A 144,179-nucleotide genomic window follows, 5' to 3' on the forward strand; every position below is an offset into this window, starting at 1 on the left:
TCTTGATCTAATGACACATCTCTGAAGATTCTCCTCAAAGATATCTAAAAATAAATCTGTTTCCTGTGAGTAATAACGTGTCACTTCCTTTTAGTGACTTCAATCATTTCTTCCAGTCAACAGCATTTGCTAAATTAGTTGCGATCATCTGTTTAATCTATCACAGTTTAAAGTTAAACATTAACACGTTATTATTATTGGATACATTTGTTTACTCTAATCCTGTGTAATTGAGAATTGTGTTATTATGGGGTTAGAAATGGCAGTTGTGGGGTTATTAATAAAAGAGGGAGTTGGAGGCTTGAACAGCGTAGTATTTTTAGAAAAAAAACATTAACATCGTGATGTTGTGGCACTGTGTGTCATGGTCTGGAGTCTGTGACTGCGTGTTTATGTTTTAGTTTATTTTTATTCTGTGGTTTTGGTTACCTTGGGTGTTTGTACTCTTCTGCTTCATGTTCCTATGTTCTGTGTCCCCCAGTCTGTGTTAGGTTGGTGTGTTATGTCATTACGTGTATGTGTTTCCTGTTTTACTTTGAAGGTCCGTGTCTGATCTCAGTGTGTCAATTTACTTTTCCCCTGTCTCGTCAGGTCGGATTACTCCCAGCTGTGCCCTCCTTTTGTGTCTCATTCCCTCGTTATCCTTCTGTGTATTTAAACCTCATGTCTGCCTTTGTTAGTTGCTGGTTTGTCTGTGTTGTTCCCCTCGGTCTCCCTGCGTCTCGCCGTACTGCCCTGCATCTTCATTCTGGTTTGTTTTATTAGTTTTGCCCAGTTTAGGTTTACCAGTTTCATGTTCACCCACCACTTCTGTTTGTATCTTAGTGATGGGCAAATGAAGCATTGAAGCTTTTCATCCAATTGGTTCACCCCAGCGCAAAGCTTCTTGAAGCTTCATTTGCTCTAGTAGGACATCTACTGGAAAATGTAAAAATATTAGTTGGCATGAATTTGAAGAGTGTGGCCTTTTGCACACAGCCTGTAAATGTCAACAACAAAAGGAGTGTGTAAAACATGTATATTGTAGTGATGGCAGTATACTTTGTATATTTATACTGGCAGTATGGAAAATGATCATTTGGAAATGCTTAAAATGGAAATGATCATTTACTGTGAGGTGAGGTGTGGTTGGGGTGTGGACAGTGGTTGTGCTTTTGTAACGTTGAGGTATGGACAGCTACACACTGAGGCGTCAGTCCTGCCCATATTTTATTCAGTAAAAACTAAATTTTCACTGCTTTTATAACCTTTAGTGGGGAGAACATAGTTAGGATTTAATGATTTAACAAATCTTTTGAATCCTTTGTCCTCCACAATGCTAAATGGCTGGGAGTCCTCAATCACCATGCTAACCAGGTCTTCATCTATTTGAGATTGTTCTCCTGAGGAAAGACAATAAAGACAAAGCACAAATATAAATATCACACACGTAACTTATTACAGCTGTATAATATTGTTATATCATTTAGTAACATTACTGCATGCTATATTATCATGGCATTTGATGGCTCACCTGGTCTTGCTCCACATTCGGTGTTCCCCTTATTCTCATGCAAAGCTCTGTAGTGCCTAAGCATGGATGAGGTGTTGTTGTTATATCCCAGCTCCCTGGCACATAGCAAACACTTCACCTTGTACAAAAGTACAGACAGCTTAGCATAAATTGTATTGCACCATCAGTATTATGAAAATACATCTTCTGTAGAAATTTACATACCTTGTTGGGAGGAATAAGAGCAAAATGTTCCCACACAGGGGAGGACATCCTCCTCTTCTTAGCTGGCTCCATTCTCTCCTGACTTTCTCTCCTCACTCTCATAAACCTCCAAACTGTCTCCAAACTCTCACTAACCGCAACTCTCCATCAAACACCCACATTTTGAATGAAGTCTGAGGGGTTTGTATCGCTGTCATATCTCGCGGCAAAGTTCGAACCACTTCATGAACCAGTCACATGGTACAGCCGGGCAGCGAGGCTTCAGACGTCATCATTTTCAGCTCCTCCCATAAATGAAGCAAGCCTCGATACACGCATCGCGGAAACGCCCCCTCCATTACTCGACACAAGCTTCGAAGCCTCGATACAGAACGTCACATCACTATTGTATCTACTCCTGTTCAATAAATACTCACCTGCACCAGAGCTGCCGCATTTATGGAAACAGAATATGGAAACAAGTTTGTTTCTGTCGATATTAAACTATTCATAATGAGGCACTTGAGACAATTGATGTTTGTTTTTCTTTACTTAAAATTTTATTTTTGAGGTTCATGTTGGGACTCTCTTCAACTCTCTGTGAATGGTACTCATGGCTATTGATCAGTGGGTTTTGGTCAGTGGTTGTTGATCAATGGTCATGAGAATTTGCATAATTAAGATTAAGGAACTGACCTCCCAGCCCATTGTTGTCATGGTCCCCGTGTCTGCCCGGCTGACTCAGGTTGGCTACATATGTTTCTTGTTTACATGTACCTCTCTCACGCTTGCCGTGTCTTGCTAGGGCAAAGCTCATTGCGGGCTCCTGCCCCTGGCCCTCGCACCTGAAGTTAATCACACACCTGTGGCTCATCACCTAAACTCATCCACTACTTAAGGCAGTGGCTGGAAACATCTCGTCGCTGGACTATTGAGTAACCTCGGTAGTAAGCTCCGGAGTACTAGTCTCTTGTTGCCTTTTTGTATCGCTGACCCTTTGGATTAATCACTTGTTGTCTGTAAACAGGAATTCCGTTTCCCTGGAACCCTTGGTGTGCGGGCTGCTGGTGTGCTGTGTTTTTTGTGAAGTCCCTCGTGTGTGAAGAGCTCCTTTCCCGGATTTCCCTGTGCCCTGGATTTCCCCCGCCCTCTCACTTGTATATATTTGCACCTGGTGTTGTATAGTAATAAACGGAACTGTATTCTAGCTGCCTTGTCTGCACTTGAGTCCATCCCACTTCGTGACAATTGTTCCTTCAGTGGGCTGGTTTCAGTCACTATGCAAATTTACTGTTTATAAGATTTGGGGAAACCTGCAGTCAGCTGAGACTGAAGAAGTCACTTGGATGAGTGAAGAAACGTTTCTCCCACAAAACGCTACGTCCAGATGAGCAGAATCAAGTTTTGGAGATTTACTTTCCTGCATGATTGAGAATGCATCAAGACCTGTTATCAACCATTTCATAACAACAGAAATATGTTTATATGTTCAAAAAGGGGGACCTAGTGCTAGAGCAGCTTTCATCAGAGTGTTACAAGAAATGCACTCTAGAAATTGACAGCCACATTAGGGCCATCTTATATCTTCACTAGTAACTTAACATCTCCAACTTTGTCTTACGTCATTTACCAGACCACTGCAAATGTTTGTGTTTAACCCTAAATTGTGATACATTAAATGGATTATTTCAACTAATTCAACAAATGTTGGAAACAGAAGCAAAGTGACACCTCCTTACTCATGCAACACAGATATATCTTTAGATGAAATTTCAGACATGCATCATTAGAGTAGAGACTGAACCCACATAGCAAAATTGGTATGGCCCATTAATGACCCTTTGGTGGCCCAGACCTGGTTTGCCAGATGTGGCCCACACATGGGCCAGCACAAGGCCAGTTGCAGACACACTGGTGGTCTTGTGCTGGTCCATGTGTGGGCTCTGGCCCCAGATGTCAGCCTAATGTGTACCTTACTCAAGCCATGAAATAACAACATGTGCCGGAACATAACTGTGCAAAAGCACCATGACAAAACTCTGTTCAGACACTGAATGGACTGATTCTTATATAGGACTTTTCTACTCTCCCGGATTACTCAAAGTACCATATGCCACACTCACCCAATTACACACTTTCTACAAACCGAGTGCTTCCTAACTACATTCATACACATTCACACTCTTCACATGCAGACTGGAGGAGCCAGGGATCGAATCACTTACCTTCCAATCAGTAGGGGACCTGCTCTACTTCCTGAGCTACAACCACCCAGTCTTAACTGTAAGTAAACCCTCACTAGGTTTTGGATAAAGTGTACACTCACAAACCTGTCAAACCTGCGTTTGAAACGCTGGCTGCAATATTTGTTGCAATACTATATGTTCCCATGTTCCTATGTTCCTAAAATAGGAACATAGGAACATAAATAGTGCCATCATTGCCAGACCTGGCCCATATCTGGTTAACATACACCCTACCATCACACCAGTCAGCCAGAAGTGCCAGCTTTATTAGCACTTTTAATTCTTATCCCTACTTTTATTTTTTCATGTCTATTTAAGTGCTATTTATGACACTATTTAAGTGCTATTTATGACACTATGTTTGCACTGAAGCACCGCAGCAATTTCCTAATGTTGTAAACCTGCTCAACATTTGGCAATAAACCCCTTTCTGATTCTGATTGATGCCGGATCCAGGGAAGACCTGTTTTCTATGAGCCTGGGCCACATAAACCAAACCATAATCGGGCCAGATATTGCATGCCATCACATAAACAGTGCCATCTACGCCAGGCCTGGCCTATATCTGGATGACGTACCGCTTACCATGCCAGAAGTCAGCCAGCAGTGCCGGCTTGACACCAGATATGGGCCAGACCTGTCTGCTATGTGGGAAAGAGAGAATGCACTATCATCACATTCCGGTGAATCCAGTGTATTTATTTCTTTATATATTTTTCCATTTAATGATTTTGAAAATTACACGTAATGGTAAATGGCCTGTATTTATATAGCGCTTTACTAGTCCCTAAGGACCCCAAAGCGCTCTACATATCCAGTCATCCACACATTCACACACTGGTGATGGCAAGCTACAGTGTAGCCACAGCCGCCCTGGGGCGCACTGACAGAGGCGAGGCTGCCGGACACTGGCGCCACCGGGCCCTCTGACCACCACCAGTAGGCAACGGGTGAAGTGTCTTGCCCAAGGACACAACAACCGAGACTGTCCAAGCCGGGGCTCGAACCGGCAACCTTCCGATTACAAGGCGAACTCCCAACTCTTGAGCCACGATCGCCCGTAATGAGAGATACAGCACACATTATTTTAAAATTTCAACCAAATATGAGACACAAACTGGTAAAAACGTAATTAATTTGCTGGTAAAATATCTCTTTCATTTTTGACAACAGCAGCATCTGGGAAACAGTCTTTTTTCACTGTTTAGAGATGGTGATGAAGACTCTTTGCAGCGTGATGATTGCTCAGCATAACTGCAACAGTATTATATGGCTCTTCACTGAGTTTAGAAATAGTACCACTCTTTGGACATGGGCAGACTGACAAAGGAGCTGAAACTAAATCAGACAGACAGTGTGTTAAAGCAAACTGTGGTCTGGTTACAAAGAAGGTTACACATCAAGATGTTTGTCAGGACAACTACAGACAGTTCATGTCAGGAAGACAACAAGAAACAGACTCCCATGTACATCTTTCTATTGTTTACATCTTAATGTTGTCACCTCAAAATCAAACATGAAAAGTCTACTTTAAATGTGCAGCTAATAAACTTTAAAATTTGAAAAAGAATAAATAAAATAAAAATTAAGAGCTTAAATATACAATACAATCTGATAACAATACAGCTGCTGCAGAAAAATCAGCAGTGTCACTGTGCATAAGAAGAAAAGTACTGTACAGTAGTTTACTCCTAAAAACACTGTATGGCTAAAACTAGAAAATACCTGTGGCAAGTGTAGCTTATAAATAAATCTGACCTTGACCTTGACCTTATGTGAAGCCAGGAAGGAAATCCATGAAAAATGCAGAGATTTTAAGTCAACAGAATTCTTGGTATTACAGCTCTATCATTAAGACAAGGGGGGATCTGAGGAATTACAATTGTTATTGCATAAACTTAATTTTTAGATGTGCATATGACAGCTGTGGTAGTGTTTAAGAGTGTGAGAGTAAAGAATATTTAAAAAAAAAATACAATTCAAATGTAGACTTTATGAAAATTTGATGAAAGGTAAGTACAAATGGGTGTATTGTTTTAGAATGATATATTAATTACTTGCTCTGTTTGTGTTTTCTTTTCCAATGCTGCCTGTCTTTTTGTACATGAACACTGAATGTTCTTGAATAAAAATATCTATTTTGGACTTGTTCCCAGTTTTCTGTGCCCTGCGTCTGGGTCCTCACCCCTGTGAAACTGCTAAAAATACTTCAGAAAATGAAATGAGAGAGTCAATGCCTGCTTCAGAACCTTGTTTGGTAAATATTAAAACACAATTACAGTCAATGAGACTTGATTCGATCCTTCAGTTTTACAACACTCCACAGTCACAGACATTTCAAGCATTCAAACTGTCATCTTTATAATCAAAACATCTAAATAAGAGCAGAACAACTCAGAGTTCAACCTCAGGGCAGCTCTAGAGGAACAGATGGACTTCAGTGTCTCGCTCAAGGGAGCAGGGGTGAGAGTTATTTCAGCAGGGTAAAGCATCATTTACCTAAATGTCCAAATGTCTCACTTAAATTAAAATCTACTTTTCTCACTGTTAGACCAATGCAGTTACATCTGTTAAAGCAAGGAAGTCAAATATAATTAAATTATTGAGATATTCTCAAAATTAAGAAAGAATCTGATCACAGTTTTCTATCCATTTCCTGTCCTGTTAGTGTTTGGGATTTTTTTGTTTGTTTGTTTTCTAGTATAATTTATGGTATTCTGGGGTATGTCACACTAGTAAAGCATCCACTTCTTGAGAGAATTGTTCTGTATATGCTTACAAATGCAACATTCAGCACTTGAAATTAAAAATACTTGTGTGTCTCAATTTATGTTTATAGAACGGACAATATACATCTACTACAAAAAACCCAAGAAAATCACATCTAATTTTTTTTTTTTTGACAAATAATGTCTACCTGAATCCTTGGAATGATGGGAAATACAAGATTTTAAGGCAGTTTCACCACTGATCTCAAAGTTGTGGCGCGAGCAAATAACAACTTTCTGTGTCAAGCTGATTCGACTTGCATGTCAAAAAGCTCTACTGTAACTGCAATTTGGCCCTACTCTCTTCAAATCACAGTGTGCATACTGTGTCAAAAGCTGTGGATGAAGTCGTGTTTCACATTTTGATCACTGATAAAAAGGTGTCACAGGTTTTCACTGGATGCACCTGTAGATGAAGGAGGAAATTAATAGGAAACTCGAGATTTTGATTTAACAGCTCCATCATCCTTTTTTTTTGTTTGTTTGTTTTACAGATCTCGTCAAAGAAGCAGATCCAATGTGAACTATATCTGTTTCCTCCAGAATATTATCCAGAGTATTTGGATGATCTATCTTTAAAGTCATGTTGCTATTGCAGAATGTGTTTTTCATTGTTTCATAGCAACACTTGCACCAGTGGTTACTGTGTTTTGTGTTTATGTTAACAGAGAGCTGCAAAAGTAAATTCAAATAGTGTCCCGTGAGAAATAACACAAATGCTCATCTTAAATTTACTTTCCTCCATAAAAGTAACAAAGTGTCACTGACTGGTGATTTAACCCAGTATTCCTGTATCATAACTTTTAGTTTCTTTTTCTGGACCCCCTTATATAACACAATTGTAGAGTAACACATTCTAAAAATCTCTGTTTCCCCATCTTCTATCACTTAGTTAAACAAATTGTAGTCCTTTTATTTTTAACAACGTAACAGCAATTAGCTACAAGCTAATTCTTTCTTGTTTTTCTTTTCTTTCTGTATTGTGCTGTATTATTCTCTTCTTGGTGTTATTTTTGCTCAATTAAATTACCTGAACTGGACCTTGCTTTTAATATTTAAACATTAAGCAAAATCATCATCCTTTAAAAGCCAAATGAAGCCACGAGGGCTAACAGTGATGCACAGCTGCCTATTTTTTTGTTGGCAAGTAGTTGCAGACTATTAGTGTAGTTATATTAATAAAATACTGTTGTACTTATTTATGTGTTTATTCCTTGCCCATATTGCACTTGGCAAGCTGAACAACTTGAGCAAGGGTCCAAACAGAGTCAGGAGTCCCACACTTTTAAAATAAATTATATCTCCTAAAAACAATCAGGTTGTCCTTGTGTAGCTTTCATACACATGAAATGCAATATGAGAGCCTTTTAGGTTGATCAGAGACAGAAGCCGCTTCAGAGCTGAGCCTCTGCTTCACCAATGACATATAGTTAATGTGGATATCTGTGCCAAAGGTTTCAGACAGACGCCATCCGTAGGTGTTTATTTTAAGATTAGTGCATTCCCAGGCCCCATTTGGCTCAAGACCAAATGTACTAACCACAGACAAAAAAAACCTGCTACTGTTTCCATCTTTGCTAAAGTTTATGTGTGTTTACACTACGTGTCTGCCAAGGAGACTTAATAAAAAAAGTTTTACTGATGCAGTTTTCTGGTTGAATATTCTCTGCTCACTGTCTCCTAATGCTTTATTCATTTTATGTGGGTTTCAGTAAACTGAATTAAAAAACTTGGATGGGTGGGTTCAGGTGGTGAATGGCTGGGACTGGTTAGCCACCACCATTTTGTCCGTCTGTATCTGGAAGTCCCACAGGATCTTAGCTCGGTCATTCTCCATCACCCTTCGGGGCATCTCCCATTTTGACCTCGGGACTTCCCGGTTATACTCGGCACAGATGTTCCTGTACACTATGCCGGCCACTTGATTATGGCGTTCCATGTATGCCTTGCCTGCTAGCATCTTGCACCCTGCTGTTATGTGCTGGATTGTCTCTGGAGCATCTTTACACAGCCTGCACCTGGGGTCTTGCCTGGTGTGATAGACCCCAGCCTCTATGGATCTTGTGCTCAGAGCTTGTTCCTGTGCTGCCATGATTAGTGCCTCTGTGCTGTCTTTCAGTCCAGCTTTGTCCAGCCACTGGTAGGATTTCTGGATATCAGCCACCTCCTCTATCTGTCGGTGGTACATACCGTGCAGGGGCCTGTCCTTCCATGATGCTTCCTCGCCTTCCGCCACTTTCTTGGGTTTCTGCTGCCTGAGGTATTCACTGAGCACTCGGTCAGTTGGGGCCATCTTCCCAACGTATTCTTGGATGTTCCTTGTCTCATCCTGGACTGTGGTGCTGACACTCACCAGTCCCCGGCCCCCTTCCTTCCGCTTAGCGTACAGCCTCAGGGTGCTGGACTTGGGGTGAAACCCTCCATGCATGGTAAGGAGCTTTCTTGTCTTGATGTCAGTGGCTTCTATCTCCTCCTTTGGCCAGCCTATTACCCCAGCAGGGCACCTGATCACGGGCAGGGCGTAGGTGTTGATAGCCCGGATCTTGTTCTTACCGTTCAGCTGACTCCTCAGGACTTGCCTGACCCTCTGCAGGTACTTGGTGGTTGCAGCTTTCCTAGCGGCCTCTTCATGGTTCCCATTTGCCTGCGGGATCCCCAGGTACTTGTAACTGTCCTCTATGTCTGCAATGTTGCCTTCTGGTAGTTTTATCCCCTCTTTTCTGGCTACCTTCCCTCTCTTTGTTAACATCCGACTACACTTCAGAATTTTATATATATATATATATATATATATTCAGCTGGAGCTTTCTTCCTGTTAAAAGATAGTTTTTCTTTCCCAAGTTCTTGCTCATAGAGGGGTGTTATGTGACGACTGTTGTGAATGGCACTACGTAAATTAAAGTGATCTTTTATGCTGCATTTATTTTAAACAGCATTGAAGGATAGCTATTTCACTTTTCCCTCTAACTGCAAATTATTATTAGTTACGTTTGAACTCAAAGATGTAACATCAATGTGCAACACCTGGGTTAGTTGATCTTGAGATAACTTAAATATTGAGACTATTGATGGCACTCTAGTGCAGATGGAAAATATCAAACGCCTGTCAGCAGCTGGTTTGTTTAGTAGAACTAAGAGAAAGATACAACTACACTGTCAATGACTTACCAAGCATTTAAAGAAATATCATCCTATTACATTTTTTCTGTATACACTGTGTTTTTATTACTGTTTCTGTTTTATTTTTGGTTATGTTGCATAGTGTTCCATATCTTCATAATAATATGTTGTGTCATTTTGAGACATTTAATATTCTAAATTTGCCACTTTGTGAGGACAATTTTCATATCCTGGTGATTTCTCTGAATTTTTTGCCCTTTTCTGTCTAAAATAGTCAAATAATTTAGTGTTGACATTTTATTCTTAACCCCACGTAAAAGTCGTTTGTCTGTCAGCTCCCTGGTATCTCTGGGCCAAGAATGCGGAGTAATATACTTGGGAGCTGCGGAGCATCACTTAACATTCCCTGTGCAGAGCTATGCTGTGTAACCTAACAACCACACAGGGGAAACAAACAGAACTAAAAGGCGACACTGATTAATGCAGAAGAGCTAACTTTGCTAGGATATCAGATTAACCAGATTTCCAAACCAGAGGCTGGCACAGCAATGTATATATGTGCATATGGGTTTACAATAATTAATGGAGTAGAACGTGTGCAATAAAAACTTTCTTTAATGCTCTCTTGGTTTTTAAAAGTGTAACTAGAGCCTTGGGCTGATGCTGGTACTATATTGAGAAATTTGAGTGGCAGCAGTGCATTCAGCAGATGTTCTCTGGAAATGATGATAATGTAAAAAGCAATGTGATAATTTGGCCGAGGCTTTTTTTTTTTTTTTTTTTGAAAAAGCTTTTACAGGATATGCAGAGGCATAAATGTACATTTTTGTCTGGTGGGTTGCGAGCTGCATGATGTCACCCCGAGGGCGGAGTTATACAATTGAAAGAGAAGAAGCAGAGGGTGGATGTGAGGCGCAGTCTCATCACAGTCACCGCCGCCGTCAGCATCATCTGAGGTGTGTCTGCGCCGCCGGAGCTGCAGACAGACAGAAAGGACCAACAGAAAAAGATCCTGTTCCTCTCTTTACACCGACCATGGCGTCAAAATGTCCAAAATGCGAGAAAACGGTGTATTTCGGTGAGTGAGCAGCCGCTGCAGAGGCCGCCCAGCATCATGATTCTAACAGATGCGATGACCGCTGGGTGGGAGTGTTATAGTCAACCGGGGGGTGGTTATAATATGAAAGACTGACAGTGCAGTATTCTTTAAATCGACTTTTACTTATAATCGATAACGTGTTTTCTCGGATACAACATAATGAGAATTTGCGGATACATCACTGATTTTAGAGCTCTACAGAAGATTTCCACCCATTGATCAAAATGGGCATTGTTTTGTTATAAATAGGCTTATCGAGTCTCCCACACACAGAGAGACATAACTATTTAAGACACTCATTCATCCTGTTGGATGATTTTTATTATGTGTTAGGTGGAAACAATGATTAGAATCGTGAATGGTGGATTTTTGAATTCATTTACACATATGAATTATTTATTGGTAGTACATTAAAAATGCATTCACACTAAATCACTCATTATTTCCTTTACCATTTGCACAGAACAAAGAGATTTTTAACTGGAATCCTTTGAGGTTTTGTGTGATGTTATCTTGTGGGCAAACTAACTAATAGAGTCTGTCTTTATATTCATCGATCACATTCTTGCATCCTTTTTATTGGACCACACATTTACCGTGTTGTCTATCTTTGTTGGGGTAATAACAGCTGATCAGTCAAGCCAGTATTAGTCAAACTAATTATATACAAGTGTCACAACATAATCTCCACATCAGTGATATTTATATTTACAGTGTGAAAATGTTACTGTCGTGTCACTGAGTCAAAGTACTTTAAAATATACAGTATGAATATTATTTGTCTTTATACAGTGGCATATAAAGACAAAGTGACAGAGGATGCCTTATACAGTGGCATCCTCTGTCACTGTATGGGGCATAATTTCACCCACGTAAAGGCATGTAAATTTTTTTATTAACTATTTTAACCTGTCAAATTTGATTTAAAGCTTGAAAGTCTTTTACAGAATATATCAAAATAAGCATGTAACTACATTACAATACAAAACTCTGGGTCCTAAAAGCAGTCCAACAGAATGTCAGAGAAATTCACAGCTGAGTACCACGGACACGTTGCCAGATTGGATGTGAAATCAAAGTGACAGTTTTTCTCTAAAACTGATCCAAAAATTCCCCAGATGGTGAATCTCAGAGTCCAACAGACAACTGGTGCATATCGACACAACCCATATCAGGCAGTGATGGGTTCACTATCTTTGGATAAGATTACAGGGAGCCATTAACAGACCTGTAGTCATAGCCTCAGCTGTGTTTTCTGACAGCTTGTGAAAAATCCTTTTTATGTTGGCTTTTAGAAGCAGGTAGGATGAGTTTAAGCGTGTTAATCCCTGGTTACTGGATACTATATTCACTTGATAGTAGACAATACTGTCAAATAGGGTGAGGTACTATGATACTAAGGAGTTAATTTAACATCTATTTTTAGCTTCTTCTTTTTTCCATTTTGGTGCAATGCCATATGGCATGGTAAATAATTGATTGATTTGCCAATTCGTTTTATGGATCAATATTCTTTTTGTTCTTTCCCCTTCCCCATTTCTCTGGAAAACAACAGCAAAACCACACCCTGCAGGCTCAGTCAAACTGCTGCTCTCTCTCTCTCTCTTTTGAAACTCTGCAGGAAATTAGAAGCTTTAAAAAAAAAACGAGGTTCTGGCAAAAATGTATTCCTCCTAGAAGTGGATACTGTTGTTTTGCAGGGGATTTTATTACAGTAGAGATAGTTTAGCCTTTAGGATTTCTGGATGCAAAGTTCTCGATAGCCATAAAGAAGATGATGCTCGAGACACGGAGTCTATAATGTGATTTTTAAATAATAAACTGAGCTAATGTGATTTCTTCAGTAAATTCAGTTCCTTGAGTAAGAACCCAGAAGAAAACCAATGTTATGCTGTGCAGACTGGAGCCCTTCACCATCCAGGCATATTTCTGTGTGTCGGTGTGACTTACTGTCAGATATCACACTGACAGGGAGGCCAGGCATTGAGTCTAAACAGGAAGTGTCATGTTGTATCAGTCTCAGGGTATCAGCTGAGATATTTTGGGAGGAGGACAAACAGATAAGCAACTGTCAGTGAATTTCTCGCTCCCTCTGTCCATCCTCCTGTCTTTTAGACAAAAAAGTCTCTGTGACTGAAACTGCGGGTCTTAAAAAGGGGGTTATGATGTTTTTCTTTTGACTGAACAGAGTAATATTTGTTTTCCCTCTTGACTCACACTGTATGTATTTTTCCCTTGCAGTCACATAAATAACTGGGTAGAAAAAAAAACAGTTCAGTCATGACCGCTGTAGTCCACAGAAGACAGCTCTTTCCATCTATGATAATTTGGTGGTACAGTGTGGTACAGCTCTGTCCTACCATAATGTGCAGAAATTAAAAGTTGGTGGTGGAAAGAGCAACAGCAAGACCCCCTGTACAGAGCAGAGCAGGTATCACATGACCATGGATAATACCTTAATAAGGAGCAGCATGAACGGGAAGAGCATGGGTGGAAGTGGGTTGCAAAGTGACTTGGACAACAGAGTAATTTGAACACACTGTACTATGTGTTATGTTTGCAGCAGGTGTCATTAACTTGCACTCTAGTTTCTGTGATTTCCAACTTGTATTTGTGTCCATTATGCTAAAAGGGATTGCATTCATTTCCAATTCAGTATTTTCATTAAAGGGCTCAATCAAAGTGGCTGTGCTGGATTCAAAGTTGAAAATGATTGTTAACTATCTTATTCTTGGCCTCGGTGAAGTCCTTCACTCCATCCTCCATGTGAAACAAGTTGTTTTAGTTCTTCTCTCTTTATGCCAACTTTTTCTGAGTGGTGTTAGACATGTCACACATATATGTGTGAAAGTTACTGCAGTTTTTGCTTTGTGTGTATGAGTTCCACCTTCGTTAAACACAGTTTTAATGTTAAAGGACTAGTTGGTTGTCAGTTTTGTGGGTTTTTGATATGGTATATATTCACTACTCTGTGGTTTTAAGCATTAAGACTGGAAACAGAGGAAAACCTCCAAAAGTCCCTGTTGTGCTAACATTATCCAAAGATCATCCATTATCCAGACAGGAAAGAGATCAGTTGTTTGATCGACCTCGCCAAATTTTAAAAAAGGTATTTTTTAAGACTTCACATTTAGATTTACCTTCAGATTAAGGTAACTTTAGTATGTGAAGGGATGGAAGAACAGACAGTAGCTCTATTAAAAAAAAGGAATAAATAAGAAAAATGGAAATGTCTGAGTCACCACACTGCCCTTTAGAAAGCAGTGGAAAGAATGTGCTTCAGGCTGATATGAACTCATAAGTGCCCATTAAATGTCGTCTGTCACTTCGACCGACACTCGGCTGTTATAATTCAGAATACATTAGTGCTTATCTTGTGTATTCAGGTTGTGTCAGAAAATATAATTGCTACTGTACTTCACATGCTGACACACACCCCCACAAAAACCTTAATAACAGTGCATATCATTTCTTCCAAAGGTTGCTGGACCCATATGTGAAGGTTGATTTCATGGCAAAAATAGCTACTTTTTGTATCAAAATAACCTTTTTTTTTTTAGGACAAAATGTTTCTTTTTCTCATAGAAAAGATGGGTTCTGTTCAAAGCAGCAGCAAAAGGATCCTGCCTGTGGAGGAGTGTTCGCACTGGTGCACAAATAAAGCACAAAAAGAAAGAGAAAAAAAATATTTTCCCCTTTCTCTGCATTCAGTGGCAGCGCTCTTTTCTAAGCACTAAAGCACTGACCCATAGAGGATGGCTCTTTCTCAACAGTCACTGCATTTATTTTGTAAAAGTATGACTCAGACATTGAGTGCACTTATAATCAGATTTTATTAACATATTCCCTCTGTCAAGAGTGCCATGTGATTGGTACTGTATGATTTGTTAGTTTGTTTATTAGTTTTCAGGATTACTCAAAAGGTTATACACAGATTTGAATTCAAACTTTACCAGAGTTATAAACTGATCCAACTTAAAAGTAAGTAATATTTGTTAGTGTGTTAGTGGGGGCAGAACTGTAGTGCCGCGGTCAGAGCTTCACACCAAGAAGGTCCTGGGTTTGAATCCAGCCTTCTGAGTAGAGATTGCATATTTCTTTTCCTTTGTGGGTCTTCTGGTTGCAGTGGGTTCTTCCCAAAATTCAAATAATCTAAATTGTTTATAGCGTCCCCGCCCACTCACACACACACACACACACACACACTACCAATGAATTATTGCAAACTAGTCCAGATATCGTTTTGGATCCAAAGACTTATATATGCATGCTGTGACGAACTTGTGACTTCATTAACTTCATTATATTATAAGAAATTCCAGGACTAAGTCCATTTATTTTATGTTTCATAAACCAAAAGCACGATATAACATCAAACGATCTTTGTCTCTTCCTGTCCCACAGCGGAGAAAGTGTCATCTTTAGGGAAAGACTGGCACAAGTTCTGTCTAAAATGTGAGCGCTGCAACAAAACTCTGAATCCGGGAGGCCATGCTGAGGTAACAGGATGTGAAGAGTGTATATGCTTCATTTTCCTTAAGCAGTTATGATTTGTTTTTGTTTTATGAAGTGCAAATATTTCATGTTCAAAGGTTATGTTGGTAGGCTACATTGCATCAACATAATAAACCGTGACTGCGAACAATAATGTCCCATGCACTCTGAGGCTGTAAGCTGTTTGAGATGAGCCTGGTTTGATGGTAAAATACAGACTTTTTGAAATCAACCAAAAAACCTGATCATTTAACATCAGCAGAAAGTAGCTGGATTTTTTGGACAGTTACTGTGCTGTCTTTGAAAACACGTATGTACTGTGCAGGAAAGTCAGTACCTGTGTATCTTCAGTGCGTCACTCCTCCGAGAAACCTGGAAGCGCCTGTACTTTACTAAGGAGTTTAACATTGTCTGACATTGTTGTAGAGAACCATAAACCAGAAGGCGTAAATCTCAGAGACAACAGGGTTTCACACATCTTAGTGCTTTGATGAGATGGCAGTTTCAACTGTTGATTAAAGAAAATAGACTTGAATCGTGGTTATGTGCATGTAGTGCAAGTTATATGAAAATGAGTATGCTTAGCCTAATCATGTTTAAATAAGCTCGAAGATTTGTACTCTGTGTCCCCCTTTAATCATTGTTATAATGCATTTATATTCACATATGACAGCTCATCATCATTCACAATGCATGATGTTCTTCAGTCTGTTCAGAACAAACTCTGTACAAAATTAGCTGTACATAAAATTAACAGCTCAGCAGCCTGTTATTTAAAACTCATCAGACTTATCAGATTAAACTGTTTGTGGCTCTTGCTGTGTTTTAATTAGATTTTAAGAAGGAAGGGATGTACTGAAAATCACAGATGAGCTGACAATGGTATTCATTGTACGCTGCTAAAATGCATTGATTTAGTCAGTGAGAGCAACTTTATTGTCCATTATCTCCGTATTTTCTTCACAGTGCTTCATTTTGGCCTTTATTGTTCAAGTTCAAGTTCAAGGTTCTTTATTTGTCACATGCATAGTTATACAAGTATAACACACAGTGAAATGTAGCCTGACACGCTCCTCGACATGTGCAAAAATGGGGGGGGGAGGGAGTGTAGAGGAAGAACATTATATATATATATATATACATGTAGTATGTACACTGGGTGAATGTGCAGTAGTAGTAGTAGTAGTTGTGCACATTTGTCTGCTTTCAGAATGGTTTTATTGTTAGTCTTCAGTTTTTTTGGTCTTGTCATGTGAACCACTTTGACATGCATATTTGCTTGAAAGGTTCAATTGAGTTTAGCTGAAAAACACATCCTGTGTGAATGTACATTCCTGGGATGACTGAAAAAACTCCACAGAGTATTTATATAAACGATGACAGTGTCTAGATGACCAGGAGCATTACTTTTACTGAATCAGTGAGGCTTATTTTATGTCTAAAAACAAAGTGAGATAAGGGCTTTTATTACCATAAAAATAAATGGTTAGACAAAGTCAAATGCCTTCAAATGCAGTCCAAGTTTGGAGGATTATGTGAATCCACACAGACTGAAAACAACAGTTTATATAACTGCCGTTTTTTTTTTTTTTCTTTTTTCCGTCTGGTTCATAATATTAACAGTTACAGGTATAGCTTCAGTCCATTTGTATCTGCTTGATTTTTTTTTTTATTTGTATTTAAGGTCAACTGGAATCACAATTTCCCCGAGGGAACCTCCCCAGGGGTTAATAAAGTTCTATTCTATTCTATGTGTTAAGAAATGGATGTTTCCTCTGTCTGTCCCCTTTACACTGTGCAGCATGATGGAAAGCCTTATTGCCACAAGCCATGCTACGCCACCCTCTTTGGACCAAAAGGTGGGGTTTCTCCCTGATGTGCAAATACAGACGATGAACACAGATTCATAAAACTTAGATTTATGAATTCTACCATTTGATGTTTTTAGGTGTAAACATCGGTGGAGCTGGATCCTACGTGTACGACAATCCTGTCAACGAAGCCCCTGCAGCCGTTTCCTTGGAAACAAACGCCAAACCAGAGGAGGAGAAAAAAGCCCCCGCACGGGGACCAGTGAAGGGTGAGAAATATGTGGAGCAGAAATAGAAAAACTGTCATATGGAAGGAGGAGAAACTCAGTGCCTCTGTGGCAGGATACAGTTTAATTCAGGTTTGGAACAGCAAACTAAAGAACACAAAAGGAATAAATGAGCCCCAGATATGTTTTAGGGAAAGTGAGAATTAATGGAGAAAACTAAGGACAGAAATATGAAGAATCAAAGCTAAAGTAAAAATATCAATTAGTGCCGTAATCCTACAGCAAAGTAATGCATTTACGGGCACTGACATGAATTCATTTTCGTTTTCATTTTCGTTTTCATTTATTTAATTTTACATGTTTTTATTATTATTATTGTGACATTTTTAAACATTTTATGTTTTCCTGTGTATTTTCCCAGACATATTTATTTCTGTAGCCATTATTATTATTTTTATTTTGATGGTCTACACGCATGTGTCTTTAATTATCTTTTTGATGGTTTGTTCAGAAAGTGGTGCAGTCCATGTTCCTGTTGGTGCAAAGGTGCTGATCTCACTACAGCAGATTGATCATTACATCTCAAACTAGAGAACTGAGGCAATCTCTAATGCTGCAAAAACTGGCAGGATTAAATTACCTTACTTCATACCTATAATTATTTAAAACAATATTGTTTTCAGTTAGTTTCTAGGCTTCTGGCTTTACGGTACAACTAAAATGATGTAAACCACAAATTCTATCTAATGGCGTTTATTTAAATCACTAAATATCTGATGTAGTTACTATTAAGTTTTTTTGTTTAATTCATTGTAACTTTTGCAGCTGCAAGCTTCTCATCTTTCTCTGGAGGCCCCAACATCTGCCCCAGATGCAACAAGACAGTGTATTTTGGTGAGCAGAATGCTGTTTCATATTTAAATTCTGTGACAAGCATGTATTTGTCCTACATTTCTACATAAGCATTGGAAACTGTCTGTTTTAGTCCTCTGCTCGGTGTAATGACTGTCTCTACCATGGTCCGTGTTTCTGTCTGTGCAGCTGAGAAGGTGTCATCTCTCGGGAAGAACTGGCACCGGCCTTGTCTGCGCTGTGAGAGATGCAATAAGACTCTGGCACCGGGCAGCCATGCAGAGGTGAGAGATGAGTCAGTTTGCAAAGCTGGAAATCAGAGTATTAGTAAAAATGTTAGTGTTTTTGATTAGATACACAGACAGTTACTCTAGTCATATTCAAAATGTATTCGTTTAATCAAGAAAGATCTCAGAGTGTGAAATCGTTGAACACAATTTTAATTTTCACAGAGATACACAACATCTTCGTCTTTTCTCTGTCATACAGTCATGTATTGTGTTTTCTTTACTGACTTAGATTATGTCACAAGATAGAAAAGGACACATTATCACAAGCTCCAGCTACACATTATGATAAATCTCTGATCTCCATTTTTCAATTTATTATTATGCCAAAAATGTTTAGTGAGTTTCTCTTTTGTTTCAGGTTGTTTTTATGGCTCCAGATTATTTTAATTGTACTAACTTAACATCAGTGCTAGTGATGGCATTTTGCTGTTTTAAAATGCACACAATGAGACTGTAATTATATGTGTGTAACTGTGGGTCTAGTCAAGGCGTCATCATGGGTGAAAGACAGAGTCAGTTCCTAGATGTTCTACAGGTAGATTGTCAAAAATACACATATAGTATTTGAGTCACATAAGAAAATGTTTTAGTTAATTCAGCCAAAGAATCAATAAACTTCTAACATGGTGAGACATCAGTGTCTGTCTGTTCACCGACAGTTCACAAGAGTCACAAAATTATCCCCTAATGGCTTTACACCCAAAGCATTCTGAGGGTTAAGATCCCATTTGTCATTTTATAATCAGTAAACGTGAGCCGTGATGGCTCATGAACCGGATGAGCCACTACATCACTGACATTCATCTTCATGTAATCATCTTTAATTTGTATAGCTGTAATTCAAAGGATTTAGTCTGTCAGGCTAAAGTAAAGGTGAGGTGTAACATCTCTGTGGCCACATCCCCATCCAGTTATTGTGCCCCAGACACGAGTTAAAAATAAGCTGAGCCTGTCTAGTGTTAAAATTCAATCCAGCCATCACATGATGAGATGTTGCTGAGGTGTAAAATGTGTTTGTTGCTGAATTTGATTGATGTCAGTTAATAGAAGCTGTTTATATTTAGCATATTGTGTTCTGGGGTTTTCAGCTGGTAGAAAAAAGAGAAAGCAGATAAATGTTGTAGTTGTTTCTATCTCATGTACACTGAATGTTGCTGAGAGTTAAGGTAGAATGAAACACTAAGTGAAAACATTTTCAAATATGGAAGAATTGAGAGGAATGGTTTTCTCTGTGTTTCAGCATGATGGGCAGCCTTACTGCCACAAACCATGCTATGCTGTACTGTTTGGACCAAAAGGTATGTAATCTGAGTATGGGAGGGGGGGACTGGGCTGCGGGGAAGGCTGGTGCTGGACTGTTTTTTAAAACAATGGCTCAAACCACTGTGTCCCAAAAAAATCTGTAAAATATGTTAATTTAGTGACATAAATACATCTGAGGCAGTCGTATTAGTCAGCTTTCAGGGTAGAAATAAATACTCACTGTTTTATGACCTTGAAGGATCAGATTCAATGTGACCTATAATACCAATATCTATGTCGATGTGAAATGTATATGAAGAGAAAAAAAACTGTGTGAGGATTTAAAAAGTCTAGTAAATACTATAATTGACATGGACAGCTAGTTAGTCTTTATTATTTAGTCTACAAGGCTGGAAAACTTTGGAAAATCTTAAGCTGTGTCTGTGTTATCATACTCCAGCTCCATGTTATTATAGCAAAGAAGGATACAATTATATGGAGTCGATGTTTGTATTTTTCAGGAACCAATCCCAAAACCTTTGCAAAGTGAACCATAACCAGCCAAATGGTTATTTCGTGTTAATGTATGTTTTTTGAGTGAACAGACCCTTTAAATTTAAACGTCTGGTCTACCCTTCTCAGGCGTAAACACCGGAGGTGTCGGCAGCTACATCTACGACGATCCTGAAGCTGAAGCGCAGTCTTGAGCTCTGAAGCTGCTTCCAGCACGCAGACAGAGAAACGCCACCAGGACCCTCTGTGTCTCTATGATTTGCCTTCAGTGGTCATTGTGACAAATGATATGTACTACACTCACAGGGATGGAAACTTAGATGTTTATGTTGTATTTGTATATTGTTTATATATCTATTTTTTGTACCGAAACAGGCCTTTAATATGTCCTCCCATGTGACTTTCAGATTTGCCTTTGAGTTTCTTGGTTCTCTTTGCCAAATAATTATTAGCCTGTTACTATAGTGAATGAAGGCTCCTGTATTCTTTTCACTCTGGATTAGTAGATTTTTGACTTTTGTGCACTTAAAACATGTACTGTATGAAAACAAACAAACAAACAAAAAAAAGTACCAGCCCTCCAGTTTATAGTCAGTGTTTTTTGAACAAGTTTGTCTTGGTTCTATAAATACGAATGATAGCGTAGTGAAGATATACATTTTACAAAGGAGTGCATTTTAACGAATGCCATTAAGGTGATTTTGAGGGTTGCTGCAAACAAGAAATGATCTGCTGTTCTTCACATTTTATACAGTAAAAGTGTGTGATAGCAAACCTGAGTTCATTGTTACTGTGTTTCTGTTCCCAGCAAATATGGTGGTTGGGGCCTGTGTGAGTTTCAGATTTTATGGAAACCCACACAGCTCACAGTGGGAAGCCAACTGCAGACCCCTGTACTGGCATGAGAGGCAGGACAGATGGGCACCAGAGGGGCAACACATAGTGCGGGCTGCCCACACTAAGCAGAAAGGAGTCCACAGTACCGCTATGCAGTGTACTCACAGTATGCCCACGCTCTAGGTCTGGGCTGCCATACTGGGGACCATCCTTGGCCTCACAGTGTAAGGCCCACCTGTGCTCCCTGGTACATTACAACCAGCAAATGGTATGAAGTCTGAAAAAAAAACCCACTACTTTCTGCTGCTCTCTTGTTGCACCACATATTTCATTTTTACATGGATGTCCTTCTTGTCACAAACCCCAAGCATTTATATATTTTTCCAGTCTCAAATGGACATTTGGTTTGTCAGGTCAATGTTTGAACTACAACACCATGGAGGCTTTGAATCAGTCGCCTTCTTTCAGCTTCATTTTTCTGACAGTGTAATATAACATTTGGTTCCATCTCCTCCACACTAGTCACATCTCCCTGTATGGCGTTTCTTTAATTATTATTAATGTCCTAGCAAACATGTCTGCACAGCGCCACACTGGGCAGGTGTGGGTGAACTGTTTGCTGGATACACACACAGTCTATTACGAAACAGTCATGTCAAAGGGGAAACATGATTTAGTTGGTTAGCCTTTTATTCTATAAAGTGTTAAAAAGAATTTCAACCAAAATTTGAATTGTGTCTTCATGTTGCTTGTTATGTGTGACCAACAGCCAGAAATGCCATAAGAAAGGCAAGGCAAGTGTATTTATGTAGCACAATTCAACAACAAGGTGATTCAAGGTGCTTTACAGAGACATTAAAAAACAAAAACAAATAAAAAGCATGATTTAAAATTGAAAAAAGAAAAAAGAAGGAACAGTAGATAAAATCAGTAGTTAAAATGTAAGTTTTGAAATTTAAGCTTAAAAGTATGGATTTGGTGTTTTAATAATAATAATAATAATAAACTTTATTTATAAAGCACACTTAAAAACCAAGGGTATGCCAAGGTGCTTTTATTCAAAAGCAGCTGAGAACAGGTGAGTCTTCAACCTGGTTTTAAATAAACTGACTGTTTCAGCTGATCTGAGGCTTTCTGGGAGTTTGTTCCAGATATAAGGAGCATGAAAGCTGAATGCAGCTTCTCCGTGTCTGGTTCTGACTCTGGGAACTGATAAAAAAAACGGATCCAGGAGGATCTGGGTCAGGAGGTCGCTGAAGTATTTTGGTCCTAAACCATTCAAAGCTTTATAGACCAGCATCAGAACTTTAAAGTCTATCCTCTGACGGACAGGCAGCCAGTGTAAAGACCTCAGAGCTGGACTGATGTGGTCCACTTTTTTGGTCTTAGTGAGGACTCGAGCAGCAGAGTTCTGAATGAGCTGTAGTTGTCTGACTGATTTTTTAGGTAGACCTGTAAAGGTGCTGTTACAGTAATCAAGCCTACTAAAGATGAATGCATGGACTAGTTTTTCCAGGTCCTGTTGAGACATCAGATCTTTTATCCTTGAAATATTCTTGAGGTGATAGTAAGCTGACTGTGTTGTTTTAAGTTTAAAAAAACAGTCAAACTGCTTCCATCACTACACCCAAATTTCTCACCTGGTTTGTGGTTTTTAGGTGTATAGATTGAAGTTCTAAGGTGACCTGTAATCGTTTTTCTTTGGCACCAAAGACTATTACTTCAGTTTTGTTTTTGTTTAGCTGGAGAAAATTGTGGCACAACCAGTCATTAATTTCCTCAATGCATTTACCAAGAGCCTGTACAGGGCCTCGGTCTCCTGGTGACATTGTCTTTTAAAGCTTTGGATTGTGATGCCCCTGCTTACATTTATGATCTTTTAGAACCCCATGCTCCCTCTCACAGCCTGAGATCTTCTAATCAAAGGCTGTTGGTAGTCCCTCGAACATATTTTAAAACCAGAGGTGATAGATCTTTTAGAGCGGTGGCCCCCAGGTTGTGGAATGCTCTCCCTCCATCATTACATTGCCTTGATTGTATTTATTCTTTTAAAAAGCAGCTTAAGACTCATTTATTTAGATTGGCTTTTAATTAGATTTGTGCTGTGTGTTTTATTATTAATGTATTGTATGTATTTCTGTTTTATATTACTGTGAAGCACGTTGTGGTTTTTATCCTGTGAAAAGTGCTATATAAATAAACTGATTTGATTGTGATATATATTTGTGTGTCATCTGCATAGCTGTGATAGTTTATTTTGTTGTTCTTTATAATCTGTGCCAGTGGGAGCACGTAAATGTTAAACAGAAGGGGTCCCAAGATGGAACCTTGGGGAACTCCACATGTGATACTTGTCTGCTCAGATGTGAAGTTACCTATTGATACAAAGTATTTCCTGTTTTCTACGTATGTTTTGAACCAGTTTAGTACAGTTCCTGAAAGACCTGCCCAGTTCTCCAGTCGTTTGAGTAATATGTTGTGGTCAACTGTATCAAATGCTGCACTGAGATCCAGTAAAACTAAGACTGACATTTTTCCACTGTCTGTGTTCAGCCATATGTCATTAAACACTTTGGTCAGAGCGGTTTCAGTGCTGTGGTTCTGTCTAAAACCTGACTGGAAGGCATCATAGCAGTTATTCTGTGTTAAGAAGTAATTAAGCTGTTGAGAAACTGCTTTTTCAATGATCTTACTTAAAAATGGGAGATTTGAGATCGGCCTGTAGTTGTTCATTTGTGTCTTGTCAAAATTGTCCTTTTTCAGTATAGGTTTAATTACAGCAGTTTTTAGTGGTTCTGGAAACACACCTGACATTAAAGAAAAGTCGACGATCTGTAACAGGTCTGACTCCAAAGTCTTTGAGGCCTTTTTGAAAAAACTTGTTGGCAGGACATCTAAACAGCAAGAGGAGGAGTTCAGTTAACCTAAGATGTCCTCCAGATCTTTACTGTTAATAGGGTGAAACTGTTTCATGGTGTTTAAACAGTTTTTCGGTGGACACAGTACATATCCTGAATCTGCTGTTGATGTACCAATTGCTTGTCTAATCTTTTGGATTTTGTCTGTGAAGATTTGGCAAAGTCATTGCAGGCCATGGTCGAATGAAGTTCAGCTGCCACTGACACAGGAGGGTTTGTTAGCCTGTCAACTGTAGCAAATAGGACCCGAGCATTATGGCTGTTTTTAGTGATGATGTCAGAGAAGTAGGACCTCCTTGCATTCCTCAGTTGTAAATTATAATTGCGAAGTATCTCTTTATGATGTCATAATGAACCTGGAGGTTTGTTTTTCTCCATCTGCGCTCAGCTTTCCTACACTCTCTTTTTTCTTTTTTCACCAGTGTGGAGTTTCTCCATGGAGACTTCTTCCTTCCAGAGAAAACCTTCACCTCAATGGGAGCAATAGTGTCCATAACATTTAACATTTTAGCATTGAAGCTATTGACAAGCTCATTGACTGAACCCCTGGACAGGTCAGGTGTTAATGGGAAGACCTGGTTAAAGATCTCACTACTGTCTTCAGTTATACACCGTTTTGTGATCACTGCTGTTGATATATTTGTGTGGGCTGAGATTTTACTTTCAAAGAAAACACAATAATGATCAGACAGGCCCACATCAGACACAGTAACCTTTGAAATGCTCAGGCCCTTGGAGATCAGTAGTTCAAGAGTGTGTCCTCTATTATGTGTGGCCTGTGTTACATGCTGAGTCAGCCCAAAGTTGCCCAGAGTGTTACTCTGGTCTTTAGTCCCTTTGTCCTGAGGGTTGTCCACATGAATGTTAAAATCCCCGACAATAATTACACAGTCGAAATCAACACAGATCACAGACAGCAGTTCACTGAGATCATTAAAAAAGTCTGTGCAGTATTTGGGAGGCCTGTAAACATTAAGAAACACAGCTTTGGATGGGGCCTTCAGCTGTAAAGCCACATATTCAAAAGACTGAAAACTTCCAGGAGATAGCTGCTTACATTGAAATGATTCATTAAATAGGACAGCAACCCCTCCTCCTCTCCTGCTCACCCTGGCCTCACTGATAAAACTGTAGTTAGGGGGGGGTCATCTCGATGAGAACAGCTCCACTGTTATTTTGGTCCACATGTCTCCTTCTGTCACCTAAAAGTACAGAACTTTTAAAACCTTCTAGTAAACAGGGTCCCAGCTTCTCCTGGGAAAAGTCACCACTGCCATAATCCTCGCAGCCCAGACCCTCCACACATCACACATCAGACTGTGGAGACAGAGCATGAAGGTGGTAAGGAGGAACTAAGGGGGCGGGGCTGGGCAATGTAACTTTGATTGCACTGTTGAGGGCGGGGCTTGGTGACAAACCTTTGGCCACTCTGGTGGGGGGTTTATGGGGGACAAAAAGGGATTGGGCCGGGGGGTAGATCTAAGCCCAGCATTGACCCGCTCCATCATCTCTTCAGTGAATTTCAGGTGTGGGGAGGAGGGAGACAAGGAGGGGGAGGAGGGTGATGGCCTGTCAGGGGTTTGGGGGAAGGTCGTGGTCCCTGGTCCTGGTCGTTGGTGTTGTTGAGAGTTGGAAGCAAATAGGGACCCCTCTTCTTGCCTCTGATGTCTCTCCTTTCTGAAGCTCTTCCCGGGTGGGGGCAGATGAAGATCCTCGTCAAGGTTTCTGCTGGGCTTTGTCTGTTCTTGCATAGTGACAATGAACTCAGGTTTGCTATCACACAAGTGTCAAATCCTTGCAGTGCAATTACTGTAACTGACATTTTTTTTGTCTTAGCTGATTATTTGAGAACTAAAATGTTAGCTTTTAAAATTAAAAAGACCAATCATAACCTGCTTACAAGCAAAGAACACATTCAAATCAAATCAAATCAAATCACTTTTATTGTCACATCACATGTGCAGGCACACTGGCACAGCACATGCGAGTGAAATTCTTGTGTGCGAGCCCCACAAGCAACAGAGATGTGCAAACACAACAACACAAACGAGCAAAATACAAGAATGGCCAACCTGAAACTAATAAATATATGTACAATATATAATAGTGTATGCATTTCTGGATGTGTATACTGAATATTTTCCTACGTGTGTGTGTGTGTGTGTGTGTGTGTGTGTGTGTGTGTGTGTGTGTGTGTGTGTGTATACACATTTTTACAAATTAAATAGTAAAAAAAATAAAAATAAAATAATAATAATAATAATAAAATATATAAAATATACAGAGTTGAATATGTGCAAAACAAGTGGCATTTATATACAGTGTGGAGTGCATAATGTTAAAGTTCCAGTAGTGAAGCTGAGGTGTCTATGACGTGTTCAGCAGTCTGATGGCCTGATGGAAAAAGCTGTCTCTCAGTCTGCTGGTACGGGACCGGATGCTGCAGAACCTCCTTCCTGATGGAAGCAGTCTGAACAGTTTATGGCTGGGGTGACTGGAGTCCTTGATGATCCTCCCCGCTTTCCTCAGGCAGCGCTTCCTGTAGATGTCTTGGAGGGAGGGAAGCTCACCTCCAATTATCCGTTCAGAGCACCGCACTACTCTCTGGAGAGCTTTGCAGTTGTAGGCGGTGCTGTTGCCATACCAGGTGGTGATGCATCCAGTGAGGATGCTCTCAATGGCACAGTGATAGAAGGTCCTGAGGATGCGGGGGCTCATGCCGAATCTTTTCAGTCTCCTGAGAAAGAAGAGGCGCGGCTGCGCCTTCTTCACTGTTTTGTTTGTGTGTACTGACCACGTAAGATCCTCAGCCAGATGTACTCCAAGGAACCGGAAGCTGCTCACTCTCTCCACAGCAGCGCCGTTGATGGCGCTGGAAAAATGCTGGAAAAATATTAGCAGTACCATGAATTGAAATGCATGTATTCTGTGGTTATTGTGTAGTCATTTTTCTCTCTTGCGTTAGACTTCTTGTTGAGGTCGTGGGTATATTGAGTATATAGGAGGAGATGTACTTAAATTATTTATTTTGTTGTTTATTTAATACATAAGCAGACTTAAGTCAATAATGTTAAACTGTGTCCATTTAGATAATCCTAGATGCACGCTACATGGCGTTCCACAAGGATGTCAAACATTTGTTTTTAGGTGTTATTAGCTGCACCAGGAATCCCCATAAACCGTACATATGTACATCTGTCTAAATATAATCTTACAAGTAAAAGAAGTAACTTTAAAAATATACAATCAAATATAACAAGGGTAGTCTAACAGGACATAAAAATAGAGCACTCAAAATTCCTCACGAAATCTCACAGGGGTTGTTTTGCTCACTCTTGAAAGCTGCTCCGGCTAAGGAAAGTGGGCGCTCATGCAGTGCAGTTCATTTCTTTACCACAAGGCGTCACTGACGGACCGTTAAAGGTATACCTTTAATTCATTCGGTTTGTTTTTTTTCATTGTGAAATATTTAAAAGCTTATCTATTATTGACAGGGGTTATATAAATTAATAAATTAATATGTGTCTTCATCCATAGTATTTCAAACACAGTGATACAGAGAAGACTTTAATGAGATCGGAGACCTCTTATTAATCAGAGAAATTAATGTTTGATGTCTAAATTTCAGGAAGAAGGAAACTTCAAGTCAGACATCCCCCAAGAACATCAGAGCAGGGTGCAGGTTTCTACAGGTCCGTTTGTAGTCTGTCACATGACAACAACAAACAGCCTACTAACTGCACTGGCAACATAAGCCCTGCCCACTGCAGCTGAAATTATTTATTTTGCTTTTCTTATATTACATTAATGCTCCGCCTTTGAAAGACATAACCAAATAAAAAAACAGAGGAACTCAGAATAAAACGTCACTGGCAGGATGCGGTCTGACACGCCCCTTACTGGAAACACGGACCCCGGAAGTAGCAAAACATCCAGTTCAACAGACAAATACCGGAAGTTAAGGAGATTTTCTGCAAAATATACCAATATCTGCACTCCATGTCACCTTATGTTATGATTTCTACCGTTCTGACTTTTCCTCCAAGTGTTATTAAATGCTGATACTTAATTATTACATTAATATTGTATTTTATATGGGTTACCAATGTTATTAGATTTTTTGGTTAAAATATTAATTTCATCATTTCATTATTAATAAATTAGGGTGGGGTGTATACGTTAAGGGTCAAAAATCAAACCTTTCTCGCAGAAATTCTCGTTTGAGTCTGAATGCCCTTTTGTACTTTGACGGATGCACAGTTAGTCGTTTTGCTTTGAAAGGTTCTACCGGAAGTGACGTATTTTATTATGGGTAACTTAAGCTCTCTGCCACTTCTGCTTTGACAGGCTCATTTTGCACGACGTGTCATCCATTGTTTAGCGGCAGCAATAACTGAAAAAAACCTTTTAAGTTTCCACACTGGAGCTTCCGTTGATATACTTTAACGTTAAATTCGTTAAGTATTTGTTTTCTGTGTGAGGGCAGCTCGAAAAAAGGAAAGCGAATTATCCACTTAGCTAATTGGTAGCTAACTGTTAGCCTGTGACGTTGTTAGCTAAAACAACAGCCGCGGAGGAATTAGACAGCCTGTTTATGTTTTCGCCACTTCAGAGACATGTTGGACGGATCTACCGCTTATGGCGATGAAGCCAACATCGGCAACGTCGAAAATAACAACCCGATATCGCTGATTTCCAGCAGCGATGTGACGAACAAAACGAAGCAGGTTCTGCTGAAGAAAGGCGGAAGGAAGCTGCGGAACGCAGCGCCGCTGCACCACCACAAACCCCCGAGAAACTGCCCCAACAGCCGCCTGTCGGACCACCACCACAGCAACAACAACACCCTGACGGCCTCGACTGGTCACAGACCCGCATCTCAGGTCGGAACCGAGCCCGGTGAGACCGTGCTCACCCTCCATCCCCTCAAACATGGAGCCAGGAAAGAGGTACAGATTACAGCTGCACTGCAGCTCTGCACGGGCTTGGTGCTGAACTGACAAGTAAACCTGTAGCAAGTTGAACAAAGGCTATTAAAACCATAATGGGAAAATAAACTATGATCCACAAAGTGTATGATCATATCGGTTGCCTTCAGAAAGTACAAAACGTCTAATAAGCTTTAATATATTTTATTTTAAGGTTTGTTTCTCTGGCATACTGTTAAATTTGGTAAAATTGGTTGTTCATTATATTTTATAATCCAAACATTTAATGAAAATTCAGTGTCTACAGCCATGTGTATATTAAAGTATTTGTGTAGAAGTACATGCAGACTCATGTAAAAGTACACGTAAAGATACCCATACAAAACTAATTGGGCTGAAACCCAGTTGTTGTGCCTGAGGCGTTTTTAACTGACGCAGTTACCACTCTTTCTCCTGAAGGTGACGTGAGTCGAGTCTTTGTTCCTCTTTCACCCGCTGATTAGCGAGGAAAAAATGTTCCCAATTACGCATGGATGGCAGGCTTGTCTGTCAGATAAATGCAGATGGGAGAGTCCACAAAAAAGACAATGAAAACATGTTTTTGGTATAGGAAGTGTATTGCTTTAACAGACGGACTTTTTGGCGTTAATATAAATGTGCAATGTTGTTCCTGCTTATTAAAAATGTTTGGTTCCTGCCTAAGCTTTGTTTGGGCCTCCACCAAAGGAAAATCACCTGGACTGTATTAGCAACAGTTTTAATCAAGTATGAAACTGTTCAGTCTATCGCAATACTACGCCCCCAAGCTTATCAGGTTATTACAAAATAATGACATCATCTAACTGGCAGTGGGTCTTCAACACACCCGAGTCTTTTGTATTTCTTTTCCTTTTTCTCTTTGAGTATAAACTCTGTTTCTACACTGTGGTTATACTCTGATAGTGAAATGTAAACACCCCCCCCCCCCCCCCCCCCCCCCAAAAAAAAAAAAAACATAAAAAAATAAATAAATCAGGAGTCTGTAACAGTCAACAACTGGATTTTTATGCAAAACATTGGTGTCAATAAATTCGTTCCTTTAGACATTACCATGCCTACATAAACAGATGGGAATTTGGATATGCAAGCACAGAAGATAATAACAAATGAGGAAGGTTTGAAGCGTCGACGAGTAAGTCAGTTTCTCCAAAAGTGAAACCTAAACTACAGGCTGTGTGTTTGTCTCAGCAGCTGTGAGAGAAAAACTGTTCAAGCAGAAAAGTTATAATTGTACACACAGATGAGTCCAAATGACTCATAATGTTGATGTGTAAATACCGGTGGTAGAAATAAGCAACTTTTTGACATCAGCTTTACCACATAAACCTAAAAGATGATAATGTGCGACTTTTTTATATACATAACAGTGGAACCCCGGCTTAGGAAGACCCCATTTAACAAAAAATTCAAGTTACGAAGGCACTTAACAACAATATTTCTGCCCGTGGTACAGCAAAATGCCCGCGTAACGAAATAGATAAAATAGAAAATTTTAAAAAATTAAATTAAATTCCATAATGTTATGTACATGTACACGTGTGTATGCATGCATACGTATGCTTTCTTCAACCTCCGCCACCTCCTCCTCCACCAAGAACTTCGTCTTCAGCCAGCATCGCCTCACTCAAAAGGCGATGGAAAAAGGTGCTTTGACTTAGGAAAATTTTGACTTACGAAAGACCCTCTGGAACGAATTAATTTCATAAGTCGGGGTTCCACTGTATTTTGTTTTCAAAGCCAAATGTTTCCAGATTTTATGATTGTAGCATTCAGTAATTGATTAAATGCTATTTAAATTAAGTGATAATTTTGGCTCCTAAGGCTGATTGGAGGGGGGGGCGGGGACAAAAGTGATTAAATGGTTAGCCATGTTGCACTTATTTCCTATTCATCACGTCTCCAAATTCTTGTTTTTGTTTAGCTTGAGCCAAGATGCCGAAAGAACCTTTAAAACCCAAGATTTTATCTAAACGCAACTATGCTGATATTTTGAGCTTCCAACTATGCATTTAACCCACATTTTACAAGCAACCTCACTCTGGAAATGTTTTTGTAAGGTCAAAAACATCCCCTACTGTGGTCCCTACACTATGATTAATAAGACAGCCACTGTGACATCACGATGACATCAGTTAACCACAGTGTTAACATTTTGGTCACTGAGATGTGCGTGTGTGTTTTGGAGTAATAAATGACCATATCTAGACAAGAGGGTGAAGTGTCAGTTACTAGCCAAGTCTGCAAAGAAGCAGACGTCTGCCATTTAGTTTAAATTTCAATGAATATTAATCCAGTTTTATTTCAAACTTTGTGTTTTGCAGCTGCTGAAATTTAAAGGTGGCAGATTGGAGCGAGGGGCTGCACAACCAGGGGGTCAAGCTAACCGCAGCCTGCCTAAGCATGATCAGACCAACCATAATGTGAACACCAGGAGCCACAAGCCCAAGCAGAGCCAAACACCTGGTGTGGCTCACCCCACAAAGAAGAAAGATAACAGCACACCTAATAAACCCACCTCCGTCCATCAGGCTCAAGAGCAGAAAAAGCCCCTCCACCCCTCCAACAACGTAAAGATTGTGAATGCACTGCCTGCTGAAGCTGCACCTGAATACCTCAAAGATGGTGAGAAGGTCTATGCTGGAGCTAAGTTCAGTGAGCCACCCTCACCCAGTGTCTTACCGAAACCGCCCAGCCACTGGGTCGAAGAAGATGAGCCTATTAAGAGCAACCAAAGCCGGGAGCAAATGACTGTTCATTTGAAGTCACTGCTGAAGGTTCAGGATGCATCATGACCACAATTTGGAGTTTCAAATCAGAGCTGACCTATAGTGTCTGCTCTGCGATTAACCTTTAATACCCACAATTGGAAAATTAAAATGGAAAGTTAAATGTAGTTTGGCCCTTTTAACACACTGCAATACAATGTAGGGAGTTTTATTCACTGTAGTACAATTTCCCATTAGCCAACATGCTGCCTGCATTTGTGAACATTTTGTGCACGTTGTGTTGTTGCTGGAAATCTGACTGACATGCTGTGTATGTCAGATGTTTATCAGATACTTCCTGACTTCTGGTAAGCTGATAAATGACTGAAAGGTTTTTTGTCACTCAGTTAGTGAGATTGTGCAAAAGTGATCTGAAGTCGCCTCCAGCAGCAAAACAATCAGTGTCTGATGTTTACGTCATGCAAAGTGATGACGGCACTTTCTTTGTGAACACTTTGGAAATGGCAGCCATGTGTTTGACTTTTTAAAGCACTTGTGTAAATGTACATAATCTATTGTAAACACACATTTGTGTATATTTTCTTGTTATTTTAACTGAGATTCTAGTTTTGTTACTGAGGTTTTTCCAGAAAAGAGAAAAAAAATAGTCCCCCTGCGAACTGAGGCACTTTGTTACAGCTTCATCAGCATGAGGCACAGTGGATGTAAGAGACTGTTTTCAGTGTAAATCAGTTAGAGCAATCAGGAAGGGCAGGACACCTTGTTTTGATGTTCCAAAGCTTGACCAGCCACTTTGATGAATTCACCAGCCAGCTTAGAGCACAGGAGAGGACTTCCACGTTCTGGCAGTGTACCTTTCAAAAGGCTTGGAAAGTGGACTAATCAAAAATGGGGGGGGGGGAAAGAAAAGGCATGACCTTAAGTTACAGCTGCTAGCTGAAGTTCTTTCCCTTCCCTCAACACGGGTCCAGCTGGTGGAGAGTCGAGAGTCAAATCAGGGACTGTGATGCTGACGGGGCTGTTGAAGCCTCAGTGAAAGCAAGATAATGACGACGATGTGAAAAGTCGCACAAACCAGCTGCTGCAGAAAGCCAGTATCCTGCATCCACACCAAGTGCTTTTTCTTTTCTTTTTTTAAATTTATTGCACTGATATAAAAAGTGTGTACACTTTAAGTTTGCTTTTTCTTTGTGTCCACCGAGCACTTAGCCTTTTTTCTTTTTTGTTCTTCTTAATTTTTTTTTTGTCCCCACACCAGAAAACTGTTTACAAAACAGTATCTGAAGTACATCTACACATTAATGTTTCAGGGACTTCATGGCAGTAAAATTAAAATAACAATTTTCAGTTTTGTTGTTTTGTTTTTTTGACAATCAGTGATGTAAAATTTTGTTATAATGAATCAGTAACTCAGCTGTCCTCATTTTTATATGAAATGCCAGGATTAGAGTGAGTTGATTAAATAATTTGTTTTGAAGTCACTATATTGAAGGAAAAAAAAATCCCCAAGCATTTGTTGTTTCTACCTCCTGAAATCTTCTAAAGACATTTTATTGTTTCGCTTTTGAATTTGGAAAATTGTAAATTGGATGTTGAGCTACTATCAGACATTTTATCCATGGATGAATTGGTCATTCCTGCTGCCTCAGACACTGGGAATGATTGATTTGTGCTATTATGTGGTAATAGAGGCAGGTAAACATGCAGTAAGTGAGGATGTCTAAATGAGGAGAGAACGGAGTCACAGCAATGTTTGTGTGCTATGTGTTATTTGCTGAATAGAAAAAAAAGAACAAAGTATGTTGAAAAGAGATTAATTTTTAAAGTTTAGCTTTTTCAGTGAAAGCAAGGACATAAAGGAGAAATCGCTGTTGTACACACACATCACAATGTTTGCACACTTTAACTTTTTACAGATGTTTAAGGCTCACTTGGACAAAGTCAAGTTTTTTTTCTTTCTTTTTGTATGACTTCTTTTTTTCCTAAAGGGGACTTGATTTTCACTCACATGCTCATGCCATGTACCTCTTACCTGTATTTGTGTTTCTTACACACATGATTGTTTACCAGGAGTGAAGTATGTGTTAAAGTTAATACAGGTCATCTTATGATTATGTACCATAAGTTTTTTTTTTTTCTCTCACTTTTTTAACTTAATTAATTTTCATGGATGCAGGCAGTTGCTGGATCTTTTTCTTTGACCTCTGTGACGTCGCTTGAATGGAAAATTGTATTAATGTAGCAAGAAAAACTGCCCATTTCATTGCAGTGTTTTAAAATCATTTCATTCCATTTATAAGAATAAGCATAAAAATTTGTCCATGCCACAATTTGAGAATAAAAGGTGTTTATTTTATAAAGTCTTTCATATCAAAAATTTAAAATGCAATTAAAAAATTGGTAACCCCTACTATATTGTTTGAGTATTCATTACAGGTGGAGTTATTTTTGTGAAAATGGGACATAAGGGAAATTGCAAGACTATTGTGGCAACTTTTACCAGAATAAGGAACTATCACATCATCATGGCATCATTACTCATTTAACTATAAATATTTTATCATATTCACACACACACATTAGTTTTAGTCACTGTGTGTGGTTTTTGGAGTAATAAACAACCATATTTTGAGACGAGGTTGAAGTGTGAACTTACCAGCCAAGGCTGCAAAGAAGCACACTTCTGCCCTTTAGTTCCTATTTCAATGAATATTAGTCCAGCAATAGAATAAAAGACACTGACTGATGGTGTTAACATAACACATTACAGTATGACCTGAAAATTAAAAAGTCCATACATATGACCAAGGGCAGTCAGAATCTGCAGACCATACTTTACTTCATTCCTTTTATGAATTCAGAAGGATACCGGGATGTGCGCTGGTGAAGATACAAAATCTCAAATTTTGCCCATTTTACCAATGTAACAAATCCTTCCAAATATCCCTGCATCCAGACTCATTTAAGAAGTTAACAATTTTTAAAGTAGGCCACATCCTACCCCTAGTAAACTCTTTATAAATCCTCAGTCCCGTGACTAACTGCAGGTGACTAATATTAATATCAATAGTAATATTAAATCTGATGCATCTCACAGGGATTTAAATGCATTCATCCTGCTGATGTGATTCAAACTTGATCAGACAGCTGAACCTTACTAGTTATTTTGAACAAATGTCTATTCTTGTGAAAGAAAAAAAATCCTCCTAAAATAATTAAGCAGAGCTTGTGTTATCATTGCATGGCATTGTGATTTTACTTGGCCTAGACATTTGCAAATACTTTCGAAATATGAAAACTGAATTCATATAAGTTTTAATGTTTTATTAACTCAAATAATTAATAAATGCAATGTTTTATATGTATATTTATTTATCTGTCTAAAGAGTTTAGCAAAAAGAAAAAGAAAGAAAGAAAAACGCCAGTGAGCAGTATTACTGTTCATTGGGACCAAAAGTGATACTGTTCTGTTATCACTAAAAGTTGTGAAATGTTGTATCACTAAAATATCATTCTGAGTCAGTTTATTATTCATTATGTGTTTGCAGCACCCTCTGTGGTTGCTCCAAGTAATGCACTTTAGAAACGGCTTTATTTTGAAAAACTTTATTGAACAGGAAGTCGGCTCAGTCAAGAAAAGCGAGTAAGCAAAAAGAAGGGAAACATTTCGGCACTGGTGATGTGCGATACGACTGATTTCCTTTCCGATCTGATACCAAGTAATATTCAGGGTGGTATCGACGATACTGATCCGATACCGATACTTTGTACAAAAACTTATTTTATTTATTGTATGAAATTATAGCATCATAATGATTACAGGACATCAGATTACTTGTTCTTATCACTTAATAATGCAGAGTTCATCATATAGAAATAAAAAAACAAGTTGTGCGCTACTTGAACACCTTGCCTGCCTGCAGCACTAAAGGACTCTGTGAGAGACGTCTGTCTCGCCCTAGCAGCACCTGTCCCTGTCCTCCTCTTCAGTTCACCTCAACATACGCGCCTCATATTCTGTGATATGATTTACTCTGAGGTGTTTGACAAGGTTAGTGGTGTTGCCACAACCATACATGCCAACCCTCCTAATTTTTCCGTGAGAATACGGAATTTCAGTGCCTCTCCCGAAAATCTCCCGGAGCCACCATTCTCCCGAATTTCTCCCGATTTTTCACCTGGACAACAAAATTGAAAAAGCATATCGCAGAATTCATTGTGTTGCCCAGCCAATTCCAGTTTCCAACAATGACGGCAGCTACTTAGTTTTAATATTACTCTTATTTCTCTTTCTGGGTCGCAAAAAAACTATTAACATATTTTCAGGTGAGAATGTAGCTGTGTAAACCGACACATCGTCTTTAAACCCCCGCGGTCTTTCGCTACTTGGGTTAAACAGCGCCCGGTTATATTTTAGATAGCAAGGAGCAGACGGCAGAGTTTCACTCCACCGAGGGAGCCTGTGACGTACTACCCGGCTTTCTTTAGACCGCAAAGGCCGGGTCCTCAGGTGGAAGCAGCCTCTGAATTTGGACACCATCGCTGTTTCCGGGCCGGCCAATAATAACGGTGACATTTAACGTATTTTATCCGATAAATAAACCCTGTAAAATGTATTTATCCCCCCAACAGCCCTTTTGAATGTCTCCCTAGTATGGCCACAACACCTCACTCTTGGAGCACTTTTTTGCCACATGTATCGCAAACCACGGCTCAGCTGTTTGTGGAGGTAAAATAAGTCCGCACATGACTCCAATTACGCTCAGCCATTGTTGTGAGTGCGCACGTCAAGGGGCTGCGAGACATTTATACAGCCATATTTCGCACATGACTATGAAATGTGGAAGAGGAAGTAGTTCCTTTGAATGTAGACAATCCGAATGTTATAGTTTCTTTCCACTGTGTTCCTGTTAATGATGAACTACAAATTTACTCTAAATTACTAAAATATCTTTATTTTAATGTGAGAATTGATTCATAAATGATTGGTATCGGAGGAATCGATATTTCAGGATCGATCCGCACATCACTAATCGGCACACAGTTTATGGTGTCCTGTTGGAGAAAACACTGTCCACATCTTCTGTTTATGGTTGTATCGCTGGTATGTACTTACAGTATAAGTTACAACTTTGTTTTTGTACAATATGTTGTCCGCTAATGCAGTATTTGGCTGTAAAGCTAGTCCTTTTGTTAAGCTAGTTACCTGCGATTTTGGAGGTCGTCTGGGATAGCATCAGTAGTAGTTTGAAAGGTTTACATAATTATACATATGACATATGCTATGTAGTAGCAGGGTGATATATGAATGCATATTATGCTGTACATATATATATATATCATGACTGTATTTTTTGTCTTGTTTTTAGTTTTACCCTTTTGAATGTCAGTAAACCTGTTGACAATGCTCATCAGTCTTCAGAGTGACCTTTATCTCAGCTTATGATACAAACTAACATCATATTCAACTAGGCTACCACAAACCCAAATCAAATTCCGCCTTTCTAAAGTGTAAGACAGGTGCAACTTTATAAGCAGAGAAAAGCCCATTAAGCACAGATCGATATCTGAATATATCTACCCTATATCATTATTTTATCGCTAAAGTCTTATTCCTAAAGCCATAAACTAGTTTCATCGTTTTTAAATTACAGTATCTGCATTATTTTGGGTTTGAGGCACTGTATCTGGTGAACAAGTCCTGTGAACAAGATGAGCCACACCAACCGTGGATCCACCTGAATGGTGACGTTTACTGGTGCTAACTAGATTAATAATTACATTACAGCATCACAAAGGGGTAAGGGGATTGCCTAGGTTGTCTATTAGAGTTTCTGATACATTTAGGTAAATTAAATCAAATTACTGTCTTCTGTTTATTATTAAATTCCTATTTTATCAGGTGGGAGCAACATGTCATACTGGACAAAGAAATCTCAAATATTAATAAAATGACCATAAACCATCTATTTTAATACTCTATAATATAATACAGTTAATTTAATATAGTATAAATTTAAATCCATCTCAGACAGCATTAAACAATCACCTGATGTGGGAATATAAGTTGTTTTTGTACAAATGTATATTTTATGGGGGGAAAAAAGACATTTAATTTATATACTGTAGTAATACTGAGGATACTTGCCTTACTTGCCTAATCGTCAGCCAGTTCATCAGTGTCTTAACCATTTTATGTTCCGTGTTTGTGTGATGATTATTAGACCTTTCTCACCACATTCTCACCAAAAACACTTCCCCTTTAATTCTTAGAAAGGTTGCCAAAGAGCTGTAATGAGGAACAAGAAATGGTATGATATACCTTCTTTCTCATAGCAGTGAATAACTAACTGTCTGCTCTTATGTGCTTTCTTTTTGCTAATTTATTTATAAATATACTGTACATTAAAGAAAAAAATCAATTTTCCAATAGTCACACATTCAACTTCCCAGTCACGTTTATCTGGTGAGTCCTTGGTGAGGGAATATAAAATTAAATGTAAGCATTTAAATCAGCAAAAACGTGAGAAAAACTAAACTAAACTAAAATCTCTGAGGTAACAATGAGGAAGTGACTCACTAATTACAAATTACAAAAACTACAAATAGTCTTTAAGAGGAACCAGTTCAGAGAAGCTGAGAGTGGCGAGTGGTGGAACAATGGTTAAACTTAGATGGAATAAAATATCGTCATGGCTGATCCTGATATTTCAGGTTGTAGGTAAGGATACAGAACTCATTTTTAATGGCAATAAAATATATCTTTAGCAATAATATGTTCATTTATGTATTATGGCAACTAAACAGGCTCTGTTGTTTTAATTGAGTACGAGATACATTGATAAACTTCTGTTTGATATAAAATCATATTTAATCTGATGGTTTAAAAAAAGATCTGATTTGTAATAAGTGTGTTTTAAATTTCTCTTCAATTTTCTCAATAGTATCTGGAAATGCAATATCCATTATAAAGAGAGTTGGGGATGATGTCATTCTGCCTTGTCTGAATGCGATCGATGACCAGAATAAATGTGACAAGACTACATGGACCTTTTTCTCAAGAGATCAACCAGCAGTAGAGCTGATCACACTTGGGCAGATTGGTGAAGAGGCCAAAACTAAATCAGACAGACTGAGTGTTACAACAAACTGTTCTCTGCTTATAAAGAAGCTCACAGTTGAGGATGTTGGTCGTTACCGCTACAAACATTGCACATCAGCAGTAAAACCAACTCAAGATTTTGATCTTTCAGTTCTCTCCAGTGAGTATTTACTTCAAACTATTCTCTACTCAGATTCCCTTTTCATTAGAACAGAAATTGAAACATAACAGTTATCATGGTTACATTAAGATTATCTGTTGAGTGGATTCTCTTTCTTATGCATCAAGGATACACTTCGTGGCTCAAGAGTTGGGAGTTCACCTTGTAGTCGGAAGGTTGCCGGTTCGAGCCCCGGCTTGAACAGTCTCGGTCGTTGTGTCCTTGAGCAAGCCACTTCACCCGTTGCATACTGGTGGTGGTCAGAGGTAGAGCAGGGCGATATGGCCAAAAATATTTATCACGATATATATTTGAAAATTTGCGATAACGATATAACTGACGATATAATTGATGCGAGACAAAATACAACTCCACAACATTACTAGCGCAAAAAGACAACCTTCCATTTATTTTCACTTAAACAAGAAGCTGGTTTTTATGTACATTAAAGCTTTATAAAAATGTAACAGTGCAAATGCAAATTCCTTGCTGAAAGTTTAACCAAAAGGCATTTCCAGTAGAAATGGGCTGACATATCCTGAGCATAACCATGTATAATATCCACTGAAGTTAAAAAGAGGTGCTTTGCAACATTAAACTGCAGTGTGCAGTACGTATTTTTCGGACCATAAGGTACACGGGATTATAAGGCACATTAAGCGAAACAAAGCAGTCAGATAAATCAAACTTTATTAAACTCATTCTTCTTGCTTCCTCCACTTCTGTACCATTGATTCATTAATGTTGAATTCTCTGGCAGCTGCTCTATTCCCATGTTGTTGCAGTCTATTAATGACTAACCTCATATTGTGGATGGATTATCTCAGTTGTTCTCCTGACTGAAGTTTGGTCCGTTTACAACATCCTGCCATGCGATTGCATTTGTCTCTAACCATGAAGAACCTTCACGTTAACTTTTATAAGTGGAAAAGTGTTAGTGTTCGTCCTCCAGCTTCACTGTTTATGTTATGCTAACATAGCTGTGTCGCTAGCGATCACGTAGCACATCATTATATACCAGCTAGCCCAACTTCAGTAACCCTACAAACGTCACTGCTTAATAAAACCAGTTTATGGATATATTACACATTATCTATTCCCAGATTTGAGATAGTCAAATTCAAACCAAATTGTCTAAAACGTAAGATATAAGTAAGATATAGTCAACAAAGGCAACGATTTTCAGAGTGTTGAAAAACATTCTCACAAGGTAAATAGGATGTCAGTTTTTATTAAAATGAAGTCCAGCAAAATTGTTAGCTGGAAGTAAACAATATCATGGTTTTATTCTCTTTGCAGCTTCATCCTCTTCAAGGTCCATTATCATCCTTGTAGGTTTAGCAGCACTTATAACAGCTGTGGTAATGGTCAACACATGGGCCAGAACTAAAGGTATGTTTAATTATGAGACGTTTTAAAAGATCTCAATTCTTAATAATAATCAAAATAGAATTTAATTCTTTTATTTCTGTTTTTTAGGGAACAAAACACAGATGGTTCAAGCAACAGTACGTGGAAAACTCAGTAATTTAATATTCACATATATCTCTTCAGATAGAAAAGGTCATGACTGGAGATTAGACCACCTTAAAAACACACACTTGAAAGTTTGGTCTTGTAAAGTGGATGGGTGCAGTTGTTAAGGTAGAACCAATAGCTGCTGTAACAGGCTACACTACACTACAGACTGACAGGAAAACAACACAGAAAAAAAATCTAAAGAGCACAAGTGGATGCACACACACGCGCACACACACACACACATGATAAGCTAACATTATAAGTTAAACTTTAATTAAATCAAAATTAAAGGGTTATAATAGAAATCATAGACAATTAGAAAGATCAGTCTGATTTACTGACTTATTGACCTATTTATTTTTCATAGGTGTCCTATAATAAGGATAAAGATGAAGTTGCAATACACTATGAAACCACTGGAGACTCTGCTGTTTCTGTCAGACTTCACTGAGCATCGCCATGGAAATTATCATCACACCACTACACCATCCACAACCACTATACCCTCTACAAAATGTCTTGTTATGAATTAGTGAAACAACCTGATCAGCTATCTTATTGTGTCTTGTGATACACAATACAGCCTCTTTACTGCACATTTGACCTTCGGGCCAGATGCAGCTTTCTCTTCAACGTCCTTATGCTATCACCATGCTGCTTTTACATGCTTAGAGTTAGAGAAATAATTTCCTTCTGAAGTATGATTTCACCAACTCATCCACACAATGCATTTTGTAGAGGGTATAGTATTTGTGGCAGTTATTTGTCTTCAAACAACAGCTTTTTTTACATTTATTTTTTGTATAGCTCCTTTCAGCCACTAGGGGACCTCAGTGTGTAAGGATATACCCAGTCCCTTGTTTACCACAAAAGCATAACATGGGCCATGTACAGAAGAAAGTAAGACATTTTTTTGTTTTGTTTTGTTTTTGTCTTTATAAATTTATAGTTCGGTTTATGGTTTCAACATCCCAAAGTCAGTAACTGGGTTAACTGGTCATATCAAGGTGGGTATCGACTCAATGAATGAACCAAGATTCTCCAACTGCTGACATGAAATAGGCAGTACTGGCAGCACGTAACCAGTTGCAAACTGCACAGGGAGTGATGCTGCATTTTTAATGAAGATGAATTTGTAAGTAGTATGAAAATACAACGTTAGAAAAAAATCAGATGTTAAACACATGATAGAGGCTGAAAAAAATCACAGCTGCAGCCAAAGCAGTAGATGAGTGTAAGTAATAGAAAAATTACTTCAGTATTAAAAAAAGCACTGTATGGATATGGTTTAAGCACAATTGCAAATTTCACCAAAATAATATGTTTAGATGTTCGTAGGATGGTTTTCCTCTTATTCTTTCAGCTGCATCCATTATAATATTAGATGCTCTGAAAGCAAGTAAAGAATAATAAGTCCTATGTACAGTGCTTTAGAAACATATCAATATATTAAGACTGGTTAAACTTGAAGTTCTCTAATCACATGTTGTACTACAGATCCCTGACCCCAGTTTTACAATTTGCTCTCCTGCACATACACCTGCAGCCAGTTACACTTTCCTATATTGTTTGCCTCATTTATCTAGCTGTTTTATGCTTTTGTTGTAATTCATTTCTTGCATGTTTCCTTGCATTTAACCACATGAAACCACATGGCACCTGTTTGTGTTCATATGTGTCCTCCATGCAGCTGTTCTAACACATCTGTAAACATCTGGCTGAGGCCAGGGCTGTACACGATGTTCACCTATTTGCCGTGGCTCAGGTGGGGGCAGGGCACTCAACTTCCCTCACCCTAGACTTAGGGACAGATGTTGGGACATGCCGTGCCCTAGCATAGGAGTGGTCCTGATGTCGGTTGACCTGGGTGGGAAGGCTAACGCTGAATTGGTTGCTGAGCTGCTGCTGTGATGAGATTGATGAGCGGTGTTGCTAAGGACCACGTTTCCTTTTAGACCGGTTGGATGAAGCGGGCCATGACTGTCTCAGCCTAACCTGCTCTTATTTGCAATCAACACTTAAATACTGTTTACTGACTAAACTATTCTCTGGAATGTAAATAAAGAACAAGATCTATATATTTGTTGACCTTATATCAAATTTCCATATAGACAAGGCCACGAGCTGCATTGTTGTTGTCAGATTGTTAAACACTTGTACACTTAAACATTATTTGTTAGAACATAGTAAAATGATACAGCTGTCATACTGAGAAGCCGAAAAGCTGAGCTACTCAGCTAACCTTTCTTCTAGCCTCAAGTAAGGAAAACATTATTAATATAGTAACTTTTCCAGACGTACTGACCATAGCAATTTTATTTATATAGCACATATCATTATACTTAAACTCAATGTGCATAACGCAGTAGATAAAAAAAGGGGTTAAGATTTGCATGTTTATAGTGTCTTAAATGTCATAGTGTTTAAAGTGCAAGCACATTTGTATAGCCTTTCTTCACTGCTGTATTGTGTTTCTTCCATTATAGACACCACTGATTTGTCTGCAGCAGCTAAAAAGTCAACAAAACAAAGTGAGTGACATTAAAATGAAGAAGAGAAGATGAAGAAGTAACATCACTCATCAAATACAAACATAAATAGTCAGCATCTGAGGAACTATTCAGTGAATTGTGCAGACAGTCTTAAAGACAGAGCAGTTCTGATACTGTTTGAAATTGAAGATAAGATGTAACAGAGAAAGAGACACATGTTGAAACAGGTGGGATGGAAAGAGATTGTAGTACTCCCAACTTACCTCTCATTACATCTGAGAGAGGGTAAAAGGTAAAATGGGTGTATTGCAATAGAGTCCGTCCGATGAGGAGTGTGTGTGTGATTGTCTGTCCTACCGCACTACTTGTACAGTAGAGGATTGTAGTCCATCAATGTGCAAATGAATGTGCAAGTACCACTATGAAAGCATGAAACTCATAAATCTTACAACACAAAATAAGTATTATTAAATTAGTAAAATTAGTATCCGCAATAAAGATTTTTTTCATATATTGTATACATTCTACCACAGGCAAAGTTGCCTCCATTTTTATAGTTTTTATTAATATTTTGTAATAATTTATTTGTAATAACCTATTCTGCTTTGGGAGTGTATTTTTATGTATTATATTATACATACACATTAAAAGTGAATCTCTGTCCAAAAAGTGCACTCAGTTTACTTTTTACTCACTATGAGCATCATTCATTATTCTCCCCCAGTAATTAAGGTTAGGATATGTATTTTTTTTTATTCCAATTCATTCTTCTTTGGCAGCATTTAAATAACCTTGATCAGATTTGATGGTTTTGTTACAGACTTTTCAAAAGTGTTTTGCTTTTCTTTCACAAATGTGGGATTAAATTGTGTTAAAATGTACAAAACAGTGATGTCATGTTTTGTGACGAGGACCCAGGCACAGAGAGACTTGTTGAATTTAAGAATCTTCAGTCAAAGTCAAAGTCAAAGTCAACTTTATTTGTCAATTCTGCAACATGTACAGGACATACAGAGAATAGAAATTTCGTTACTCTCAAACCCTAGATGAAATAGCAAATGAACGTTTAAATATAAGAGAGTGATTTAAAAAATGCAAATAAAATAAATTAAAAAGTAAAAATTTAAATAAATACAATACAATTTAACAAGAAAGCTATGCAATATACAATATACAATATTCAGGTAAGGGTAAATGACATTGAGTGTAAACCAGGCAGAGTAGTGCAAATAGGCAAATAGTGCAAATGGAGATTTAGTAATATACGGTAAGAGATAGTATAACAACAAAGTCTTATGAGGTAATGGCAGTCCAATGCTCCACAAAGTGACTGGTAACTAGTGCAGGCCAGTGAGTGAGTCAGAGTGTGTGTGTGTGTGTGTGTGTGTGTGTATGTGACAGAGTTCAGTGAGACCATGGAGGAGAAGAGGGGAGAGGGGGCAGAATCGGGAGGAAGTTAAGCTTCCTGACAGCCTGATGGATGAAGCTGTCCTTCAGTCTGCTGGTCCTGGCCTTGGAGACTCCGCAGTCTCCTCCCTGACGGCAGCAGCTTGAAGAAGCTTTGCATTGGGTGCGTGGGATCAGCCGCTATGCAAAGGGCTTTTTTAGTGAGACGGGTGCTGTAAATGTCCTGGAGGGAGGGGAGAGAGACACCAATGATCCTCTCTGCAGCTCTCACTATGCGTTGGAGGGTTCTATGACAGGACGCATTGCAGGCTCCAAACCACACAGTGATGCAGCTCGACAGGATGCTCTCGATGGTGCCTCTGTAGAAAGTGTACATGATGGGGGCTGGTGCTCCTGCTCTTCTTAGTTTGCGGAGAAAGAAGAGACGCTGCTGTGATTTCTTGGCCAGTGCTGTGGTGTTGTACGTCCAGGAGAGATCCTCTGTGATGTGCACACCCAAGAACTTGGTGCTGCTCACTCTCTCCACAGACGCTCCGTCAATGGTCAGTGGAGCATGTTGGGTGTGCATTCTCCTGAAGTCCACAACAATCTCCTTCGTCTTCTCCACATTCAGAGAGAGATTGTTGTCAGCACACCACGTGGCCAGGCGTCTCACCTCACTTCTGTAGTCGGTCTCATCCCTGTTGCTAATGAGACCCACCACCGTTGTGTCGTCCGCAAACTTGATGAAGAGGTTGGAGCTATATGATGGAGTGCAGTCATGGGTCAGCAGAGTGAAGAGGAGGGGGCTCAGCACACATCCCTGCGGGGCCCCCATGTTTAAAATGATGGTGCTGGATGTATTACTGCCGACCCGTACTGCTTGAGGTCTTCCGGTGAGGAAATCCAAAAGCCAGTTGCACAGTGAGAGGGAAACAGGGAAACATGAAGATGAAACCAGGAGATGTCCTTACTGAATCATCAGAGCTGAACAGGTGATAGAGAAACAGGTTTACCTTTTAGGTGACATGAATGGTGTCATGGTCCTGAGTCTGAGGACTCTGTGTTTTGTGTTTCTTTATATTCTTCTATATTCTTGTTTATTCTGCCGTGTCTTTTGTTTAGGTTTGCTATGTGTTAGTGTGTTGTTTCATGCCTGCCTGTGTTCCCTCTGTTTGTCCATGGTGTCACTGTGTCTGCTCGTGAGTCTGCCTGCCAAGTTCAGTGTCCGTTCTGGTTCTCTGTGTCTGTTAGTTTCCTGTTTTATTCTGAAAGTTCATGTCTCATGTCAATGTGTTCAGTTTTACCTTTCTCTTGTCTCGTTAGCCTAATTTCTCCCAGCTGTGTCTCCCTCCTGTTGCCCATTTCCTAATTACTCCCCTGTGTATTTAAGCCCTGTGTTTTCCTGTGCTCCCTGTTGCGTTGTACCCGCAACTTGCTGTGTGTTCATGAGTTCCAGTCCTCCTGCACCTCAGTTTAGAGTTTTGTTTGCTTTTGTGAGTTTTACTTTATGTTGAAGTTTTGTTCCAGCAATAAAGCTGCATTTTCAGTTGAAACCTCGTTTCCTAAGAGTCCTGCATTTTGGGTCCACCGCTCCTGCCTGCCTGCCACACAGCCAACCATGACAGAACGACGTGACCATAACCTGGACCCAGCAGGCTCATCTCGGGAGAGCGATCTCGCCCGCGTCATGGGCCTCATAAAGCGAATTTCCCACACGAAGGATACTAAGGCAATGGCGATCTGATTAAATGCTATCGGAACAATCCTCGAGGGAAATCCACATCTCCGCCAACTTAAGGGATTTATGAGCTTAATGGACGAGCTGCACGAAGCCCAGGAGGTTCTTCAGGCTTGGGAGCTAGCAGTCTTTGCTCATTTGCAGTACTCCACTCCGAGGCCTCCGCAGCAACAGCAGCAGCAGACGGAGCTCGCCACGAAGCAGTGTGAGCTCCCTGCGACACAGCAGCAGCCGAACATGGAGCTTTCTGCTACACCACAGCGATCGCTGCGGCAGGATATCAACCCTTTGCTGTGGCCACAGAGTGAACTACTGACTCCGGTCTGCTCCGACTATCACTCGCCAGCCTCTTTCCTTGCGGCCATATGGTCGCAGGATAAGGAGTCTGCCTCTCCGCCATTGCCGTTCTCCTCTGCAGTCTGTACTCCCACTTCCAGGAGGAAGCGGCACCGGCGCCATCACCATTCCTCGCTACAGCCGCACTCCAGCCCCTCCAATCAGCAGCTGTTAGTAACCACGACAGTTCTTCCCGCACTCTTTCTGGGCATAACAATAAAACGGACTATGTTTCTTCTGCTCCATCTGAGCCTGTTAACCCCGTATCAGCTATCCCTGAATCAGCTAAAGCTGCGGCTTCCACCCCAGAGACAATTAACCTAAGCTCTGAGAACATTAAGACTGTTTTATTCTCTGAACTGCCACCTCAAGAGACTGTTCAGTGTGCGCCCAAATGTTTTGTTTCTTGGACTACAGACACTCATTTAAAGTCCTCAAGTGGTAATGTTGCAGATATTGAAACATTCTTCAGGGCCTCCCCAGAGTCTGAGTGCCCTCCCTCAGCAGACCCCGGACCGCTAGAGGCTAAAGAGCCAGCATTTCCCGAGTCATTTAAAAGCTCCACTGAGGTAGCTCGCTTAGCTGCCCGGCCAGAAGCTCGCTTAGCTGCCTGGCTGTCCCCAGTTCATACTCCTGCTCCTCAGGCATTCACTCAATCACCAGCTTCACCACAACTGCCACTACAAACTGCAGCTCAGACATCAGCTCTCCCACCAGTTCATATTTCAGGACAGCATCAAGTAGCTCAGCTCCCAGTGTCTCCTGTAGCGATTCAGTCCCCTAGTCAGCTACACACTCACTCACCTGGTCCTATACACATTCAGCCAGGGGTCCCTATGCCCTCTGGCTCTACATCAGCTCCTGCTGGACGCTCTGATGAATCTATCCAGCACTCCGCAGCTCCCACGCCGCCACCTGCCTCATCCGCTGGGGGTTCTGGAGAGCCCGGCCAGCACTTCCCTGTCTCCGCTGGAGGGCCCGAGGAGCCTGTCCAGCCTCCTGTCTTGTCCGCTGGAGGGCCCGAGGAGCCCGTCCAGCCTCCTGCCTTGTTAGCTGGGGGTCCGGGAGGACCCAGCAAGCACGTCCTCATGTCTGCTGACGGTTCTGGCGAGACCGTTCAGCCACCACCATCTCCACCACCTGTACCTTCCACACCGCCACCTGCAGCAGCAGCTTCATCCACGCTGTTGCCTGCAGCAGGAGCTTCACCCCCGCCTGCAGGGCCACCGTCTCCGGCTTCCACGCCGTCGCCTGCAGGGCCACCGTCTCCGGCTTCCACGCCGTCGCCTGCAGGGCCACCGTCTCCGGCTTCCACGCCGTCGCCTGCAGGGCCACCGTCTCCGGCTTCCACGCCGTCGCCTGCAGCGCCACCGTCTCCGGCTTCCACGCCGTCGCCTGCAGCCACAGTCTCCGGCTTCCACGCCGTCGCCTGCAGCTCCATTCTCGTCTGGTCCAGCCTCCGAGCCTTCAGCTTCGCCTGGTCCAGCTTCAGCTTCGCCTGGTCCAGCCTCTGCTTCAGCTTTGCTTGTATCAGCTTCTGCCTCGTCTGGCCCTGTGGTTGCCACGCCACCATCTCGTCCACTCCTAGCACGGCCGGCTTTTCCGTGGTCGTCTCCTCAACATTGCCGGCCACTTTCCAGGCCTTTGGTTGGACATCATCGCCATAAAGGGTGGCCCCCTGAACGAGGCCGTCGCAGCCACAGCCTTTGGCGTGGCCGGCCTCCGGACTTGCTCCGTCACCGCCGCCACTGCCTTCCGCATGGCCGGCCTCCGGACTTGCTCCGACACCGCCGCCACTGCCTTCCGCGTGGCCGGCCCCCGGACCAGAGCTGTCGTTGCCGTCCGCACGGCCGGCCCCCTGAACTGTTTCTACGTCGTCGCTGCCTTCTGCATGGCCGGTGCCCTGAACTCTTTCTACGTCGTCGCCACCGTTGCTTTCCGCACAGCTGGCCTCCAGACCAGCTATGTCAACTGGGTCACCAACCTGGTCGGCCCCTCGACTGTTTGACTTATGAACTTTTGTGCCGGCAACCTCTGGGTCGGCCTCTCGAACTTTTTGATCTGCTTCCCCTGCTCCTGGGTATGGTTGCCTGCCACACAGCCAACCATGACAAATGGGTTGAAGGAAAGCTATGAACTGTTTCTGAGAGACAACTTACACCAGGATCCTTTTCTGTGTAGCTGACAGCTGGGAACTGTGCAGGGGCGGGTCTAGCAAAGTTTTGCCAGGGGGCCAGGTAGAGCATTAACAGGGAAAGGGGGGGCACAAAGAAATACTTTTCTTTCTTATTCTCATTTAAAATTTCTAGCTTTTAACAAATAATTATCCGACTCTTACAACTGTTTTCATTCAAAGGCTTTATGGTTTTTCCTATAACACCTGGTAGGCCGGCCTCTAGTCAAAATGCCCGGGCTAATTTTTTTTGTCCCAGTCTAGCCCTGTTTATAGCACACGTTGACTTGACAGTATATTTCGTGCATGCTTCATAGCCAATGTATCTGTAAGGCTGACCTGTCAGTCCCTCATGCCAAAAAGCAATTAAAGCAAAGTATACTTAATGACATGAACCTGGTAAAACTAGCAGAATAGTAATCTATATTTTTTAAGTTGTTGTAATCAGCAAGCACAGGAAAAAATTACACTTTAAAACAGCCCATTTTTGAAGTCTTATGACTGCTCAAAGTACTTTAAGATATTAAAAGATACTCTGAAAAAGATCGACTTAAAAATATACTCTTACTTGTCATGTTTTCTAATCGCAACACAGACACGCAGATGAGAAGCGATACGACCTTTCTATCATGTCTTTCGAAGTGTTATCAGTGTGGGCGTGGTATCACAGGAAAAAGTTGTGTGCAAATGTGACTTGTAGCTTAAATCGCTTATTGCATATACTAGGACACTGGTGTGAATGTATTTTTAAAGCTTGTGTAATAGAAGAAATAAAAGAAAGAGACAGTGAGGAACAATGATTACAGTCTTTGTGTTTTGGATACCAGCACTTTGGTTTACAGGTAAGGATCCATTTAAAAGACATAACAGAAATGTACAAAAAGTTCTACCTTCAAATGTTACTTCATAACATGCAGACAGGCGTGTTTGTTTCATCAGTCTTGGAACAGATGAGAACCAAGCTTTTTGTTTTCTTTTGTTTTTTTTATGCAAACTTTCCTACATCTGAAAAATATCTACACTAATATGTAATAGTAATGCAGGCATTTCTCTTTCATATCTGCAGGAACACAGGGAGCAGAGAGTATTTCGCTCTTAATTGTCAGAGATGGAAATAAAGTCAGTTTGCCTTGTCCAAAGTGTAGCTTCTGGAGATTCACTGGTTCAAATGGCGCAGCTGAACAAGAGCTTATTAATCAAATGAGCATTGGAGGAAAAGTTACGTCAGACAGACTGAGTGTCAACACAGACTGTTCTCTGGTTATACCCAAGGTAACAGTTGAGGATGCTGGTCAGTACACCTGCACAGTGCCTGAAAACACAGGGAGGCATGCTGGTCTTGTTAATTACAATTATCTTTCTGTTGTTGTCAGTGAGTATTTACACTTTCAATATCTTCGAGTTCAAATTGCTGTTAGAGTTCATTACAGTGCAATAGATATGTTAGAATACTTATCAGTACCAAGTTAATCATTCTTTTTGCTATGCATTTTCACCAGTCACTGAACAGAAATATGGAGGTAATGTGACTTTGAACTGTTCTGTGTCGACTCCTAAAAAGTGTGATCAAGACATCAAGAAAGTGAAGTGGATCCACAACAGCACGGATGTCAATAGAGATATTTCATATGTAAAAACATCACGGTCTTCGTGCTCCGCAACTGTCACCATAATGAATTTTACCTATAGTAACATATCACCTTATGACTTTATGTGTGTAGTTAGAATGCATGGCATCATGGAGCCTTTTGCCTTCAGCCCTCACTCAACAAGTAAGTAACTAAGACAGAGTCTTATGAATTTTAAATTAAAATTAAACTAATGTGACTAATTACTACCGAAAGTATTTATTCATTTCCATTTTCTGAAGCTTTATTGTCTGTATGTTCTGTTAGAAAAGGTGCAGTTTCCAAGTGAACACTTGAATTTTGTTCTTTTATTTAGGTGAAGAAACAAATTCAACAACAATGTCTAAAAACAACACAAATACAGGTAAAACCACAACACAGTCTGACATGAAGGATGGTTTAAGCATTCAGGTTTGTGTCGGTCAATTAGTAAACAAGTGAATGTGCAGCAAAAATCATTGAAATTGATATAAACATTTTTGGGGGTTATTTTGACAGTGCTGTTTGATGTTAAGTCATATCAGATGGCAGGCTGACAGTTTTTTATTAAGCAGTTGATTGAGTTGTGTTTGGTTGTTCAGTTGAGAATGCAGAAACAAGACAATTTCATCATCATTAACACCAAATTAAGGATGTGATTTGGTTAAAGATAATAAAAAACTGTTGCAAAAGTTAGTGTGAAATTAATAACTTCAGATTATATTTACAAATTACAGAATTTGTATTTATTCACATGCCAAAAAGAAATGACAGAACAATCTGATGCATTTGATTAGATAATTTGTTGACACAGTTGAAGATGCTGGTTTTTACAATAATTATTATTACAACGTTGATTTTTTTCTTTTGCATTTCTTTTCTAGCAGTCACTGAAAAGAAACCTGGAGATAATAACTCCTCTATTTCGATTCCTGAAAACTGTGAACACACAAAAGTGAAGTGGATCCACAACATCACGGGTATCAGTAGAGATAACTCATATATAAAATATCACAGTCTTTGTGCTCTGCAACTGTGGCCATTCTGAATATTACAGCAACATATCAAGTTATGTCTTTATGTGTGCGTTACAATATATAATAACAAAGTGGAGCTTTTTCCTTCACCCCTCTTTCAACAGGTAAGTAATCAAGAGAGAGTTTTATGAATTTAAAAATAATTTTGAAATAACATCTGAAAACAACATAAATACAGGTATGACCACAGTGACAGTTACAGGGGTGATTAATCCTTTTGTCTTTAAATTTATCAATAAAACAGCTGCAGCTTTCACTGACAGCACATGTGGTACTTTAACCTTTGTACTGTTTTCTTCAGTTAATTTTGGAGTTACTACAAAGATTGAAGATATAGGATGATCTGTCACTGGGTGGTGCTGAGGATGGTTCCTGTAATCACAAACAGAACAGAATCATCACAAACTGAAATATAAAGTTTATCTCTCAAATCTGAAATGGAGCTGATTCCTTCTCTGTCCTCACACACTCGGGATCTGAAGTTGTTCAGTCCTACAGTTCTGCCGACAGCTGACATATGAGCTGTTTGTTTTTTATTTGTTTTAAAGGCCTTATATCAGGGGTGGGCAATTCCAGGCCCCGAGGGCCGCTGTCTTGCAGGTTTTAGATCTCACCTTGGGTCAACACACCTGAATCACATGATTAGTTCGTTACCAGGCCTCAGGAGAACTTCAGGACATGTTGAGGAGCTAATTTAGCCATTTAAATCAGCTGTGTTGGTTCAAGGACACATCTAAAACCTGCAGGGACACCGGCCCTCGGGGCCTGGAATTGCCCACCCCTGCCTTATATACTAACACATTTTTTAATATCATGTTTACCTTTGAGTTGTTGATGCTTTATAAATGGACATCTGCAAAGATGAGATGATGGAGCAGGTTTCAGTCGAGGTTCAGTCTGCTGCTGCATCCTGGTCACAACATACGGAGGTGTTATCAGCGGTGGTATTGAACCAGAAATATTAATGCTTCAAATTATTTGTCCTAAAGGATGCAAGCTGTACAGAGTGACTTTGTGAACATAACTCATTAAAAATAATTCGGACAGTTTTTTAACCTGAATATCTGTAACAAACTCAGGAAAAAAGAAATGCTAAAAAAATAATCAGAGGAAAAATTTAACATTTTAACTTAAGCTGACAAGCGGAAGTAGTTGGTTTCAGTACATAAGTATCGGGCGTTGCTATTTAATCCGTAGCTATTGACTAATGAGGGGTTACTAAAGTGCCAGGTTTTTAAAAGTTGGCGTTAATGTCCTTCCACATGTGGAAAGCGACAGAAAACATGCTGCTGTTTGCACATATTTAATAATCAGCTCTGCACAGGAGCAGAAGCAGAGTCCAGCCTGTTGCTCTTACAGTATAATACTCATAATAAAAGTACAGTAACCGTGGTTAGTCACTAAGCAGCCCGGTGCGTTTCTCTTGATTTCTTTAGTCAGGGTAAATTCATTCACCTGCCACGGGTTAGCTAAACGAACTTTACAAAACAAGTTTCACCTACAGCCGAGTGCTCATCTTAGCTAGCTATGTAGCTAGCTAAGGACCTAAATTACGGATTAGCTTACAAACACATTTAACTTCCCAAAAATAATGCGGTGGGGCCTCAGGTCCTCCTGTCCAGTAGTCCAATTTACTGAAGAACACCTCAGGCTGTCACTTTGAAATAGTTGGTAATGTAAACGCTGGACCTCTCAGCATCTGTCATTCCCGAACAGACACATGCAAGTTTGTCCGTGACCGCAGCCGTGTCGTCAGTGTTTTCTCCAGTCATTGGTCAGCATTATAATATATGCAAATACACGCGGGTCGGAATCCCCCCCCCCAGCGCGCCCCCGGACGCCAAAACAGTGCCAGCAGAGTGAAACTGAAAAATGTTTTGAAACCAAAAAGTGGATTGAAACCGAAAAAAATGGATTGAAACTGAAAAAAAAAAAAATTGTAAGCGAAAAAATTTTTTTTATTGTTTTTCACAATCACTTTTTTTTTTTTTTTTGGTTTCAATACAAGATTTTTCAGTACATTTATTTCAGTTACAATATTTTTTTTCGGTTTCAATATTTTTTTCGGTTTCGTTTCAAGGTGGCATCGTTCTGATTCCATACAAACCCAGGTGTAGGGCACGAGAGACCCGACCACATTTTCGCACTTTTCAGTACACTTATTGCGGCTGTCGACACACACGCGGCTGCAGCTTTTCGGCAACAGCCTATGCACATCAACAACAACAGCAGGACCTAGTTTGTCCTGTTTTAAGCCAGCGAGGCATGATTAGGGATGCCGCTCAGGTGCGTCCGCCTCCCCTATAGCCACGCCACAGCAGTCAAAAACAGGCTGTGTGAGAACAGGCAAGAGTGAATAGTATTAAACTCTCACTAATTTATATATTTTTTCATCTACGTTCACAAGTTTCAGCCTAAGACTGAACATTATTTTTCCATGTTTGGCCATGTTCACATTCTGCTTAACTTGTTTCCTTTTTTTGAAGAAGTGGTGCAGAATAATGAAGCAAATGAAAGTTGTTTGTTTAAAACGAAACTTACTGAAGGATTTTAATTGTGAATGAGTTTATTATCTAAATAAAGTTGAAGCAAGGCTTTTTTGTCATTGTTTTGTTTTTGTTTCTTCCTGCCATGTGGGGAATGATGTAAAGGGTTTGAGAACCACTGGTTTAATTTAAAGAAGACAAATAGATGTAAAAGTTGCTGTGGGAAACCAAACTTCAGATTGCATTAATTTTAAAATATACTTTCATGTTTTCTTTCTTTTTCCAGTCTGGTGCAGGCTCATTGTTGTCGTTGTGAGTCTGGCAACACTCATAACGGTTGTTCTGATCGTCAACATATTGACAAAAGCTGGTGAGAATAGTCATATGTAAACAAAAGGGTGGAAAAATCTGAATTTTGTTTTTGGAATCTGAACTTAAATCTTTTTTTTTGTCTTTTCAGTTGCAAAAGCAAAAATGGATGGAAACATGGTGAGTCTGTTAAACAGATTACAAAGTCAACTGTGAATAATCCATTTGTAAATCAACCCCTCCTTATACACAAATCTTATAACCAGCTTTACCATAATGGAATCTCTGGAATGAGTACCTTCTCATGCAGTTCCAGTACAAACAGGCTTCTCATCCTGTGGTGTGATATGTGCCTCTATTGTAGTTTAAATAACCATGATAAATAATACCAAATAAGCTGAAATTTCATGGAAACTAAAAATCTCACATGATTTAAATCCTAGCGGCGTTTCGAGTTTGGAGAAATGTCTGACTTATTTTGACTATCAAAATAAAATAAAAAAATCCATCTATAAACTGAGTTCCATTCATGGACATGTTTTTGTAAAAAACAAAAACAAAAAAAAAACCCATCACACCAAAGCTACAGACAGCTACAGCCCATTATTTTCATGGTTAATTTTATTCATTGATAGCATTTTTTATCCTAAGTTTTGGATGGAACTGTGCACCAAATGAGGGTCATGTCATGTTCTGGGTATTATAATGCAATTTCTTTAGTATAATTACCTTGTGCTAAATGAAGGGTAATGAATGAATGAAAGAGCCAATCACTCACAAGAAACAACAGAGAAGAATCTCCATTTGACAAAATTGGACTGGCATTCACAGTGCTAGACTTTTCAATAAACCTCATAAAATCACACTTGAATCCACATTTATAGCACACGTTGACTTGACAGTATATTTCGTGCATGCTTCATAGCCAATGTATCTGTAAGGCTGACCTGTCAGTCCCTCATGCCAAAAAGCAATTAAAGCAAAGTATACTTAATGACATGAACCTGGTAAAACTAGCAGAATAGTAATCTATATTTTTTAAGTTGTTGTAATCAGCAAGCACAGGAAAAAATTACACTTTAAAACAGCCCATTTTTGAAGTCTTATGACTGCTCAAAGTACTTTAAGATACTAAAAGATACTCTGAAAAAGATCGACTTAAAAATATACTCTTACTTGTCATGTTTTCTAATCGCAACACAGACACGCAGATGAGAAGCGATACGGCCTTTCTATCATGTCTTTCGAAGTGTTATCAGTGTGGGCGTGGTATCACAGGAAAAAGTTGTGTGCAAATGTGACTTGTGGCTTAAATCGCTTATTGCATATACTAGGACACTGGTGTGAATGTATTTTTAAAGCTTGTGTAATAGAAGAAATAAAAGAAAGAGACAGTGAGGAACAATGATTACAGTCTTTGTGTTTTGGATACCAGCACTTTGGTTTACAGGTAAGGATCCATTTAAAAGACATAACAGAAATGTACAGAAAGTTCTACCTTCAAATGTTACTTCATAACATGCAGACAGGCGTGCCTAAAAATGCCTAAAGATTAGAGTCATTATATTGTTACTGGGAAATGTGACTATGTCAGACAACTCATGAATGTAATTCTGCTTTATTTCACAGGGGTATAATGAGGAAGATGATGAAACAGTGAAGCAGGAAAATGCCCAGCCTTCTGATGAGGTCTGAAAAACATCAGTGTGCTATATATTTGCACAAGAACCTTTAAAACAGAAACTCATTTTAACTCAGTATAAATTTGGGCAGCATTTAAGTCCTAATGCAATGCAGTAATCTTATTTCACTAAATATATTTTCTGTTATTAGTTGTTAAAACATTTCTATTTTTGGACCAGAAAAGAACAAGAAGAAAAAAACCAAGCAAAGCAAAAACTACTGGTGTCCCTCAATCTGTAGGTGTAGAGAATAATGGTACATAATCAAAATATTACGACCAATACATGACAAAACAATTCAGGCTGAGGCACTTTTATTCCTTGATTTGGAAAAGTAATAAAATGCTCCTATTTAAGTAGGCAATGGGCATTAATAGGTCTTCATACCCTGAATGGGTAAACTGTCTTAAAGCCTATTAACATATTTTAAGGAACCCAATGGATCTTTTTGCCTCTGTGGCACTCCAAGGCACAGCCTAGTTCTTTAAAAAGCAGTTGTACAGAATATCTACTCATATTCACCAAAGCAGCTGTATCAAAAAATATCTCTCCATGTACAAATGTCAGAATGGAGATGGTCTGCAGAATGTATCATATGCAGAGATGGGCAGTAACGTGTTACTTGTAACCCCTAAACTTCCAAGCAAGCACTGCGTGCGCTACGACGTAATGGGAAATTCACAGAGAAACTCGCGGATTCTTCAACTGACCGCTGCGGCACACCTGCACCAGGGCAAACATCCGCCTACCCCACTCCTGCTTTACAGGTCAAAATAGAGCAACAGGACCGCTAGTCTTTGACTTTATTTATTTTCTGCTGTGTTTTACTTGCATCTATTTGAAAGAGAGAGTGTAAACACAAAAAATATTTTATTTTATGTGCTGGAATGTGTAGAAAATAGGTTTAAATATTAAACAAATTTCTTCCAGTCAGTGAATGTTGCATATAATTAAATTTTTGCTTGATGCATAAAGTTAAAAGGTTAAAACTAATAAAACAAGTTTTAAAAAGAGACTTTTCCATTTGATTACATTCTGTATGATGGATTATGCAGAAAAAGTAGAATTGGGCTGAAAGAGCTATTGCTTTATCATCTATTCAGGTTGTAAATCGTGTTTTTAAAAAGTAACTAAGTAATTAATTACTTTTGAAAATAAGTAATCAGTAAAGTAATGGGATTACTTTTTAGGGAAGTAATCAGTAATTAGTTACTGATTACTTTTTTCAAGTAACTTGACCAACACTGATCATGTGTGCTCACCTGTCTTAACCTTGACATCAAATATATCAATAATAAATATTTGTTATATTTTATATTTTGTGCTTTATATCCATTCGTGCAAGCACTTCGACATGTAAAGGTTAATATAATTTAGACCTGAGTTGAGGAATTTTTCAGCTGTAAAAACTTGAACTTATTTTTATGACTGTCAGTAAGAAGTAGTTGGAAATGAATTAGGGGAAGTTTTTGTAAGTCATGTTTTTAAAGATGTGCTCTAATGAGCTTTGAGTCTTATAGTTATAATATTTTAGCATAACACAATTTGCAAATAAAGAAATGCTTAAGAACTCTGTTGTTGTTTGTATCTTATGTTCTTCCAGTCAGGCCTCCTATTTCCATTCTTAAACTTGTGTGTCATTTGAATACAGCCACTTGCCTTTTCACCTCTTACTTTTTCAAAGTCAAGTCAAAGTCAACTTTATTTGTCGATTCTGCCACATGTACAGGACATACAGAGAATAGAAATTGCGTTACTCTCAATCCCTAGATAAATAGCAAATGAACATTTAAATATATTTAAATATAAAAGTGATTAAAAATGCAAGTAAAATAATTAAAAAGTAAAAATTTAAATAAATACAATTTTACATATAACAAGAAAGCTATACAATATACAATATAATGGGTAAGTGACATTGAGTGTAAACCAGGCAGAGTAGTGCAAATAGGCAAATAGTGCAAATGGAGATTTAGTAATGTACGGTAAGAGAAAGTGTAACAACAAAGTCTTATGAGGTAATGGCAGTCCAATGCTCCACAAAGTGACTGGTAACTGGTGCAGGCCAGTGAGTGAGTCAGAGAGTGTGTGTGTTTGTGTGTGTGTGACAGAGTTCAGTGAGACCGTGGAGGAGAGAGGGGAGAGGGGGCAGAATCGGGAGGGAGTTAAGCTTCCTGACAGCCTGATGGATGAAGCTGTCCTTCAGCCTGCTGGTCCTGGCCTGGAGACTCCGCAGTCTCCTCCCCGACGGCAGCAGCTTGAAGAAGCTTTGCATTGGGTGCGTGGGATCAGCCGCTATGCAAAGGGCTTTTTTAGTGAGACGGGTGCTGTAAATGTCCTGGAGGGAGGGGAGAGAGACACCAATGATCCTCTCTGCAGCTCTCACTATGCGTTGGAGGGTTCTATGACAGGACGCATTGCAGGCTCCAAACCACACAGTGATGCAGCTCGACAGGATGCTCTCGATGGTGCCTCTGTAGAAAGTGTACATGATGGGGGCTGGAGCTCCTGCTCTTCTTAGTTTGCGGAGAAAGAAGAGACGCTGCTGTGATTTCTTGGCCAGTGCTGTGGTGTTGTACGTCCAGGAGAGATCCTCTGTGATGTGCACACCCAAGAACTTGGTGCTGCTCACTCTCTCCACAGACGCTCCGTCAATGGTCAGAGGAGCATGTTGGGTGTGCATTCTCCTGAAGTCCACAACAATCTCCTTCGTCTTCTCCACATTCAGAGAGAGATTGTTGTCAGCACACCACGTGGCCAGGCGTCTCACCTCACTTCTGTAGTCGGTCTCATCCCTGTTGCTAATGAGACCCACCACCGTTGTGTCGTCCGCAAACTTGATGAAGAGGTTGGAGCTGTATGATGGAGTGCAGTCATGGGTCAGCAGAGTGAAGAGGAGGGGGCTCAGCACACATCCCTGCGGGGCCCCTGTGTTTAAAATGATGGTGCTGGATGTATTACTGCCAACCCGTACTGCTTGAGGTCTTCCGGTGAGGAAATCCAACAGCCAGTTGCACAGTGAGGTGTTGAGCCCCAGCTGGACCAGTTTTTGAATGAGCTGTTGGGGGATTATAGTGTTGAATGCTGAACTGAAATCTATGAACAGCATTCGAACATATGAGTCTTTTTTGTCCAGGTGTGTGAGTGCCGAGTGGAGTGCAGTGGAGATGGCATCATCGGTTGAGCGGTTGGGCCGATACACAAACTGGAAGGGATCCAGGGAGGGGGGCAGGACAGTCTTGATGTGTTGCATGACTAGTCGTTCGAAGCACTTCATCAGGATGGGAGTAAGTGCAACAGGACGGTAGTCATTAAAGCAGGAGGGAGATGACTTTTTTGGAACCGGAATGATTGTGGTGGCTTTAAAACATGTGGGGACGACAGCCTGGATGAGTGATATGTTGAAGATGTCTGTGAAGACATCAGTGAGTTCCACTGCACAGTCTCTCAGTACACGACCAGGAATGTTGTCAGGACCCGGAGCTTTACGTGCATTGATCCTGCTGAGGGATCTCCTCACGCTGTCCGGTGACAGAGTCATCACCTGGTCACCAGGAGGGGGTGGGGTCTTCTGTGCAGTGGTGCTGTTTTGGACTTCAAAGCGAGCAAAGAAAGTGTTCAGCTCGTTCAGCAGGGGGATAGTGCTATCACAGGTCTGTGGTGGGGGCTTGTAATCTGTGATGGTCTGAATGCCCCGCCACAGGCTCCGTGAGTCTCTGCTGTCTTTGAAGTGATGAGATATTTTCCTGGAGTACTGTCTCTTAGCCTCTCTGATGCCACGGGAAAGGTTGGCCCTAGCTGTCCTCAGGCTTGCCTCGTCTCCATCTCTGAAGGCAACATTCCGAGCTTTCAGCAGCCTGTAGACCTCTCCTGTCATCCATGGTTTTTGATTGGCCCGGACAGTTATGGTTTTCGTGACTGTTACATCCTCAATACACTTGTTGATGTAGGCAGTAACAGTCTCTGCGTACTCCTGGAGGTCAGTGGTGTTGTTATAGGTGGCAGCCTGCTTAAACATGTTCCAGTCTGTAGTATTAAAGCAGTCCTGTAGAGCCTCTGAAGACCCCTTTTTAAAGCCATTTTAGAGCTTTTTTGTCACGGCTGCCGAGGCGAGCCGTGTGGAGTTAGAAGAAGGACCCAAGATGCAGGCAGTGGATGAGATGCCGGTGAGTTTATTTACACAGTGGTGAGAAGGCAAAACAGGCAAGAGGGAAGACAAAACTAAAGACCTGAACTGGGAAAGCTAAATGACAAACCTGAGATGAAACAAAAAAGGGAAGAGAGGCAGAGAGACGAGCAGGACACCGAGGAACACAGACTGACGCGGAGTTACACAGACGAACCGGCAACAGGCAGGAGAACACACAGGGCTTAAATACACACACCAGTAATCAGGGGATGAGAGACAGGAGGGCAACACAGCTGGGAGGAATCTGGGCTGACGGGACAGGGGAAACGTAAACTGATCACACTCACATACGACACGGACCTTCACAATAAAACAGGAAACTCAGATACATGGAACCAGACAAGACATTGAACTAAACAGACAGATTCAGACGCAGACTCAGAGGCAGATCGAAAATAACACAGAACTTAAACAATCATCATCTAGAAAATGATAACAAACTAAAAGCGCTGGGTCACCGACCCAGGACCATGACAGTACCCCCCCCCCCCCAAGGGCTGGCACCAGACAGCCCAGCAGAAACGAAAAAATGGACCAAAACAAAACAGAAAACAACCCGACCAGGGCGGGCGGAGGGGGCCCAGGACGGAGGGACAGAGTCCAAAAAGGCCCAGATGGTCAAGTTCAGGAGGCCGACCATGCGAATGGCAACGGGGCAGGTCCGGATGCCGGCCACGCAGTAGGCAGTGGCGTGGAAACAGTTCTGGGGCCGACCGTGCGGACGGCAACGGCGGCGTGGAAACAGTTCTGGGGGCCGACCGTGCGGACGGCAACGGCGGCGTGGAAACAAGTCCGGAGGCCGGCCACGCGGAAGGCAGTGGCGGCGTTCAGGAGGGCGTCCACGGTGGCGGAGATGCCCAACAAGCGGCCTGGCAGATGACCGAAGATGTGGAGGTGGTAGTAGGGGACCTGAAGGCTGCGTGGCCCCTGCAGCCCCAGGCGAGGCGGAAGCTGAGGCTGGACCAGACGAGGCTGATGAGGATGACGAGGATGCGGAGGCCGGACCAGGCGAGGCTGATGAGGATGCGGAGGCCGGACCAGGCAAAGCAGCTGATGAGGATGCTGAAGCCGGACCAGGCAAAGCAGCTGATGAGGATGCTGAAGCCGGACCAGGCAAAGCAGCTGATGAGGATGCTGAAGCCGGACCAGGCAAAGCAGCTGATGAGGATGCTGAAGCCGGACCAGGCAAAGCAGCTGATGAGGATGCTGAAGAGGAGGCCACTGCAGGTGATGCGGGAGCTGGACCAGACGAGGATGCTGAAGAGGAGGCCACTGCAGGTGATGCGGGAGCTGGACCAGACGAGGATGCTGAAGAGGAGGCCACTGCAGGTGATGCGGGAGCTGGACCAGACGAGGATGCTGAAGAGGAGGCCACTGCAGGTGATGCGGGAGCTGGACCAGACGAGGATGAAGACACGGAGGCTGGACCAGGCGAGGATGAAGACACGGAGGCTGGACCAGGCGAGGATGAAGACACGGAGGCTGGACCAGGCGAGGATGAAGACACGGAGGCTGGAACAGGTGAAGCGGATGAAGCCGAAGCATGCGCTGGACCAGGCGACGCTGAGGAGGCTGAATCCGGACCAGGCGACGGCGTGGAGGATGCAGACGGAGGCGCTGAAGCAGGTGGCGGCATGGATGAAACTGCTGCTGCAAGCGTGGATGACGCTGCTGGTGGAGCAGCTGGTGGCTGGATGGGCTCCTCGGGCCCCCCAGCTGACGAGGAAGGAGGCTGGACGGGCTCCTCGGGCCCTCCAGTGAGAACAGTTTCAGGACCAGTGGGCACAGGGGCCCCTGGAACACACAGGACAGAACCAGCAGGCACGCGGGCCTCTGGCAGGCACAGGACAGGACCAGCAGGCACACGGGCCTCTGGCAGGCACAGGACAGGACCAGCAGGCACACGGGCCTCTGGCAAACACATAGCAGGCTGCAGCTGCATAGAGCATCGACGCTGCTCAGGCAGCGACAGCCGGGTGCGGCCCTCAGCTGGCTTCTTAACCTCCAGGGGTCCGGAGTCTGCTGGGGGCTGAAACCCAGCCTCTGGGGAGGCCCTGGAGTGCACCTCAGTTTCAGAACTGGCCAGCCTTTGAGGAGTGTTGACATTATTACTAGGTGTGTCCCTCTGCTTGGAATGGACGGGCGAGGAATGGTGTTTTTCGGGTTGAATTGACTTGTATTGTTTTACAGGTGGAGCAATTGATACAGGATGCCGGGCTAGCGGCTGCTGAACAGGAGGCTGGACTAAGGGTGACTGACATAATGGTTGTGATGACAACGGTGGTGGAGGTGGCGACTGAGCTTCTGGCCGGGCGGCTAACTGAGCTTCTGGCCGGGCGGCTAACTGAGCTTCTGGCCGGGCGGCTAACTGAGCTTCTGGCCGGGCGGCTAACTGAGCTTCTGGTAGATAGTCTTTCTTATTTCCAGATTTTGGTTTGAAAGTCCGGGTTGGCATAACAGAGGACTCGGAAGAGGCAGAATGAAAGCAGTCCTCTAGATCCTCAGAGCGAGTGTTAACGGACCTTGGAGTATCAGACAAAGAATTAACAGTTTCCGAATTACTCTTTTCAAATTTGAATAACCCTGAGTTGACTGGTATTGAATTACTAGATTCAGGAAAAACTGACAGAGTGTTCATGAATGCACGCTCAGATGGAGCAGAAAAAACACTGCGCTCCTGACTCACGGAATCCGCCGGTAACTGACGGCCGTGCGGACGTCGCTTCCGCCTGGGAGAAGGGGCGAGAGCGGCCGGGGAAGCGGACGGTGATGCGAGGCAGCTCTGAAGTGGCTGCTCCTGCTGTGAGGTGGATGGGCTGGGTGGAATGAGGATGATTCCCAGTGCTTTGTAAAAAGCCTGGGCTGGTGTGAGCTGGCCACTGGGGGGCTGCATGTACATGAAACTGTCACTCTCACTGACCCCGAGAGCTGGTTTGGCAAGCGAAGGATGACGGCGGCGTGACCGCCGTTTTGCCCGGAAGGAGGGGGAAGCCAACTGATCGGGCGGCATTGCGTCCAGCAGAGAGTCCTCTGGTGGACTGGGGAGAGAATCTTCCGGTAAGCCAGGCAGGTCAGCTGTCACAGTTGGAGGGTGAAGATGAAGCGTGTTGAGGATGAAGTGAATCCAGCAACCAGGGGTGATTGGAAACTAGCCGCTGTATTCGGGCCTCCAGAGCATGACGAAATTCCTCCCCCTCATGCTCTAGCCACAGATTAGTCTATCTGGAAACTGAATCGGTTAATTCCTCCTGAAGCTCCTTGGAAGGTGCGAATGCCGCTGGGTCCATATTTGGCCGGTTCGTACTGTCACGGCTGCCGAGGCGAGCCGTGTGGAGTTAGAAGAAGGACCCAAGATGCAGGCAGTGGATGAGATGCCGGTGAGTTTATTTACACAGTGGTGAGAAGGCAAAACAGGCAAGAGGGAAGACAAAACTAAAGACCTGAACTGGGAAAGCTAAATGACAAACCTGAGATGAAACAAAAAAGGGAAGAGAGGCAGAGAGACGAGCAGGACACCGAGGAACACAGACTGACGCGGAGTTACACAGACGAACCGGCAACAGGCAGGAGAACACACAGGGCTTAAATACACACACCAGTAATCAGGGGATGAGAGACAGGAGGGCAACACAGCTGGGAGGAATCTGGGCTGACGGGACAGGGGAAACGTAAACTGATCACACTCACATACGACACGGACCTTCACAATAAAACAGGAAACTCAGATACATGGAACCAGACAAGACATTGAACTAAACAGACAGATTCAGACGCAGACTCAGAGGCAGATCGAAAATAACACAGAACTTAAACAATCATCATCTAGAAAATGATAACAAACTAAAAGCGCTGGGTCACTGACCCAGGACCATGACATTTTTACAGTTTGATAAATGATTCCACTTTTGAAAATGTACTGCAGTCCCAAAGCAAAGTTCCTTTTTTGGATCTTTGTTTTGTAGGTAGACAATGCTTTCAGATATGGAAAGGGAAAATCTGTAAGTTTGAATTAAATGTTACTCAAACTGTAGCACCGTACTGTAGTGATGTGGGAATCTCAACAGTATTGAACATGGCAGCACGTTAATGATTACAAACATTTTTCAGTCATTAGTTTTCTCTGCCAGCCTTTAAGGTAATAAAACAAAAATCTAGCTATAATTTCATAAACTTCAGCACTCTGGAGTACAATAATGAAGATCTGAGAAGTATTTCGTATAAAGACATGGATTCCCTTCAGCAGCAAAGGAGCTACACCCACCAAAAAAAACTGCCTTGACGAATTCCCAAGAGCAGCCTCTACATCAGGGGTGTCCAACTCCAGGCCTCAAGGGCCAGTGTCCTGCAGGTTTTAGATGTGTCCTTGATCCAACAAAGCTGATTTAAATGGCTAAATGACCTCCTCAACATGTCTTGAAGTTCTCCAGAGGCCTGGTAATGAACTAATCATTCGATTCAGGTGTGTTGACCCAGGGTGATATGTAAAACCTACAGGACACCGGCCCTTGAGGCCTTAAGTTGGACACCCCTGCTCTACATACACCAGTGATAAGGTGGACTCGGAATCTATAGATAAGGAATTGTCCAGTTCTGACACATGCCTGTCCTTACTGGAAATTCTCTACAGTGGAAAACTCAGTGGAGTTCAGCCAGCAGCAGGTGGAATCACTTTTTGCAGAAAATGCAGACCTCAGAGTTGGTAAATTCCCTCACCGAGACTCTTGGAAGAAACTGTGATTGAGGGATGATGGACTACTTGTTTTAAGGCATCCTGGAGAAAGCAGGAGAAGACCCAGAAACAAAGATGAGAGAGTTCATCCAGACTTACCTGAAACTCCTGGTATAAAACAGCAGCTTTCATAGAACCTTTCATGTTGCATATTAACACTATGCTATTAACACGATTACTGCAATACTTGATTAGAAGGGGGTAGATCAACATTTTTGATTAACTGACTTTGTGGGGGAACTGTCAACCCAGGAAGTTCCTGTTGTCATCATATTAGCTTCCTGTCCTGTTCTCATCATAACAACTGCCCTCTGCTGGCTGAAACAATGTACCTTCAAACTTTCAGCACTGTTAACATATTGTCATCTATCACTTTTACAGCAGCAGTCACTTTGTTTTGCAAAAATGTGAAAGATTATTAGGAAAAATTTACCTAAACTAACACTCCCTTCAGTAGTTCTAACACAGCAATAGTAACATTGCTTGATTTGGGAAGATTCACTAACATTAAAAAAAAAAAAAATCAGACAGCGTGTCTTAGACAGAGAAGGTCACAGCTGAGGATGCTGGTCTTTAAACCAGTAGAAAGTTCAGTGACAAAAAGAAGATCAAGAGATTTCTGCTGTTTTCTGTGTGATTAAGAGTCAAAATGTTAATTGCTCAAAATATCTCATCATGTCATAATAAAATATCCATCATCCAGCAGTTCTCTTCTGATTATTCTTATTATTTTCTTGGGTCATAATACAATATCATAATAATAATCTCTACATTGAGGTTTCCTGAAATGTTTTATCCTTTTTTAACTTCCACCAGGCACTGAATATATAAAAAAAAATTGCAGTCATGTTAACCCGCTCTATTCTGAAATGCAAATACAAAGTTAAGTGGCTGTATGAGGATATATAATTTTTTTTTTTTTAAAGATATGAAGACTGCAAGAAATCAGTTCTATTTTACTCTGTAACTGTTAACATGAAGAAGATGCGTATAGAAACATGACAGTTGAATTCGATTGGATGAAAATATTTTCATTAATAAATTAAATGCGGTATGAAAAGCAGAAAAAAAAAAACGCTTGGACACTGCTAGCATGGGGCGCCCACACAAACTCAAAGCAAGAGATAAAGCATAGCTGAATATGTTTCCAAACCAACTTCATTCTAAGCCAAAGACTAGAAAATATGGTGAAGCATATCTTCCTTTTGGTTTCACCTGCACAAGTGCCGAGGTAGGTCTCCCCTGCAGAATTGCTTTTCCCTTCGTGGGGAGCACGGGCTGGGCTCTCCAAATCACGGACAAACAGTATCCCACATTCTTTTAGTTCACAAACACTTCTTGTAATGACTAACTACTCATGACATTTTGGAGATGTTAGCTCTTTATATACAGTAAAGTTACAGTGGGATACAAAGGATACAAATAATATCAGGCTGATCCTGCCACGATTTGTTCCCTCGGTTCAAATCACGGACTAACAGTATCCTACAGTTGTTTATGTTTTTAAACCCATTTTGCACAGAGAGGCATTTTTTGAAAAATGTATTGATAGCAATGTTGAATATTATTACACAGGAAAAAAACAACTACACGTAAAATAATTACACCGTGACGCCTCTGCCTTTGTAAATGGAGGGACAGTAACTGCATGTGTATATGTAAGCGTGTAAACCTGCAAATAGTCAGATTAACAGTATTTTGTCTCTATCTGCCATTCTGCAATTCATCTCATGTAAACAATAACGTGGCGCACAGTGTGATGTGAAAAAAGTCACATACCTTTGACGTCGCGTGACGAACTCTGTATTCCTCGTCCACACGGAAAAGTAAAAAAGGAGTTTTAAAAAAATCTCAGTGGACGAAACAGCTGCGTTTTCAAAAAAATTCCCGTGTAGGTGTGGACGTAGCGTAAAACAGTTAGTAGTGTATTTTATTACTACCTGTAATTTATTGCAGTTTACTTGTATTTGTTAATTGTTTACTAAATGTTTGAGGTGTGAAATAAACAGCAATGGAGCAAAATATGGTTGTGTGTAGTTGGAGGATGTGCTTGTGCGTGCACGCGCGTACATTTTTCTTGAAGAAAAAAGGGGGGCCTAGCAAAAAAGTTTGGGAACCGCTGAGCTAACTAATGTGTGTACAACAATGTACACACAGTGTGTGTGAATAATGTGTGCGAATAAGAAAGGTAAATCTAGCTTACAGGCAGAATAAAGAGTAAGCTCACAGACTTATCTACAAACACGATGGATTAAAGAGTAAAATGTTTTGCCAGGATTTTGGGTTGATTAATAGGCCTCATTGAGCAGTGTGCAAGTCTGCAGTGGATTTTGAGATATATTTCCTGTAATTGCTTCAGGAGTGAAGTGTATCAGTTTCATAACTTCAAACTGGTAGTACAGACATCTCAATCAAAGTTGGTTGAATTTAAAGATTTTTATTTTTGTGGACTGTGTACTGAAAGGAACAGGAACAATTTTGGGCTCCTGAGAGGGGTTATCATCCACTTCCTGCTCCACAAAGGCTTTGTGTGGATACTGACGCTTCATTGTACCATCCTGTCTGGCAACCTCTGCTTCTTTTCATATTTGTTTTGCAGAACAGATCCGCATGTTCCCTTCAATAAAACCAAGATGACGTGCAATGAATTTATCTATCCTCATAGGGAGATTTTCATGCTTGAACAGACCATGTTTAATGTTCTTGAACTCTGCTTCAACATTAGCTGAAGTTGCAGTGAGCTTTTCGCTCTGAAATAGGGGAACCATTACTCCAGTCCAGAGTGGTAGGTATCCTCCCAATCTAATTAGGTGTGGGACGAGCTCAGGTAGATAGTGCATATTGTCTCGATCACCATGATCTTCAGCATGGCACCTGCTCCTCTCACAAATATCTGCCACCCACTGCCTTAAGTCAGTGTTTATTTCTGTGCATGGATCCAATCTAATGTCTTCTTCTTCCTTGTCATCAGAAACAGCCATAGTCTCATCTGCAATTTTTCTTTTCAGATTTGATTTGGACACTTCTGACATAATGGGTTTCCAAAACTGTCACAGCCTTCTGTCTCACTTAATGCCACAATAGCAATGCTGCGTATTAGGACCTTTGCTTCTTCCAAGGATTGGGACTTGACAAGTTGTGCCATTGATCGCACGTAGAAATCCCTCACCCGATGAGGCTTTTTTCTCAAACAGTCCCACTGGCAAATCATTTTGATTAAGTGTGCCACATCCACTCTGATGAAACATGGTGGTAGTTTGTAGGATTTTTTCCGAAGCAAGACACCAAAGCATTCATTAATGTAGCTCTTCAAATCTGAATGATGTGTTAAAGCCTTAACTAAAGCACCAAGTAAAGCTAAGGAGAAATCACAGATGGCCTCCTTTGGGATTGGTGCTCCAGCACGAATCCATTCCGATAACCATCTTGTGATTGCCTGGACATCATGTCTCTCTGACAACATTTGCACCACTGGAACGTGAGAGTTGTCCCTTCCTGTTAACACACCTTGATACAGGAAGATATTTCCAGACAAACCATTAGGCCTGAGAAGCTTTTTTACAACTGAGCCAGTCGCATCAAAGGCGACTATGGGGTGCTTTTCAGTCTTGTACATCAGCATTTGAGTGTGACTCCAGTAGTGACAGAAGAACTTGTCTAATCCAATGTCCCAAATGCTTCCACTGTGAGGGGAACTGTATTTTAATGAGTGGAGAGACAGTATTGGGTTTTTATGAGCAACTTCTAGTTGATTTTGTTTGTGTTTGGCTTTGCGCAGAGTTGTCAAATTTGGTAGATGGCTTGGCTCTGGATCACCAAAGTCCATCAGCTTTGCTGCCTCTGATGCTCTCCACACATGGGGCTGCAGTCTGCCTTCACAAAGTTCTTTTGTTACTTGTGCCCTCAGACTTCCGGACATGGCTCTCTTAGAAAAGCCAGTGTGCATGGATTCATCCGTGTTTGCCATTACACACTTCAGCACCATTGAGCAGTGATTTTCAGGTTCCTTATCACATGTAATGTACAGCTGGCCACTACACTCTTTGCAAAAGCCTCTGATTTTAATAAAACAAGATACAGTTCTGGGGTACACCTTGGCTCGTTTAAAAGTAACGGTGCATGTACTTTTAACCTCTTTCCAGATTCCCTGGTTTACAACATGAGTCCATGTACCTGGCTTCAAAATTGTGTATTCCCTTTTCTTGAAAGTATTCTTTTTGTATGTGACTTTATGTGGAATCATATGTATCCACTGTTCAAATGGGAGCTCCACATTGAAAGTCTTGCAGTCTTTGTTTTGAAAAGGAGAGCTGCTTTGTTCAAAATCATTATCATTGTCACTGCTGTCTGTGTCAGTCAGTCTCTCTTCATCACTGTAATCCAGAGCAGCCCATACATTGTGTCTGTTTAATTTAACAAAAGTGTAAAGAGCTTTTAGTGTCATCTTTTCACTAAGTTGTTTGCATAGATTTTGCCATATGTCATCACTTGGAGTTGAAACTTTTCCATTTTTTATGACTGCTTCTTTAGAAGCACGAAGGACTTCAAATACTGCAATTTTGTCCACCACTGATTTCTTTGGCATCTGTCAAGCAAAAATTTAAAATGTGATATATTACTGCTATAATTTGGTTATAACTTTAATTCTACATCTTTAAGTGGACATAAAATTACTTACTTTGATACACTGTTTTGACAGAAGTTAAGCTCTCCTTGCAACATGGCAAATTGAACCTCCCCCACCCTGACTCAGATGTGGCGTTTGGAATTATTTTGGTTTTCATGTGATGTATGACCCTGAAGGTAAGCGCGTCATGGACTAAAGTAAAACAGTATGTTGGATGTGCCACGCAATGCTCAATTACATGGGTGGGAACTAGTGTGTTAGCGCAGTTAGCTCGTTAATGTGTTGGCCGTCTAGCCCCATGCACGGGGCGATCAGGGGTAGCTCGTTAACGGAGATTTGCAGTGTTGTGGCGTTAATGTCATTTCAACGAGATTAACCTGAAAGCACTAGTGGGAACACAACGAATATGACTGCACATTTACATCATCCTAGTGCAAAAACAACAAGCATGCATGCTACAAACTTTAGCCGAGTCATTTAGACAGCCGTTAGCAGATGAGTCTCCTTATGGGGACCTGATATGTTTAATATGCTGCTGAGAATATAGCCCAGAAGAAGCGTATAGTATAGCTTTTATTTTGGAAAGAGCCATTTCTCTGTAATAAACTCTCTTTTCCAAAGATGCATGATTCCTCAATCAGATACAGGGCTCGCAATATCGCTAGCCCGACGTCCAGGGGCTAGCGATTTTTCCAGTCGGGCTACCAAAATCTATCTCTGCCCTGCCCGTCGGGCTATTGTAGGAAGGAAAACTATATGTCAATGCTTTTGCATTCTTTCGGAAATGTAGCTGGGTAATTATGTCATTGCCATCGGTGAGCCACTGTCAATATGTGACATATTGAAATCGCGTTTGAATTTGTGCTGGTTTTTTTGCTTTCACTTTGCAATCGCTCGGACAGCACTGATTGGTGAGTGATGATCATTTGTGCACCAATTCCTCTGACATCGTCTTATTAATCGTTAGCTTACTACACAAACATGACAAGTGAAATCTCCCGCAGCAAGCTTAAACATGTGAGAGGTTGATCGCGCAGAGAATCGCTGAGCGTTATGTGAGTGCGTGTGTAAAAGCAGCAGGATATATATTTCAGTTCTGCTGAGCCAAATAAGACAGGTCAGGGTGAAGAAGTGACAGCCAAAGAAAAGCTTACCACAAAACGGAAAAGTTATGACAAATCAGACTATAAGGCAAAAAGAAAGTGCAGCTTTATGGTTTCATGGACAAAATAATTTCTGTGGCTGCAATATGACGAGCTAAATAACCAGGGCTGCACATAAGTGGTCCACAGGTGCGCATTTGCTGTCAAAATAAAAAACACGAACAAGGGTTAGGGTTAAATTTTAAAACTGTACCTTTGAGTTAAAATATATATTTATAATTTTAATAAATGACAAATTAAAAAGGCATGAACATTTTTTTGTATTGAAAAAAATATCGAACCGTGACACCAAAGTATTGAACCGAACCGAACCGTGAATTTTGTGTATCGTTGCACCCCTAATTATTAGGTTAATGTTTTAACAACCATTAGCATTTTAGCATATACCCTGCTGGTAGCACACTAGATGGAGTAAGGTAATGTTAAGAAACATGGTAGTCAGTGATCCACAACCAGCTTATTGGCTCAAAACACCTTATCTAATTATAAACTGATACGCACCTACTGGCATGCCCCTTTAAATTTCTTCATAAATGTTGTTTAATGTTATTATTACGGCAGCACGGTGGTTAGCACTGTTGCCGCACAGCAAGAAGGTCCTGAGTTCAATTCCACCATCACGTCAGGGTCTTTCTGTGTGGAGTTTGCAGGTTCTCTCCCCGTGTTTGCGTGGGTTCTCTCTGGGCTCTCTCCAAAGACATGCAGCTTGTGGTGATAGGTTAATTGGTTAATCCGAATTGCCCATAGGTGTGAATGTGAGTGCGAATGGCTGTCTGTCCCTGTGTGTTGGCCCTGTGACAGACTGGCAACCTGTCCAGGATGTACCCTGCCTCTTGCCCAATGACAGCTGGGATATATTCCAGCACCCCCTGCAACCCTTAAAAGGATACGCAAATGGATGGATGGATGGAATTTTATTAATATCTTTAAAATAATAGCACCACAAACAAAATTGTTTTTTCAACTTTTGTTTGATTTGGGTGATGTGGGGGGCTGGTTGACCTTTTGACGTTTGCATTTTCATTAATATCTTTAAAACAGAGGCAGCACAAATGACAATTTTTGCAGCACAAACGTAGCACAAACGTTTGACACCAGTTTTGTTCGATTCCATTACTGTGGGGGGGCTGGTTGACCTCTGATGACCTCTAGAAATTTTTATCAATATCTTTAAAATGAAAGCGGCACAAACGACAATTTTAGCAGCACAAACGTAGCACAGTTGATTGACACCAGTTTTGTTTGATTCCATTAATGTGGGGGGGCTGGTTGACCTCTGATGACCTCTAGAAATTTTCTTGAATATCTTTAAAATGATAGCAGCACAAACGACAATTTTAGCAGCACAAACGTAGCACAAACATTTGACATCAAATTTGTTCGATTCCATTAATGTGGGGGGACTGGTTGACCTTTTGACCTTTACATTTTCATTAATATCTTTAAAATGAAAGCGGCACAAACGACAATTTTTGCAGCACAAACCAGCACAAACGTTTGATACCACTTTTGTTGGATTTGGGTAATGTGGGGGGGCTGGTTGACCTTTACATTTTCATTAATATCTTTAAAACAGAGGCAGCACAAACGACAATTTTTGCAGCACAAACCAGCACAAACGTAGCACAGTTGATTGACACCCATTTTGTTTGATTTAATTAATGTGGGGGAGCTGGTTGACCTCTGATGACCTCTAGAAATTTTTATTAATATCTTTAAAATGATAGCAGCGCAAACGAAAATTTTAGCAGCACAAACCAGCACAAACGTAGCACAAACGTTTGATACCACTTTTGTTGGATTTGAAGAAGGTAGGGGGGCCAACTTCACTCACATCCCTGTCCTCCTCTTCAGTTCGTCTCAACATACGCTCGTCATATTCTGTGATATGATTTACTCTGAGGCGTTTGACAAGGTTAGTGATGTTGCCACAACCATACATGCCAACCCTACCGATTTTTCCGGGAGAATCCCACCATTCTCCCAATTTTCCACCTGGACCAACAAAATTGAAAAAGCATATCGCAGAATTCATAGCGCAGCCCAGCCAATTCCAGTTTCCAACAATGACGGCAGCTGCTTAGTTTTAATATTACTCTTATTTCTCTTTATGGGTCGCAAAAAAACTTAACACATTTTCAGGTGAGAATAGCTATGTAAACTTCAAATATCTGAGCCGACCGACACATCGTCTTCAAACCCCCGCGGTATTTCACTACTCGGGTTAAACATGATATATAAGTCAGGTTGATAACTTAAAAATTTTATTGTTTGGCTTTTTCAGTGTTTTATTTGTTTGTGAGTAAATCGGTTTGGCTGAGATTAAAGTTATTAGATTAGATTAAATTAAATTTAACTTTATTAATCCCTCGGGAGGGTTTCTCCGGGGTTTTCACACAGCTGAATAAACGTCAAACAGAAAACTGATTAAACAGAAGTGTGAGACGGTCGAGAGTTTACGTCAGCGCCCGGTTATATTTTAGATAGCAAGGAGCAGACGGCAGAGTTTCACTCCACCGAGGGAGCCTGTGACGTACTACCCGGCTTTCTTTAGACCGCGAAGGCCGGGTCCTCAGGTGGAAGCAGCCTCTGAATTTGGACACCCCCGCTGTTTCCAGGCCGGCCAATAATAACGGTGACATTTACCATATTTTATCCGATAAATAAACCCTGTAAAATGTATTTAACCCCGCCCCCCCCAACAGCCCTTTTGAATGTCTCCATAATTCTGAGGTCTCAAGGTTGGCAAGTATGGCCACAACACCTCACTTTTTTGCCACATGTATCGCAAACCACGTCTCAGCTGTTTGTGGAGGTAAAATACGTTCGCACAATTACGCTCAGCCATTGTTGTGAGTGCGCACTAGCGGCTGCGAGACATTTATACAGCCATATTTCGCACATGACTATGAAAGGCGGAAGAGGAAGTAGTTCCTTTGAATGTAGACAATCCGAATGTTATAGTTTCTTTCCACTGTGTTAATGATGAACTAAAATATCGATATTTTAATGTGAGAATCGATTCTAGAACATAAATGACTGGTATCGGAGGAATCGATATTTCAGGATCGATCCGCACATCACTACTGCACATTTGAAATCAGTCCACACATCCATGCCACTTAGTTCACTGGTCTTTTTTCCAATCAGGATCAAGCCAGGAAGCAAAATGGTCTGAACCAGTCTCATGCAAGAGACTACAGAGCAGAATCTGCATTCTGGAATGGCATTCACAATGGCAGTCAACTGAAATTCATATCCAACTCACACCACACACTCAAAAAGATGACAAGAAAGCAATAACGGGGACACAATACTGCCTTTCTTACCTGTTTGTGCTGCATTAAAGGAGAAAAAAAACACAATGAGAACATGATACTACGTTACATATAGAAACAGAAGTATATTCTAAACAGAAGTATAGAATTAAGAAAAGAACAGCACTGTAAAAATGTAATGTTGTTTAATTAAAAAAATATTACGTAGGCAGAACTCAATTTTTATCAATTTGTTATTAGAACTCAATTTAAGTAACTTACCAGTACTCTTCATGCAAAAATGTTGATCAACTCAATTTATTTGAGTTTTCTTTACTTAGAAAAGCTAGGTAAGCTGGAAATGTTGCTTCTCAGTGCGGAAGGATGAAACGATCCATCCATCCATCTTCATCCGCTTTATCCGAGACCGGGTCGCGGGGGCAGCAGCCTAAGCAAAGATGAAACGATGTGGTTTGAAAATGCCACATCACTACTGTCCTCCTCCCTAGCACGGATCAGTCCACATGTTCATGGGGCCAGCATTTTTTCTGGAATATGTTGAGCAAACCTGGAGAAGCTTCAGCTCAAGAGATTATTGTTATAATTGCTGTGGATCTTTACCTGATACACTGACTTGGTGAGTACACTTTTACTCTTATTCAAACTGATTTTGTGGCTTCTCTTAGTTTAGCACCAGGTTTATAATCTTGCTAGCTAATTAGTGTCAGCCCAGTGTTGCTGCTGCCGCTGGGTTTAAAAATTAACACCCCAGCCTTAAAAACCGTATAAAAATATGTCTGTGAAATTTTATGTTGATTGTTTGAAATGAAAAAAGTGAGATACAAGCCTAGACAAACGTTTTCGGTAGTGATGTGCGATACCATTGTCACGGTTCTGGGTCCGTTGGACCCAGTATTTTGAGTTTATTATATTTTGGTTTAATTCTGCTTCATGGATTGTTTTCTTGTTCTCTTGTAGTGATAATGATGCTTATTATTAGTTTCTTTTTTCTGTTTATCCGTGCTTAAGGATTTGTGGTTTCATGTATTGTTTGAGTTCCATGTATGTATTCCATGTTATTTTGTCTCTCAGTGTCGAGTCTGCGTTCTTGTTTAGTAATTCATGTTTCCTGTTTTATTGTGAGTCTTTGTCTTATGTTAGTGTGTGCAGCTTGGTTCCCCCACGTCTCGTTAGCCCTGATCTCTCCCAGCTGTGTCCCCCTTCTGTTGCCCATTCCCTCATTACTACCCTGTGTATTTAAGCCCTGTGTTTTCCTGCATCCACACGTGTCGTACCCTCAGATTATGCCTGTGTGTGTTTTTGGTTTCTGTATTCACTTCATGTTTGGCTCTCATGTCAGCAATAAAGCTGAGGTTTTGATTTACAATTCTGTGTTCGAGTCCTGCGCTTGGATCCTCCTCTCCGCCTGCCCGCACACAGAGCCCTGACAACCACTGATTTCCTTTCCGATCTGATACCAAGTAATATTCAGGGTGGTATCGACGATACTGATCCGATACCATACTTTGTACAAAAACTTATTTTATTTATTGTATCTCAAATTATAGCGTCATAATGATTACAGGACATCAGATTACTTGTTCTTATCACTTAATAATGCAGAGTTCATCATATAGAAATAAAAAAAACTGAAGTTGTGTGCTATTTGAACACCTTGCCTGCCTGCAGCACTAAAGGACTCCGTGAGAAACGTCTGTCTCGCCCTAGCAGCACCTGTCCTTGTCCTCCTCAGTTTGCCTCAACATACGCTCCTCATATTCTGTGATATGATTTACTCTGAGGTGTTTGACAAGGTTAGTGGTGTTGCCACAACCATACATGCCAACCCTCCCGATTTTTCCGGGAGAATCCCTAATTTCAGTGCCCCTCCTGAAAATCTCATGGCGCCACCATTCTCCCGAATTTCTCCCGATTTTCCACCTGGACCAACAAAATTGAAAAAGCATATCGCAGAATTCATAGCACGGCCCAGCCAATTCCAGTTTCCAACAATGGCGGCAGCTACTTAGTTTTAATATTACTCTTATTTCTCTTTCTGGGTCGCAAAAAAACTTTTAACATATTTTCAGGTGAGAATGTAGCTGTGTAAACTTCAAATATCTGAGCCGACCGACACACGTCTTCAAACCCCCGCGGTCTTTCGCTACTCGGGTTAAACATGATATATAAGTCACTTGATTAAATTAAATTAAATTAAATTAAATTTAACTTTATTAATCCCTCAGGAGGGTTCCTCCGGGGTTTTCACACAGCTGAATAAACATCAAACAGAAAACTAATTAAACAAAGTGTGAGACGGTCGAGAGTTTACGCCAGCGCCCGGTTATATTTTACATAGCAAGGAGCAGACGGCAGAGTTTCACTCCACCAAGGGAGCTTGTGACATACTACCCGGCTTGGTCGTTGGTACTTGCTGGCTTGTGTAGCCTCTAGGTAACAAAAGCTCAACACTGGGCCTAACATTCTGGAGCACTTCTGTTGTATTTTGTATGTGCTTCTGAGTTTGTACATGTTTTGGAGTTTTTACGTGCTTCTCAGTTTTACGTGTTTGGAGTTTGTACGTGTTTTGAAGTATGTACGTGCTTTGTCTCTAGGGGCCACCGTAAATATACTTTTAGTTATCCACTCCACATAAAATGTAATAAATAAATCATATAATAGAAAAACCAACTATTCAAAGTTCAACTTTTAACTACTTAAATTTTCAGCTTTTTCCTTTTAAACAAATTTAAAATGAAACAACACAAAACGCTGCAAACCACAACACAATTAAATATAAATTAAAATATGAAAACAAAAAGAAGATGCATATTCTTTGTCATATAGGCATAAATAAACTTTCTGAATCCTTTATCATCCTTAACTGAAAATAGTTGTGGATGATTTCTATACCTTTGTAGGCTACGTCCACACGTACACGGGGTATTTTTGAAAACGAAGATTTTTCGTTTTAAAAAATAATCCCGTCCACACGTAAACGCAGAAATGAAGGAAAGCGCTGTTAGGAACATGCCAAAGCAGCAGGTGGCGATATATTCCTAACCGTGTAGAAATGTTGGCCAATCAGAAGTCTAGAAGCCTCGGTGGGAAAAAGTAAACAAAGCTGGGGCATAGAAGCAGAGTCGTATGTGTGGAGGGACAGTAACTGTGTGTGTATATGTAAGCATTTAAACACTGCAGAGACTACAATTAACAGTATTGTAGAAATTCATTTCACCAAAACAATAACGTGGAGCACAGTGTGACGTCAAAAAAGGCGCACATCTTTGACGCTGCATTTTCTCCGTTTTTCTCGTCCACACGTAAATGCAAAAACGGAGTTTTAGAAAATATCCACTCTGGCCGGAGTTTTTAAAAATCTCCGTTTTCAGTCACCAAAACCGGCGTTTACGTGTGGACGATAGGTGCAAACGCATAGAAAAATCTGCGTTTTCAAAAATACCCGGGTACGTGTGGACGTAGCCCTAATGTGACGTTGTTGTCCCTGGCTCTCTTCCTCTCTTTCCCTCCCGCTCTGTTCCTGTGCTACTGCGAGTGTAACTACCGCCCCTTCCCCCTCTGCCCAGCACAAAGCACAAGGCTCGCGTGCGGAGTGAAGCGGGAAAAAAGTGTGAGAGAGCAGGGTGAGAGAAGGAAGAAAAAAAAAAAACAGCTCGCGATAAGAAGCCGGCTCGCGTCGTTCACGTCAAAGATCCGCCTCTAAGAGCCATTTCGTTCGCGACCGACACATCTGTCTTCTTCTTGATATCAAATATATCCATAATAGGCATTTCAGTATTTTATACTTTTTATTATGGTTTCCTGAAACACTTCTTTTTTTTTTTTCTCCCATGAAAGTTTATTGAATTACAAACACTACATTTGGCACATTTAGAAACTAAGATTATCAGAACACCAAAAAACTCATTATCAGATACGTCACCTCATGAAAGATGAAGCTTTGTAAAAGCTTTAAAAACAACAAAATGATGCAAAATAGTAACTGTAATAAAATAAATATTTACAATCATAAAAAGAAAAGTCCCTGATTAGATTTACTATATGACAGTTAAATATTACACAAAACAATAACAGTCAGGTGGCTGGGGAAAAAAGCATCAGAGTCACTTGTTTCATGCAACTGCACTTTGTGGTACTAAGGTAGAGAAGTCAGTAAAACCAGGTGTCTATTTCTATAACTGAGCAGTTACAGACTCTGCCATGAATCATTTTATTGTGATAATGCTCAACCACTTGAAAGGCATTCTCTCTTTTGCATCACTGAGCAGATACATGAAAAATTATAATACAATTCTCCTGTTGCACTTTGTGAGTTGGCACCATGTCTGATAATTTAGAACTGAAATGATACAAAACAAATGCTCTAAGGCAGTGGTTCTTAATCTTGTTGGAGGTACCGAACCCCACCAGTTTCATATGCGCATTCACTGAACCCCTCTTTAGTGAAAAATAAAATATGATTTTTTTCAAATTCAAGACATATGTTTTTTATTGGTGCACAAAATGAGCCGTGCATGTCACGGTGGAGGCTCTGCCGAACCCCTGAGACCGACTCACCGAACCCTTAGGGTTCGATCGAACCCAGGTTAAGAACCACTGCTCTAAGGTCTTCTGGGGGATTGGGAACAGAGAACTGAAAGTACACAATGAGATTTCAAACCATTTCAGCTTTTTGTGCCCACAATCATTAGTGTCATTATCCCAAAGAAAGAAAGAAACAAAACCCTGAACCATGCCACTCAGTTTGAATTCTTCAGTTAGGCTGCAGGACTGTAACAGCGTTACGTTTCCGTAATGGTCCATTTGATTCACCTTTTATCCTGAAACACTTCTGTAAGTTAGTTCCTTCACACATATAAACCTTTTTTTTTCAGCTGCAAAAGCTTGAACTTGTTCTATTTAAGAAAAAACTCTTTTAAAATGAGTTGAAGTTAGGTTTGTTGTAAGTCATGTGTTTGGAAAATTTAATATGTGCTTTACTGATACTGCTCAATGTCTTAGCAGACATTTATTATGTTTGAAAATAATCTAATTTGCAAATAAAGTAATGCCTAACAAATCTCTTGTCGTTGTGCATGTCTTCATTTTAAAGTTCTGATGCTGGTCTATAAAGCTCTGAATGGTTTAGGACCAAAATACATCAGTAACCTCCTGACCCAGTATGGACCTTCCAGATCCCTCAGGTTATCTGGATCCGGTTTTTTATCAGTTCCCAGAGTCAGAACCAGACACGGAGAAGCTGCATTCAGCTTTTATGCTCCACACTCCCAGAAAGCCTCAGATCAGAGCACCAAATCCACACTTTTAAGCTTAAATGTCAAAACGTACATTTTAACTACTGATTTTATCTACTGTTTTTTGTTTTGTTTTTTTTAATCGATTTTAAATCATGCTCCTTTTATTGTTTTTGTTTTTTAATGTCTCTGTAAAGCACTTTGAATCACCTTGTTATTGAATTGTGCTATATAAATAAACTTGCCTTGTCTTGCCACTGAAGGAACAATAGGCTGGAAGGTCAGTTCATTGATCAATAATATACAAATTGTCATGGGCCCTGATCAAAGACCTCAGAAACCTGCAGTCTGAGACTGAAGAAGTCACGTGGATGAGTGACGAAACGTTTCTCCCACCTGAAAATGCTACGTCCAGATGAACAGAGTCAATCTTTTGGACCACCTATAATTCTAAACATTTTGTTAAATGACATTGCTATTACATGTTGGTACAAACATATGGATTCTTCATACCTCAATCTTAGTATAGGAGGTCGTCTGGAGCTGTAAACCATAGGCAGAGTGGTTTACTTTGACATGGGAGACCTTTATCTGATCTCCCACATGAACATTGTAAATTGATGCCTCCCTCCACAAGGAGACAGTCATGGTATGCCCATCCTGAAATCACAAACATGACAGAATGAAAGATTTATTCATTAACTAATACAAATCTCAAATATGCCTATTTTCACCATTTTCAATACTACACTTTAGTTGCACCATTACCTGCTTTAGCTGGAGCGTTCGTATAGGCACCTGTTGTTTGCCTGCGAAAACCTTCCTCACTGCAGAACACTGAAAATTCAATTAAAATATAATGTCAGTTATAGTGATTGCATAAATCTGTGTGTGTACATCTAGGTGCTTCTTTCTTGACTTACTACATCTATTATTTTATTATTGTTGTTAATGATAAATCTACAACCATTTACAAAATAATAGCGGTTGATCTTGTTCTCACAATTTTGTGTTCGTTTGACAACAACAAAAATTATTATTTTTACTTTTAAAGACAAAAAAGTAATGGTTTCTTTGAAAACCTAAAGCAGTATCAATTCTGATGGAACCACAAATATTTACCTCCAGAACCTCCCCTTCCAGTATAATAAGCCCTCCAAACGTTGGGCTCATCTTCAGTGGTGTTGGCTGGGGAAGGTGAATCAAGAAGCTCCTCTGCCTTTGTGATGAGGGCCTCTGTGACTGCAAGGGCAGGAGCTTTAAAGAACTGTGTCCTCGCCGTAATGTTGATTAGATAAGGGGGAGCTTGGCCCCTCAGTTCATGTCCCCTCATCATGGAAGACATGCCCTCTTTGACTTTGGATGAGAATTCTTCAAACAAAGTAATTTTTTGCCACTGTCTCTCCGTCAGTGATTGTTGCCACCGTATTTTTTTTTTTGGTTAACAGTGGTTTGACCCCTCCATCTTGGATATCCCAGCTGATCACCTGATAAATACATAAATAAAGAAATGTATTTCTATGATCTTACTCCTGTGTGTCTGTGATTTGATGCTATACAAATAAAATTGAATTGAATCACCTTTAGCTGGTCACAAGATTTTAACACCCGGATGTGAATGGGTGGGGGCCTGAAGTACGGCGTCTCAGGCCGGTTATTGGTCAATTTCATTAAGGCCATTCTGGGGAAAAAAAAGCAAAAGAAACACATTAACAGGTTCATACATTTCTGCTGGATCCAGTTCTGATAGAATAGAGTAACACCTGTTGCTTTTATGTTGTCTCTTCACATTTTGATATGAAACAAACACATCATTAACTTCCTCAACCCCAAGTGTGTTTCTGAGGTTCCTGCTTGATATTTACATACGCGAAAACATTTCAATATTTCTGTGAAAACACAAATTATCTTTACAAAATGTTGGTCTGACAATTAATTTAACGCGTATGAGCCTTAATAAAATACATACAAATATTACAGCACATGTAAGTCTATCCAATTCACTTTGGATGGAACGCAGAAAAAAAAAATCACAATTTTCTTTTCCCCACTTAAGTTTTTCAGATAATAAATAAAATAATTATTAATTAAAATAATACTTGAAAATAGGTTACAGTGGACAATAGAAAACAAGGAATCATCATAGGAAGATTATCTGAAAAAGGAAGTGAAAAACAGCAACATTACAGATATCTTACTGAAGACCTAGTCAAAGATTGCCTGCCTGCCTGCCCATCCCACACACGGCACGGACGCGCGCACACACACAAACATAGTGCACCTGCTTGGTCTCTGTGGCTTTAGTTCATATTGGCTCCCCTTTTTAATCATTTGAGCCAATAGAATTATAGAATTACTGTCCCTGCTTTTAGGTCAATCCCACCCTCCTTAACTGGGCAGAAAATGGCAATATTTTGACCAGAAACAGCTCTGTGGGAGATGACCACTACCCTTTGCACCAGGCAGTGAAAACATTGGGGCTGAATAGATTTCTGTTTTATATATGTTCCTGTCAACTCTTCCTCCTGTCTGCTATGTATATTGTCTTCCGGCACAGTACAATTTCATGACAATACAGGGCTATGAATACGATAAATACTTAGCTATACTCCTATTGGTTAGTCAGCTGCTGTATAGAGTAACTGGGAAAGTAATTGGCTTGCAAAGCTGGGAGGCGGTTGCCAGGGCAGAGTGCCAGCCTTAAGCAATTTTTTCATACTAACAGCCCAAACTTAACGTCTTAAAGTTTAGAAAACTGTTATAGATCTGGAAGATTTGTCTGATTCTGTAAGATCTTAATATTTCATAAAAAAACAGATGCCAGTTTCATGAATACATTCAGGTGGTTTTTTTCAATTAAATATCCCTGAAACAATAAGTTCATCAAACTATGACACCTACAAATACATTGCTATCAATACTAAATGTGAATTTATCAAAAGTGATTTTTTTTCTTCGAGAGAAAAATGAAGATACACATATATAAAACATTCGTAGGCCGAAAGAAAAGTCAGGCCAAATTTTAGGGGTACTTTGACAGTCTTTATATTCACAGGAACTTAAATGGCTAGATCTTTTATCTTTCACTACATTATTTGTTGTACATAGTACAAAGGCACTAAAAAAACGGCTCCAATATCAATACTTACATTTTATGTTCTTAATACCACTAAGAGTAAAGTAGAAGAGATGACTGTGACTGGAAGTTTCTTCAGAAAGACCAGGAAAGGGACCGCTGGTCTTTTATGTTACAAATTGTGATGTAATCTGTTGCCACCCGCCTGATTGGCTAACTATGATTGTTGTGTTTCCCAATTGTACTGCCTTGTGTTGATTTTGTCTCTTTACTTTAGGGCGGTTTTTGTTGGTGATCAGACCCGATTCTTGTCTAATTTGAATTATGAAATTATCAGTACAATTTTATAAGTCTCAAACTTACAATTTAAAACTTATAAAATTACTGGTGTTTTTTATTTTTTATGTAGTTATTTTTTTTAAGTTCGAGTCCTAAAGCCCTGCATGTATTTTTTAGATGAGCTTTTATTTTGAAAGTGGCGATCTCTTTTCCTGGTGTCATGGGGAAGCACGCCCGACAGATCCACGTTACTGCTAGTCCCTGTTTTGGCAAGCCATTAGTGCCAAAAATCTGCACTTTTCTAACCCGTTTGGTTAAGAAATGGCGTAAAAAACGCCTTTTAATTATTCTAAACGCCGTAAAAAAGGCGTTCTGTTCCGACAAACGCCGCTTTTTACGTCACTCGGATGGCACCCTGAACGCACCATCCGAGTGACGTAAAAAGCGGCGTTCAAAGACAGGCGGAAACACCGTTTTTTGCCTGCAAAAAAAACCAGAGAAAGAACTCACAGGACACTCTGCAAAGTTCAAAGCTGTAGCTGTAGCATAAACAACAACAAACTGGGACCATTTCTAATTCTGTCCTGGGGTTTATACAGGTGCAGTCATTTGTAAAGCTATAAATAAACCCAGCAGCTTCAAGATCATTTTTGCTCTGGCAAGATGGCAAGACGGTCATATTCACTGCTTCAAGCACTTGACTATGTGATGCGCTCAGAAAGCGAAGATGACGAGGAATCCTCTGCATCTGAAGAAGAGGCATCTTCTTCAGTCTCCTCAGAGAATGACAGCATCACTACCAGTGATGAGGATTACCATCCAGTGCCCGATTCCTCTTCTTCAGCAAGTGAGAATGATGCAGAGACAGCAGTCGAGGCAGAGCGGCTAATGGCAGAGAAGGTAGGAGAAGCGGCAGAGACCGGGGCGCCGGTGGCTGAGTGGATGTCTCGTTCTGGGAATATTGAGTGGTTTCCCACTGCTGAGGAGACCATGCGCTACAATCCAGTACCCACTGGTATCACTCCAGGGCCCACCCTGTACGCAGTTGCCCGCATTAGCACCCTGAGATCTGCATTTGACCTGTTTGTGACAGAAGAGATCATTCAGCTGCTGTGCACCCACACAAACCTGTATGGGAGGCGAAAGTGTGAGGATTGGAGGGATGTGGATGATGTGGAGATGAGAGCCTACATCGGAATTTTGATTCTAGCTGGTGTCTACCGCCCAAGAGATGAAACAACGCGTGGTTTGTGGGCTGACAAGACCGGACGGGCAATATTTCGTGCTACAATGCCCCTCTACCGCTACTCCCAGATCAGTGCTAACGTCCGCTTTGATGACAAGCTCATCCGCCCGGGACGTTTCAGGAGCGATAAGCTTGCTGCATTTCGGGTCCTGTGGGAAAAGTGGGTTGCTCGTCTCCCCCTGCTGTTCAATCCAGGAGTTGATGTGTGTGTCGATGAGCAGCTGGTTGCATTCAAAGGTCGATGTGGATTTCGACAGTATATGCCCAGCAAGCCTACAAAATATGGCATTAAAATCTGGGTGACCTGTGATGTGGCAACCTCCTATGCCTGGAAGATGGAAATTTACACACGAAAATCACCTGGAAGTTCCCGGGAAGTTAATCAGGGAATGAGAGTTGTGCTACAACTGACAGAGGGGCTTCCAAGGACACACTGTCACTTGTGACAACTTCTTTACTTCATTCAGCTTGGCAGAGGAGCTGCTCAGAAGAAAACTAGCTCTGCTTGGCACAATCCGGAGAAACAAACCAGAGCTCCCTCCCCAGCTTGTTCAGCTGCGACAGAGGAAGATTCTTTCATCTCTCTTTGCCTTCACCAAACCATGGCAGTCTCCTACATGCCCAAGCGAGGGAAGAATGTGCTTCTTTTGAGCACAAAGCATAGGGAACCAGCAGTCAGTGATGGGGAAAAGAAGAAGCCAGCAGCAATCCTTGACTACAATAGGTGTAAAGGTGGAGTGGATAACCTAGACAAGGTTGTTGGCACCTACAGTTGTCGGAGGAAAACCAGTCGCTGGCCACTGGCTCTGTTCTACAATCTTCTGGACGTCTCAGCATACAATGCCTTTGTCCTGTGGAAAGCAGTGCATCCTGAGTGGGAGTCCACCAAAACCTACCAACGAAGGGTGTTCCTGGAGGAGCTGGGCCATATGCTGGTGACTCCAGAAATTGCAAGATGGCCTTGTGCCCCACGCTCAAAAGCAGCCGCTGCTATTGTTGCTGAGATACAGCAGTCAGAATCAGAGTATGACCCACAGCCCATCAACAAAATGAGGAAAAGGTGCGAACTGTGTATAAACAGAAGAAGAACGGCAACCACTTGCTCCAGCTGTGGAAAGAGTGTCTGCAAAGATCGCGTGCACACACACACATACACACACACACACAGAAAGAGCATTATTTTGTACAAACAAGCAATAAAAGGCCGTTTTTGGCATGACTAACAAAGTGGGAGTTTCTTTTTTTGGGGTCATTACTCACAGGAATAATACAAAATATTAATATTAATAATAATAATTTTTGTTACTGGCACTGACCTGCAATGATTTAAAAAAAAAAAAAAAGGTTTCGTCATTCAACTGCTGAAAAAATGTGAACTTTATTGCCCCCCAAAAAACATAGTAGTAACATATAATTTGACTGGTATTCAAAGGGTATAATTTCTGAATTTGAATTATATTTTGGTTTTCATGACTAGGACTGGTTTTCATTTAAAAAATAAAGTTGGTCTAAGTAGAAAAATGTTTTAATATAGAATAATTTTATAGTATTCTGTAAATGTAAACAAGGGGTGGCCATTTTTGGCCACGAACAAGCTGAGAGGGAATTTTTTTGGTTTTTCTGCCACTGCAGAAAAAAACAATGTTGCATAAATGTCATTGGTGCTGTTAATTATTGCTATGCATCTAACCTTCATCATGGTTGGCATATATTATTTAGAAAAAAAAAGGGATTTTATGATTTTCTCTATTTATGAGTTGTTATGATTATGTGCTCTAACTGGTATTTAAAGGGTTAAAATTCAGAATTTGAATGAAATTTTGATTTTGATGAATAGCCCTGATGCTAATCTAAAAAATCAAGTAAAAAAAGCTGGACATTTTTCTTAATATATATGAATTTTATAGCATTTTGTAAATGTAAACAAGGGGTGGCCATTTTTGGCCACGAACAAGCTGAGAGGGAGTTTTTGTTTTTGCTCTCTGCACTAAAATAACAATGCATTATAATCAATGTTGATGTGAATCAATTATATGCCCCAGACTCTACTATTAATAATACAAGAAATTTCAGTAGCAATGCAATTATATAAAATTGCGAGATTTGAGTTTGTCGTCCAGCTGGTGCAGTGGACAAACTGGTGTTTAAAGGGTTAAAAAATAAAAAAGTAATAATTATTTTATATTTATGGAAAGAACTGAAGTTACTTTAAAACTTTATGCAGAAAAAATGGCAAAAAAACCCATAAAAATAATAAAAATTACAGACCTAATCTGTAGGTGGCCACTTTTGGCAAAATGAGATACAATCTCGCCCCTTATCCTCTTAACATCTAGTAGTGTGGCAGTGTAGATGTCAGGGATACCACAGCCTGCAATCCAGTCCCCAAGGTGACTTTTCAAGTCTGCCAGGTCTTCTGGGGTGCTGCAGTTGGAAACCTTGAAAATCAGGCACCTCCATAAATACATACGTTTAAAGCATTCACTAAGTGTACTTACATTTTGAGACACTCCACTGATGAGTTAAGCTATGCATTGTGTTTCATTGAATTTAATTACACCTCAGCATGCACACAGCTTTACCTTTTCTATGTTCTGTTTGATGTCTTCATCCATGAAGACCTCTACATCGAAGTCATCAAGAGATGTCTTCTGGCCACACATCATACAGAACAGGTGTCTGTTGATACACCGTGGCCCTGGCCCATCGTGTGCTATCGACCAAGCAATCAGTTTACCAGCCGTATAAAACTTGTTGCTTGACAGCAACTGCTGACTATAGCTGAACAACAGACTGCCAGGCTTCCCCTCAAAAATCCCTAGGGAATTCTGAGTTTCGACCATAAGTAAGCTGCAGGAAAACGTAGTAAAAAAACAAACAAAAAAAAATGAGTCAAATTGTGATTTCATCTTTGCAACAACAAAAAACACATTCACGCATTCTATTATTGTGTGAGAGAGATGGGAATGGGTTACCGAAAAAATTCCCGCCTTGGGCCTCCATAATCATCGGCCATTTCACCAACAAATTCAATATTTGGCAATTTATGCCAGGCAAAATATGACTTAGAAAGTGCCATGCAGGCACTATGTAGGATTTTCCTTCGTCGGGCTATTATTGTACAATAATTGCTGGTGTCAAGATGCGTTTCCTGGAAATCTTTCAACACAGTCACAAGGTCCATCTCGTCCTGAAGAAAAGGGGGGGAGAAAGGTCATGACTACATGAAACACATACACAGCAGTTCTGGCAGTGTTGTTCATGAGACATACATGTGAGTCATTTTGTTCAGGGGAAGCCAGGACTATGGAAGCCCGTTTCTGCCACTAAAAAAAAAAAAGGATCCATAACTCAAAATTTCGAGTTACTTTCTCGAAATTTCGAGTTATTTTCTTGAAATTTCGAGTTATTTTCTCGAAATTTCGACATATTAACTCAAAATTTTGAGAAAAGCAACTCGAAATTTCGAGTTAGCGCTGCCAATCAGTAATCTACGTAAATGACGTCATTTCCATGTTACCCGGAAGCTGAAGCCCTCAGCTACAAATGCTACAGCTAAGCTACCGGTATTACATCCAGTCGTGAATGCACAGATTGCTGAGTGTTTTCAGCCTGGCTTCACAAATGATGAAATCCCTGTGTTATTAGCTGAATCACATGGTGTTACTATCAGCAAACATACTTTAATTTGTTGGGATCCGTTTTTGAGTGCGCGGTCCTGCGCCATATGCTTCCGGGTAACAAGAAAGCGACCTCATTCACGTATATTTTTGATTGGCAGAGCTAACTCGAAATTTTGAGAAAAGTAACTCAAAATTTCGAGTTATATTTCTCGAAATTTCGAGATAATAACTCGAAATTTCGAGAAAATAACTCGAAATTTCGAGTTATGGATACTAGCTTTTTTTTTTTTTTAGTGGCGGAAATGGGCTTCCATACAGGACAGCCTCATCCAGGTCTGATACTTCTGACTCTGCAGAGTCGATGTAAAACTCTTCCCTAAACAGAACAAATGCATTTGATTTTTTTAATATCATGTATATATACTGAAATGGAATGACTCATCTGATCAAAGAATCTGATTTCACATTCTTTTACTGTATAGATACAGCCACTTAAAATGGCCATGTGGTCCTTGATTGCATCTGTTGGAGCCATTTGTATTTTAACAAATTTCAAAATATTAAAATATAAAGTTTGTTGTTAGTTTACTTCTATTTTTGGGTTAATCATTATTTATTTGTAGGTTAATGCTCACTTCATTGTTTTGTTGTTTATCTTATCAAGTCAGCCAGGAAGAATTTCAGGGCTATTTTTGATAACTTAAGAGACTGGTATAAGACCAGCATGCACTGAGATGGGCCTTTTGTTTTTTGGGTTTTTTTTTTTTTTTTTTTAATTCGAGAGACAAGCAGCATGAAGCAACAAAAATGGATCTTGTTATTGGTTGCCAAAATGGATCAATAAACTATACAATGCAACTTTCAAGTTTTGACAGTGCAGTTTTCCCTGCGCACAAAAGATTATCACAGGGCAGCAGTGTCTTCTTTTACTTTTTTTGTGAAACATAAGGAACTGCCACTACAGTGCCCATTTACTGGGAATAGTTTGGGTGATTTGTAGTTCCAAGTGTCTGAATGGTCAGGCTGACTAAAGTGTTATCGATGCATTTTCAGCAATTAAAAATACCAATATCACGACATCAACATATCTGAAAAACATGAAAAAGCAAAACAGAAACCGAATGAGGCAATTGAACCATTGGTCTATATTCAGAGCACATAAATGTTATCAGTTCAATACATGCAACCTTTAAAATTTTAATATTCGCTGGTCTCACCCCGTATATTGTACTAATTGAGTGTCTATTTACCTATGGTGTGTGCTTTATAAGTTCCAGTTTACACTTAAGTTTTGGCATGTTGTTCAACAACTACCACTTGCCTGTTAACCTCTGGTTCCTGGAGACCATGCCTACTAGAATGAACTGTATGGTTTTCATGCAGACCACTGCAAAGCAATAGCAGAAATATTTCATAGCAGGAAGAAGACCCCAATGCAGATATTTATTGATCTAGACTACACAAAATGATCCAAGTTATAATAATGATAGAATTAGTTTGTACAACAGTTGTTTTACCAAAAAAATAAATAAAATTGTGCAATAGTTTAAGATTAAAATTCCAACTCATAAACAAACAGAGTGCCATTTACCTGAAAACCTCTGGCTCCTGTACATTGTGCCTGCCATGGTCTGGTGTCTCGGTGTCATGCAGCACACTGTAATATGGTAAATATTGATGATGAGAGGGTGTAATGCATTTATAGTGCTACAGTCCAAAGGCAGTTGTCAAACACTTTCATTGCCATTTCAGACTGCACAACTTCTCCACCAGTTGAGTCCTCATTGGCTTCTGTAATCTAAAACACCAGAGTATTTAAATATAAATGAAATGGAACAATAAATGACAAACAAGAACAGAGGACAAGTCAAAGACAAGAACCAAAACAGCCACACTTAAAATGAAGCAGCGCAGCGGCTTCGCTCATGCGCGATTCATTTGCCTTTTGGACGCACAGGTGTGAACGTCTCATGCCCTGATAGCAGCTGGGGGAGGACTATCCTCCGCCTGGGAGCGCTTTGGCACGGGTGAGGTGCCCACCGCAGCACCGCTGCTTGTTGAGAGTAAGCGCGATACGTGTTTTCACGTCAAAAAGTCGTCATAAATAAGTCTCCAGTAATACAAGAAAAAGTCGCCAGATTTGTCGCAAGTCGCTTTTTAGAAAATAGGTCGCTAAGGGGGTCTGAAAACTCGCTAAATATAGCCACAAAGTCGCTAAGTTGGCAACACTGCAGATGAATGTCTCAAATCCTTTGGGGAAAATCACAGCATTTATTATTCTGAGCAGTAACATGTTAAAGATGTCTTATACAATACTAGGGTGACTGGAGCGCCACTGAGTTACAGTAATAGTGACAATTATGCCATATCAGCCACCCCAGTGGAACATTTGAATACCTTTGGACGGATATAAAGATTGGAGCGACCCAGTAGGTTTCTTGCTCTAATTTCTTGGGGCATCTCTTCTTCAAGAGGAAGAATGAGCCGCTGTCCATTCACTTTGCATAGATCGAACTGCAAAGGTATGTATGCAATATTGTCCCGTAGTGCCTGCCTGAATTCAGTGGCATTTAGGTTTACAGGAACGACCACCCGAGTAGCAGGAGTGGCATCTGTAATCAAATTTAAACCAAATTAGCTGGCAATGCCATTTAGAACTTTCCCTAAAAACGGAAAAGGGTAAATTGTCACATTGTAGTGTCTCAACATCAACTTATTGGTGCAAGGAAATAAAGATTACAAAAGTGCTAAAAATCGAATGCCAAATTCTACAATTTGTAAACAACTGACACCATGATGTAATTCTCTTTTTTCAAACCCATCACTCCAAATAATTAATATGAAAATAAATATTGATGAGTTCTTCACATTCCTTCAAAGGAAGAGTACCCAGCCACTGGTACAGATATGTAGACAACACCTGGGTCAAAATCAAGACACAAGAAGTGGAATCCTTCACTGCGCACATTAACGCTGTGGATAAAAACATCAAGTTCACTAGGGAAGACACAAAGGACAACCGTTTGCCTTTCCTGGACTGCGCCGTGCACATTGAAGAGAACGGCAAACTCAACATCGAAGTTTACCGGAAGCCCACACACACGAACCAGTACCTCCTGTTTGACTCCCACAAACTTGGAGTAATTAGGACCCTACACCACCGGGCAGAACATGTTCCCTCTAAGCCTGAAGGAAAAAAGAAGGAACACACACATGTAAAGGAAGCACTCAAAACGTGCGGCTATCCTAAATGGGCGTTCTTAAAGTCAGCAAAGAGGAACAGAAAAGAAGATCAGACACCAGCGAGGATAAGAAGGACAGACGCAACAACATTGTCATCCCCTATGTAGCCGGTGTATCAGAAAAACTCAGGAGAGTTTTCTCCAAGCATGACATCCCGGTGTATTTCAGACCCAGCAACACGCTCAGACAAAAACTGGTTCACCCGAAAGACAAAACGCCAAAACACAGACTTAACAATGTGGTGTATGCTGTACAGTGCAGCGAGGAATGCTCAGACCTCTACATTGGAGAGACCAAACAACCACTTCACAAGCGCATGGCACAACACAGAAGAGCCACCTCCACAGGACACGACTCAGCAGTCCATCTGCATCTTAAGGATAAAGGACACTCTTTCGAGGATGCCAATGTTCACATTTTGGACAGAGAGGACAGATGGTTTGAAAGAGGAGTGAAAGAAGCCATCTATGTCCACTGTGAGCGACCATCTTTGAACAGAGGCGGTGGTTTACGACACCAACTCTCTGCCATCTATAATCCAGTTTTGAGTTCCCTTCCCAGACGCCTTAACGCCCACTCACATCCTGGGCCATCTGATCTCAGGAATTCGCATGATAAGGTGGGGCCAGGTTTCACAATGAACTCACCCGAAACTCTGGCTGATTGGGACCCACACCCAGTTTCACACCTTGGCTCAGGCGATTAGAGGATCATCAGGGGGTCCTTTTGTCCTTCTGTGGGGGGATACTCCCACTAGGTTTATATCTGGGACTCTCCACCATTTGACCTTAGAACTGAAGAAGCTTCTCGGATGAGAGGTGAAACGTCTTTTTTTTTTTTGCCTGTCCCGTTTGGCTCTTTTGCCATCATAATTATTGTCTAAAGGCAAAGAAAGATGCCCAACGGATTTACTTTACCAAACTGACCATCCCAGCCTTGCCATAATGGTCCATTTGATTCACCTTTTATTGTTTATTTTATTTTCACTTGTTGAATACGGGACAGACTTGACTGGGGGAAAGAAGGGGAAAGAGAAACAGGTGAGAAGAGGGACGGGGGAGAAGGGCAAAAAACAAAAACCAACAGAACGGGCAGAGAAAAAAAAGCATATATCGATCACCTGGATCACCTGTTGAGAAAGAAAAAAGAAAACAAGCAGAAGAGAACAAGAGTAATAGAATAAACAACACAACAATGATATATGGGAATATGACAGTAAATACTAAATATTAAACATTATTGTGCAGCACATAAGATCAACAGAACACAGTGTGCTTTGAGGTAGGAGCCAAAAAGGGTGTAGTTTGTGGGTGTGATCACCCGTGTGTACACCTGTGAGCATGGACGCGCTTGTTTTTTTAAAAGGTTCCTTCATGTAATGATCTGCTAGAGGGTGTGGGGGGGCCACAGCCCCGTCCTCCAGGGCATGAAGCAGGTATGGAGGAGATCAAAACTCCAGACATCCAGAGGCCCCCAGAACACAAGAGACCAAGGAAGACCAACAGAGGGGCAGCCGCGCCACTGTCCCAGAAAGAGCTGAGGAGAGTCCCAGATGAGGGCTCACCCAGCAACCGCGGAGCAGAAGCCAGGGGGAGTTGCAGTGACGTGCCCGTGAGCTCCGCCGGCAGCCAGCTGTGCCTGAGTGACCGAGACCCAGGCCGAGAGGCCGGGGGCACCCCACCTCCGAAGTGGCCCGAGCGAGCCCCAGGCTCCGATAAGCGGCCGCCAAGGAGTGAGCCGGTGTGTACCTGGACACCCATCCCCAGACACAAAGAACCACCAACGCACCGATGTCTGAGGGAGTCCGCCACTGGCAGGGGAAGTGGAAAATCCCAACACAACAACGAGTACAAAGAGTTTACCCACGCTTATTTACCCACGCTTATTAGCACAGAGAAGCATAGCTGATGCTGTAGCAGTGGGACGGAAAATAGTTGGGCATTTTAAACATTCCGCCTTAGCCTACTCCCGCCTCGAGGACATTCAGGGACAGCTCAACCTGCCAATAAAGAGACTGCAACAGGACGTACAGACGCACTGGAACAGCACGTATTACATGCTCCAGTCCCTCATTGAGCAAAAGCGAGTGCACGAACTCCCTGACTATCTCACCGCTCACCAATGGGCTCTTGAGCAGTGAGCAGCTACGACGCACTAGCCTCTGATGTCATCCCAGCTGTGACTGTGCTAGTGAGACTTCTAAACAGAGAAACAGACGAACAAATTTAAAATTAAATTTTGTTTTTTTATAATTATTTATTCAGTAATATGTTGCATACAACATGCTTTTCATTTTAAATAAATGTTCTTAATTCCAAACTAGTCCCTTGTTTGTTTGTTTTTTGTTAAATTATAAGACTAAAGCTGTTACCTGCAAATTTAAATCATGTTTTTATTAAGTACTCGGTATCGGCGAGTACTGAAATGCAAGTACTCGTTTCCAAAAAAGTGGTATCGGTGCATCCCTAGCTTGGACGCACAAGGGGCGTTATATTTCCTGAAACCATGATGTTATATATATATGACTCCTCATTTATTGTTCTGGAAAGATCGATGCTGTTTGAGTGATCGTGCTCGGCTTCCCACATATATGTGTTTCAATAAAATCATTGTTTTGACGCACAATGGACCTCCAGTCGTTTGTCTCTTACCTCAAATACGAATTCAGGACACTCTCCGTCGAAATGCAGCGCTCCGTTTAGACATGACTGTCCATAAAAAGTCCGCCAAAAGGCTGGGCAGATATATATATAGATATATAGATACATATATAGCATCCCGAAAATTCAAAGTACGGCGGGAGAAGGTACATTGTTTGTGATTGGATCAGCAAGACTGAAGGTTGTGGGGTTTTTGTTTTTTTTTTTATCCACCCCTTACCACAACCTGTGATCAGAATTTGTGGTAACCAATCACAGTTAACCTCATATTTGTGTTGTGTGATGCGAAATCTCTGCACCAACAAAAAACACATTTGACCGTAAGTACCCTAGTTAATCTCTATTACTGTTCGACTTTGCTAACTAAAAGCTAAGCGATGATTCCGAAACATTACTTTGTCCTTTTAAGCGCATGTTACATGTTAGCTTTGTAGTAAGCAAAAAAAAAAAAAATCATGCTAACCTTGGTCCGTTAGGAATGCCATTTTAGGCATGAGGCATGTTAATAAGGTCTTTAATATGGTACTCAGTTTAGCCACTTTATATTATTTAAAATACGGTTTTATAACACTTGTTACATTAGCCGGATTAGGCTACACGGTACTGCACTGCCATCCCAGATAGCAAGACGACATTGAATTGATGTTGATTTTTTCATCTGATCCGTAGTTATGGTCAGGGTTGAAATGTTAATGTTGTAAATAAACTCCTTCCTATCTAAAATATAACAGGATACCAGAGTATATTCTCCAGCATCTCACACTTCTGATAATCAGTCTGCTTGACGTTTATTCAGCTGTGTAAAAACTATAACTTTAATCTCAGCCAAACAGATTTACTCAGGAACAAATAAAATACTAAAAAAAGCCAAACAATATCATCTTTAACTTATCTAAGTGACTTATATATATTTATCCTGAGTAGCGAAAGATGGCGGTGGGTTTGAAAACGATGTGCCGGGAGTCCGGTGTTCTCACGGGCTCTAGTGAGCCTTGCCCCCGGCTAGCTATCGAGCTAGTGGGTAACAGACGTCTCCGAAAACGTCGGAGTGCTTTTGAAAATATGTGGTGTCTTGATAAACTGAGCAGATATTTGAGGTTTACACAGCTACATTCTCGCCTGAAAATATGTTAAACGTTTATTTTGTGACCCAGAAAGAATAATAAGAGTAACATTAAAACTAACTAGCTGCTGCCATTGTTGGAAACTGAGCAGGGCTGCGCTATGAATTCTGGGACAGAGCTTCTTCTTCAGGGTTTAACGGCAGCTGGCATCCTTGTACATGCAGTGCTGCCATCTTCTGTTTCCGTCCGTTATTACACTCTTAAATCCTACTACTTATTCCTGTGTCTTTTGTGATCTTACAAAGCTTCAAACGATGTTGACAATTTTGATAGTCGACGTAATCGTGACTAGTCGACTAATCGTGGCAGCCCTACTGCAGACTGAAAGACAAACTCCATGAACTGAAAACTGACCTTAAATATGAGTGTGGCAAATCCACAGTGAAGAGAGATAATAATACTGATTATTTTAAAAAGTTCCTAGAATCCAAAACTAATGCACAGAAAGCCACAAGGTAGACAAACAAAGTGTACAACTTGAAACAGAACAACAGAGTAAAGAGCTGAGGAAAGCTGAGGGCTTAAATACTTGATTAGGGAGAGAGGACGCAGCTGGGAGAAACAAGACACAGGTGAATTGAATCAAACAAGTATGACCAGTGGAAGCAAAAGCAAGTGCACAAAAGACTAGACGTCAACAATATAAAGTAGTAACCAACTAAAGATAGGACACAGTAATGCAGACTTTGCACTAGGAACACAGAATGGCAGGAGAACAGCCTCAACGAGTAAAGAAATGAATAATAAACAGTATATGCAGAAAATAAAGAATAAAGTTAAAAGACAGCATGGTCTTCAAGAACCCAGAGTACGATACAAAAATGTCGTTTTATTTAAGTGAACAAAACAATGTAGACCATTTTCATTTTGTTAATAAGTTGGAAAAAAAATAAAAACTAATGACAGCATTTAAAATAAACAAAGATAAATGACATAGATGGGAACATTTGACAATGGATTTGTAACATTATCAAAACTGATTTTTCAGATATGCAGAGTAGAAGATGTGGAGATTCAAATTTTTAACTTGGGTGTGTGTTTGAAATATGAAAATATTGGTTGACATCGTTGACATACTGTTATTAAAGATAGAAATATGTATGAAACGTAGATTCAAAAGCTCTATTAACAGAACTATAACCTGTTAGAATCTGACATTTATTTCAGATGTATTCTATAACTGTTCACAGTCCCAATACTTACAGGGATGACAGAGTGTTTCCAAAAGTGCTCAGTCACAATTTTCAGAAGACTAACATGAAATTTTTGATTTATTTAAATATATAAACCTGTTGAAAGTAATAATTTCAATTTTTGTCTTTGTGGGATCACAGTACAAAGTATGGCCTGGAGGATATTCATCTCAAGGTGCAAGAACATTCTTAATGACTGCACACGGCGGCTGCTGATGGACAATGTTGGGCCAGATGTGCTACAGTTAGCGTTAAGGAGGTATGATCAAAGCATGATGGAAAACATCTAACATTTTAACTTGCATAAAATGTTTAAGGGGAATATGGCCTGAAAATATAACATGAATTAAGAAGTAATTTTTTGATATCTTTGAGGTTGGAGACAATGCAGAGAAGCCTTCGGTGGGCAAGAGGAAGACTGATCAGTGTAACTGCAGCAGATCAACTTCTGCGTGACTTGGCTGAATTGATTCAGGAGGTTGAACTGTCTACTCAGCATGGCCAACAAGGTAAGCACATATTGTGTCGATTCCTTGACTCATCAAAAGTGTGAAATAAATTATGACTCTGTCTTAACCTATTTTCCAAATACACCAAACGCTTATATATTTTCAGGCTCTTTTGGATACCAGGCACCAGAGGTAGAGGTAGATCCCTTTACCTTATCACTCGGGAACAGCTTTCATTCCTGAAGTCATGTGGATTCACTGCACCTCAGATGGCTGATGTTTTGAATGTTTCACTTCGTACAATTCGAAGACATCTACGGTCAGTGACTTTTGAAACCAGTGTGACTTTGTGACACACACTCACTGTTTATTCAAATTAAATGGTATTGTGAAGTTGTAAAAATTTGTATATTTGAATGTGCACTAACTAGTGTGTTGTTATGGTAGTAATAAAATACTCGTGTTTTTTTGTCTTATTTCAGACAGTATCATTTCACCCGTGCATCAATGTATGCGGAACTGACTGACAGTGCCTTGGATGAACATGTGCAGGACATTGTCGCTGGCAATGAACAAATTGGTCCTGAGGCTGTCAGAGCCTCCCCGCGAGTACGTGAACTACGTGAACTACGTGAACAGCGAAGGAGGGTTCGAGCAAGCATGTTACGAATAAATCCTGGAGCAGCTGCCCTTAGAGCAGTTTTGCGGAGACCAGAACGAAGAACATATCAGGTTGCAGGTCCAAACTCATTGTGGCACATTGATGGAAATCACAAGCTGATAAGGTAACCAAGCACACTGATTTGTTGAACACCTATTTTGACCAAAGTGAAATTCCGCATTACATCAAATATAATTGTTGAACAGTAAGACACATCCAATAGAGCCAGGCCCTGGGATGGGCAGTCCTCTAACACAGCGGTCCCCAACCCCTGGGCCTCGGACCGGTACCAGTCCGTGAGTCGTTTGATGCCGGGTCGCGAGAGTTGAGGCTCAGGTGTGAAATGTATGGTTTTCAGGGTTTTTATCGGTTTTCAGCGTTATTTTGTTATCGTTTTTATCGTTAACTCGGTTTTCCTGGGTCTTTTCACGTGTGTTATGAATAAATCTTCTTTTTTTCAGTACCGGTACTAGTTTTATTTTGTTGTATTTATCCGCAACACCTTAAAGGCCGGTCCGTGAAAATATTGTCGGGCATAAACCGGTCCGTGGCGCAAAAAAGGTTGGGGACCGCTGCTCTAACACAACTGGTTATGTTTAAAGGGGAAAATGAGAGAACACAGACAGCGCAAGCAAAATACAGAGAAGAATTCAAACTTGACATGCAATAGTGCCATGTAAATCAATTAAGAGTGTGTGTTTCCATTGTTTCAATAACAGAAATAAGATTTTTCTTCTTATGGACCACGGTTTTAGGTGGAGGATAGTCATTCATGGGACTATTGACACTTAGAGTCCCAGAGAGCAGCCATTTGGCTTTTCTACCTTTTAAGTAAAAATCATGTAGACAGAAATGACTGGTACATATCTTTATAGGAGGGACTTTTTTAGACACAGTGTGACAAACAAGAAGAAAACCCAAGAGACACAATGGTGGAATGCAGAGGGATTCAAATGTTTTCTTTCTCTAATGGTACTTATACTTCAATTATCAGGTAAGGATACGTGTACATTTACAAGTAGAATTTCAAACTTTTACTTGGTTGAAAGAGATGTAAACACAAAACGTTTGCCCAAGTTTAGAGTGTCTTCGTCGCCAGGGAGAAACCACTTTCAGTTTAATTAAGTGAAAAAGATTGAATTAAAAAAGATGCTATATAGTATAAGTATCATTCTATTTAGTCATTCAGGCCCCCCTCAAATAATTTCTTTGTCAAAATGAGAAATACTATTTAAAAACTGATGTATCTAAAATTATTATAATCATAATCATATTATATAATCATTTTTGCATTTGTTTCTGATTTTACCAGCAACAGAAGTTCAGGACTCTGTCCTGTCAGAGTTGGAGATAAAGTCACTTTGTCTTGTGGAAATGTGAAAGATGATCAGGAAAAATGTAACAGCACTACCTGGCTCTTCACTACATCTAGAAAGCCGAGCGCAGTGACACTGTTTGAAAATGGGAAGATGCATGCAAATGCTAAGAATAAATCACCCAGACTAAGTGTGACTGTAAACTGTTCGCTGGCGATAAATGTCACAGCTGAGGATGTTGGTGATTACACCTGCAGAATGTTCAACAAATCAGGAAAACAAGAAGGTCCAGGTTTTATAAACAGACTCTTTCCTGTTAACAGTGGGTATTTCCATCATAATACTATCAGCTCAAAACGGCTCAGTTCAACATCATATTACTGTAAAAATCATAGTTACTCTGAGGACTGCCGAAAATTCTCCTTTTTTCTTTTCTTTTTTCATCAGTGAGCGAACGTAAAGAAGGCAACATGGTGACCTTGACCTGCTCTGTGTCAATGTATGAGTAATGCTGATACACAGTCAAGTGGCTGTATGAAGATAAATCCACTGATAATAATAACAAAGGCTTGAAGACGTCACAGTCTGCCTGCTCAGCCAGTGTGACATTTACAACTTCTCATAATGTTTACACATCAAAGAATTATGATTTATTCAAGTGCCAAGTGAAAAATGATGATGATGACAATATGAAGGTATGGAAAGAGGTGAGAATTTGGTATTTGTTTTGATTCGTTTCTATTTTATTTTTTTAATTTTAAAAATATTGCAGTTCCTGTACTCCTGTGTACTGATGACTCTCTATATAAGTTAATGTGGTCATTGGGCTCTTCGTCTCAATTTGCAATCCAAGTAATTTCCATATAGAATAATCAGTATTGATATAAACTCTGCTACTGTCCTTCCAAGAAATTCAAATGTTGTATTTTGACACATTTCCTATTAAAAGTTAATGTTCTAAGTCACATCTAAGTCTTACATCATGTTGTTGCTCAACAAGAATCTCTTTACTCACAAGAAGATGATTAAACATTTTTTTGCCTGGAAAAAAACAAAACAAAACAAAAAGTATTTTATTTTTAGCCAATGAACAGAACAGAAACTGAAATTTTTTTTAAATGTTGTCCTTTTCTTCAGAATGGGGGAAGGTGATTGCTGCGTTAGTGGGTGTAGTAGCACTCCTAATATGTGTAGTTGTTGTTATATCCATCCATCCATCCAGTGGAAGAAATTTAAAGGTAAGAGCCTCCACAAGATGAACCTTTTATAAATAAAAATATCTAAGCAGCCTGAAGACTCTAAGTGGGTTTCTCTTTTTCCGAAAACAGATTGCAGACCAGGGAAACCACTGTAAGTTTTGCTTTAATTATAAGCTTGTTATAGGCTATGACTGCTAAAGACTTTTTGTATCCCAATCTGGGATAAACTAAGCACATGCGAACTTAAAATTGTATTTTATCTTTTAATGTTTTATTAAATTAAAATAAATTCAGCAATTTTTTTCTTTTAATTTATGATGATATCCAATTTCTTTTTTAAAAAGAGAAGAAGAAAACAGAAAAATGACCTTATACTGACTCAGTCTGCTTTCACAACTATTCAGCTCTCTGTAATAGTAAAGAGTTATGCACTGCTTCCTCTCTGAAGTGTGGAATCAACCCAGCAGTCATTATGTTGTTGTCTCTGTGTAGGCTGATCCTGAAGATGCTGTTCGCTATGCCTCCATCACCTTCACCAAGAGTACTACTAAAACTTTGGTAACCTTATTGTTATCAATTACATGGACCGGGCAGATTTATGTACACTTTGCTTTTACATAGCTGGGCCCCCTTTTTGCCTTAATTCTTAGTGGCAAACATTCCTCATGAATTTTGATTCATATTTAAATGATAGCATCACACTGTTGCTGCAGAGCCTTGATGACATCTCCCACTCCACCACATCCCAAAGGTGTACACTGAACCCAATTTCTTATTCTAGAAACAAATGTGAGGTGATTTGAGCTGGATAACATGGCACATTATCCTGATGGAAGCAACTATCAAAAGATGGGTACACTAAAAAAAGAAAAAAGACATGGTCAGCAACAACAGTTTGGCTTTGGCATAAAGAAAAGGCCCAAGATCACAATATCTCTCACATCAATATACCCACCACCAGACTGAAACGGGATGGTGCCATGCTTTTGTTTAAACCAAAGTCCCTGCTTTTCAAATTTAAAAGCACAAATTAAGACTCTTTAGAACAGGCAACATTTTTCCAATTTTCTATTTTCGTTTTGGTTACTTTGGTTTTAATAATTGGTTATTTGAGTTACTGATGCCTTTCCATCAGCTAGACGCAAACTGGCCTTTGACCTCTCATATCAACAAGGCCTTTTGCTCAGAGAACTGCTGCTCAGTGGAGTTCCTCTCTTTTTAATGACTTTTGTCTATAAAGGAAAATCCTAGTGCATCAATAGTTTCTGAATGGCTCAGAGCAGCCTGTCCGCCACCAACAATCATGCTACATCAATTAAATTACCTTTCTTTGCCATTCTGATGCTCAGTGTAAACCTCAGGAAATCACCTTGACCATGTCGACAAAAAACTACTACATTATTTTAGCAAATGCACAATTGCTGACATATGATTATGTGATTATTTGCATTATTGAGCAGTCAAACAGGTGAGCCTAACAAAATGGCAAGTGACTGTATACATTATAAAACTAATCACAATGTAAATTAACTTCTAGGTTCTGGCAAAAAATGGCAGAGATGAAGATGAAGCAGTTACCTACAGTATGGTGAAAGCTTCCCCCTGTTCTTATCCCAAACCTCTAAACATCTATGCTACCATCAACAGCTTGAAACAATAACAGATTTGTGTGAAATTGCAGAAAGAGACATACTTTTGCTGTGTCTTTTGCTTAAGTATTAATATTTCTTTACTTATGATTTGATATTTTTCCTGCAGATCTGTTTTTTTGGAGTTTAATGAGATATTCAATTCCTCTTATATTAATGCAAAACATTTCTGACTACACATAACAATCCACACAAATCCATACTGCTTTTTGGATAAAGCTGCTATAAGGTTAATTTGCTCATAAATGGAGCGCTTCGCTCTCATTCTGTTATGTCAGAAACAAAACAGAGTGATCAGAGACAATCACAAATAAGAGGCTACACAACAAAATCTACATATTACAAAGCTGGAAAAGTAGCACATATAAGGCATTTTGAAGGACAATAACATTTATACTTTATTCCAATAAATCTCAATAAATCTTATTCACTTGTACTTGGATCCATTCAGTCCTCGTTGCAATCCTATTGATTTGTTTACCTGTTTGTTTAATGACAGGTCACAAAAGTGGAATGAACTTCGGGTTGCAAATGTGTCCCCTTAATATTACCGAACCTTTTTTGACCCAAGACAGTGAAGGTTGTGTTTTAGGCTTTACTGATATTTTAGGTTTTAAATTTAGGCTTTTTGTATTTCTATACTTTCTTTCTTTGAATTTTCATAATTTTACTTCAAGTTTAGTGGTATACTCATTTCGTGTAGTTTCATTGTGTGTGTTGAGTGTGTGTATGAAATCTTATATAAGATTGGGGAAACCTGCAGTCTGCTCAGACTGAAGAAGTCACTTGGATGAGTGACGAAACGTTTCTCCCACTGAAAACGCTACGTCCAGATGAACAGAATCAACTTTTGGAGATCCCAGAATTCATGCTTTTCAGGTGTAATAATAACACTGTTTGTTAGTAAGTCCTAACAGTATTTTTTATTTAATTGTTAATATTTATTTTTTATTATTATTTGTTTATTTTAATGCAAAATGAAAACTTATACTCCAATCAGTTGAAATATTTGTAATATTTTAAATATGTAGACATTTATGAAAGTTGGATGTATTACAGAAATAATGAATGAGCTGTTTTATTTAAACAAATCAATAAACTGATGTACTTTTTCATGTTTAAGCTTGTTATCTGATAAGCTGTTGTTAACTGATATAACAGTAATTTGGAGAGGTTAGCTACTTTGATTCCCAGTTACTAGCTACACAACTGAAAAGAAAAATGTCATCTCTGAAAAGTTATGTGTCACGGCTCTGGGTCATTTTGACCCAGCATTTTCAGTTTCTTATATTTTTCTTTATTATGGTGGTATCCTGATTGTCTTGTTATGCTTTGTTGATTATTATTATGAGTCTATGTTTCAGTTTATTCTGGTTTAAGGTTTTGTCCTTAGGTTTTGTGTCATGTGCCCTCGTGTTTAGTGTAGGTTTAGTTCAGTGTCAAGTCTGCGTCTTTGTGAATTGTTTCTTAACAATGGGGTATTTACCTGCCACTACTGCAGCGAGAGAACGCGACACTGATGACAGCTGGGGAAACTTAATCATAAATTCTTGTTGTCAAGCGGTTACAAGAAATCCTCAGAAATTTAAGGCTGGCCCTATTTTTTTTTTTTTTTTTTTTTGACAGATTCAGTGGGACAGGTGTATGCAATGGTTCCACCAGCTCTGTGTGGAAAGCCCACATGTACAAAAAAGCTTTTCGTTGTTTGCCTTGTAAAACGTTTTCACAGTGACAGCAAGTTTGCCATGGGTACACTGAAGAGTAATTGTGTATAATCTGCCTTATAATGTTAACAATTTTATTTCTTTAATTTTGTCTGCATTTCAAGTTGAGTCTTTAACAGTTTTACGTTCATGCTGCTAGCCCAAAATAATTGAGTAATCTTGATCCTTCAGCTTTACAATTTCATTGAAATGTATAAAGTTTTGTAGGAAGTAGACTGTGGAAGAAAAGAGCTATGGTAGAACGCTCTGTTGTAATCCATACACTGAACCATAACGTAACAACCCCCCCCCCCCCACCCCCTTCCCCCCGCATGCACAAAAGTAAAACATCACTATTTCCACGTCTCGCAGGTTGGAATGAAGGCGGAGTCAACTGGATCCGCTGTCCCTGCCCGGTGCGCGCTCCTGACGCAGAGGAAGCAAATTGTGTCGGGAGTTGGAGATAACGACCTTGGTGCACCCTGCTGCCCTGCAGAGAAACATCTCCTCAGGGTCGTGGCTGCCCTCATGGCGTTATGGGTCGCGCGGTCAAATGGTCCTCTGGCAGCATTACTACTACCTCCCTCGCTGCGTCAACCAGCTGGTCCCTTCACAAACATCAGCGAAAAGGTGGGCAAGCTGAGACACACTAACAGAGGCAGCAGCCGCAGTGCCCACTCCTCCTCGGGCCGCCTTTGCCGTGGCCCGAAAGACTCAGGAATGCCCGGGAGTCATCTCCCTCCCCAATTTCTCCTAAGGACTGTAAAAATTCAAACAGGCTACTTATGGACGGCTGTTTACATAAGGCGTGAGCAAAGGAGGGGCTGACGTTACTGAAAATACACGGTGTCCTGACTATTAGGTCAAATCTGTGAATCACATCTGTCTGACTTTAAACTGTTCAAATTCAGCAGCTGAACTGATGTAGTGAAGATTTGTTTTTTACTTACTGTAACTTTAAATACTGAGGTAAACAAGAAAATGGAAAACAAGTGTACAACAGCTCACCTGCTGCACCTACTAAAAGCCTCAAGGGAAAAGGCGCCAGAGAGCGAAGGAGAGCAGAAACTTCAAAGATAAAGGAGGGTGGAGAGGGAAGGGAACGGGCTCTTAAGTATTTACATACTTTGCCTTTATTTTTATCTGTTTAATTATAGAGTGATATACTTTCATTGTGAATAGAGTTAATTAATACTCGTCTCACACCACGCTTGCTGAGGCGTTTTATGATATCACTACATCTATTTTATTTTACATATATCATCTCTAAACACTGTAATATCTCCCCCAAGTCAGATTTGGAAAATGGATTTCTCGTTTACAGAATCTTTTGTCTATTCTGTTCCTGTGTGTGAATAAATAACAGCGAACCTTTGACCGACTAATAGATGAAGAAGCCTAAATAAATCACAGGGGGTGATCATCAATACTAAGTCGGATTCAGAGAAACGGGTGATTTTTTTGAGTCTCTGACTTCCTACACTGCCATACCGTGATTTGGGTGCAGCTCTGTTATTTACTCCACCTCTTGTTTGTGTCACTTGGGGAGGAGTTTACGGTCAGACTATATTACAGCTCTTTCAGTGAAACGAAACTATTCAATGTCACCCCCAGAAAGTGAACACACTCGATCAACTGCTTAGGAAATAACAAACAACAAAAAACAAAAACATGGCTGGCAAACCTGCATTGGAAGGTGAGTACTTTTATCACTTTCACTCTCATTTAAAATTAATTTCTATAATAAACATCTCAGAATTAAAGCACGGGGCGATCTCTATTTTATTAGTTTTCTTTAAGAAAAGAAGTATCCAAGGTTTAAAAAAAAAAAAAGAGAGAGAGAAAAAACGGCAAGGTTAAAATTAAATCATAAAAGGTATGTCTCCATTGTTTTTAAGACTTCAGTCCAGGCTATTACTTTTCAGTCTAGCTTCACTAATGGCAGTTGCCCTTAACAAAATGGCTGCAGGTTGAATGTCGTTTCCAGAATGTGTGGCTTGCAAATAGCGCGTGAACTTGGTCTCTGTGTGGCCATTTACTAGAGATTTAAAAAAGAAGAGAAAAAAAAAAAAAAAACCTTTACTAGAATTTCTGATTTACATGTCTCACATGGTCCTCTTTTAATTTTTTTTTTAAGTTTGTTATGCCCATTATATCTTTGGACAGTTAGCCACCACATAACCCACCTGTTTTGAATGCAGTTTGTTAGACCTAGAGCTATCAGCACAGGCACCTTAGAGCCACTGATAGTAGGTTGGACCTGATGGAGGGATGCTCTGTTGTGAGTTGGAGTGTTTCAACTGTGAATTATTTTGAAAGGTTCCAGTAAAGACTAGACAGATTTGTTTGTTACACTGGAATAATATATAAAATAGAGTTTAGGATGCAGCTGAAATGAATATTAAAAACACATAACTTGATCGTTTCTGAAGACAACTTTACATCAGTCTTCAGAATATCCACAAACAGCACTAAAATCCTATATCATAATATTCTTAATAACAGTTTTAGTTAAAAATGAGCTGCTAAAACAAGTATAACATGTGTTCTAAAAAATAAAACACTGAAATAAACTAAACGACACAAGTTGGACACCACATCAAACGAAATGTGTCTCACGTTTTACTTTGTCTGAGACGTGGGACGTGAAAACGACATGTGGGGACTCACATGTTCTCAGCGGGTTTTCGTATAATAGCTCATTGTTGAATGAAAGACTCTATTGGCCACATGCAGGTTGCCCCGCAGTGGAATAGAACCCCCCCCGACTTACGCACACAACATAGACATCACATGGGAATACAGGTCGGAGATCGGCAGCGTTACAGGAAAACACTGAAAAAGTACACAACAATGGGAAAGTAGAAGAGGAAAAAGAGACCTATACTCATGCTGGGCACCTATGGGAGGACAGCATGAGAACAGGAAAAAAAAACTCCTCTGCACAGAGAGCACATAAATGTCCACAGTACAACATTGGAGCACGTGACAAGCCACAAGGTTGGGTAGGGGGTGAGGAGAAATCCGAAGGAAACACAGCAGTCATCCTGCACAGCGCTACCATTCCAGCGCGGCACACAGGAAACAAGCATTTTGAAAGGGAGGGGGATGAGTGCGTGCTTATCAGTGTAAGTATATGTGTGTGCGCGTGTCCAGAGTTCAGCTGAGACAGTGTCCTCCGCCCTATCAGGCTAAGTATACAGTCTGCCAGCCAACCCAGGTGGCCTTGCATGGAATGGGAAGAATAGTCAACACACAGTCGTTATCTGGGAGCTTTTGTTCGGCTCCAGCCTTGGGCCCGCAGCTGGCGCCGTGGTGTCTGCATGTTGATGTTGTTGATTTTTCTTTTATGCGAGCAGCTCAGGAGAATTTCAAAGCTGTTCTTAACACTCCGACACTGGTCTCTCAATTTCCCGTTGGAGAACTGCGAGCCTCCCCATGAGGGTATCAAACTTCCGTCCCGTGGTGTTGTCATTCTTTTGATTCTGAGACCCCACAACTGCAGTGAGCCGTTCTGCGATGTGTTCCAACTTTCGCTCAAGGGTCTCATTTTGAGCAGGCCTCTCTTTGATGTATCCCAATATACGCTCAATGGTGTTATTTTGAGTCTTTACGGCAGCTGTAAGCGTCTCCAAGGTGTTAACCATGCTGCGTCCGGTGTGAGAAGTCGCACCTCGTCCCATCGTTTCAATCTCCAGCGGGCAGCCTGGGGGGGGTGTTTGAATTAATTCTCTGATAAGCCAGGGCCAAGCCAGCTCCGATCAGATATCTTCAGCGTCCTCGATCGACAGTCCCGCCAGGCACATGATCCTCCATTTCTGCCACCCGTCCATCGTGTATCCGGCAGGGAATGTCCCTCCAGGGCACTCGGGCTCTCCCAAGCCCAGTCTTCTTGTTGAGAAAAGGGTGTCAATAGCATTCAGAGACCAGTTGATCAAATCCATAATTCTCTTTTAGGTTTTAGAGAACGACAGTGAGAGACTGTTCCAGGGAAAGTAATACACACGAGACAGGACAAGGACACAAGAGGCTAAGCAGGGAAGATAAGGGGAAGGAGGAGAGGAGAAAAGTGCGACCGCCTTCGCCAAGAGCCAAGAGAGGAAAAAAAAGTGCTTTTTGTGGCCTTGTGTAACCACAGGGATAAAAAGAAACTGATCTGGCTTTCATATTCAGTGCACAGCAATCCAGGAAAAAAATCTGTTCTGGGAAAAAAAAAAAAAAGAGCAAACAAAGTCATGTCACTCTGAGCTCTACCCAAAATATTTGAATCTTTGTGTCTAATTCAAACCTTACTGTCTGGGGTTTTTTTGGGGTTTTTTTGCTTGTTTTCTCTTTTTTCTTTCTCAACAGGTGATCCAGGTGATTGATATATGTATTTTTTGTCTGTTTGTTTTGTTGGTTTTTGTTTTTAGCCCTTTATCACAGTTCCTTTTCAACGCTGTTTTTGTTTCCCTTATTCTTTCTCCCCTTTCTTTTCCCCAGTCAAGTCCATCCTGTATTTAGCAAGTGAAAATAAAATAAAATAAACAATAAAAGGTGAATCAAATAGACCAATACGGCAAGGCTGGGATGGTCCATTTGGTAAAGGAAATCCGTTGGGCATCTTTCTTTGCTTTTAGACAATAATTCTGATGCCAAAAGAACCAAACGGGACAGGCAAAAAAACCAATAAATAATAATAATTCAAACCTCAGCTTCAGAGCATTTCCTCCATCTGTCTGACACATTTTTTTAGTCTAACTACTGCAACTGCAAAAACTCCTGCTGTTTACATGAACCAGTTATAGTTACTGTACAGGGGTTGTTTTTTTTGGGGGGGGGGGGTTGCATAAAAAAATATTAATTATGTTTTAAAAAAAAAACTAATGAAAAACTTGCTAAATCTCCTCTCTCAATACCAAATTGCTTATTCTGCTGTTAACTCTAGTTTTGAGCTTCTGGTACTTCAGGTGACGATAATCATTCATAAGACTAGTGCCTGTGCCATTGGGCAGTTTCAAGCTGCATCACTATTTGGAATAAGTCCTACTACCATCTCCAAATTGAAGGCTATGTCAGAGACAGGCCATGAAGTGGACATCCCAAGAAGATCAACACTACAAGAAGATCACCCTGTCAGCACTTAGGAACCATAGGCAGAGTTCTACAGATTTGTAGTCAGGGTTTGCAGGATGATATGCCAACTTTGTTTTGAAAATGGTGACATGATAGAAAGTGCACAGGATGGGTACTGGGGATCCTGCTTTCCTCAGTTTACAGAAGAAGTAGAGGCATTGCTGTGCTTTCTTGGCCAGTGATGCAGTGTTGCATGTTCAGGAGAGGTCCTGTGTAATGTGCACACCCAGAAATTTTTGTGCTGCTCACCTTCTCCACAGCAGCACCATTTATTTTGAGTAACCAACTGATTCACCTTCTTCCTGTAGTTTATCTCATCAGTAGGGATGGGTATCGTTTAGGTTTTATCTGATACCAGTGCCAAACCGGTACTTTTGAAACGGTGCCGGTGCTTAAAGTAAAGTGTGCGTGTTAGTCCCCATGGGGAAATAGTTCCTCTGCATTTAACCCATTCACCCAGTGAAGCAGTGGGCAGCCATCAATGCAGTGCCCGGGGAGCAGTGTGTAGGGACGGTACCTTGCTCAGGGGTACCTCAGGGTAGCCGTTCAGTGGAGTTGAACCCCCGACCTTCCGATCATGGGGCCACTACTCTACCTACTGAACTATCCCTGCACTTAAACGGTGCACGAACCGGTGCTTAAAGAATCAAGAACACAAACTTTGTCCAAAAACCTCTCATGTTCAGCTGTTTTTTATAAAAAGGGTTATCCCCTGCAGCTATAGGGCATATATGGTATCACTCTTGGCTGGAAGCAGTGCTTAAACAATGGAAAAAAAAAAAAAAACACAAACTTTGTCCAAAACCTTTCATGTTTAACTGTTTTCCACTTTTTCTTTGGTCATTTTAGCCTTTTTGGCCAGGGTGAAGGGAGTATCTGCCATCAAACAAGAAGACAGCCGCATGTAGCTATGATGATGTTTGCTAGTTCACCTTACATGCATTAATTTAATAACGTGGTTAGCCTACTCAATGTAAATTACACACGAACAACATTAAGCTACTCATGCAGAGAAGAACGGCTGCTGCTGCCATCATCATCCGTCATCATTTCTGCTACACTGGCAGGGCTAGGGGCCAGGACTCTCCTCTTCGGGTGCATGTTGCTAACTCCGGGTCGATAACAGGCACCACACCCGCAGTAGATGCGCACAGTGTGAGGTCTCGCAGCAAGCTATCAAATACGGCGCATTTCTCGGCTTTTAAAAAAACCCTATGCGTCGCCAGGTGTTTCATCAGATTCGAGGTGTTACCTCCTTTTCACAGTATCACCTTAAAGCACTTGTTGCAGGCTGCTGAGTTTGCATCTTTTGCTGTGAAGTACAGCCAGACTTTTGACTGCTTCGCTTTGGGCATTTTTAATCTGTAGCTCTGCTCTAAAAGAACGTACGTACCTGGACCCGCCTACTACGCTCGCAAAGGTAAAATGATTGGCTAGAATCCGAAGTGTATGACATCTCAGGGAAAAAAAAGCACCGAAATGTGCGCTGCTTTTCGGTCTGGTTATTACCGTTTATGTCAGAACCGGTGCCATAATGGCACCGGATACCGGTACCCATCCCTACTCATCAGTGTTACTAATAAGACCCACCACAGTTGTATTATCTGCCAACCTAATGAGGAGGTTATTGCTGTAGTGCAAGGTGGAGCCAAGAATCAACATTGTGTAGACAGTGGCGTGTCCAGCGGGGTGGCCTGGGGGGATCTGGACTTTGACTGGGCCATTCTAACAAATGGATATGTTTTGTTTTAAACCATCCATTGTTGCCCTGGCTTTATGTTTAGGGTCGTTGTCCTGCTGGAAGGTGAACCTCCGCCCCAGTCTCAAGTCTTTTGCAGACTCCAAGAGGTTTTCTTCCAAGATTGCCCTGTATTTGGCTCCATCCATCTTCCCATCAACTCTGACCAGCTTCCCTGTCCCTGCTGAATAGAAGCACCCCCAGAGCATGATGCTGCCACCACCATATTTGACAGTAGGGGATGGTGTGTTCAGAGTGATGTGCAGTGTTAGTTTTCCGCCACACATAGTGTTTTGCATTTTGACCAAAAAGTTCCTATTTTCATCTGACCAGAGCACCTTCTTCCACATTTTTGCCGTGTCCCCTACATGGCTTGTGGCAAAGTGCAAACGGGACTTCTTATGGTTTTCTGTTAACAATGGTTTTCTTCTTGCCACTCTTCCATAAAGGCCAACTTTGTGCAGTGCACGACTAATATGGACAGATTCCCCCACCTGAGCTGTAGATCTCGGCAGCTCGTCCAGAGTCACCATGGGCCTCTTGGCTGCATTTCTGATCAGCGCTCTCCTTGTTCGGCCTGTGAGTTTAGGTGGACGGCCTTGTCTTGGTAGGTTTACAGTTGTGCCATACTCCTTCCATTTCTGAATGATCGCTTGAACAGTGCTCCGTGGGATGTTCAAGCCTTGGGAAATCTTTTTGTAGCCTAAGCTTTAAATTTCTCAATAACTTTATCTCTCACCTGTCTGGTGTGTTCTTTGGACTTCATGGTGTTGCTGCTCCCAATATTCTCTTAGACAACCTCTGAGGCCGTCACAGAGCAGCTGTATGTACTGACATTAGATTACACACAGGTGCACTCTATTTAGTCATCAGGCAATGCCTATGGGCAAGTGACTGCACTCAGACCAAAGGGGGCTGAATAATTACACACACCCCACTTTGCAGTTATTTATTTGTGAAAAATGTTTGGAATCATGTATGATTTTCGTTCCACTTCTCACGTGTACACCACTTTGTGTTGGTCTTTCATGTGGAATTCCAATAAAATCGATTCATGTTTGTGGCTGTAATGTGACAAAATGTGGAAAAGTTCAAGGGGGCCGAATACTTTTGCAAGCCACTGTAGATGTTTTAAGGCTGTAAAACCCCTCACTACACACTTTATACACTTTTCTCAGACAGGCACTTTTCTCTCTTGTTTAAACACCCTCGAAGTTCAAACCTTCGTAGAAAAATAAGTCCAGTATTATGGAATGAAACCAAAGATTAAACCCTGTTTTCAGGTGCAGGACATGGGAATAGAGCAGCTGTGAGAGAATTCAATATTAATGAATCAATGGGACAGAAGTAGACGAAGCAAGAAGAACGAGTTGAGTAAAGTTTGACTTATCTGACTCTTTTGTTTCGTTTAATGCGCCTCATAACCTGGTGTGCCTTATGGTCCGAAAAATACGGTAACTTTTAGCTTCCTTTAGCATGTCAAAAGATCCAACTTTTTGTGCGTTGGTTAGCATCTTCCCCTGCCTTTTGAGTGCTACCGCAGGTGCCTTTGACGGTACAGCACTTCAGAGTCACACTGCTAGCGATCGAAGATTTATGTAAATTTGACAAGCTGAACGCATTCTGTACTGTACAGGAGACATGGCACTAGGAGACTGATTGACAGTTGTTTACAGCCAATCAGGATGCCGAACACATTTGTGTGGGGGGGAAAAGAAAAGAAAAAGCATGCAAAATTGCAAAAAAAAAATCAGCAAAAGAGCAAGACCTTGAAAGGTAAACCCTGTTATGGCGAGGGACCACTGTAGATAAAATAAACTGATGGGGGTAAACAGGTAACATCATTGTGTTCTCTCACAGATCTCAGGATTGTACTTGTTGGGAAAACTGGAGTTGGGAAGAGTGCAGCAGGAAACACCATCTTAGGAAGAGATGCTTTTAAATCTGAGCTGACTTCTTCCTCAGTGACAGAAGTGTGTGAGAAAAAGATGGGAGAGTTTGGTGGCCTTAAACTGGCTGTAATTGATACACCAGGACTGGGTGACACAAAACAATCTGAAGAGCAGGTGAGGAGAGAGATTGCTCGATGCATGTCCTTTGCTGCTCCTGGGCCACATGTTTTTTTGGTTGTGCTCCAGCCAACCAGATTCACAAAAGAAGAACAAAAATCAGTGAAAATCATTCAGACAATATTTGGAAAAGAGGCATCATGTTACACCATGGTACTGTTTACCCATGGAGATGAGCTGAAGAAAAGACATTCCTCCATAGAAAAATTAATTAATGAGAATCCAGATCTCCGCCGCTTCATCAGTCAGTGTCACAGAAATCATCATGTTTTTGACAATGATGACAGAGATCCCTCTCAGCTTAAAGAGCTGCTGCTGAAGATCAGTGCAATGATTCAACTTAATGGAGGAGGCTTCTACACCAACGAAATGTTCCAAGAGGCCGAGAGAGCCATAAAACAAAAGATTAAAGAACTTCTGGAAAAATATCCAGACATGAATCTTGAAGAAGCAAGAAGAAAGGCAGAGGAAGACAACTCCTTTATTCAGGCTGTTCTAAAGGGTGTTGTTATTGGAGCTACTGCTGGAGGTCTAGGTTTAGCTGCTGCTGGTGCAGCCGCTGCTGGAGTTGCTGCTGCTGGAGCTGCTGCTGGAGCGGCTGTTGGAGTTGGAGTTGGAGCTGCTTTTGGAGCTGCTGTTGCAGCTGCATATGCCGGGGTTCCCAAACAAGATATATATTTCAGAGTGAAAGATGAAACAGGATGCAACATACAGTAAAACACAAAGGATTGCAGTAATTAGTTAGATCATTCCAGCCCTATGAAAAATTTAGATAAACTTTAAACTATATTTCATAAATATTGTTTATTTTTCCTGTTCTGTCACCATATTATCTTTATCATAAGGCTGATTGCTGCTCAGATACAGATATAGATTAGCATCTTGTTTCATTAATTATTTTTATGATTTTTTTGTCTGCAGCCCTTGACATGTCCTTATGTTGTATGTCAGTAGAACACATTATCCACACTGAACCTTTTAATTATGTTCCTATATTCAAAAGCAATAACTGATTGATAACTGTGTGTGTGTGTGTGTGTGTGTGTGTGTGTGTGTGTGTGTGTGTGTGTGTGTGTGTGTGTGTGTGTGTCACTTTGTTTGCCACTGATGGACTCAAAGGTGATCAAAGCAAACAGGCTGGAACAGGCCGGACGTTTGGTCAAATGTGCCCCTCTGGATTATTAAGTCTAAAAAATGTTAAAGTGATCCTTTTAAAATAAATTACATCAAGAGAAAAAGCACATGCTGTCTGAAATGCTTTTTATTGTTATCTGCTGTTTATAAAATGAGCTATTATGTGCACAGGTGGTGAGCATACTGATACACTGGTGTAACGCCACCTGATGACCTGTGTTGTTTCAGGCTCACGCCTCAGGGTGGTGCTGGTGGGGCAGGAGAGAGTGGGGAAGAGTTCAGCGGGAAACACCATCCTGGGAAAGAAGGCGTTTGACTGTAAGATCAGTTCCAGCCCAGTGACTCTGTGTAGTCAGAAAGTAGAAGCTGATGTTCAGGGTCGCAGAATCTCTGTGGTCGACACTCCTGGACTCTTCAGCACTCGGTTGTCTATAAACATGGTGAAAGCAGAGATGTTAAAAGCACTCAAGCTGAGCTTTCCAGGTCCTCACATTTTCCTCCTTGTCCTCCAGCTCGGAAGATTCACCAAACAAGAGCAGGAAGGGCTGAAAAGCCTGCAGACAATGCTGAGTCCTGACGTTTCCAAACACACCATGGTGCTGTTCACATATGGAGACCGACTGAAAAACACCATTGACATAGAGAAGTTTGTCAGCAAAGACAACAACCTGAAGGAACTGCTTAAAAACTGCAGCGGTCTGTACCACGTGTTCAACAATGAAGAGATGGATGAGAGGCTCCAAGTCCACGAGCTGCTAGACAAAATAGACTCCATTACAGATGGAGGACATTTGTACTATCAGGGAAGCTTTGAGTCAGAGAGATCGATCAGGAGTTTCTATGTGTATTGCTGGGGTTTAACGCTCCGGGTTCTTAGACAAATTAATTACATGGGAATATTTAACATCATCCGTTTCATCTTCACATGGTGGGAGACACATTTCGAGTGAGATAAAACTGTAAAATGAGGCAGAGGAGAGAAAGAACACAGGATGACGGCTGAGAAACAAAGGACAAAAACAGGAGTATGTGACAGGAGGAATGTTTTCATCAGTCCTTGATACCCAGAGGTCACACATCCACAGATTTTGTTAAGCATATATCTAGATTAGAATCATAGCTGGGTGGAGTCTATTCCAAGTGACAGAGTTGTTGATGAAATCTGAAATAAACTGAGATAGACACAACCAGGTTGTCTTGATGAGTTGTATTTACCTTTGGGTCAAACAACAGCACTGAGAGATTAACAGTAGTCTGCATGTTTTTGACAAAGAGAGACTGTAAACCTAGATTAAAAAAGAAAAAAGAAAGAAACAATTTATCTCTCAGAATCCCGGGTAATGACAGATATCTTGTACACAGACATGTGGTACATCTGTAAGATTACTGTCGCCAAGTAAGAGTAAGAAAACAGGTAAGAATAACCATTTAAAATCATCTAAATGACATTTTTGAAGAAATGTACTGTTTTTCTATTTTGATATCTACTTTTTCCTAAACTGATTTTTGTTCGTGTATTCATGTCACTCCTTTATATGCAATGTTTTATGTTGCTTGTATCTATGTAAGTGGAAGTAGCTTCAAACTGATATTAATAAGTAGCTCTTAATATCATTGCAAGGCAAGGCAAGTTTATTTGTATAGCACAATTCAACAACAAGGTGATTCAAAGTGCTTTACAGAGACATTAGAAACAAAAACAAATAAAAAGCATGATTTAAAATTGATTAAAACAAGCAAGCAAACAAACTAACTAAATAACAAACAAACAAACAAACAAAACAGTATGTAAAATCAAAACAGATAAAATCAGAACAATAGATAAAATCAGTAGTTAAAAATCAGTAGTTAAAATGTTAGTTTGAAATTTAAGCTTAAGGATTGCAATACAGGATTAGCCAATATTCATTATTAAGGAAGAAGATGCAGATCAATAAAACAGTAATTTGATGATGTAGCCCGAGTTGTGACATGTGCTGCCTCTTTTCCCCCTCTTATGTTAATTTGTTTTAAACAGAACATAAATCAGCAAACAGATTTCTCTTGTTTGTGTTATATTGTTTGCATGAACTGAAGAAGCATCTTAGATGAGAGTTGAAACATCTTTAAGGAATTTTACATCCAGTCGCTTTATTTCCAAGCTCCTTAGACTCTTGTTTACATTCTTTACCAGACTGGTGGATGTTTATCATTGTGACTGTGGGTTTAGCACTCCTAATAGCTGTTGTGGTCATCATCATCATATACAAAAGAGTTAAGTGTCAGAATATTACCAAGCAGGATGGATTAACTTGAATTTTGTTTGTGGAAGCAAAAGTTGAGTTCTTGTCTTGTCTTGTCTTGTCTTGTCTTGTCTTGTCTTGTCAGGGAAACCAGCAAAAATGGATACAAACACTGTGAGTTTTTAAAGTAGACTTATTAAATATTTATTACATTCTTTCTTTGTGGACCAAGTGCATGCTAACTTGACCTTTAATGCACTTATTTTCTGAAGTGACTTGGACAAGGTTGTCTACAAAATGAATAAACTGTAATGACAAATATACCTTTATAATCTTATTTTGTTGGGTAATAATCACTAAAAGCAGAGTAATGGATGCCCAAAGATCACAAAATGTAGACTTGTCAGATGGTATTGATGTGTGAGAATGCCATTTTGTTTTTTAAAGGTGTGTAATAATGAAAACGATGGAGCAGTAAACTGTGAAAATGTCTGCTCTTCTGATGGAGTTTGACTGACCGTGCTGCTTCTGTCAGACCCACTGACCAAAAACATCAATGTCAACATCAACTCTTGTTTTGTAGTTGGACAACCATGTTAACATTCATTTTATCTCTTAGTTAGAACACCTCTGTGCAAATTATTTTTTGTTCAGTTGTTAAAACCTATGTGTTCTTGTTATGGACAATTTTAGTTGACTCCAATGTTGAGGAGGTCTGAAAGGGATGGTAGTGCTTTTTTGGAGCACCTGACCAGCTCCTCTTCAGCAATTTATTTTTTGCCTCTGTGGAGCTTTCATTGACACCGTGATTTCTTCAGAATGGGACTGGTAACACTGGCTATAACTCATGCTAGTTTGTCTTTATATCAACTATATCAGTAATAAATGTATCTGTTTTATGCTTTACATCTGTTCCTTTGCATCTCGTATTTGTTGATGAGCTTATTGGGCTTTGAATATTAGTGTACACACATAATGTAATATGCAAATAAAGAAATAAACAGTGTTGAATAGTCTCATCAGGATGCTTTCAGAAAGAAAACTTTCAGGGATCACTAAACAGGCAACACTCAAATGCAGGACTCGATCATAGAAGTTCAGGCCATTTATTTACAGTGGGGCAAAAAAGTATTTAGTCAGCCACCGATTGTGCAAGTTCCCCCACTTAAAATGATGACAGAGGTCAGTAATTTGCACCAGAGGTACACTTCAACTGTGAGAGACAGAATGTGAAAAAAAAATCCATGAATTCACATGGTAGGATTTGTAAAGAATTTATTCGTAAATTAGGGTGGAAAATAAGTATTTGGTCAGCTCAAACAAGGAAAGTCTCTGGCTCTCACAGACCTGTAACGTCTTCTGTAAGAAGCTTTTCTGTCCCCCACTCGTTACCTGTATGAATGGCACCTGTTTGAACCCATCATCTGTATAAAAGACACCTGTCCACAGCCTCAAACAGTCAGACTCCAAACTCCGCCATGGCCAAGACCAAAGAGCTTTCGAAGGACACCAGGAAAAGTATTGTAGACCTGCACCAGACTGGGAAGAGTGAATCTACAATAGGCAAGCAGCTTGGTGTGAAAAAATCAACTGTGGGAGCAATCATCAGAAAATGGAAGACATACACGACCACTGATAATCTCCCTCGATCTGGGGCTCCACACAAGATCTCATCCCGTGGGGTCAAAATGATCATGAGAATGGTGAGCAAAGATCCCAGAACCACACGGGGGGACCTGGTGAATGACCTGCAGAGAGCTGGGACCAAAGTAACAAAGGTCACCATCAGTAACACACTACAACGGCAGGGAATCAAATCCCGCAGTGCCAGACGTGTTCCGCTGCTGAAGCCAGTGCATGTCCAGGCCCGTCTGAAGTTTGCCAGAGAGCACATGGATGATACAGCAGAGGATTGGGAGAATGTCATGTGGTCAGATGAAACCAAAGTAGAACTTTTTGGTATAAACTCAACTCGTCGTGTTTGGAGGAAGAAGAATACTGAGTTGCATCCCAAGAACACCATACCTACTGTGAAGCATGGGGGTGGAAACATCATGCTATGGGGCTGTTTTTCTGCCAAGGGGACAGGATGACTGATCCGTGTTAAGGACAGAATGAATGGGGCCATGTATCGTGAGATTTTGAGCCAAAACCTCCTTCCATCAGTGAGAACTTTGAAGATGAAACGAGGCTGGGTCTTCCAACATGACAATGATCCAAAACACACCGCCCGGGCAACAAAGGAGTGGCTCCGTAAGAAGCATTTGAAAGCCCTGAAGTGGCCTAGCCAGTCTCCAGACCTCAACCCCATAGAAAATCTGTGGCGGGAGTTGAAAGTCCGTGTTGCTCGGCGACAGCCCCAAAACATCACTGCTCTCGAGAAGATCTGCATGGAGGAATGGGCCAAAATACCAGCTACTGTGTGTGCAAACCTGGTAAAGACCTATAGTAAACGTTTGACCTCTGTTATTGCCAACAAAGGTTATGTTACAAAGTATTGAGTTGTATTTTTGTTATTGACCACTACAAGTTAGTGTTTTCCACAAGTCCACACAGATTCTCTTCTAAGAACACAAACCAGCCCACTGCTCTCCAGCAAGAGTTTCTCCAGCAGAGAAACGAGCAGAGCAATCCAGCAAAGATGGAACAACTCCCTTTTAAATAAAAATAGAAGTGGAACATAAAATGAGGAAGTGACTAAGGAAGTGAAATGTTGGATTTTTCTAAGTAGAAGCACTATTTTAGTCTTACTGACCGTAAGACTGATCATAGCCTGAGGACAAATTTCTGGGGGGGATGCATCTGCCTATGGCCCAGTGGCTGACAGCGTGGACAACAACTTGCTCCTGAACACCGTAAAGACCAAGGAACTTGTTGCAGATGACATCCTGCCAGTCACCATCAACAGGGTCTGTATGGCAAGAGTCTCAGACTTCTGCTTCTTGGGAGTCAATAGCAGGAAGGACCAGACTTGCCAAACACACACTACTGAGGTTGTAAAGAAAGAAAGAAAGAAAGAAAGAAAGAAAGAAAGAAACTACTTTCTGAGGGTTCTCAGACAGAACAACATCCCTGAGAAACTGTTGGTGTCCTCTTATAGCTGCCGGGGGCCGGTCCGTGAGTCATTTGGTACCTAGCCGCGAGAGTTGAGACTCAGGTGTGAAGTTTATGGTTTTCATGGTTTTTATCAGTTTTATCATTATTACTTTTTTTAATCATTTTTATCTGGGTTTCCCTGGGTCTTTCCCTGTGTGTTATGAATAAATCTTCTTTTTTTTTGGTACCGGTACTGGTTTTATTTTGTTGTGTTTATCCTCGACACCTTAAAGGCCAGTCCGTGAAAATATTGTCGGACATAAACTGGTCCGTGGCACAAAAAAGGTTGGAGACCGCTGTCCTAGCAGATAGTCAGCTGTCCTCTCCCCTCACTTGAAAAATTGCACAGCTCCCATTGTCTCAAGAACATTAATCGAATCCTTCAAGACCCAGCTCACCCTGGTCATGTACTGTTTGAATGTCTACCTGAAACTAACAGACTAAGCAACAGATTTTATCCCCAAGCAAGCCATCACCATGCTGAACACTACTGAATTAGGCAATCAGATCCAATATAGCTTTCATGTACAATGTAACATTGTTACAACACAATCTCAGGTTTACACATTTGATGCTACGGTTACCACTGGTCTTTACATCAGCACCAGCAAACAAGGTAAATCATTGAGAACACAGTCTTGATCACTGTCATCAGCATGGATTCTGTTGTTTAATAAACACTGAAGCAATATGCAATATGAGTTTGCACAAGACAGAATGTCACACTGCACAATGTAATGTCATTGCTGGTACAAGTACATATTTCTATATATGGCAGTGGACAGGAAGTGTGCTGTGGCTTCAGTGGAGATAAACCTCTACAGCACATATTTTAATGTCCTGTAGATTTACTCTAATTTACCTCAATTAAAGTAAGTAAGACTGCTGTCTCAGTTTGGTTAAAGAAGGATGTAAGTTCATTTTTTCTTTCATATCTACACGTTTGTAAAAACTAAGGGAATACATATGACCTACCAACATTAAAAATAACCACAGCGTGAATGAAGAGGAGACAGGAAGTAAAGAAGATAGACATTTGTCTTTGACAAGTACAACAGAGTTCGCAAGTTGCAGTTGTGACAAGATGAGAAGGAAAACCAGAACAAAAGGCGATGATTGATCACAAATTATTCAACATTTCTCTATTTTTGTTGCTTCTTTATTCAGGTAAGGTATCCTTTACAAATACTCTAAAACATAATTTTTACTTAATATCAACAACAAATTTTAAAAATACATTTTCAGATCTGAAAATAAACAAAGACACTGCATATTAGAGTAAAGACTTTATTTTAGTCCAGTCTCATTATTTATATTTCTTTACTTTTTAAATCAACAGTAATTGCACAAAATGATGCGATTTATGCGAAATATGAGAACTGTTTAGGTAAACCACCCTAAAAAATTTTTTATTTCATGTATTAAACCACAAAAAGCATATAAAGTGCTTTGAGAACTCAGAGTAGAAAAACGCTATTTAAGAACTAGCCCATTTACCATTTGATATAATATATTTTTGGCCACTGTGACCCATGGGACACTGTTTTCCCTACTCAGCATTTCTACTTCAAACCAGGCTCACAGTGCATTATCCATAATGCAACTGTAGGAAAGGAAGATCTACATGTACCTACAAGTATTAAAATGTTTGGGGGGGGGGGGTGCTTCTGTTTAAAGGTAAAGATACATTTAACATGTAACAAATTTTTTCCAACTTCTTTTCAGATTTACTTTATTCTGAAATCTTTATGTAGACAGCTGTGCTTTTGTTACAGCAAAACTGAGTTTGGTGCACACATTTTTTTCTGTGCACAAGAATGTAAATTATCTGCATTTGCACAAGTAATGGTAATATTTTTGTTTCTCTTTCATGTTCTCAGGAGCACTTAGTGAAGATCTTCCGCTTGCCTTCACTGTCAGAGATGGAGATAAAGTCACTTTGCCTTGTAAAAATCGGTTCAACATTCATCACAACTGTGACACTATCACCTGGATCTTCAGAGATTCAAGAGGCACACCAGCAGTAGAGCTGGTTAATCTTGGACAAATCAAAGAAGAAGCCAAATCAGACAGACTGAGTGTTACAGCAGAATGTTCACTGGTTATAAAGAAGGTCACAGCTGAGGATGTTGGTCGTTACACCTGCAGACAGTTTAGAGGCAATCCAGGGAGACAGCAAGGTCCAGATGCTGTGGTTTATCTGTCTGTTGTCGTCAGTAAGTATTTACACCACAATATATTTTAGTTCAAGTGGTGTCATTGGAACAGCATATTTTCATTATATATGAAAATAAATGTGTTCTTGCTTCGTTTTTCTCTTGCAATTCATCTTCACCAGTGACCGAAAAGAAGAACGCTGATGAGGTGACTTTAAGCTGCTCTGTGTGGACATTTGATCGGTGTAGACACAAAGTGAAGTGGATCCATAACAGAAGAGATCTGGATAGAGATTACTCAAATTTAAAAACATCACATTCTTCCTGCTCTGCTACTGTGACATTTCTGAACCTTACATATGGTCACATATCAAGTTCTGACTTTAAGTGTAGCTTAAAAAGAACAGAAAATAACAAAGAGCAGCTTTTTACCTTCAGCCATCATTCATCAGGTAAGAAACCAGGAGAGGTTCTGAAGAGCTTATTAAATGAATTCACATTATTTTGTCTAAATACCTAAGATATTATCTTGTTTTATTAATCTGAAGATTTAATCGACTGAATATACAGAAAGTTTTCTAATGAAAGGGCCACTGAATTTTGTTTTTTGTTCAGGTGAAGAAACAAATACAGCAACAACAGTTAAATTAGACACAGTGACTACAATAAAAGTGCTGGAAATGGATGGTTCAACAAACTTACCAGGTAATGTCAACAATATTCTGTATCAATTTTTCAGCAAAGTCTTTTTCTTTCTGAATTTTAGGAGAAAATGTTAGTTGTTGTTAGTGAATGAGCAAAGTTTAATCAAAAGTCATTCAGACTGGTGTTAGTAATGACTTCATTTATGGGTTTTAATTTACAATATTACATATACAAAGCAAACTCTTACAGCTTCCTAATGAGTAGTTGCCAGAGTTTTGTTTCTTTGTTCAGATGAAGATACATAAACAAATCATTTAACTGTTATAGAACATACAGAATGAAAGATCCTTTCAATTTTATTCTTTTGTTTTTGGTGAAGAAATATATGCAGCAGCAACAATTAAATTGGAAATAATGACTGAATCTGGCATTAAAGGAGGTCTGACAACAAAACAGCTGGAAATCATGAATGGTTTGAGAAAATTACCAGGTAATGACAACAATATCTCTCTCTTTCTACAACTTCAGTAAATATTAAAGGCATGCACTGATATTTCAGATGATGTACTTAAACATACATTTAAAATATACTTTTCATGTTTTCACTCTCTTCCCAGACTTGTCCTGGTACAGGCTTGCCATTGTGGCCCTGGGTTTAGTAGCACTTATAGCAGCTGTTGTTGTCGTCAGCATCTGGATAAGAGCTGGTGGGATTTATTCACATATAAACAGAAAGGTTGATAAACCTGGATTCTGTTTGTGGAAGTTAAAGTTGACTCCTTATTTTCTATTTTTTAGGGAAAAAAGCACAGATGGATGAAAACATGGTGAGTTTATTAATCAGAATGAAACAGATAATTTTAGATTTTTTCCTTCATTTGTGCCACGAGAACAACAAAACAGCACGACACATTAGGACAAGACAGATAATAAATAGAAAATTAACCTGGAATGTCTGCAATAAAACAACCTTTCCCAATAACACAAACATGTCGGATTATACAGAAATTTTAGAGCTCACAGTTCTCCTCATGAAGAGGCGGCACTCATCAGGATCAAAACACTAATTCATGGCAAACCTGATAAAAGCTCACATAAGGATCAATGAATATCCATATCTATGCCATATATATATATATATATATATATATATATATATATATATATACACATATTTGCCTGTTTGTTTCAGGAACAGAATTTAAACTCTGCAGTAACTTCGTCTGCTCCAGGAACCATTCAGGAATCTGTGAGATCAAACATGTATTTGTTCACTTATATGTTGAATCTGCATTTTATACATTACTGAGCAGTCTTTATGTTGTCTTCACTGTGCAGGCTGATCTTCAAGATGTTGTTCTCTACGCCTCCCTCAGCTACACTGAGACCACCTACAGGTGTCCAGGTCTTCAGGTAATTTGATTGTTAAGGTTGCGGGGTTTCTCCTCCTACTGATCCCTGTCGGTAGTTACTGCTTACCCATTGGTTTTAGGGCACATGGCTGGAAGATCTGGCGTAGTTATTGACCTATCTCCTGGGGTATCCTCTGGTGCAACACGTTCTCACTCTTTAAGCAGAGGAACCCTGGCCAAGCATCCATATATAGTAAGGAGTAAGAACCTTGTTGCAGGGCGTGGTCTGCAGTGCCGCTGCAGGGGTGGTGGATGCACCTGAGTGGCAACACACCTCGCCAATTTAAAGTGTGGGCTAACTCCTGTCGTGGTTGTTGGTGTGTCAGGCTGTGCGCAAAGAAGCTGCAGCTAAGGGTTTGTACAGCAACCAATGAATAAAGATAATGCAAAGCATGTTCATGTAGTGGGGTCTGCTGTGGTTACATTCCTAGATGGCCGGCCTCTGGCTCAAAGCTTTTCAGTGAAGTGAAAATATTGAACATGGACATTTTTGTGTTTTTCTGAAATAGTTATGTTATGGTGTGCAAGAGGAAATTATTTATGTTTGATTTAAAGAAAAACCCTTGGGAAATTTTGACAAAAATTTTACATTTCATTGAGAGGCTAGTAATTTTGTCCTTATCTGTTCATATGTAAAAACAAAAAATATTAAAATAAAAAGAAATTGGCTCACAAGAGGAGCCGTAAAGTAAATGTGTTTGTAACAAAAAAGTTTGTTAAAGCTCCCAGACAGGGCAGGTTAGGAAACAAAAAGGAAAAAAAGAAAAAAGCTGTGTATTCTTTTTCAGGCTCCCCATAAAGACTATGAAGAAGGTGAAGCTTTGACCTACATTATATGTCCAGTCTCTTCTCCTGGACCTGCTCCCAGCAACCTCTATGCTAGCATCAACAAACCAAAAGACTAAAAAACAGGAAAAAACACAGAATCTCTTTTTCTTTGATAACTTCTTTCTTTCTTTCCATTCTTGTGTAATGAAAGAGGGTTTCTGTTTTGTTAAAGTTCCCAGGATTTAACAACAGTGATAATATAATCTGTATTTTAATTTTTAATTTCCAACCCAGAATGTTGCACTATATTTTTTCATAGATTGTTTATTGCTTTATCAGTGTACATATATGTGTTTGTATATCTGCAGTTTAGGCCTGATGATTTTATGATATTAAAAAGTGTTTTTCCATTATGTAAAATCCCAAGCAGCCAATAAAGGCTCCAGCACGTGAGTTTTATTGTCATGGTACTGGGTCTCTGACCCAGTGTTTTTGTTGGTTTTAGTTATGTTCTTTGTTTATTGTATTTCATGTATAGGTTTCCTGTTACTTTGCCTTCCCCGTGTCCCGTGTCTAGTTACCCTTGTCTCCATGTTCCTTCTGCCTCCCCAGTGAGTTGTGTCTTTTGTCACTCCTGTCTCTCTGCTCCGTGTTCAGTTTGTTCAGTGTCAAGTCAGCGTCTTTGTGTTATATTTCCTGTTACTGTGACATTCCCTTGTCTCATGTCAGTGTTTGTGGTTTTGCTTTGGTCTTTTCATGTTTGATTACTCCCACCTGCACCTTGCTCCTGTGTCTCATTCCCTCGTTATCCCTCAGTGTATTTAAGCCCTGTGTTTTCCTTGTTCTGTGTTGTGTTGTACGGTGTGTGTTTACCTGTGTGCACCTCTCTGTGTGCTTAGTAGGGATGGGTATCGTTTAGGTTTTATCCGATACCGGTGCCAAATCGGTACTTTTGAAACGGTGCCGGTGCTTAAACGGTGCTCGAACCGGTGCTTAAAGAATGGAGAACACAAAATTGGTCCAAAAACCTCTCATGTTCAGCTGTTTTTTTTTGTAAAAAGATAACAATGTTAGCCTTTTCTGCAGCTATGTGGCATATATGGCATCACTCTTGGCTGGAAGCAGTGCTTAAACAATGGAAAAAACACAAACTTTGTCCAAAACCTCTCATGTTTAGCTGTTTCCCACTTTTTCTTTGGTCATTTTAGCCTTTTTGGCCAGGGTGAAGGGAGTATCTGCCATCAAACAAGAAGACAGCCGCATGCAGCTATGATGATGTTTGCTAGTTCACCTTACATGCATTAATGTAATAACGTGGTTAGCCTACTCAACGTAAATTAGCTACTCACGCAGAGAAGAACGGCTGCTGCTGCATCATCATCCTCATCATTTCTGCTACACTGGCAGGGCTAGGGGCCAGGACTCTATTCTTCGGGTTTTTGGGGGATGTTGCTCCGGGTCCGATAACTGGCAACCCACCCGACGTGCACGGTGTGAGGTCTCGCAGCAAGCTATCAAATACGGCGCATTTCTGGGCTTTTAAAAAAAACGCTATGTGTCGCCAGCTGTTTAATTCTTGGTGTTACTTCCTTTGACAGTATCACAGTATCAGCTTAAAGCACCTGTTGCAGGCTGCTGAGTTTGCATATTTTGCTGTGAAGTACAGCCAGACTTTTGACCGCTTCGCCTTGGACATTTTTAATCTGTAGCTCTGCTCTAACAGAACGTACGTACCTGGCCCCGCCTACTATCCTTGGAAACGTAAAATGATTGGCTAGAAGTGTATCACAGCTCAGGAAAAAAAAGCACCGAAATAAAGCACCGAAATGTGCGCTGCTTTTCGGTCTGGTTACTACCGTTTATGTCAGAACCGGTGCCATCATGGCACCGGACACCGGTACCCATCCCTAGTGCTTAGTTTATTTTTCCAGTGTAGTTTTGTATTGTTTCTCCCAGCCAGCAAATAAAGCTGTGTTTTTTTGAGTTTGCTCTTTGCCTCTGTGAGTCTGCATTTGGGTCTTCTCTTACCAGCACACAGCTAGTTCATGACATTTATTGTTATATTTTGTTTATTTTAAATAAAAATTGGTATATATATATATATATATATATATATATATATATATATATATATATATATAAATAAAAAACACCCAGCACGCCCCTGCGGGCGGTTTTATCCTTCAAGCTCGGGTCCTCTACCAGAGGCCTGGGAGCTTGAGGGTCCTGCGCAGTATCTTAGCTGTTCCCAGGACTGCGCTCTTCTGGACAGAGATCTCCGATGTTGTTCCTGGGATCTGCTGGAGCCACTCGCCTAGCTTGGGAGTCACCGCACCTAGTGCTCCGATTACCACGGGGACCACCGTTACCTTCACCCTCCACATCCTCTCGAGCTCTTCTCTGAGCCCTTGGTATTTCTCCAGCTTCTCGTGTTCCTTCTTCCTGATATTGCTGTCATTCGGAACCGCTACATCGATCACTACGGCCGTCTTCTTCTGTTTGTCTACCACCACTATGTCCGGTTGGTTAGCCACCACCATTTTGTCCGTCTGTATCTGGAAGTCCCACATGATCTTAGCTCGGTCATTCTCCACCACCCTTGGGGGCATCTCCCATTTTGACCTCGGGACTTCTAGGTTATACTCGGCACAGATGTTCCTGTACACTATGCCGGCCACTTGGTTATGGCGTTCCATGTATGCCTTGCCTGCTAGCATCTTGCACCCTGCTGTTATGTGCTGGATTGTCTCTGGGGCATCTTTACACAGCCTGCACCTGGGGTCTTGCCTGGTGTGATAGACCCCAGCCTCTATGGATCTTGTACTCAGAGCTTGTTCTTGTGCTGCCATGATTAGTGCCTCTGTGCTGTCTTTCAGTCCAGCTTTGTCCAGCCACTGGTAGGATTTCTGGATATCAGCCACCTCCTCTATCTGCCGGTGGTACATACCGTGCAGGGCCCTGTCCTTCCATGATGGTTCCTCGTCTCCCTCCTCTTTCTTGGGTTTCTGCTGCCTGAGGTATTCACTGAGCACTCGGTCAGTTGGGGCCATCTTCCCAATGTATTCTTGGATGTTCCTTGTCTCATCCTGGACTGTGGTGCTGACACTCACCAGTCCCCGGCCCCCTTCCTTCCGCTTAGCGTACAGCCTCAGGGTGCTGGACTTGGGGTGAAACCCTCCATGCATGGTCAGGAGCTTTCTTGTCTTTATGTCAGTGGCTTCTATCTCCTCCTTTGGCCAGCCTATTACCCCAGCAGGGTACCTGATCACGGGCAGGGCGTATGTGTTGATTGCCCGGATCTTGTTCTTACCATTCAGCTGACTCCTCAGGACTTGCCTGACCCTCTGCAGGTACTTGGTGGTTGCAGCCTTTCTAGCGGCCTCTTCATGGTTCCCATTTGCCTGCGGGATCCCCAGGTACTTGTAACTGTCCTCTATGTCTGCAATGTTGCCTTCTGGTAGTTCAATCCCCTCAGTTCTGACTACCTTCCCTCTCTTTGTTACCATCCGACTACACTTCTCCAGTCCGAACGACATTCCAATGTCATTGCTGTATAGCCTGGTAGTGTGGATCAGTGAATCGATGTCTCGTTCACTCTTGGCATACAGCTTGATGTCATCCATGTACAGGAGGTGGCTGACAACTGCTCCGTTCCGTAGTCGGTATCCGTAGCCAGTCTTGTTAATGATCTCACTGAGGGGGTTCAGGCCTATGCAGAACAGCAGTGGGGACAGAGCATCTCCTTGGTAGATCCCGCACTTGATGGTAACTTGTGCTATGGGCTTGGAGTTGGCCTCTAGTGTTGTACGCCACATCCCCATTGAGTTCCTGATGAAGGCTCTTAGGGTCCCATTGATCTTGTACAATTCTAGGCATTCCAGTATCCAGCTGTGGGGCATCGAGTCATAGGCCTTCTTGTAATCAATCCAGGCAGTGCACAGGTTGGTCAGTCTGGTCTTGCAGTCTCGGCTGATTGTTCTGTCTACCAGTAGCTGGTGTTTTGCACCTCTGGTATTCTTGCCAATTCCTTTCTGTGTCCCACTCATGTATTGACCCATGTGCCTGTTCATCTTAGCCGATATGATGCCTGACAGGAGCTTCCATGTAGTACTGAGGCAGGTTATTGGTCGGTAGTTGGAGGGGACCGGTCCCTTCTTGGGGTCCTTGGGGATCAGGACCGTCCGGCCTTCAGTTAGCCATTCCGGGTGTCTCTCGTTAACTAGCAGCTGGTTCATTTGTGCTGCCAGACGCTCGTGGAGTGCAGTCAGCTTCTTCAGCCAGTAGGCGTGAACCATGTCGGGCCCTGGTGCTGTCCAACTCTTCATACTGGAGACCCTTTCTTGGATATCTGCCACTGTGATGGTTACTGGACCCTGTTCAGGGAGGTCGCTGTGGTCTGCCCTCAGATCCACTAGCCACTGAGCATTGCCGTTATGGGTTGCATCCTTCTCCCATATGCTCTTCCAGTATTGCTCCGTCTCCAGCCTTGGTGGTGCTGTTCTCTTATTGTTCCCTTGCCACTGAGAGTACACCGGTTCTGTGGAGAACAGCTGGTTTATTCTCCTGCCTTCTATCTCTCTGGTGTACCTCCTCAAGCGGCTGGCCAAGGCTGTGAGTCTTTGCTTGGCAGTTTCCAAGGCCTCAGGTATGGACAGCTTGCTGTATTTCTTAGGCACCTTATTTGTCGCACCTTTCTGCAACTCCGTTAGTTGGCTAACCTCCCTCCGTGCTACTTTGATCTTGCCCTCTAGCCTCCTTCTCCATGGAGGGTACTGCCCCTTGTGGCTGTTCAACTTGTAGCCAAGCATCTCACTGATCACTGCTGCCGTATTGTAGATCAGCTTGTTAGTGTCGGTAATCGTGGTTGTAGGTATTGCCCGTAGTGCTGCATTAACATCATCTAGCAGACCTTCTGAGGGTACTTCACGTAATCTTGGTAACCGGCTACGGGGGATCCAGGTTTCAAGCTTGGCCATGATCCTATTTTTCAGGTCAGTTCCTCTCGCACTCAACGATCCTTCTCCTATCGCACTTGGGGCTATGTACCCAATCTCGGGTGGGGGTGATGATATCTCCCCCCTGACCTGGCGTCCTGACTCCTCCTTGCCGTAGCATTTGTGTTATATATATATATATATATATATATATATATATATATATATATATATATATATATATATATATATATATATATATATATATATATATATATATATATATATATATGCAAATTCATTGCCTCAAGCAAATAAGCAATGTTTGCTTAAGATAACTACATTAGGACAACTTATCCATTCATGAATTACATTTTTGTCATATTTTATATTTGTATTTTGAAAACAGTAGCGATGTCAGCTACCATTTCACACACTTCACATGGGATTTTGTTGGTTGAAGGACCCTAATAGACTCTAGAATTGTCACCATAAGCGCTGCCTGTCTGTTTCGTATGAGCATAACAGTTCAGGCTCAGCTGTGTTGCATGTGTGTCAAGAAAGAAGCAAGCATGAAGAAAAAGGAAGTGTACCTAATAAAAGAAGGAGGAAAGGAACAAGGTTTATCTGGCAAAAAATAATACATTGGGAAATAAAAATTAGCAGAAAAAACTTGTAAGATTTCATTTGATTTTTCTGATTCTAAATGTTTGGTATTGACATCCAAACCATTATAAAGGCCAAAATATAATCTCAGTAAACAGATGAGTAGATTAAATAATAAGTGTAAGTAAAAGCAATAATAATCTGCCATTAAATGTTTTTATTTTCCATAGTTTGTTCCAATAACGGTATAAATTTGTCTTTCTTTTTTTCCACAGTGATTAATTTGCCTTGTTGCCATTTTTATTGACTTCAGCAACATTGTGCAGGGGAATTAGAGCATCCATTTGCTGTTGCTATATGTGAAGCTAGCCTTAAAGGCAACTGATGACGGGCTTTCTGTCTCCCATTCAGTTATCCACTCATCTCTCTTAAAGTAGAACAATCTTGACTCAGGATAAAGAAAGAAAAACTCCAGACGTGTGAACGGCACCTCCTCACGACACATCCCCACGTTAACAGTACATCAATCTGACTCCGCTCCCTAAAGACTGCGCTTCAGCTTCTCAGTTAAGCTTGTATGTAGTGAAAAATCTACCGTCTACAGTGGTGAGTGATTATATTAAACAAGGGTTTAAAGATTGTGTGTACTTTTTATAAAGAGGGTTAAGAAGTGGATGTCAATGTTATGTGACATGAACAAGTTTCCATTAGAGCACTGAAATACCAGCTGTTTCGATATTAAATTTGCCTTTAGGAATTAATCTGTAAGTGCTTGAAATGTAAGCTTTATTTAACGTTGTTTTGTTGTTGTTTTTTCCTAAAAGAATTATCCGGTTTTTAACATACGGATAAAAGGCACTGTTCAACGGAAATCTTCATTTTGTGGGCTATTTACTGTGGCATCATTTAATTTGAGTTTTAGTGGGAATTTTTTGTATTTAACTTACGTTAAAAATGGTCAAAGTAACTTACTCTTTTTAACGATATTTGAAATGGTCGCTAGCAGTTATGTTCTCGCCACTGCCTGTTACCATTATGGGTGTAAAGTATGGAGGACCACAAGAGCCACACACATTGAAATAAAGGATTCTACTTAAATGATGAATTGTAGAACAAATTCTGCATCTGTGAATTCATTTTAACGAATTTAACCCTCTGGGGTCGCGGGACGCGTCAAAATCACATGACCAATTTAAGAGGACACAGCTACAAGATGCAGCACGTCAGAGTCTCCATTTCAACTTGGGTCAAAAGTGCGGACTTCAAGCTATATACCAGTTTACCATGTCAGCCAATCAAAAAAAATGATAAGGCAACATGTGACATTTGGTTGTTTAGGGAGAAGAGGAAGTTTTTAGGGGTGACACCCGCAACGGACAGCGGGCGAGCGAAAGAAAGAGAGAGAGCGAGTTTTCATATGTGAGACATTAGTGACGTTTAGCGTGTTTGGAGGCTAGAGTTAGTTTACCTGCTCTGTTATGGTAACTGTCTTGATTAAAAAATATTTTTATATTTTTAAAAGCATATCAATTAACAAAAACATTAAAGAGTGTTTGAGAACGTTTATCCAGCCATGATTTGAAAGCATATAGCCCACATTTTAACAGACTGGTGTAGCAGTGAAGATGTTTAATCTGCAGTGAAAGTAATATAATAAAAGTCACATGTTGTACCAGCTGTTCCAGTGAAAGGTTTGTCCCATTAGCTTGTCTATATACCTTTTCAGTTACATTTCATCAAACAGTCCTGAGAATCCACACAAATGATCTTTTTATATATTACAGTCCAAAGTGAATGCAGATGGTCTCCTGCAGCTTTAAAATATCTAAAGGACACTGAGTGTGGAAACGATCTGTGTTTCTCTTTTTGGTCATCATTAAGTGCTAAAAATTCTGCTGCTGATGTACTCACATTCCTACCAAAAGACTTCCCCTTTTCTTCTCAGAGGAAAAACTATTTCAGAAATGCAATGAGGAACCAACACGTGTTAGAGCAAGAAAGAAAACATCTTATCTGTTACAGCTTGGACATCAACAGCAGATAGTTGTCCTCTTCACCTGGCCCTCTATATCAGCATAATATTAGCATAAATCACAGGAAGTGGACACAGCATCTCTACAAGAAGGACTATTTCAGAGATTAATTTTTAATGTGAGAAACAGGAAGGAGAAAGACGGAGAATGGCTGAATTCAGGTGGATTCAAATGTTTTCATCAGTGATACTAATGCTTCAATTGTCAGGTAAGAATATTTAAACGTTTATAAATGAGATTACAAAAGCTTAGTTTGTTGACATTATTGATTTTATTCTTTTCTTCACAGCAGCAGCAGCTGACTACTCTGAGTTTATTATCAGGGATGAAGGTGAGGTCACTTTGTCATGTGAAAATGTGACAGATGATCAAGATAAATGTGACAGAACTACCTGGCTCTTAAGTCAGTCAAATAGAGCCGTAGTAACACTGTTTGAAAACGGGAAGATTCACCAAGAGGCTGAAAATAAATCAGACAGACTGAGTGTTACAGCAAAATGTTCTCTGGTTATAAAGAAGCTCACAGCTGAGGATGTTGGTCAGTACACCTGCAGAAGGTTCAACAAATCAGGACAAAAAGAAGGTTCAGACTCTGTAGCTGAGCTGTCTGTTGTTAACAGTGAGTATTTCCATCATAATGTTTTCAGATTATTAGAACATCAAACTGAAACATTACAATAACTATAACTACAGTGATGATTACTGTAAATGTTATTCTTGTTCTCTCTTTTTTAACAGTAACTGAATATAAGGATGATGACACAGTGACATTGAAGTGCTCTGTGTCCACATATAAAGAATGTAAATACACTGTGAAGTGGCTCTATGGTAACAAAGACCTGAGGAAGTCACAGTCTGCCTGCAGTGTGACCTTTGCAACATCTGATCATATTTACACATCCAAGAACTCTGAGATGTTGAAGTGCCAAGTAGCACATGGTGGAAACGTGCAGGAGTTTATCTTCAGTCAATCTTCTGGTCAGAGAAGGGATACGTAAACATTTCAGTCCTTACAATAACTTCATCCTGTTATAAACAAACAAAGAACTTTTTTGGGGATATGATCATAGAAAAAGTGCTTGTATGATTGGGTGAATAAGGCGAGTTGTATAAAGCGCTTTGAAGTCAGGTAAAGTAGAAAAGCACTGCAAAAGAAGCACAATTTAACAGACTTCAGAAGCCCGCTCCTACCAACAGTCAGCGTTGGATTCTTATACACGATACACTTACTTCACTTCAGCAAGTTCCCAAAAATAAGCTGTAAAAGAAAACATCCTGTGGAGATGTATTAATGGAAAGAAGGAAAAGGGGAAGTCAGCTTAATGAGGCTGCTGTTCATTTTCTGTTCCAGTTTATAAAAAAGCTTATTTTTAAAAAACATTTCTGTCAGTGAAATAACATTATAACCAGAACAATATTTCTTTGTTGGTCATTTTAAGCAAATACAATGATCTTAACCGAGTAATTTTATACAACCTAAAACACATTTGATTTTTATACATCAGGATTTTAAAAAGACAAGAACCTGCAGACATAATGTGTTTAATGTTTTTCTTTTTCTTCAGGTGTGTGGAAGTTTATTGTTGTAGCGCTGGGGTTAACAGTACTCATAATGAGTGCTTTCATAGGCATCATATGGAAGAGAGTTAAAGGTGAGAGCTTTCACAAGACTGAGCTTTCATCACCAGGGAGACTGCAGAAACCAGGATGGACTTTCATTCTAAAAGCTTGAATTGATTTTTCTCTTTTTCAGGACACAAATCACAGATGAATGAAAATGCTGTGAGTTATAACACTTTCATGCTATATACGAGTAATCAGTCTTTCTTACTGATGTGATTATAGTCTGCTGTGTTTATGAGGCTTCTTTGTCTGTTTTATTTGTTTCAGGAACTCAGTTTAAACCCTGCAGTGACTCTGTCTGCTCCAGGAACCATTCAGGACTCTGTGAGCTCAAATACTTACTCACCACTAGGGATGGGTATCGTTTAGGTTTTATCCGATACCGGTGCCAAATCAGTACTTTTGAAACGGTGCCGGTGCTCAAACCAGTGCTTAAAGAATGGAGAACACAAAATTGGTCCAAAAACCTCTCATGTTCAGCTGGTTTTTTGTAAAAAGATAACAATGTTAGCCTTTTCTGCAGCTATGGGGCATATATGGTATCACTCTTGGCTGGAAGCAGTGCTTAAACAATGGAAAAAACACAAACTTTATCCAAAAACCTCTCATGTTCAGCTGTTTCCCTCTTTTTCTTTGGTCATTTTAGCCTTTTTGGCCAGAGTGAAGGGAGTATCTGCCATCAAACAAGAAGACAGCCGCATGTAGCTACGATGGTGTTTGCTAGTTCACCTTACATGCATTAATTTAATAACGTGGTGAGCCTACTCAACATAAATTATACACGAACAACATTAAGCTACTCACGCAGAGACGAACGGCTGCTGCCATCATCATCCTCATCATTTCTGCTACACTGGCAGTGCTAGGGGCCAGGACTCTACTCTTCGTGTTTTTGGGGATGTTGCTAACTCCGGGTCTGATAACAGGCACCACACCCACAGTAGATGTGCTCGGTGTGAGGTCTCGCAGCAAGCTATCAAATACAGCGCATTTCTGGCCTTTTAACTACCTAACCCCCAACCGGTCTTGACAGAAGCCGCACCATCTGAGCCTGGTTCTGTCGAAGGTTTCTTCTTTTTAAGACAAAGGAGTTTTTCCTTCCCACCGTCGCCCAGTGCTTGCTCAGATGGGATCATTTGATTGTTGGGGTTTTCTTAAACATAAATTGGCCTATTGAAAAAATGTAGTGTTTCTTACTACATTTTATTTTCAATAGACCAATTTATGTTCAAAAAAAAAATTACAGCAGAAAAGAAAGCATGGGAGACATCTGATGCATTTCATTGCTTTTTAAAAAATAATTTATAATTTATCTGGAACAAATAAAAGAAAGTAAAACTAATCTTTTGTGGATTCTTTTCTTCAATAAGTAGTAGAATAGGCAGTTCTTTATACATAAAGCGTAGTGTTTTGTTAAAAAATAAAGTGGCACAGCGGCACTGTGGTAAAGGCCTGTGTTTTTACCATCAGCGTGACAGCACCGTGCCGCCTTTGCAGTTTTAAGGCCCAGGGAAACAAGCCTGCCAGCGCTCTGTAGCGGCTGTGACCGCTGCCGATAAGGAAAGGCTGCTCTTCATAGAGGACTCAAGCTCGGGGAAACCTTTTCTGGTCGACTCTGGCTCCCAGAAGAGCCTCTGGAACTCTTGTGTCGTCTTTACAATGGTATATTATTTAATCTCAAAAAAAACAAAATTAAAAAAAATTGGAGATTTCCCGTATCACATAACATGTGCAGGTACACTGGTACAGCACATGTGAGCGAAATTCTTATGTGTGTGCAACAGAGGTGTGCAAAATACAATAACATAAGAACAAGCAAAATATACGAATGGGTAAATCTGAGAATTATAAGAATAAATATATGTACAAATATAAGAGTGTATGTTAGGGCTGTTCGATATAACGATATATATCAAATGACGATATAAAAATGTCTATTGTTTCCTATTACGCTATCGTTTGTTTCATGATGTCGTAAAATAAACTGTTTACAGCAGTATTTTTCATCGTTTTGACGGTCACCTTAGTGGCTATATTAATTTCTTAAAGTTCTCTCTTTCTCTTATATTTAATATAACCACACTATGGGCGGGCAAGTGCCTGTTTTTACGTGTTTTCGTTAGCAACAATGACGGTAAAACCATCGCGTGGTTCCGCTGTACGCTTGTTTGTTTTCCACGTAAACCTTTCACAATAAAGCTCAAGATCCTGTTGAGACTTTTCAAAACAAACTGAATCACATGAGAGAGTATGCAGAGTTTACAGATGAGAAGCAAACAAAGAGCCGTCAGACTCAAACTATATGTATACACCTGCCCGCCTTCGTAAACAACTAAATGCTATGTTGCCCTATCATTTTTTGATTGGTCCACATGGTATATTTTTTCACCAATAGGAAAGGCTGGGGGAGTTGGGAGGGGGACTGAGTGCTTTCTAGTGTTTTTCCTTATAAAAACCGTTTCTTCCCGCAGTAAATATAAACAACGATAGTATTCAGGAAGAAAACCTGCATATATTATACTGAACATAAAGTTGTTTGCAAAACTTGTGCATAATTTTTACAAATGTACAACTTCTATTCGCATTTCAAGTTATGAAAACAATTCCTTAAAAAAAAAACGCTATGCGTCGCCAGGTATTTCATCGGATTTGATGTGTTACTTCCTTTGACAGTATCACAGTATCAGCTTAAAGCACTTGTTGCTGCTGAGTTTGCATATTTTGCTGTGAAGTACAGCCAGACTTTTGACCGCTTCGCCTTGGACATTTTTAATCTGTAGCTCTGCTCTAAAAGAATGTACGTACCTGGGCCCGCCTACTATCCTCGGAAACGTAAAATGATTGGCTAGAAGTGTATCACAGCTCAGGAAAAAAAAGCACCGAAATAAAGCACCGAAATGTGCGCTGCTTTTCGGTCTGGTTACTACCGTTTATGACAGAACCAGTGCCATCATGGCACCGGACACCGGTACCCATCCCTACTCACCACTTGTATTTGTTCTCCCATATGTTGAATCTAAGCATTACTGAGCAGTCTCTATGTTGTCGTATCTGTGCAGGCTGAATCTGAATACGCTGTTCCCTATTCCTCCATCAGCTACACTAACAACACCACCAGTAAAGCTCAGGTAAGCTGTCCTGTTGGTTATTCAGGTGATGTCAGTTAATAACAATAAAAATTCCCATGAAAGAGCAAGGTAAATGTTGATATCTGAGTGTTAAGAATAAATATTAAGATTATAATACTATTATCATATCTGCCTTACCCTACATTATTATGGTCTTAATTATTTTGTTTTTTGTGTATTAACTTTCAGGTTGTAGGTCAAGATGATGATGATGAAGATGATGACACAGTGACCTACATCACCATGAAAAGTCACATCACTTCTGCTGCACCCTCCAGTGATCCCAGCAGCCTCTATGCTGCCGTTAACAAACCAGTGAGAGACACGTGTTGACGAAACAGCTACAGCTCATACAAGCTTTCTTACGTTACACTGGTTATGGTTGCGCTCCGGCCCTTTTCAACCTGTTATTTGTATCAGATTGTGTAAAAATGTTTCTAATAGGCTTAAGTTCTCCATGTTTAACAAAAAGGATATTATACTGCTCATTTACATTTCTAACACAGAATGTTGCACTATGTTTTATCCATAAATTGTCTCCAGTTTGACAAAGTTCAGAATTTATTACTGTAGCAATCCCTTTATCCAGAAGGGGGTGCTGTATATTCATTATAACAAAATGTGAAGCAGTGGAAGAAATGATCTAACATCCTCAGACATAATAAAAGTCACATGTTACATCAGCTGTTTCTGCTTGCAGTCATTTAAACATCTATATCTCAGAACTGTTTGAGTGTGTGTTTCAAAGCTGAATTAGTTAATTATTCCGTATTCAACAATATAGAATCGCAATGGAAAACAACAAACTTCATTTTGACATTGGGCTATACATCCTGTGATTAACACTCCTCTAAATCCCTGTGCTTTGTGAAAATCATCTCTTTGGGATTTATGATTTGTTCGTCTCTGTAAACTTTTCAATTGGACAAATGGGAGAGAGGGGTTTCACCCACTCAAGGTGCATTTCCTGCTACTCCCTCTGCTCGATGCAGCAGGAAAACTGTTATTCCACCACACAAGGAAAAGAAAAAACATGGTTTTCAAAGTGTGTGCTGCTTCTCATTGCAATTGTATCTGTGGCGTCTGATATGAGCCCTTTTGGTTTGGCGGTGTGCGTAAACTCTGAGCATTATGATTCAGTTTCTCATATTGCAGAAGTAAATAAAGTAAAGTGGACAGGACAACCAAACCTTACTTAACTATCTAAGAGATTAATTTTAGGAGTCACTTTAACAACAACTGGCTGTTAATAAATGAGGAACATGAAAGCTGTGACAGTCTGGTTGTGTAAGAATAATGGCAGAAATGTGAGAAAGAAAGCTGAAAGTCATAATGAGGAAGTCATAGATCGAAAACTACAGGAAGAAGACACACTTATGCTTTAGAAGCCTGAGAAGAAAGGAGAGACTGAGAGACATGATGGTTACATTTAGATGGATAGAAATGTTTCTGTTCTTTGTACTCATGCTTCAGTTTGGAGGTAAGGATGATTTGTACACTGTACATAGTCTTAGGATTTGAAAACTAACTCTTCTTTTTAATTTTAGTAATATCATTTTTATTTAGCACACAAAGCTGTGGTGTTTCTGTGAACAATGAAAACTGAGTTTGATGCACTCTTGAAAAATGTAGTGTTAACATTTTTGATTCTGTCATGTTCTCAGGAGTAAATAGTGGAGATCTTTTGCTCTCCTTCACTGTCAGAGATGGAGATAAAGTCACTTTGCCTTGTGTAAATCTCATCAACAATCATCACAACTGTGACACTACTGTCTGGCTCTTCACTGATTCAAGAGGCACACCATCAGTAGAGCTGGTTTATCTTGGACAAATCAAAGAACAGAAATCAGACAGACTGAGTGTTACAGCAGAATGCTCACTGGTTATAAAGAAGGTCACAGCTGAGGATGTTGGTCGTTACACCTGCAGACAGTTTAGAGGCAATCCAGGGAGACAGCAAGGTCCAGATGCTGTGGTTTATCTGTCTGTTGTTAGTAGTGAGTATTTGCAACACTATATTTTGAGCTCAAACCATCCTGTTAGAACAACATGCTGACAAGTTACATTTTGAAAAAAAGGAAACTTATTCTTATTTGGTCTTTCACTTGCATTTCATCTTCACCAGTGACTGAACATAAGAAAGCTGATGAGGTGACTTTAAACTGCTCTGTGTGGACATATGAACGGTGCAAACACAAAGTGAAGTGGATCCATATCAGTGAAGCTCTGGATGGAGATTACTCTGTCATATATCAACTTATGACTTTAACTGTAGCGTAACAACAGAAGATAACAAAGAGCAGCTTTTTACCTTCAGCACTCAGTCATCAGGTAAGAAACCAGGAGAGATTCTGAAGAACTTTTCAAAATAACTTTGCATTAATCTGACTAATTACCTAAAATATCCGCTCATTTTATTGATCTGAAGCTTTAACTGACTGAATTTAGTTTCCTAATGAAAGGTCCACTGAATTTTATTCAGGTGAGAAATCAAATTCAACAAAATTACAAGGTAATCAACAATATTCAGCTTTTTTTTTTCAATATTTTATTTTAGAATGAAATGTTTTAATTTCAGATACATGTTTTTTTTCCTCTGTATTCATCTACATTAAAAAAACAAAAACAATCAGAAAATGACATTTAAAATATTATTTTCATGCTTTTCATGCTCTGTCTCCAGGCTCATGCTGGTACAGGCTCATCATAGTGCCTCTGGGTTTAGCAGCACTTATAGCAGCTGTTGTGGTCATCAACATCTGGACAAGAGCTGGTGAGAATGTTCACACATAAGCAAGAAGGGTTGATAAACCAGACATGAAGCTCTGAAGAAGCACGGGTTTATGATTTTGTATTTTACAGGTGTGTAAAGATGGTGAACAATGAAAAAGTCCAGTCTACTGAAGTAGTTTGACCAACCCTCCAGCTTCTATCAGATCTCACTGATCAGCACATCAACAAGCTTTATATTTGCACGAGGAGCAGAAGCTTTTAAAAAGGGAATCGTTGTTTTTGCCTTAGTCACAGTTTGGACAATGTGGAGCAGGGAAGTTATTTTACTGCTATTGTTAAATAATCATCATTATTACCATTGCATTAATAATATAATCTGCAGTATGATCATTGCTTTGACAATGTAACAGATAGCTTTAAGATGGCCTTAAGATGTTTATGATGATGTTAATTTTGTATTTCAGATGCAGTTATAACTATTGTGTACACAATGCATATCTGTGCTTATTTGAGTTGATGTTCAGGTTCTTTAAAGGTCTTAAGCTTCACTGACGTGACTGTTCAGGTGATACATGCTGAGGGAAAACTAGAACATAGAAGGAATTGCAATACATGCTTACAAAACACTTATATCAGGTCATTTTATATTAAGCTTTTAGTAGGGGTTCTTGATTAAAACATTTATTTAGTAGAAGACATACATATAGTCTCAGTGAGCCTCTGGTCTGGTAAAAGGTCAGAAGTGCAACAGGTGAATTGAGAAAGAGCATTTGAGGACGAGACACAGACAGTTAGTAGGTGAAGAGGTGACACAAAGAGCATGTGGGGTCAACACACACACACACATGAGTTAGATTTATTTAGAGGAGAGATTAGTCATGTCTCGGCAAGAAAGAGGAACAATTCACTTTAAGACAAGAACGGAAAGTACCAGCCATGAAAATAGAAGATGATCTTCTGGGTTAAAAGTCATTGTGGTGTTGATCTGATCTATGTATAAAATGTATCTGTGACGCATGAAGGGGCGTCAGTAAACAAGCCCTGACGGTATAAAATCTGTGTATGCTTTGAGGAAGTCGGAGATCACTTGCTGTCGGCGTACAGAGTGTTCTTCCCACACGTGTGTAGTCATTAAAATCATTGTTTGACCAAGAGCTTCTGGACCATGGGTGGTTTGTACTCTCCATCCTCAATTTTGAACCTTAACATTTGGGGGCTCGTCCGGTGGTTGAGGAGGGAGAATTGAAGGTGTAGACGGTGATGTATTCGGTGGTCCGTTGTGGTCAGACAGGCAGGCGTGACCCGGCAACCAAACTGAGGGGACAGGCGCCTTTAAAAAGAGGTAGGCACAGGCCTGTTGAGTTTATCCGAAGTGTGCTGAATTGGATGATAAAATTAAATGTCTATTCAGTAAAAGTTGCCGGTAAATGTCTGTTTTGATTTTGATGTAAATTTCATGAGTTGAAGTAGTTAGAGTTCTGCTAAGAAGAAATGAAAGCAGTTAAAGTCTGCTAAAGCAGTTAGAGTCTGCCAGGAAAAGTTTAAATACTGGGTTGAAGTCCCAAAGAAATTGAGTTAGAGTCTCAAGTAGTTTGGTAGGGAATTGGTCATTTTGTTGGTTAGAGTCCAAATTTGGTCATAAGAGTGGACCTGAGCGGTCATTTTGTGAGTTGGAGTCTCCATTGACCACTAGGTTGCACCTGCCTCAGTTATACACTTGTTTTGGGTGTTGATTGTTGTTTCAAAGTATTATAAATTATTTTAGAACGGAACCGTGGGGGTTCTAGGAAGCGCAGAGCCCGGAGGTTACGCTCCCTCCTTGTCGTGGACGCGCGACATTGACCTCTCGGCGAAGAGGGATAGTTCAGTGTGGCTTAACTGTGGGGTACAGGGCATCCTGGAATTAAGCTAGGAGTTAGAGTCTCCTTACCGTTTGGAACGGTACCTGCGCTTTTTTGGTCAGAAGAAGTTGGACTTCGGGCGTGTAACTTTAACCTAACACTTCGGGGTAAGCCTTGGCTGTGAAATGGCAAAAATAGAGCTTCAGGCAAAGTTTGGGTTGGTTGACGCTTTTAAATTGAGTTAGGGACTTTAGAGATGAGGCCAGAAACTGTTGGACAGATACTGGTTAATTGGTCGCAAAAAACTCAGGGAGTTTATCCGCTGGGCGGTTATTTTAAATTTGTCGAAATTGTGTAGGCGCTAAAGCTGACAGATCTGACAGTGGTTGTAAATATAAGATGTCTTTGTAATATAAAATAAGAGATCTCTGTGTGAAAGGAGTCTGAGGCAATGCTGGAGCTATTTTTAGACGGTGTGTGTGTGAGTGAAAATGCAAATGAGTAAGCAGTGAACTGTTTAAACCACAGTTGGTTTTACAAATACTGCTGCAAACATTGTTGAGTGTGTTTAAAATGCCATTTATGTTTATTAGAGGACTATAAATAAAGTTTTGAGTTGCCGTAGTGGATGTATAGTAATTGACTGAGTTTGGATGTAGATATATGGGTATATGGAGTGCACTGTATATACTTAAGACTAACACATTACTTTCAGTACCTTCTCTCCAGCATTAGTTGCTGGTGTGGTTTATTTTTTCAATTTCTTGTGTGTGCTGTGAGAATTAATAGGGGTTTCAATTGTTTTTTGTTTTTTACTTGCTCTTTCTGATCATGACAAGCGTGTCTAAAATACTTTTAGGAAAGCATATTTTGAGTGATTCTAAGTGTGTGAATGCTGTGAGTAGTAGGCTTTGAGGGATTGGGTGTGAGGTGTACAAAATACTAAATCATAATAACACTATGAAAGTTGATAGTAGAGTGAGTGCAAGGTGGTGTGTGAACAGAGGAAGTCTGAGAGAGAAGTGTGTGCGTAGGCAAAATGCAGAGTGTGTGCGTGAAATAAGGGAGTATTGTTTTTACATCAAGGTTTAGTAGAACTAAAGTAGAACGTCACAAACAAACAAAAGAAGGTAAAATGAAGAGAGAAAATAACTGACAATTACATTAATGAATAGAAAACACACATACACAAAGTGCCATATGTGAAATTATTCTAGGAAGGAGTCAGAAGTGAGATAGTTTAATATAAGATGCAATGAAGGAAGCAGCTTACACTCCTTTAATTTCCAGAGCCAGTGTGTTCCCTCCCCTGCCCACTTGGGCCCCGTATCAGGCGAGTATGGAAGGCTGGATAGCCCATGACGGGTAAGATCCCACCTCGAAACCCTGGGACAACCTAAGGCAGGCACAGTCACGATTACTCGGCCTCACTCAGTCCCTGTGAGCTCAGACTCACTGGTGAGATGAAGTGAAGAAGACGGGACCTCAAGGGTAAAGCCGCTGGGCTAAGGCGAAGGGGGTAAGTGGCAAGTGGAGCCCTACCTTCTGGCTGAGGACAAGGAATGCTGCTATTTAAGGTAGGAAATCAAAATTTGGGTTAGTAAATTTGGGAAGGAGAAAATTGACTGTTTAAAGGCAAAATTATGAAGGAGTCTGACACACTGCAAAAGCAACATATGCAAATTCACACACACAAACAGAAAATGCATTAACCTTATAAAGACAAGACAAGCTCATGATGATTATTTGTATAGATACTGATTAAACCTGGCTTAGAACACAAAGATACGCAATGAAGATCAGTTTGCTACTTGTATGAGTGGTAGAATGGTGTGAATGGTTAATGAAATACACTTGAGTTTGAAGCTGAGGAATAACTCAAAAGAAGCTATATGACAAAGGGAGTTATGGAAAAAAGAAACGGTGATTAAAGTAGTTTTAAAAAGAGTGACTTAGGAGTGCTCTCTCGTACTGAGTGATCAAGTAGTGATCACTGTAGAAAGAAATAAAATGATTTAATGAGTTGGTAATGTTTAAACATATGTTTCTGTTGTTACAGCAACTCATTGAGAGATGACTCAGTATGCAAATTAGTTGGAGTGAGTGGTGACGAAGGAACTTCCTGTGTGTATGTGTGTGTGACTGAGGTAGTGACTTTCAGAAGAGGAAGCATGGCAGACAAGAGAAGTGCAGATTTGGGTAGGAAATTTATAGTTTAGTGATATGTTGTTGTAAGGGGGTCTTATGCTGAATGGAAGTATGTTAAAGAGCATAAGGGGGTGATTTTTGTGTGCAAATTGTGTGGTTTTAACGAGACTTTCGGTGTATTGAGGAGGTGAAATTATGTGGTGGCAAGACTTGTGTGTTTAAGGTTGTTGAGGTTGTTGTGGTGAGGGGTTGATTCTGTCAGTTAGGTTGTTGTTGTTGTTTTTGTTTTTAATAGAGGGAGTTTTAGGAAACATCGACATGTCTAAAATTGGGCCCATTATTTTGTAACAGTGCACTTAAAGAAAACCTGTCAGGTGATTTTGTTTTGTGTTCTCATGAGCTAATAATCAGCTCTATTTTTTCATTTCTGTTTTAAGGAGGCCTGCAACAGTGAATAACGGCGCTGAAAATTCTCGGGAAGAGCAAATATAAGGGGGCTTTCCAGATTACAATTGGCTGAGGAGAAAGCTACCTGTGGAGACTATTCAGGTCGTAAGTCCCTGTAAAAAGGATTTTATGCGAGTCAATCCAGTCCAAAAGCATAAAGAAATATTTTCCTATGGAAAATAAAAAATGACTGAGCTCATTTTGCTGAGGGTGGAGAATCTGACGCGGGAAGCTCCACTATTAGCAAAAATATGGAGTGAATGTGTGAGTGAATGTGAGGATGAATAAATGTGGACAAACAATTTGCTTTTACCAGAGAAAATTTCTGTTTTGTTTTGTTGACTGGGGTTAGATTATGGGATTATAGTATATTGTTGGGAGAATGCCAAATGTTAAAGGGGAAACATTTTGATGTAACTCAGTTACCATCAATTGGAGGAACACATGACTGATAATTGTTCTGTTTTAAGTTTATTTTTATGACATAGATTGGAACATGAGTGGGGAAAACTGAGCATTTTTAAGTTTTGTATAGTATCTTGACACATGAAATGTATCAAGATAAAGGGGGGTTTAGGGTTTATTAATTTAATTGTTTAATAATTTAGGATCATTTTAGGACTTTTGGGGTTTTTGGTCATTTGGATATGGTAAAACTGAAACTGTTATTTTTATGTTAAGGTTAAAGGATTAAAGAACTGAATCCTGTTTAGAAGATACAATGCCGGTTTTTCAAAGCTGTGAATAAATCCTTTGGGGAAAATTAGTGAGGGTTGAAGGAGGAGAACAGGTTTGATTTCTTTTGATTTCTAGAAGTAGTGGTTATAATGTAGGCTTACACAGACAGATATTACACAGAAACACACATGACAGTATTGATTCCAGGCAAAAGGCCTCAAATTCATTTAGCTTTTAACTGAACTTAAAGAAGGACCAAAGAGGAAGGAAAGCATATATTTTGGTTAAGTCTGATAAACTAGAATTAGAAGGTATTGTTAAATTAAAAGGAGAAAATGAAATAAAAAGGCTATACCAAAAACAGATTATAATATAGGAAATGTGAGGTTTTAAAATGAAGTTAGTGTTAACACACAGGAGTTGTTTTTAGGCAGCATTTAGCTATGATGAAATGTATGCAGGAGTAATTGCTTATATGCTTAAACTTAATTGATTAAAGTGGTTGTTTTCTTTTGGAGCTTTTAGTAGAATAGGCGCTTACGATGATTTTTTGTTAAAAAGGTGACTTAAGATTAGAGGGAAAGCATTTCACCGGATGTGAAACCAGCGCTTAAAGAATTTTAAAGTGATGAGTAACGTTGAAGATTATATATAAATACAAGTCACTAAGTTAAGAAGATAATTAGGATCATGCTTTTGATTAAAGGGTCCCAAATAGGATAAGTTAGGGAGGTGCAGGAAAAGGTGTTTTGTTTCCTTTGCAGAAGATCTCGACGACCTGCAGGGAGGTCCGAGGCCACAAGAGAGGGACCGAGAAAACCTAAGCGTACACATGGAGTGTTCTCGAATGGGAGCTGGTTGAGCCAGAGGACGGCTAGAGAGGGTCTGAGTGAGGACACAATGTATTGCGACCTCTGGTGTTCCAGAGGTCGAGAGAGGGAGTGTGGAGCAGGGAAATTATTTTACTGCTATTGTTAAATAATCATCATTATTACCATTGCATTAATAATATAATCTGCAGTATGATCATTGCTTTGACAATGTAACAGATAGCTTTAAGATGGCCTTAAGATGTTTATGATGATGTTAATTTTGTATTTCAGATGCAGTTATAACTATTGTGTACACAATGCATATCTGTGCTTATTTGAGTTGATGTTCAGGTTCTTTAAAG

General features: G+C 40.4%; 8 protein-coding genes and 1 pseudogene across 9 annotated transcripts in view; 7 read left to right on the top strand and 2 right to left on the bottom strand.

Annotated features, from left to right (window-relative positions):
- Positions 1 to 457, bottom strand: part of LOC146617524 (uncharacterized) — a 2,942-nt gene extending 2,485 nt beyond the window's left edge. The window contains exon 1 of the mRNA XM_085373477.1: positions 430 to 457. Within this exon, the coding sequence (XP_085229603.1) occupies positions 430 to 457 (28 nt within the window). The remainder of the gene's footprint in view (positions 1 to 429) is intronic.
- A 10,408-nt stretch (positions 458 to 10,865) lies between these two features.
- LOC146617525 (cysteine-rich protein 2-like) lies at positions 10,866 to 20,552 on the top strand. Its single transcript, XM_085371863.1, has 8 exons — positions 10,866 to 10,908; positions 15,334 to 15,428; positions 17,225 to 17,282; positions 17,372 to 17,503; positions 18,287 to 18,355; positions 18,503 to 18,597; positions 19,844 to 19,901; positions 20,488 to 20,552. Exons 1-8 carry the CDS (start codon positions 10,866 to 10,868, stop codon positions 20,550 to 20,552), a joined length of 615 nt encoding a protein of 204 aa, XP_085227989.1.
- A 7,889-nt stretch (positions 20,553 to 28,441) lies between these two features.
- On the top strand, positions 28,442 to 32,704 carry LOC146617526 (proline-rich nuclear receptor coactivator 1-like). The gene is made up of 2 exons (XM_085372578.1): positions 28,442 to 29,062; positions 31,402 to 32,704. Exons 1-2 carry the CDS (start codon positions 28,730 to 28,732, stop codon positions 31,870 to 31,872), a joined length of 804 nt encoding a protein of 267 aa, XP_085228704.1. The 5' UTR covers positions 28,442 to 28,729; the 3' UTR covers positions 31,873 to 32,704.
- Positions 32,705 to 49,513: 16,809 nt separating this feature from the next.
- LOC146617527 (uncharacterized) lies at positions 49,514 to 95,718 on the top strand. The gene is made up of 9 exons (XM_085373152.1): positions 49,514 to 49,559; positions 49,784 to 50,089; positions 50,217 to 50,489; positions 50,662 to 50,709; positions 51,209 to 51,304; positions 54,134 to 54,217; positions 54,308 to 54,336; positions 55,786 to 55,845; positions 95,644 to 95,718. The coding sequence occupies exons 1-9, from the start codon at positions 49,514 to 49,516 to the stop codon at positions 95,716 to 95,718; spliced, it is 1,017 nt and encodes a 338-aa protein (XP_085229278.1).
- On the bottom strand, positions 85,435 to 89,777 carry LOC146617528 (uncharacterized). The gene is made up of 9 exons (XM_085372809.1): positions 89,680 to 89,777; positions 88,874 to 88,939; positions 88,604 to 88,669; positions 87,604 to 87,658; positions 86,932 to 86,979; positions 86,635 to 86,849; positions 86,242 to 86,509; positions 85,928 to 86,097; positions 85,435 to 85,438 (listed from the first exon to the last, which is right to left on the bottom strand). The coding sequence occupies exons 1-9, from the start codon at positions 89,775 to 89,777 to the stop codon at positions 85,435 to 85,437; spliced, it is 990 nt and encodes a 329-aa protein (XP_085228935.1).
- An 8,374-nt stretch (positions 95,719 to 104,092) lies between the features above and the next one.
- LOC146617529 (GTPase IMAP family member 9-like) lies at positions 104,093 to 113,916 on the top strand. Of its 2 annotated transcripts, none has more exons than XM_085373151.1 (2): positions 104,093 to 104,175; positions 112,764 to 113,916. In XM_085373151.1, the coding sequence occupies exons 1-2, from the start codon at positions 104,151 to 104,153 to the stop codon at positions 113,483 to 113,485; spliced, it is 747 nt and encodes a 248-aa protein (XP_085229277.1). In that variant the 5' UTR covers positions 104,093 to 104,150; the 3' UTR covers positions 113,486 to 113,916. The 2 variants fall into 2 exon arrangements, with proteins under 2 accessions (XP_085229277.1, XP_085229276.1); XM_085373150.1 differs by lacking the exon at positions 112,764 to 113,916 and adding an exon at positions 111,193 to 112,156.
- A 5,049-nt stretch (positions 113,917 to 118,965) lies between these two features.
- Positions 118,966 to 122,971, top strand: LOC146617530 (uncharacterized). The gene is made up of 10 exons (XM_085373148.1): positions 118,966 to 119,020; positions 119,734 to 120,069; positions 120,192 to 120,461; positions 120,625 to 120,714; positions 121,034 to 121,144; positions 121,272 to 121,361; positions 121,453 to 121,481; positions 121,847 to 121,903; positions 121,993 to 122,067; positions 122,855 to 122,971. Exons 1-10 carry the CDS (start codon positions 118,966 to 118,968, stop codon positions 122,969 to 122,971), a joined length of 1,230 nt encoding a protein of 409 aa, XP_085229274.1.
- Positions 122,972 to 130,524: 7,553 nt separating this feature from the next.
- LOC146617531 (uncharacterized) lies at positions 130,525 to 135,491 on the top strand. The gene is made up of 8 exons (XM_085372077.1): positions 130,525 to 130,615; positions 130,697 to 131,026; positions 131,146 to 131,385; positions 131,973 to 132,059; positions 132,161 to 132,189; positions 132,298 to 132,354; positions 135,090 to 135,158; positions 135,348 to 135,491. Exons 1-8 carry the CDS (start codon positions 130,555 to 130,557, stop codon positions 135,489 to 135,491), a joined length of 1,017 nt encoding a protein of 338 aa, XP_085228203.1. The 5' UTR covers positions 130,525 to 130,554.
- Positions 135,492 to 136,574: 1,083 nt separating this feature from the next.
- LOC146617532 (uncharacterized) lies at positions 136,575 to 137,951 on the top strand (annotated as a pseudogene).
- The last annotated feature ends 6,228 nt before the right edge of the window (positions 137,952 to 144,179 follow it).

The sequence above is a fragment of the Diplotaxodon limnothrissa genome, linkage group LG15 (genome assembly GCF_057381915.1).
Source record: "Diplotaxodon limnothrissa isolate DT_005_m linkage group LG15, D_limnothrissa_male_GT1.1, whole genome shotgun sequence".
NCBI lineage: Eukaryota > Metazoa > Chordata > Actinopteri > Cichliformes > Cichlidae > Diplotaxodon > Diplotaxodon limnothrissa.

Coding starts and splice junctions, on each gene's coding strand:
- LOC146617529 (XM_085373150.1), top strand. CDS start 104,151: ATGGCTGGCAAACCTGCATTGGAAG. Junction 104,176..111,192: donor TGGCAAACCTGCATTGGAAG/GTGAGTACTTTT, acceptor GTTCTCTCACAG/ATCTCAGGATTGTACTTGTT.
- LOC146617531 (XM_085372077.1), top strand. CDS start 130,555: ATGGCTGAATTCAGGTGGATTCAAATGTTTTCATCAGTGATACTAATG. Junction 131,027..131,145: donor TGAGCTGTCTGTTGTTAACA/GTGAGTATTTCC, acceptor CTTTTTTAACAG/TAACTGAATATAAGGATGAT. Junction 131,386..131,972: donor TATCTTCAGTCAATCTTCTG/GTCAGAGAAGGG, acceptor CTTTTTCTTCAG/GTGTGTGGAAGTTTATTGTT.
- LOC146617525 (XM_085371863.1), top strand. CDS start 10,866: ATGGCGTCAAAATGTCCAAAATGCGAGAAAACGGTGTATTTCG. Junction 17,283..17,371: donor CACCCTCTTTGGACCAAAAG/GTGGGGTTTCTC, acceptor TGATGTTTTTAG/GTGTAAACATCGGTGGAGCT. Junction 19,902..20,487: donor TGTACTGTTTGGACCAAAAG/GTATGTAATCTG, acceptor TACCCTTCTCAG/GCGTAAACACCGGAGGTGTC.
- LOC146617530 (XM_085373148.1), top strand. CDS start 118,966: ATGATTGATCACAAATTATTCAACATTTCTCTATTTTTGTTGCTTCTT. Junction 121,145..121,271: donor TGGTTTGAGAAAATTACCAG/GTAATGACAACA, acceptor CTCTCTTCCCAG/ACTTGTCCTGGTACAGGCTT. Junction 121,904..121,992: donor CAGGAACCATTCAGGAATCT/GTGAGATCAAAC, acceptor TTCACTGTGCAG/GCTGATCTTCAAGATGTTGT.
- LOC146617526 (XM_085372578.1), top strand. CDS start 28,730: ATGTTGGACGGATCTACCGCTTATGGCGATGAAGCCAACATCGGCAAC. Junction 29,063..31,401: donor AACATGGAGCCAGGAAAGAG/GTACAGATTACA, acceptor TGTGTTTTGCAG/CTGCTGAAATTTAAAGGTGG.
- LOC146617527 (XM_085373152.1), top strand. CDS start 49,514: ATGATTACAGTCTTTGTGTTTTGGATACCAGCACTTTGGTTTACAG. Junction 50,710..51,208: donor TAAAAACAACACAAATACAG/GTAAAACCACAA, acceptor TTTCTTTTCTAG/CAGTCACTGAAAAGAAACCT. Junction 54,218..54,307: donor CAACATATTGACAAAAGCTG/GTGAGAATAGTC, acceptor TTGTCTTTTCAG/TTGCAAAAGCAAAAATGGAT.
- LOC146617528 (XM_085372809.1), bottom strand. CDS start 89,777: ATGGACAGCGGCTCATTCTTCCTCTTGAAGAAGAGATGCCCCAAGAAA. Junction 88,670..88,873: donor CAGGAGCCAGAGGTTTTCAG/GTAAATGGCACT, acceptor ATTGCTTTGCAG/TGGTCTGCATGAAAACCATA. Junction 87,659..88,603: donor CAGGAACCAGAGGTTAACAG/GCAAGTGGTAGT, acceptor TGTTCTGTTTAG/GGAAGAGTTTTACATCGACT.